General features: G+C 36.3%; 2 protein-coding genes across 6 annotated transcripts; both read right to left on the reverse strand.

Annotated features, from left to right (window-relative positions):
* Positions 1–4526: 4526 nt before the first annotated feature.
* BDH2 (3-hydroxybutyrate dehydrogenase 2) lies at positions 4527–22008 on the reverse strand. The gene is made up of 9 exons (XM_081235207.1): positions 21858–22008; positions 21383–21474; positions 20260–20365; positions 18599–18695; positions 16778–16886; positions 11594–11654; positions 9660–9773; positions 5393–5451; positions 4527–4805 (listed from the first exon to the last, which is right to left on the reverse strand). The coding sequence occupies exons 2-9, from the start codon at positions 21452–21454 to the stop codon at positions 4638–4640; spliced, it is 786 nt and encodes a 261-aa protein (XP_081091333.1). The 5' UTR covers positions 21455–21474; positions 21858–22008; the 3' UTR covers positions 4527–4637.
* Positions 22009–29371: 7363 nt separating this feature from the next.
* On the reverse strand, positions 29372–102665 carry CENPE (centromere protein E). Of its 5 annotated transcripts, none has more exons than XM_081250222.1 (51): positions 102545–102665; positions 100953–101044; positions 98803–98892; positions 98568–98686; positions 97015–97134; positions 96488–96569; positions 96262–96329; positions 96121–96186; positions 90391–90442; positions 88818–88905; positions 88346–88475; positions 87280–87399; positions 86248–86406; positions 82679–82823; positions 81930–82018; positions 81158–81325; positions 77326–77400; positions 76982–77101; positions 75211–75333; positions 74963–75128; positions 74420–74574; positions 73606–73920; positions 73220–73492; positions 72907–73065; positions 69424–69627; positions 67553–67711; positions 65432–65722; positions 65148–65306; positions 63958–64248; positions 62432–62716; positions 62124–62282; positions 61611–61898; positions 61356–61508; positions 60892–61179; positions 60165–60323; positions 59713–59994; positions 58880–59038; positions 57909–58199; positions 57143–57301; positions 56878–56946; positions 54307–54411; positions 52115–52333; positions 49943–50140; positions 49070–49273; positions 46756–46974; positions 44285–44470; positions 38623–38735; positions 37086–37183; positions 34757–34940; positions 32841–33127; positions 29372–29918 (listed from the first exon to the last, which is right to left on the reverse strand). In XM_081250222.1, the coding sequence occupies exons 1-51, from the start codon at positions 102598–102600 to the stop codon at positions 29827–29829; spliced, it is 8331 nt and encodes a 2776-aa protein (XP_081106348.1). In that variant the 5' UTR covers positions 102601–102665; the 3' UTR covers positions 29372–29826. The 5 variants fall into 5 exon arrangements, with proteins under 5 accessions (XP_081106348.1, XP_081106347.1, XP_081106351.1 ...); XM_081250221.1 differs by having other exon boundaries at positions 54307–54414; XM_081250225.1 differs by lacking the exon at positions 77326–77400 and having other exon boundaries at positions 54307–54414.
* Positions 102666–144179: the final 41514 nt, after the last annotated feature.

Genomic DNA, 144179 nt, shown 5'->3' on the forward strand with positions numbered 1-144179 from the left:
TTCAGGTGACCAATTAAGTGGGATAAAAGACTTGTTCTTCTCCCTTTTATCGCTTAACACTTGCCCTTCTTGCGTTTATGACTTTTTTCCCATCAGCATTCATTTAATTCTGCCTTCCATTTCCGTGTCTTCCTTTCCTCTATATTTCCCTCCCCCTCCTCTTTCAACTAAGTGTGTGTATATGCACGTGTGCCCCTTTCGAGGTAATTTTCATTTCCTACAGAAATAAAATTTTTCTTACCTGTTTTTCACTCCTTTAAGCAAGTGCCAATTTTAATCGCCGTTTTGCAGGCAAGAGGTACAATGTCACGTAAATGTCTCCACCAGGCAGAAACCACTCATTCTTCTCTCATAGGTCGTCCCTTATGGAGAGAATGGATGAACCTAGGTTCCGTCTATTAAGCTTCTTCAGAGCATCTAAAATGAGTATTTTCCTAAACGGAACTCTTCCTCTCCTAAAGCTCGCAAAAGTTTCTAGTGACATCCAGCTTCCTCTTATAACAGGAGTCAAATATATTTTTCCATTTCTTTCAGTCATATGATCATTGATACATCACATGATTTGATCAACACGACTTTGGAGAACATTGAACTTTTTGGCTAGTTTTTACTTTGTTTTTATTGTTTATAATGTTTTATAGTTTATAGTTATCTCTGAGAGAACTAACTCTGAGGGAGCATTTGTTAATATTTAGAGTCCATTTTGCAGTATTCATCATATGTTTATTTATTTACTTGGCTGCGCCAGGTCTTGGTTGCTGCATGAGAGATCTTCCATCTTCCTTGTGACATGTGGGTGCTTTAGTTGCGGCACGCAGGATGTAGTTCCCTGACCAGGAATCAAACCCGGGCCCACTGCATTGGGAACGCCGAGTCTCAGCCACTGGACCACCATGGAAGTCCCATCATGTGTACATTTACAATTCATTTTTTCATAGCTTACATATACATGTATAATGGCTCAGAGCATGAAGTACTTCATAAAAGCTTAAAAGCTTCAGTGTTCCATTACTTCACTTGATAAGAAGTTACAGCATTTTGATAATGATACATCCAAAGAAACCCAAGTCATTTGGCCCAACACCCTAATTTTACAAAGCAAAAAACTAAAATGGAAGAGAAATTGGATGACTTAGGTTCTAGGTAACCAACCAAGCTGTATGTGGTCCAGTAGTGGAATACCTGGTCCAGAACCCTAAAGCAAATCTTAAAATCAATGGACTCTTCAGGAATGTTAGTCAAAATATCCTTTGCTGCCAGATTTTATTTTGTTTTATTTTTTGCTGTCGGTTTTAACTTACCTTCATCAACTGCATGTTCTTTCTCATACATATAATTTTAAACTTTCATTGTCCACTTCAAAATTTTCCTTTTTAATATTACAGTTCTGAGATGAAAGATTAACTGCTCATTTACTGAGTATCTACATGTGCATCATACCATTTGGTCTTTTGAGGTAACAACAAACAAAACACAAACATAAAACCCTGAAACTAAAAGAACAAGAAAAAACTTCTCCCTAGTAATCTGTTATGGAATTATTTTCCATGAATTTAAATTTCTTATTGAAACTTTTATTTTCTTCAATTTTATTTGTTTCCTGTTACATGATTTATTTCTGTTTCTTCATCCAGAGACTATTTCTAAGTTTCATGTTCTCTTGTCTGTTATCTCAGAATTTGGTGAGGAAATCTATACTTAATCTAAAAAATATTCTTCAAACTGACAATACTGTAAGGTAGTTAACTTATGTTTCTTATGTCCATGTCAAATACTGCTTATTTTAATACAGACTTTTTAGTTAGACTAAAAAAAAGTATTTACTTATAAGTGATGACATCCATTAAGTATAAACATCTGATGATTATTTTTCTTTTACATAACAGATCAACAATATATAGTCCTGAACCTAAACCCCTTTAAGTGTAAGTTACTGAAGCCAAACTCCTTTATACCTTTGGTGTTCATTTATAACCCTGTAAAAATTTAAAATTAGTACCCACATACAGACCAATGCAGAATCGTACAAAAATATTTGAATACTGAAAAACAGAAGTAAAACAGAAATGAATAGCTTTTTTCTTAAAAAAAAAACTTCCTTTTTTCTTCATATTCACATTTTAATTTTATATACTTAGAAACTGAGGTTTATTCTTAAAATGTTCTTTTTGCAGTGAGTTCATTATCTCACCTATCTACAATGATTTCAGAAGAGATTAGAAAGAGATGAATATATTTAAAGAATCAGGCTCTTGTGAACAATGACATCATCAAAAAGGTCTTGTTTTCATTAATATGCCATTAATAGGAAAGAGAGGATGGGTGAGTTTTCTTCATATGCAGGTTCACTGTAGACAGGAACGGCCTGCCTTCCCAGCAAGAAGATCCTGAAATCACAAGCTCCAGCCTCCATCGATGATAATAGGATTACCTGTTACATAGGCAGACTGCAGTGATAAACACAAGGAGATAGAACAATTAACCAGGTTGTGTTTCTTCAGTTTTCCAGACTGAGATAGCTAAACAGTTTATCCTCATAGTACCAGGAAACCACACTTTTAACAAATAGAAATTAGGAAAATCTGAATTAAATTTCAGATGATTTAAAACTGCTGAGTGTTCTTGTGATCTGGATCTGACTGGCCTCTGGCTGGTGTCTGAGCACATGTCACATCATTCTAAGAGTGTCTGGACTCAGAATCAGAAAATTAAGAAATTTTGTGATATAGAGCCATTATCCAAATTAGGATAAAGTATAGGCTAAAACAGTACATTTTCATTTTGAAACTCAGAATTATTCTAACTAGCTGAGTTTTATGCCACTAATAAACCTTTGAACATAATCAAGCGTGTAAGTAACAAAGTAGTAATGTCAATTACCAAACAGAATTTTTTAAAAAAGATGATTGATATATTGATTAAATATACATGGGTAATTCTAGGAACTGAAGCACACTAAATGTCTTTTTAAAATTTATATGAGTAATAATTATTATAATCTATTAACCAAAAAAAAATTCTATACTAGTTTCAGACATCCAAATCTGTACAAAACTAAAGGAGTTTAAAAATTACTGATTTTTTTCCCCATAGAATTTTTCATTTTCCAAAGAATTAAAGCTGAAGTGATTCTTGTGGTAGAGGTTTAAAAATGTTTTAACTTAAACATGGATAATAGACTCAAATTTGTGTTCCTAGTTTTAAATTCACCTAAAGCCTGAGACAATGGAAGAGGCTGGAAGGAAAGACATCATAACAGGAGTACAGAGTATTTTAAAGTTCAATATATATTGTATAGCACAGGGAACTCTACTCAATACTCTGTAGTGGCCTATACGGGAAAAGAATCTGAAAAAGAGTGGATATATGTATACGTATAACTGATTCACTTTGCTGTACACCTGAAACTAACATAACATTGTAAATCAACTATACTCCAATAAAAATTAAAAAAAAAGCCAATATATGAAGACTGATCATATAAAGTAGATAAACTAGGGGGTTATTAGACACTCTACCAAGAAACAACCCCAATTTCTCCAAGTTTTTTTTAAAAGGCAAGCTTTCTGTTTTACATATGGACTCTTCTGGATCTTTCCAGAAGAGTCCATATGTTGGACTTTTGTTGAACATTTCAAGCCAGAACATTCCCAAATATTTGGTAACCTAAGCTCTGGCTAAACCAGGGCAATTTAGCTTAACAGCAGTACCCACAAATCAAATGAGCTCTTGTGAAGATACAGATTCAAAGAAATCAGAAAGGTTAATGTACTCAGTCATTCATAATCTGCCTAGTCATTTCCTCAGCTATGAACAACTGTTGTTAATAGCTCTGAGAAGTAGTAACTGCTCTGTCACTAAAACATTTCAACCTCTCTATCTGTCACATTCACCACCACCTGGTGTGCACCAAGTTACACTGAAGAGGGGCTAATTGATCAGTAACACATCTCCTCACTCCCGCCTACTCCTCTTTCCTTCTCTCTTCTCTCTTCCAGTTAGTTCCCTGGTCATGTACTATTCACAGACATAAAACAGAGGGGATGTCCTTGTGCTTTACACCTTATAAGAAATATCTCTTATGAAAGAGTTTCTGCTTTCATAGCTGTTTGCCATTAAAAGATATACAGTAGCCATTAAGGAAAAAACTGATTACTAAATAGGTGCAAAATGGAAAGAGACAGAATTAGGAATTTCCGTACGTGATGATAAATAGGTAAAAATTCATAGGGAAAAAAAAGAGGTACTGGTATTGCTCTAAACAAGTCACCAGTAAAACTGAAAACACCAGATGCTAATTCTGTCTCCTGTGTCAGATGCAAATCTGGTTAACCCTCTCCCCATTTCACCAGAAGCTCTCATAATTTTGGAGGTTCACTGGTTTGATTTACAAATCAAATTTACAAATGGTTTCCCAAATTGTAATTTTTGAAAGTAATTATAAAATTGAGCAATTTAATTTTTTTCAATCCTCCACCACTTCATTTGCTATCAGATTCAGTGACATGTAACGTTGAATGAGGAAGAATTGGTGGTGGCTCAGATCAAAGTGGCCTTTCTATGAGCAACTTAAATCAGAACTTATTCCTATCTTGTAAAAGCAGCATCTTAGCACCTACATGCCATCACTCCCTAAATCATACTATTTTGATGAGCAAATTGTGGCCAAATGTGATTGAGGATAATGAACCCCTGGGAAGAACAGTGCTTACTTCATCAGAGGCCAGGTACACGCAGAGCAGGGCTATTTCTTCTGCAGTTGCAAATCTTCCTGTTTTCTGTCTCTTTAGGAAATCGCTCAGTGCCTGGAACCAGAAACCATACTGGACATCAGTGATGTGAGCTGTCACCTGCAACACCTTCAGAAGGTCAAGGCAAGAGGAATCTACAAAGGTACCACTGGCTTGTTGCCTTGATTAATTATACATGATACAAGATACAGGAGAATATCATTAATATCATTAATTGTGGACCAAACAGGACTATGGTGACTCCCAATCTACTCAAATTATTTGTTTTATACTAAAACCTACAGAGACTGTGACAGATCAGAAGATAATATTAAAGAAGAGGGCATTTTCATATTTTTTGAAGATGTGGTAAAATGCACATAATATAAAATTTACCATCTTAACCAATTTGAAGTGTACAGTTCAGTAGTGTTAAGTCCATTCATATTATTGTGCAACAAATCTCCACAATTCTTTTCATCTCGAAAAACTGAAACTCTATACCCATTAAACAATAACTCCCCACTCCCTCTCCCCTAGCCCCTGGCAACCACCCTTCTACTTTCTGTCTCTATGGATTTGTCTACTCTAGGTAAAGAAGGGGCATTTTTTTTTCTTTTTTTAACCAGAGGATTTAAACACATTTAAAATAGCAGATATACCTCTTCAGGATTTGGTCTGGCTTGTATTCTTTCCTGCAGAGATGGGGTATCAACCGTTCCTAAATCAAAGGAGGGCATTCAGCTTGGTTACTTACTTAGACTGAAAAAGAAATTGATGATTAAATTTTAAACTTCCTTTCCATATGATACAACCATCAGTGAAAGCCTTCTCCATGACTTGGAGTGACAATTTCACCTCTACCTGCCTGCTTTTTATTTAATAGGCTTATAAATTCTTTAATAAATTTCTATGATTTTCAAAAACACAGACTATACTTCTTTGTGAAGTATATTAGGCAAAAAATGACACCCAGCATTCCCAGGACATACTTTAGTCACATCACATTGATATGATACTTTATGGATTTTAAGCACTGTTATAGGTATTATCTCAGTTAATTCTTGCAACAACCCTGAGATGTATTATAGATAAAATCATACAAGGACTATATCAGTATAAGGCCCCAGACTACCTAATGATCTCAAAAACATTCTCTGCTGTCAGGTTCACTCTGGGGGGATTCTCAGGGACAACTCCACACCCATGATAGTCCTCGATAACTTAGGTGGCTCTTAATTTTCCTCATTATCTTGCCTATTTTCATTCGTTTTAAATTCCTGTTTTAACCATTATTTCAGATTTCTCATCGAAAAAATATAACTTTATTTTACTTAAAAACAAGAAAAATAATAATGACACTAAAATTTTTTAAATCCCACTCAGTTCACATTCCTTACAGAGTAAGTTCCCATACATTTCTGTTAACTTCTGTGATCTGCAAATTCTCTTCAGAGGGCTTTCTTCTGCTGACCATACTCCCGGAGACCACATGATCTTTATGGTCACATGATCTTTATGATCTGTAAGGTCATAGCAAGTGATTTTACAGTCATACTCTCAGCTCCATCCTTAGACCATGCTCCTGGGTGTGCCATAGATTTGATGTTTGCTTGGAAATCATTTCTTTCTTTTTTTAAAAAAATTTTTTATGGGGGTATAGTTGATTTACAATGTTGTGTTAGTTTCAGGTGTACAGCAAAGTAAGTCTTTATACATATACATATATCTACTCTTTTTTATATTCTTTTCCCATATAGGCCATTACAGAGTATTGAGTAGAGTTCCCTGTGCTATACAGTAGGTCCTTATTAGTTATCTATTTTATATATAGTAATGTGTATATGTCAGTCCCAATCTCCCAATTTATTATCCTCCCCGCCTCGGAAACCATTTCTTAATTTTATTATCATTTGCCATTTCTCTGGAGAGACTGGGAATCTTCGAAATCTGCAAATACTGGATCCTTTTTGTTTAACAGCCTTTTCCTTAGCTTGTCTCTGTGCTCTCACATTTCACTGTAAGCAGGCGGCACTTTCAATAGGCTGGGTGGGAGTGGCCTTGGCTACATCATCTGGTTCATCAGGAACATTTTCTACCCTCCACAGTTACCACAGGCAATAGTGTTGATGAAATGTCTTAAACCATAAAGCAAAAATCTCTTTGTATCCAATTTCTGGTGATATTTTCCTCACTTGCCTCATCAATAGCCTCCTTAAAGTCCACAATTCTACCAACAGTGTGTTCAAGGCACCTTAAGCATTCACTTAATGCCCTCCTCAAAATCCTTAAATCTTTAACAGCTTCCTCCTGCTGAGGCAAATGCTCAACGACTCTTACATATGGCCGGTATTAACGACTATTACATGAAAACTCTGTAGCAAGCCTATGCCTCGCACTTAATTCCATTGTCACCTGACACTGCTGTGTCCCTGGCACAGACTGACACACCATGCCACTGTCCACACCAGTCTGGTGTTAAAGTGTTGTGACTATATCATCAGCACTAACCCAGACACACTCATTCCTTGTCACATTTTCTTTGTGACTGGCTCAGTGAGTCACAGCTAGTTCCTTGTTCCAGACAGTGGGAGAATATATTTTCCAATCTTCTGAGAAGTCCAGCTTCAAAACAACCACATTTCCAAATCATTTTGCCATTTATTCCACTGGGAAAATGGCACCAAGAATAGCTAGACTCAAGTATCACCAACGTGTATGTTAAAACCCAGTGAAACTCTCTCTCCTGTAACCTCCTCTTTCTTGGTGTTACCTATGTTTACCGTTCTAGTCCAAGAAAAATTAAACAGAACACCTCAATCATGGAAATTCTGTCCCTTGAAGGTTATTTAGTAGTTTCCCCCTTTCATAAGTCAGTGGTTTTCAACCTGAGGGGTGACCGTGATGAATTACATCAGAATTTCCAGTGGCACTTTCCAAACTACACACAGTGTTCCCCATCAAGCCCTTTTCCGAATGCTGGCATGCCCTTCAGGTTTTGAAAGGTCCCACAGGTAACTGTGAATTGCTTCTCCTCCCCAAACCCACAATACCAGTTGTGAACTACTAAGAGAAACCTTGATTCTGGACATGCAGTATTGAATTTCTTTTCAGAGAGGAAATTGATAATTCTTCTTAGGCAGACCTCATGTTACTCTACTTTGCCTTGCTGAGCTTCACAGCTACTACATTTTTTTACAGATTTCAGGGTTGTGCAATGCTTCTTCGAGCAAGTCTATAGGCACCATTTTTCCAACAGCATTTATTTGCTCACTTCATGTCTCTGTGTCACATTTGGTAATTCTTGCAATATTTCAAACTTTTTCATTATTATTATATTTGTTATGGGGATCTGTGATCAGTGATCTTTGATGGTACTACTGCAAAAGGATTATGACCCACTGAAGGCTCAGATCATGGTGAGCATTTTTTAGCAACAAAATTTTTTTTTTTTTTTTTTTTTTGCGGTATGTGGGCCTCTCACTGTTGTGGCCTCTCCCGTTGTGGAGCACAGGCTCCGGACGCGCAGGCTCAGCGGCCATGGCTCACGGGCCCAGCCGCTCTGCAGCATGTGGGATCCTCCTGGACCGGGGAACGAACCCGTGTCCCCTGCATCGGCAGGCGGACTCTCAACCACTGCGCCACCAGGGAAGCCCTAAAATGTTTTTGAATTAAGGTATGTACATTGTTTTTCTAGACACAATGCTATTGCACACTTAATCGACTACAGTACAGTGTAAACATAAATGTCCTTTCTACTCATAATAAGTTCTGCTTTTCTCCTTTCCTTTATATGAGGGGCCAGCATACTTTTTGGTCAAAAGCCAGACAGGAAATATTTTTAGGTTTGAGAACCATTTGGTCTGTTATAACTACTCAATTCTGACTGTAGCGTGAAAGCAAACTTAACCAATATAAAAGCAAACTGGGTGTGGATGTACTCCGATAAAACTGTGTTTACAAAACAGGTGGTAGGCCGGATCTGGCCTGCAGGCCACAGTTTGCTGACCCTCTCTTTACAGCATAAAGGAAGGTATGAATACCTCCTTTTTGTTTATGGGCCACCCCAGGTGACGGACATGACTCAGTGGCTCCCTGTGTCTGAGAGGTTCCTCTTTCTTCCTGCTGTTCTGTGAGCATGGTCTACGTTTCAACTTTCCCCTGACGAGGCCATCCTGGGCTTGCTTCCAAAACACCAAGCCCTGGCCAGTTATGTCTCTCAACCACAGGGTTTGGAATTGTCCCCATCCACACAAGTAGCATTTAAACCTTTTGCATCTGGTAAATCAAAATGGCATCACTCGTGCTAAAGCCCGTGATACAAAACCTATATTTAATGCCTAATCTAATTGCAGTTTCAACCTTTACCAGAAATGTAATCTTAGTCAACCAGTCTGGAATTTTCTTGTTAGCACCAATGAGGTAATTGGGCCCCCCGTGGGCCCTCTCTATCCCCCTAGAGGAAGAAGAGGCAACCTGTAGTATAAAACCTGTGCCATACTCTCCCCCTTAAAAAAGAAGTCCCAGCCCAGAATAACCTTTTCTTTTCTTTTGCCAATGACCTCCTTGCCCCACCCTTCTTTCTATGAAAACCTTCCATTTTTGTATATGGCTCCCTGAAGCATCTTTCTAGTTGCTCGATGGGATGCCACTTGATTCATGAATCGTTGAATAAAGCCAATTAGGTCTTCAAATTACTTGGTTGAATTTTGTCTTTTAACACATCTGTGGGTTATTCCTAATGACTTAGGATCTCTCTCCCAACTTACCATTGGACTGTTATCTTAATAAGCCTGGACTCTTTTTTCTTTGGAGCTTTTTCCCAATGACAATACAACATGTAGTAAACAAGCTTACATAGATACTTTTCATAGTGGCAGCCGGGAGGTCAGAAAGGACAAGTTCATAGTCCCACAGTGCCCAACTCACCTGGACACACACAGTTGCACCGGATACCCTGCTGGATGAAGTCTGCAGCAACAGACTTTGTGAGACCAATCACAGCCGCCTTGGTTGTGCTGTACACACACCTGTTCACAACTCCTGAGAATGAAGGGAAGTTCAACCGTTGAAGGAATAAAAAAACACAGTCAACTTTAGGAAGCAGGAGACCATTGTCATGCTTCCTCACACTCCACCATTTTTAAGATTTTTTTTTTTTTTTTTTTTTTTTGATGTGGACCATTTTAAGAAGTCTTCATTAGCAGCCGCAGAGCACAGGGAGATCAGCTCGGTGCTTTGTGACCGCCTGGAGGGGTGGGATGGGGAGGGTGGGAGGGAGGGAGATGCATGAGGGAAGGGATGTGGGAACAGATGTATATGTATGACTGATTCACTTTGTTATATAGCAGAAACTAATAAAAAAAAAAAAAAGAAGTCTTCATTGAATTTGTTACAATATTGCTTCTGTTTTGTGTTTTGGTTGTTTGGTCTCGAGGTATGTGGGATCTGAACTCCCCGACCAGGGATCGAACCCATACCCCCTGCACTGGAAGGCGAAGTCTTAACCATTGGGCCACCAGGGAAGTCCCTGCACCCTTTATAAAAATCAATATCAGATTTTCTCCTTTAATAGAGCTAGTTTCTGAATCTGGGAAAATAATATCATTATTGGCACAATTCAGTTGAGACTTCAGTGTTGAGATGCTGCACCTAAGTGACAGCAGTGGCTTTAGTTTTTCATCATCAGTTGGTAGAACAAAGAAATTTAGGGTAAAGCAAAGCAAAACAAAACACAACCCAAACAAACCCAGACGCTTAGGCATTTCTTTGCATTCCTCTCCTGTGCAGGCTTACTGTGTACATCCTTGCTAAGAGAAGGAATGTTATCTCAGCAGTAACTACTTCATTTTCAACTCGAAATCCATCTGTGCCAGACTGTGACATTGTCCATCATCTCCACTTTAAAAAAAAATTTTTTTTTGTCACAATCAAAGTAGCTTTATTCTAGTAATGCAAGGTTTGTTTAATGTTCAAACATGAAACTGATCCCAGGAATGAATTAGAGTGGGAAAACAAGTCATTTAAAACAGAGGTCTTGGGAATTCCCTGGTGGTCCAGTGGTTATAACTTGGCGCTTTCACTGCTGGGGCTCTGGGGTCCAATTCCTGGTCAGGGAACTAAGATCCTGCAAGCCATGAGGCAGGGCCCCGAAAAAAAAAAAAAAAGGAAAAAAGGAAAAAAGGAAGTCTTAACCAGGAGAAGCACAAGATCGAATAAACATAACAGATAACGCCTTATGAAAAGTAGGTGAAGATTATGGAATGTTCTAAAATTAAAAAAAAAAAAAGAAACTTTTAAAGATTCAAGAGGACATCATCTCCACTTCTGCACTGCAATCTGGCCCTTCAACTTGACTTCTCATTTAGGGCTGGATCAAATGTCTTTGTGAAGCACTCCCCCAATCCACAGGCAGAGTTATGTCCCTGCTATTGTAACAGCACTTTGTACAATGCTCTGTTATAATCCTATCACACTGTAGAAGATGTGCATTTGCCTGACTCTCTCCCCCTTTTAGACTGTGAATTCTTTGGGGTCAGGGACATCTAGTGGGTGTTTAATACATCTTTTTTGATTAATTAAATGTATAAATGTTTCCTTCTCCCAGTTTGATCTTCATTTCCATATCCATTAGAAGGAATAAAAGGTAGAGCAAAGCAAACCAACTTATATTTAACTTTATGACTGGTTCACATCTAAGGCAAAAGGACTGGTACTTAAGAAACTTTAGAGCAATTTAAAAAAAAGCAGTTTTGAAGTTATGTGTGGGTTTTATGATCTCTGCTATGCTTGTTCCCCAAACCCTTAGCTCTTGAAGGTGTGTGAGGACGTGTGTCATGATGCCCAGAGGAAGACACACCTACCTTTGATGCTCGATGCCACAGAGGACATGTTGATAATGTTGCCAGATTTCTGAGCAAGCATCTGCCAAAACAAAACAAAGACCAAAAAAAGATGCTATTCTGCAGGCTAAAAATACTACCTCTTTAAAAGATGCGCATTTACTTATGGTTTGCAGGACCATCTTATTAGCTATTAACATTAAGCACTGTTAAGCAGTCTTTTTTTTTTTTTTTTTTAAACGGATTTTATTTTTTTTCTTTTTTTGGCCATGCTACACAGCTTGTGAGATCTTAGTTTCTTGACCAGGGATTGAACCTGGGCCCTTGGCAGTAAAATCACGGAGTCCCAACCACTGGAACACCAGGGAATTCCCTGTTAAGCAGTCTTAATGGTCTCACCCAATCATTGCTGGGAATTGACGGCTTGTGTACACATTGGCAGGAACATTTCCCAGGGGTTTACTGCCTTCCTGTGGCACAAAAGCATCAGCAAGACCAAGAAGGAACTCTGAGCTAAATGAAAGGCTAATGAATGTTAATGTTACTGTATGTTCCTGATGGAAAACTCTTTCTCCATTCATCACATATTCAACATATAGTTGAATACCAACTGTGGTCAGGTACAGTGGTAGGTCGAGGAGATTCAAAGAGAAATGACTCAGTCCCTGCCTGCCTATAGAGCTGCCAGTCTGATTGAAGTGGCTGATATAACCTGCATCCAGCAAGTGGAAAGACTGTCATTGGTGAGGGGGCAGGCGTGGAAAGAAGGGACCAGGCTGCAGGGCACTCAGAGGAGGGCTGATTTTTTGAAAGCTAGAGCGTTACTCAGAAAAATAAAAGAGAAGCGTATTTTCTTCCCACGGAAGTGGGAAGAAGGGATGGGTCTGGCTGGAAGACAGAATGTGGGAGGAATAAAGCTGCAGAGGCCAGTGGGGCTAAACTTAGGAATTTTGGCTTTACCCTGAAGGCAATGCAGTGGAGACGATGAGGGGTTTAATGCAGAGGGGGAGTGGCATGTTCAGATTTGAAGATTACAAAGATTACTCTGGCATCTTGTAGAGGAGAGCAGTGGAAGCTGATGCAGGGATTTAGGAAAGGAGTAATGAAAGCAGAGAGCAGAAATGTCTGTGGGTAACAGAGGTGGAGACAGCTGAGGTATCTGAGCAGGACTTGGTATATGGTTACATGCAGTGAGGGCTGCTCCCCATCTAGGGCAGTGTTTCCTAAGAATACGTCCTTCAGAATCCCACACGGAAAGTGTGGAAGTCTTAAGAGGAGGGTCTGTGGCTGTTCTGTCCTCCTAGACAGGGTACACAGCAGCCAGTCAATACGTTTCAGTGAATCAAAATCTCTTGAGGTGCTAGGTTCAAGTGCAGATTTCTGAGCTCTGCCCCAGACCTAAAAAAAATATATCACTGAAAAAAGCTGCTATGAATTAAAAAATGTTTTCAGATGAACTTGTATTTAATTAAAAGATGTATGTATGTTTTCAAGACGATATAGGTATATGCAAGGGCATGGGTGTCCACCCATCAATGTTTGGGGGGAAGAAGCAAGAGTTGGAGAGAATTCCTGCCTCGTGGGCACTAACTTACTGAAATCAGAGGCTGCCGGGACGACCATAAAGAACAAGGAGGAGGTGGTGAAGAGTTAAAATAAGTGCTGGGGGAGATGGAGAAGAGGCAGGAGAACCAGGATATGCTGTCATGAAAGTCAAGTAAAGAGCTTCTAAGAGGGAGGAGTCTCCGTAGGCAGTGTAAAGGGTCAAAGAAAAAAGTCACTTCTGCTGGGATGAGTTTATCCAGCAGCTTTCAAGGAGGTGTAGGAATGGAGAAGGTGAATAACTGGATGATCCAGGGATGAGTTTGCCAAGATTCTATTTTGCCTTATAGTATTCTTACTTTCTGTTTTGATACTTAGCTACTAATCGTACCTAAGAGCAGAAAGTCTAAAACTACCCTAAGGTATTATGTTGAATGGATTAAAAGGATAAAAGGAGAAGCTTAGGTGACCCAGTGAAATCCAGAAGATGGCAGGGAAAGAAAATATTGAACCCAACTTGTTTGTCTATATAATAAAGAGGATCATAATGAAATGGGGTCCTCATAAAAAAAGACCAGGAAAATTAGTAAAATATAACAGTGTTAAGAACTAAGCCTTAAAATTATTCTTTCTTATCCAGTTTAGCAAGTAACATAACCCATTTAAATTAATTTATTTTCCCAGTTTCACTGAGGTATAATTGGTAATATATACAATCCATTTTTAATACATATGGAATACATGTAGCCCAATTTAATATATAAAGATGGGCTATTAAATAAGTTCAGTCTCCGATCTTCTGAAATGCAATAAAATCCTCAGGCAGAACTTTAGAAAACAGTCACCTGGAAGATGCTAGTGCTGCCCCCTAACTCTCGGACTGTCCATTCAGCCCAGGTCTAGCTGCTGATTCTAGAGCCCACAGTCCTTGCGTCCTTCTGTGCTGCCTTCTCAACACCAGCTCAGCACCTGCTGTCATGGTGTCAGTGCTCTTCTTGGCTCTGCATGCAACAGCCCTCTCTGGCAGGTACAACAATAAAGTGAAGTGCCTGGATGTAGTAATGCTGTCTAGGATTGATCTCCCAGAAGCTGAGGCGGATGCTACAAAGAGCTCTGAAGATTCCCTCTAGCTGCATCTAGTTAGTCCTACTGTGACACAGCTCTTCTGCCCCCACTGACCACAGCCCAGCTCCTAAACTTGGCAGACCTTGGCTTCTTGGGTCTTCAGTGATTCCATGCCTGACCTCCACCTGGAATGACAACCTAGATTCATTTCTTCATCCAGCAAATGTTTGCTAAGCAGCTCTATGTGCGAGAGACTCTTCTAAGATACAGCAAAGAAGGAGAACACCCAAATATCCAAGACCTCCCCAATCCCTTGTTGTAATGGATCCTCTCTTCTGGTGGACCTTGGATTCTACACTGACCTCTTTTCACAGTATTTTTAATTTCTTCTCTGCCTTCTGACTGCTCTTCCAGTCTTGGAATGGTTTTCTGTATGCTTATCCATGAACAAAAATTTCCTACAAGTGTTCCTATGTTTTGACCATCTGACCTTTCAAATCTGCCTAGACTCTAAATCCTAGCTTCCCCTAGAAAGTTCTAGCTGGTATATGTGCGTCATGGTTAATGAACCTAATTAGGGCCGGAAAGGACTGTGTAATCTATCACCCTCATTTTAAATAGAAGAAATAGACACGGAGAGAGCACAGGTGCCATCTCCCAGGTCCTGTGGCGAACCTAGGGGCAGAGCTCAGGCTGTTTCTAAGGTCTTCCAATGCCAGATTCCAAAATCCCAGGTGAGGTCGGTTAGGGTCACTTTAACAAGTGGCACCAACTCATTCTGACTCCCCATCCCAGTCATTAATAACTCTTAGGATTTCTTACAGATGAGTTTCATTGGCTCATATGGATTATTTTTAAGATGCTTTAAATCACAGACAAACTCACTGATTTGCAAGTTAACGTTTGATATTTTAAAAGTTAACACTTAACAAGTTTAAATCTCAGCTCCACTGTATCTCACACCTATGTCCTTTCCTGATATTTGTCGAGCATTCAGTACTGCAAATGAGTCTCATATATGTGTAAGTCTTATTCACTTGACCTGAGCTTTCCTCTTTTACCACAGCCTCTGCTTTTCCTCATATCCTATGCTAAGGATTAGTCTTCAAAAAATACATTTAAGTTCCAAATAACAGATTCTCATGAACTGCAAATAAGCAAAAAAAAGGCAATTTATATTTAAAAAAAATGTGCTAGTTCAACATTCCATGAGCCAACCCAAAGATTCCTTCTAGGGGCTAAACAAGTAGATTAAAAAAAATTTAGTTTTTTTTAGTTACTAAGTCAATTTCTCTAATTTTCCTTTTAGCATTCATCTGTATCCTTCTTGACATTAGGCTGAATGTCCAGAGCAAAGTATCTGCCCTGCCTTGCCATCAGAAAACTCTTCTCCTGCCCTGGGTTGGGCAGCATTCAGTATGTCAGTCATCTAATCCAGCTGGAATGGAAGAGAAGCATGGCTCTTCTGCATTTCACTAGGGTTCAACTTACAACCTTGACCTGAGCTGGTCCTGTACAAAGTCAACTTCGTTCATTGTGTGAGCCTGTGTTGTCTGCTACTACTGGCTTATAAGCTCATTTGAAGTCAATGTTTTTCATATTTATACCCGCCCCAGAGAACCTAGTGTGGTGCTTTCCATCAAAAGGCACTTAATGCTTGTTTGTAAAATAAGATGAAAAACAGTCAGGAGTTGTGTGAAGGCTGGCAAATTCAAGGGTAGCAGACTCAGGAGGAATACTGTCTCCTTAGCACACGCTGTCTCTCACCTCTCTGGTACCTCTGTGGCTCAGCTAAAAGCAGGAGTGCAAGGAGAATACTCGGGGTAGAGAAAAGCAATGGGGTACATCCACCTTGAGATGGGGGGCCTAGATGCTGACATTCAAGAAGGGGCCCAACTTCAAGGGTTCAAATCCTGGCTCTAACCACTTGCTAGTTATATGACCTTGGGCGAGTCATCCAACCTCCCAGTTTCACCCTTCTGCACAGTGGCTGTGATAGTACCTACTTCATCGGACTGCTTTGGTCCCACATGCCCCCTTGCTGTTGTTCCAATCCCTGGAACCCTCTTCCCAGGTACCTGAACGGTCAGCTTGCTCACTTCATCGGGACCTCTATGAAAATTTCACCTTATTAATGAGGCCCTCCCGCTAGACCTCACTGATAGCCTAGCTTCTTTTTTTTTTGGCCATGCTGCGCGGCTTGTGAGATCTTAGTTTCCCAACCAGGGATTGAACCTGGGCCACCGCAGTGAAAGTGCTAAGTCCTAACCACTGGACTACCAGGGAATTCCCTAACCTAGCTTCTTTTAAGTTCACTGTACTTATAACCACCACACACATTAGAAAGGACTTTGTTTAGCTCTCTGAGGTTCCTTCTGCACCTGGAAAGCAGCCTGGCATATGGTGCTTAATATTCCTTGAATGAATGAAGTGGAAAGTTAAGTGAGTTAATTTCTATTAAATGCTTTGATATAAATGTTCAATACAGGTTAGTATGTTAGCTATTATCACTCTTCTGAGTAGAGATGCTCTCTGGATGTCCAGTATGGAGACCTACTTATCCAGTGGTACTTATCCTAGCGGTGGTGGTCACCTTACTTTAGGAAGAAATGCCTTGATCATCAGGTACATGCTGCGGATGTTGAGATTCATTGAGAAGTCCCAGTCTTTCTCCCCACAGTCCAGGATGGTTCCATGATGGACGAAACTGGAAGTGTGATGAAACCGTGGGGAAAAAGATGATCATTTAAAAAAATTTCTATTCAATTTCCTGATCCTTTTTATTGTCATTTATGGCCTTAGACCATTGTCCTTTCCCTTAGCAAGATGAACAATTCAAACACAGTATCACTTAGTACATTAGGTGAGGAAGTATCCCAACAACATAAGCTAAAAAAATTTATTTGAAGACAAAATCCTTCTTTTAAAAGAAGGCAGGAGTTAGAAGCCACCAAACATAAGAAACTCTATACCTACTGTGCACGAAACATCACTGCCCTTAAAAACAAACAAATGAGAACAGAGCGCTTGTCTTAACTCCTATTTCAAGAGCAAGAGTGCCCTCAGGTGGCAGAGATTTAACATTCTCAAGGGAAATCAAAACTGCAAGGAAAAAAAAAATCTGCAAGGAAAACAAGTGTCTCAATATCTCAGGGTAGCAAAGTAATACCCCTACTGTACAGTTCTAACATACTGAGTAAACAACGTAGAACAAGACAAAACCTTTAAAATAAACTTCACTCTTTTTGAAGTCACACTTCCTCAAGGAAGCTTTCTAAACACTGGAGTCCTAACTGATTTCACTGTTCCCTAGACCAAAATTACGTAATTAATTATGAAATATTGTCGGTTGTGATCCCTATGCACCACTGTATTTCTAGTTCAACTGAATGACAGCAAGAACCACATCCTCTATTTCTGTATCCCTTACATTGCTGAAAATTTAACAGATGCTCAAAAACTAATTTTGCTAGTTATTTTTTTCATGGCTCTGGGTATATTCTCATATGAGGAATGAGCAGGTTATTTATAAACTAGATCAGCACAATCGTTACTTTAATTTCCAAACATTGTAACATATGATAAACTATGGATAAACTGAGACTTTTTTTTTTTTTTACTCTGAACCATGATTGGGAAGAACCACAGAAATATATTAGAAGGCTTTAGAATTTTTCTACCAATGCAGCAGTACAGATGTAACACGACACAAGAAAAGTGGGATATCGGAGGTATCTACTGATTTCCTGGTTCCTCACATCTACTGTCATGCCTGAGAAGGGACAGTGGGTACCAGTCCTCGCTGTATCTACATGTAGCTGCTCCAGGTCCAGCTTTCCATCATTCATGCAGGGTTCAGCAAGCTTGGTACCACCCTAATAAGTTTAATTAAGCCATTCTCTTTGTGCCGTGTATAAAGGTACAACATGAACCTACTTTTGCTGGGATTGATTGTCCCAGTAAGAAACACTGAGCTTGGGAGGTATAAAAGACTTACTAGAATATGCCAAAGAATTGGCAACATCTTCATTTCAATAAACTGAGTACTTGGCTTCTGGTGTATATACACTTCCTTTTAAAGGCACTCTACTGGAAAACAGTTTTTCTTCTTATTTTATAAGTCCTGGTAGAGCATCAGCAACAAGTCCATTGGCATGAGCCTGTTACCAGCCCTGAGGAGAGCAACAGCGTTAGTACTGGTTGCCTTGCGTGACCTTAACTGCCTTTAGGACCCAAGCCCATGTCAATGTCTATGGCTGTCTTACTTGTAATAAAAATTCTGTCCAAAATCTAGCCATATTCCCCAAGGAATATATTATGGTTCACAGTGAATAATTTTGCCGTATTATCAAAATTCTTTTAGTGAAAGTTGCAGAAAGCTTTCTGTAAGGAGAGTGAAATTAAAAAGTTATGAATTACCCAGCAACATTAAAGAGAACATCAAGTCTCTCAATGTCATTGGCGAACTGATCAATTTGTTTCTTCTTTGTAACATCAAGGACCCGAGTCTGAATACCTGAAAAATAAAACAAAGGACACTATTTGCCTATACTCATAAAGAATGGTTAGCCTTGAAGATTTAGCTGTTTCGAAGTGTGAAGATGGCAATATCTGTCCAGTTGGGCTTTGTAGGATTGCTGATCATGCGTAGGGTCTTCACAGTCTGAAGACTCTCAGTAAAAATCTTGAAGTCCTACCCACTTTGACCACCCAGTAACACGTCTCTTTCTCCCTCTCTCTCTCTCTATTCTCTGAAACGAATGATACAGGTCTTTTCTGAGTAAAGACTTCACAGTGAAGTATGAATGATCTACAGCAGATGCTTCTCAGTAAGCCAGCAGTAATAGCTGAGAGTTGGCTCATTTTAGCCCATTCTTTCCCCCAGAGGTTGAGTCAGTGCTACAGTAGTGCTGAATTCTGTCTGTTGGAGGGGAAGGGCAGGGGCGGTGGATAAGGGATTGTTTCTACTTGTGCACTTTACCTTTACGTTAATTCTATTATTTTTTAGAAATGACTCTGTTGGCCAAGGGTACCATCACTTACTTCTGGACAAAATTACAAGTAGAAGAAATGAGAGGCCAGAAGAGGGGATGAAATACTTGAAAGCCAGACATGAGAGATCCGGCATGGGGTCTGAGAGATACATAATGTGCTACCTACAGAAAACCCCTGAACATTCTCTAATGAAAGCAGCAATCATTATTTTTATGCTTTAAAAAAAATATATATATATATATATAATTTATTATTCTCTTTTGGATATAGAAAGAAAAGTTTATAAACAAAGAAAGACAAGACTGAAATTGAGTTTCAGAAAGACTTCTTTTCTTCTGTGCTTTTCTATTCCAACAGTTTGACTTTGACTTATAAGAATTATAATTCAGTGTACGTCTAATGCAGTTAACTAGGTCAGTGAACTGATTTGTATTTGATCATGGAACCTGTTCTATTTTGCTGGAATAGTCGACTTCCAGGTAAATTCTCTGTTCTGCTTTCTTTCAGAGTAACTCAAACTGAAGTCTTCTGGTGTTGGAGTTAGGTTCAGTGTGGTGCTGTAAGGGGTAATATACACCTAAATAATCTGGGTAATCTCTTAGGGTTTCTGGTCATGATATTGAAACCAATATTCTTAAACTTAATTTTCGCCTGTTTCTTTTAACATTTTAAAGGTCAAGTTTAAATGTAAATTTTACTAGATAATTTAAAATTATGCATATGGCTCACATCATGTTTCTCTTGGACAGCACTGCCCTCAGATGAGGGGGGCACAGTTGTCATCAAAAGTTAACATAACGACTGTTAAATGTTCACATATGATTTTGTAATTAGCTACTGAATCCTTCGACATGTTGGATAAATTAAAATTTTTAAGTATACAGCTTAAATACTTCGTTTACATTTAAGTGTACAGATTTTTGTCTCTAGGTTCACAGTATACAAATTTGATATCAGAGAATCAGGCTCTAAAAAGAAGGCCAGTGGAGCAGAACAGCTAAGGAATTTCCTTTCAACAAGTAAGTACTAATGCTTTATAATCCCTTGTAGACTGAATCCCAGATTCAAGCTGCGGAGTTGCTTACCTGGGTACTTTTCCAGTTCCTGAAGTTTGGACTCATTGATATCTGTGGCTATGACTTTGGCGCCTTCTCTTGCAAAAGCCTGGTAGACACAATGCACAAATACATCCTTTGTTTACATGGTTAAACTGCTCTCATGAACTGAAAGTCATTTAGCCTTTCTCTTTTTTCTTATTTTCACTGTTGTTTTCCCTATAAAATGGGTGGAATTTCAAACTACCTAGTCTCACCTCATTCTTCCCATTGTTACTATTTTTATCATTATTAGAACAACGTGACATACATTGTGCTTGTCAGCTGACTTTGTCCCTTTAATACCAAATAAAATGTTTTTTTTTTTAAAAATAGGATTCTGTTATTAAACGCCTCTCAAAATACTATTATTTTTTTATTTGATAGCATGCATTCTATTTCTGAGCAGGTGAGTAAACTCCAAATAGTAAGAGAAAAATGGGTTATATCAACACTTTTCCTCCTAGTAACAGTGCATTATTAGCTCTGGTGGGGGGTTTCATGTGTGAGAAGTTGATATGAATTAGAAGGCAAAGGTAACTTGATAGTCTCATAACTATGGAGTCCTATATCTGAACTGACATAATTTCAGAAAGCCATGCACTTCTTCTGTAGGGTCCCTGCAGTAAATTTTTTTTTTTTTTTTGTGGTACACGGGCCTCTCACTGTTGTGGCCTCTCCCATTGTGGAGCACAGGCTCCGGACGCGCAGGCTCAGCGGCCATGGCTCATTGGCTCAGCCTCTCCGCGGCATGTGGGATCTTCCCGGACCGGGGCACGAACCCGTGTCCCCTGCATCGGCAGGCGGACTCTCAACCACTGCGCCACCAGGGAAGCCCCCTGCAGTAAATTTATTACGGTGCAGAGGAACTGAGGCAGGGAGAGAAGTTTCTCAGGTCAAAGGTTATCAGTGATGTCACATAATAAGCATGTGAGGTATTCATTCCTTTATCTGCCTGGAGTTAGGAGTAGCCACTTTTCTTTTTGTAACTTAAGACAACAGAAGCACTAAAGAAAAAAAAAAAAAAAGAGCAGAATTAAATACCCATGGAACCCATCCACATAATTCAATACCTCAAAAGTTAGTAAGCAAACAACAAAAGATAATAACTTACTAAGGTAGCTGCCCGGCCAATCCCCTGAGCAGCTGCTGTCAGGACGATGACCTTCCCATCAAGTCGACCCATAATGGAACCTGTGGTTTAATCTAAAGACATGTGTATTTAATGGCTTACACTGTAGCACATGGCCTTGTGCAGTAATGTCTAGAAGGAACGGTTCAATGCAGTCCTTTAAGAACCTGACGACAGCACCTCTGTACAAATACTACTACAACTTGAGAATATTCCCATCATTCTCCAAGAATGATTACTCTAAATACCTAGCTTTGCATATGAAAAACATTTAGCAAAAACCACTGAAGTGATAACTGGTGACAGACAGACATCGGACTTTAACCCATCTTCAGGTTTTTGCAGTACCCGGAGAAGTCAGCCTCTGATGCTGATACAGCAGCATCCCCTCACTACCACCCACCCTCCCCGCTGGCCCTCCCTGCACACACTGCTATGGCACTGGGTGGGTCCTTACTACTTGGGGCTGCTTCTTGCTTCCTCTCTTGTAAACTTTTCTTGGGGTCTGCACTATTAATCATCTGTTTTTTCCATGTCCCTTGGGAAGATTTCACAGTTGGCCTCAGAGAATCACTGAAAAAAAAGAGTTGGAAAATCAGATCATGTCCAATACCCCCATTTTACAGATGAGGGAACTGATTTGACCTGCTCAAGGTCATAGAACTGGTCAACGGCAGAGCCAGAACCAAACTCAGGTCTCCTGACTCTTTTGCTATGTGAACATTCTACCCCACAACGCTGCTGATCCTGTTTTAAAGTTTAAGCATTCAGCAGTAACACTTTAACAGACGCAATCAGTAATTTTTAAAAGGGAGGACTGAGAAATTCCGACTTAGGGGAAATGTGATGTGCAGAAGATATTTGGCCAGTGCTTGGATTGTAGATCTCAGGGTGAGAGTAATGGCTAGTGATGAGGTTGGGGGTAGTGAAGAGTCAAATGATGATTAAATGAGGGTGTCTGCAAGGAACCAAGTCCCTTCTCTTACCCTGCTGTTCTTAGTGTGTGCCTCTGACCACACACCAACCACAAAATGGCTGCTTTCTCCCAAGACATCGTATCTGCATTCCAGGCAGAAAGAAGGAAAGGAGCAAAAGCCTAAAGTCTTTCAGAGGCCTCACCTTTCTATTCAACGAGTAAGCCTTCCTCAGAAATTCCAGCCTGTGTTTTACTGGCCAGCTCTAGCAGTGGAGGCTAAGAATCTGAGTTTGTTTTCCAGGCTTTACAAAGTAAAAAGGTGGGGGTGACGGCGTGAGCTGGGTGGATGTTCAGTGAAATAACTGAAACAGCACATGCACAAAATAACGCCCACAATCAGTCTGCTCAATTACCTGCCTGATAAAGAGTACAGGTAGCTAGCTAGTCTTGCCTGGAGGGCTCACATGATCCAGTCATTGCTTTTTGAACTTATCTCTGCTCTCTTCAGCCAGACTTGGCTTTCTGCTGTACCCAATGTGCACTCCCCGGGATTTCAAGCCTCCACCCTTTGTGCAAGCTCTCCTTTCTGAGGGCTAGTTACTCCTGTGGGCAATGGGCAATGAGGCTTTTAAGAGCATGACATGATCAGATGTGTACTCTAGAAAGCTCACAGTGGAGAACAGACCTGGGGAGGGAGTGAGCAGGCAGTGGGTTTCCTTCGGAGGTGTCGGCAGTGGTACAGAGACAGTGGAGAAACAGCAGGGACGGAGAGCTGGGGTGGATGAGGGAAGTGTTTAAGAGTTGACATAGGGCCTGGTCACCAGTGCACAGACTTCAAAGAGATTACATGGCTTGCCCAGTGTTTCACGGCTATGAATTCAAACCCAGGCCTCCTGATTGCGGGTCCAAGAGAAGACCTTGTGGTTCTGAATCCCCACGCGGCACCAGGGGCCTGCGGCTCTGCGTACAGGTGCCCGGTAACTGACCACGAGGCCGGCGCTGTGCTCTGAAACCCATCGGTGAGTTTGTGCAGAGGCCACCTCCCCCTGGCCTTTCCCAGCAGGTGCCTGAGTGCGGCACGAACGCTAAAGCAGGCCCACTTCTGGGACACATCGAGCTCCTCCCGCCGGCCTTGCGGACCCTCCCGCGCCGTGAAGGATGCACCCACACCGCCCAGCCCAGAGTCCCTCGCTCCCTCCCTTGCAGGCAGACTTCCGTCGTGGTCTGCTGGCTCTCCCAGCCTTACCTAGTTCCCTACTCATTTTCTCTCGCACCAGCATTTCCCCTAATAAATCCCGTGCGTGTTGAACTATCGGAGTCAGCTTCTCGGAGGGCTAGACTAACAGCGCGTTTTTATAAGAGCTGACTCCAGGGACTAGCTTACGACTTCACTGATGGTCTCTGATGGAGAGCTGGGCTTTCACAATGCCTGACCTACTCTGATGCAATGAATTTTCAGCTTTTTTTTTCTTCTTACATGAGTGATACGTTTTTACTTAAAACATGGTTAAGAGTCGAAACTCCAATAATCTTTACCCTCCCCCAATCTTGAGCATGATGTTTTAAAAAGCTGCTATTTTATACTATTGGCATTAGTGACTTCTGGCCCATGGCACTGTGAAAGCACATTGCAAATGTTTCCCTAGGAGGCTTTGACACCCACAGAAGCACTTACTAAACAACTGCTGAAGCACAGGGCAGCTGTTTTGCTCACTATGAAAACCTCCCCCAAGCTGTCCTCCCTATTTTCTGGGACCAGATTTTCGAACCAAAGCCTTACTACTAGACATAACTGCACGATTATATTAAAACGGATTTGTTTGGAAAAATGAGTGCAAACGGGCTGAAATGGTGAAATGAGGCAACTTTCAATAAATTCAACGTGAAAACCAGACATGATGGATTTCTTACTCTAAATATTGGAATCAAAGTGTTAATTTTTTTTTTTTTGCCGCGCCGTAGGCCTTATGTGTTCTTATTTCCCCCACCAGGGATTGAACCCGGGCCCCAGGAGTGAAAGCACCAAGTCCTAACCACTGGACCACCAGGGAATTCCTTCAAAGTGTTAATTTTTGATTAGCAGAGACACAGAGCATTTTCAGGAACTCTTTCTTCATGAGCCAGGAAAACAATGTCGACTTTGACACTGTAAAATCCTCTCCTTTGGCTATTTTGAAAAACCTACCAGAGTTTCAAACTTGTTAAAAACCAATCCTTATCCTGAACTAACTGCTAAGCTTAATCCTGAAAAAAGGTAATGTGCAAAACTAACATCTGAAAAGAAAACCTCTCCTTTTCCCTGGCCAAAGTTTCATTTAAAATGTACTGGGAGGGCTTCCCTGGTGGCGCAGTGGTTAAGAATCCGCCTGCCAATGCACAGAACATGGGTTCGAGCCTTGGTCCAGGAAAATCCCACATGCCGCGGAGCAACTAAGCCCGTGTGCCACAACTACTTAGCTTGAGCTCTAGAGCCCACGAGCCACAACTACTGAGCCCACACGCCACCGCTATTGAAGCCCGCGCGCCTAGAGCCCGTGCTCCGCAACAAGAGAGGCCGCCGCAATGAGAAGCCCGCGCACCACAACGAAGAGCAGCCCCCGCTGGCTGCAACTAAAGAAAGCCCGCGGGCAGCCCAACGCTGCCAAAAATAAATAAATTAATAAAGAAATCTATTAAAAAAAATAAAATATATTGGGAAATCTTACTTTACAGCGGCGTCCTCCAGAACTGCGCGGGCAACAAACTTAAGACCTTTGTGCAAAAGCAGGTCAGATGCCTAATGCATGTTGGGATTTGTAGTTCAGGTTCCTCCAGTTTTTAGAAAATGATTCGCACATCCACATACTTTATATGTAATGTGCTGCCATCTAGTGGAGCTGAGGTAGACCTGTTAACTCCAATTACGTAGAAGGTGAAAGGTAGAAAAGCATCTTACTTAGAATGTTGAAATCATTTCCTTCACTAATTTAACCGAAGTCCTTCTCTTTTATTAGCACCTACTATGTGCTGCTCTGGGAGCACTCAAAGATTGAACGAGCCAGGAATTGCATGTGGAAGTTAGCAACAAAATAGAAGGAATGCAGCTCATTGAAGATACTGGAGCCTTCCTTCCTGGACCCTGACCTAGATAGTTCAGAGGGAGGGAAATAAAAATTCTCTTGTGCTTTTTAAGGTATAGGTACAGTTATTTTGGCACACGCAGTCTATTCTAACACTAATATATACTTAGTGGCAGAATGCAGGCATCCTGAGTACACTGAGGGGGTTGAGTCTGGGGAACTTCAAAGTGCATTGTTGGGTAAGAGCAAAAAATCAGGTTTGGCTGAAGAGAACAGAAATATCAGATCAAAAAGAATGGACTAGATCCTGTGAGCCCTCTCTAGAGGCTTAGTATCTCATCACTTTATCAGGTGTGTAACTGAGCCGAGACTGTTTAGGCTATTTTGTGCATGTGCTATTTAAGTAGGGCTCACTCAACACCCACCCAACTGACTTCCCCTGCCTTTTACTTTGTAAAGGCTGGAAAACAAGTATCAAATTCCTAGCCTTCTTTGCTACTAGAGCTGGCCAATGAAACATAGGCTGCAATTTCTGAGGGCTTCCTTCTTGGATAAAAAGATGATGCCTCTCTGAAAGGCTTTTGACTTTTGCTCCTTCCCTTCTTTTCTCCTGGAATGCATCTATGATGTGTAGGGACATGGCAGCCATGTTGTGACTTGGTGTGAGGTCAGACGCATAAAGACAGCAGGGTGAGAGAAGGGACCTGGTTCCTTGAAGACAGCTTCAAGACAACAGCCCTAGACTAACTCCTCTGGATTTGTTATGTGAGAAAAATAAACTTCTTTCGATCACTTTTTTGCTACGTGTATTTATAATAGTCACAGTGGCTCAGAAAAGACTGTGAAGTCAGAAGGATAAAGGTAAGTCCCACATCTTTCCCTCACTAGCTAAGTCACTTAACTATAAATCTCAGTTTTCTCATCTTTAAAATAGTCATAGCACTTACCTCAGGGATGTTGTAAGGAAGGACTCGGCATGTAAAACGATCAGTACAATGTTACATTTGCACTTAATGATTATTACAAATTCAGTTATAATAGATAGCAAATATTACCCTTTAAAAATTAAAAAAAAAACCCAAAGTACCTTTTGGTGCCTAGACCAATGAGTTCATAGTAGATGGTCTTTTAATATTCACTGAATATGAATGGTAGGCTCTCAGTCATAATTCTCCCAGGCTCAAGAACATGTTTCTTATGAACAGTAAATATATTTTGTCTTCTCTGGTCCTAATTTTGCTTCTCAGATCATTTTAGTATTGTCTGACCATATTACTGCTTTTTAACCTTCTTGCAAGTTTCCATTGTTGATTTTCACTACCATTCCTTCACAGACACTCATCACAATATTGAAACTCAGATCATTAGAGGTTAGCAACATTCCAGCATTGATGGAGGAACAGAAGTGCCAGCTCTCTTTCCCCGACAGACACCGACTTAACAACCATATATGGACCGAAATACTTTTGTGAGAAATTCAGAAGCCCATTAAGAAATTGAAGTACCCTGGGTGAGAGCAAAGCTGAGGACAGCCACACTGAAGCGGGTGAGAAGAGCCGTTTTCTGCTACTACCCCTCTCCCAGGCTAGTACAGCTTAGCCCCTGGCTCAGTTTCCCCATCATGGGGACTAGGGGGAAAGAGGAGAGTGGAAGATTCAGCCAAAGTTCCAGCCTTTTGAGGGCTGCTTGAGTGACTGGTCACGCTCCCCTACTTGGAGTGCTGATGGAACCGGCATGGTTTGGCACCAGAGAGCCTGCCGTGCCATCAGAGGCTGGCGTGGCTCTGCACAATCAGGACAACGTGCCCAGCTCGAAGCTTCATCCTTGAGAGGGAGGAAGAAGAGTAGAGTGTGTGTCTGGTTTTCCAGCTTTTTGGATAGCTGCACAAGGGACTGGTTTGTGTTTCGCCTGACTTGGGGTGCTGATGTACTTTGGCTGCCTGGGGGCCAATGAGAAAAATGGGCAGTGGGGTGGCTTCCTGTTGTAGCAACAAAGAACCTGCAGTACTGCAGACAGACACCAGAAGAAGGAAGAGGTTATGAGCTCCTGAAAAAGGCACTGGCAACCCTCTGGAGTTGGCAAATCACACACACAAGCCCAGAGAAGTTGCAATCCCACCAAAAGGTTTCAGAGGACCCCAGCATCTATAAATGAGCTCACCGATGGTGCTCCCCTGTACGAAGCTAGAAGAGGTGGCTGTTTTTTACAAATGCATAAAACCCAGCAAAAAGTCAGAAGGCATGGGCTTCCCTGGTGGCATGGCGGTTGAGAGTCCGCCTGCCGATGCAGGGGACACGGGTTCGTGCCCCGGTCCACGAAGATCCCACATGCCGCGGAGCGGCTGGGCCCGTGAGCCATGGCCACTGAGCCTGCGCGTCTGGAGCCTGTGCTCCGCAACGGGAGAGGCCACAACAGTGAGAGGCCCGAGTACCGCAAAAAAAAAAAAAAAAAAAAAAGTCAGAAGGCACACAAAGAAACATGGCCCATTCAAAGGAACGAAATAAATCTCCAGAAACCAACTCCAAAAAATGGCAATCTAAGAATTACCTACCAAGGAATTAAAAATAATAGTTTTAAACGAGCTCAGTGATCTACAAGAGAATGCAGAGAACTAAATGAAATCAGGAAAATGATGCATGAGCAAAATGAAAATATTAACAAATAAATAGAAACTATAAAAAAGAACCAAACAAATTCTGGCACTGAAGAATATAATAACCAAATTGAAAAATTCACAAGAGGGGTTCAACAGCAGACTTGATCAAGCAGAAGAATCAACAAAGTGGAAGACAGGTCTTTTGAAATTATGCAGTCAGAGAAACAAAAAGAAAGAAAAAAGTGAAGAGAGCCTAAGGTGCTTATGGGACACCAGCAAGTAGACCAGAAGAAGAGAGACGGGGACAAAGAGCTGATTTGAAGAAATCAATAATGGCCCCAAATTTCCCAAATCCAAGGAAGGAAATTAACATCCAAATTCAGAGAGTTAAGCAACATTCTGCTAGACTGGAAACCTGATGACTGATTATATTTTTAATGGCCTTTAAACTAGTTTTATTATTCAAGTGAACGTACCTACTAGACATCGTCAAGAATCAAACCTGCAGTGCTGTTATAGTGTTCTGTTTGCGTAAGGGTGAAAAGGAGAAACAGGCCCAGGGGAGAAGATTATAGGAGGGGACACTTTCCCCTCAGCCCTAGTGAACCCCTGTGACAGTATGTTAAGGTAAGGGAAAATATCCAATCCAGACTTTAGAATGATGGCTATGATGCAATTCATAATCTCTTCCTTTAAATAAATATTCTTACCAAAGAGCCAAGAATGCCTTGAAATCACTAACTCTGTTCTGAACCTTAAGCATCTTGCTGTTCTATGTGGTTTTTCAAAGTTATATGCTATAAAATATCAAATACTCTCGAAAACGTAGTTCATAACCTCTTGTAGGGTCAGAGACCCCTCTGGGAGTATGATAAAAGCAAGTATGGACCTTAGTACCCTAGAAAAATGAATCCACACACAAAAGTTAACATTAAATTTCAGAGGTTTTACAGCCTACATGAAGTCCACCTTAGAATGCCTTACATATCTGTGGGGACCCCAGGTTTAGAAAACTTTGATGGAAACTCTGGTTGCTGTTTCCCCATGTCTAAAGTGAAAGGGTAAAATAAATCTATGTGGTTCTTCCAGTTGGGAATAAATGTGCAATCGAGTACAAAGTCTAATAACAAACCAACCAATTTAGGGTGCTTGCATAGGGAGTGGGGTAGTTGGTAAAACACTGAAAAGTGAGAAACAACTTTTGTAGCTTGTTACAGCAAAAGGAAGATTAAAACTAGAAAATGAAGAGGTCATATTACTTGCTATTCCTTAATAACAACCTAAGTGTGGAACGCATGTGTGTATTTTTACAGCAGAATTCTGAAAGTCAACAAACAAGAAGAGAGCCAAATATACCCTGAGTACCCCACCGAGAAACCATCAGTTAATAATACATGGTGCTGTCATTCAGAACTAAGCAAACGTTTATTGAATGTCCAAGGTACTAAAAAGCGAGTCTGTAATTTTGTTAATTAAATGATATTTCATATTAATTTATGAATCATGCTTTGGGGTTCTCTACGTCACATGTGGATAACTTTACATTAATGAAAAAGTATACATTTTATGTATACATGGAAAGATTGGAAATTTCCTTCAATAATGTTTATTCTTTACAAAACATATAAATAAATAAAACTATTCAACTTCTAAAGGATTACCACATTCAAGAAGAAGGTATTGCTATCACCATTCTAAATAACGGGAATGAATCCCGTTCCTTCACCTTCCAATTCTACCGGCAAAGTGAAAACTGAACTGAAATTAAGTTGGACTGTGACATCATTGCCAGGGATAAACACAGGCATTTTCAAACATGGAACGCTGGGCCCCCAGAAAAGTGACAGAGAGGAATCTACTGAGTCTTGCACTCGGGCACATCTTTTCCAGAGGAGGCATGCCAAGGACCTGGCTGGGGATCCACAGTCTCTGCTCCAGCAATTTGTTCTTATGATAGGAAAAAAAAAAAAAAAAAAAGGAAAAAAAATCAACAACAAAAGTAATCTTAGTAAAAACATACACAAATCCCAAATACAACTAAAGTGAAAAGGATGTTTGGAGTAGAGATATAAGAAGAGATGTAAGAAGAATGAAACACAGCACTTAAACATGGTTCATTATTTTGCTTGTTAAAAAACTATATTTCACTTCAGCAGAGTTGAAGTTTTTTTTTTTAATAGATCTTTATTGGAGTATGATTGCTTCACAATAGTGTGTTAGTTTCAGAGTTGAAGAAGTTTATTCCCCATTTTCTCATAAGATGAATTGTTAGAAAAACCATATTGTACATAAAACCAAGAAGTAATAAAGTCTTATTTGGAATTCATCAATTTGAGATTCAAAGTGAACCAAACACAGATTAACTCAGATTTTCTCTAGTCCTATTTTTAGGGGAAAAAAAATGGTGAGCTGTACAAATACTATGTATTTTAGAGAATATTTAGCCATCTATAAAAAGTTTTCTTTGAGCCTTTAAAAAGCAATTCAACTGCATCTATTTGTTTATAAACAATATTTATTTTCAAATTATTATATTCATGAAAGTAAATCTAGAATAACTGGTCTTGGAAATTATCTTAGGTGTTGAGATAATATAAATTTCCTTTTATAATTAAAAATTTTTGAGACTGATATTTTACTAATTCAAGCTGAGACTATGTCCTTTAATTCTGAATTGGTCAGTTTTTGATTTATATATCCCTCCAGACTACTCTTTTATTTTACTTAAAAATTGTACCAGGGCTTCCCTGGTGGCGCAGTGGTTGGGAGTCCGCCTGCCGATGCAGGGGACACGGGTTCGTGCCCCGGTCCGGGAAGATCCCACATGCCACGGAGCGGCTGGGCCCGTGAGCCATGGCTGCTGAGCCTGTGCGTCCGGAGCCTGTGCTCCGCAACGGGAGAGGCCGCAGCAGTGAGAGGCCCGCATACAGCAAAAAAAAAAAAAAAAAAAAATTGTACCAGAGAGATCCATGTATTGATAAAAAGACTTAAGCATTTTTATTTGAGGTTGGATTACTTCATATTATGCATGTGCCTTTGGCACTGTCAGATAAAAATCAAAAGGTGATTATAAAACTTTATCAGTGTTTGAATAGACCCTTCTAAAATTGTGTGTGTGTGTGTGTATACAGCAAAAGTTCCACAGAAGTGTTAGCTAATGGAAGGTCCTCAAATGTTTGTTACATACTGTTCAATGAAGTGAATAGTTCAAAATTTTTTCCAAATTGCGTTGCTCCTTCGTATATCTCTAACAGCACTGTCAGAGTGCTGACGTGATCCAATTTTGACATGTAGTTGATGAGAACGGACTGATTCCTTCTTTGTCACAAAGTAGAGTTCTCATAAACCCCGGTAACCTTTGCTCAGAGCTTTAAATGATCTCTGGCAGCTGCCTCTCTTAATGTACAGTTTTGTTGCTTTAGGTTTCTACAAGTGCATAACTACACTGTCACAAAGGGCTGTGGCCATACACACGTGGGCACACGATAAATGCTATGTGGTGAGAAAGACTGAGAAACGCCATATTAACAGAGCTTCTCCTGACATGTTCCCCACCTCTGTGTATAGCACCTCCGCAGAGCTGGGGGCGATCCCTGACTCCATCCCAGTCCATCCGATCAGGCACCTAGCACTGCTCATTTTGCCCCCAAATCTCTCCCATTTGTCCACGTCTCTCCATCCCCATTGCACCTGCCCAGGTGCATGCTGTCACCCTTGCCCAGGCAACTGTCAAACTCTTGCTCCTATGATTTGTTGGTTACCTAACATCTGAGATAATGTTTTCAAAATTTACAAGTCATCACGTTCCCCTGCTATTGTTTAAAGTCTTCCAACGGCTTCCTCTATATGCCTACAGGATCAAGTTTAAATTCCTTTACACTATCTACAAAGTCCTGCATGTCTGGCTCTGAGCTCTCCCTTTGGCTTCACTGACTACATCCACAGAAGCCTGTGTTCCTTGTGCTCTGGCCACAGCATATTTCTTTCAATCCTTCCCCTGACTGTGGTCCCTCCTACCCCGATGGCGGCTGTCACTGTTCCATATGCCTGAAACGCTTTTCCCTCCCCTCTTTGTTAAGCTAACTCACATTAACCTCCTAGATCTCAGTTCCCTTTCTCAAGGAAGACTTCTGTAATATTTAAAAAACAACAACCTATTATAAGTCTCATAGCCTTTTGCACTCTAGAATTTTACTTTTTTTTGTTACTTGATTACTGTCTATACCTGTTAGACTGTAAGCTCTAAGAAGGCAGGGGCCATATCTGGTTTTGCTTATTAATGTACCACTAGGGTCTAATAAGTGACACAGAGTTGAAATTAAAAATCCTGTTGATTAAATGAATAAGTAAATGATACAAGTCTATGATCTGGCTTGTGTAAAATGAATATAATACTATTGGAAATACTGGCCCATTGAATTGATAAGAAAGTCTTTTTCAGTAAAACTGGTTTTGTTTGTAAGGTAGTATCTTTATGGCCTTGGGAGAGTTGCTTGTCCATTCTAGGGAAAAGCTGAGGGTTTAAGAGGCAAACTTCACTTGGGATTGTTTTCCTGCATTTCTAAGGAAATATTTTCAGATTTGATTTGCTAAGCAATGACTCACAAGTAGAATTTTTACATACCAAAGGAAAGAAAAAAAAAAAAGGCTTCACGTGGGGTAAAAAGTGACAACTGCACTTCAGAGCTGTGCTTTGGAGAAACTTTCTCCCACAGAAACAGCAATGAAGTCTGTGCTCTGTGAGCCCGATCAACGACATCCTCTCCTGTCTACACTTGCCCTGTGGGGACCACATATTAAAGAGAGGTTCCAACCGTTATCCGCCCCCCGTCCCCGCCCCATTTCCAAGCAACCAGTATATTTACCTACCTGGGCAAAGGCCTAAATTTGAGTTATCAAAATAGTGAACTGGAGGAGGTACTGGCAAAGACTTTGATCGGCTATCAAAAAACCAAGATTTTGGCGATTCCTTTGGCACAGGATCTTGTAAATTCCGTTCCTTGCACTGAGATGACATATGTTGTCTCTTTTTAGAGGCTGTTCCAGTCACTTTAGGAGACTTTGGAGAATTCTCACAAGTTACTTCTTTGTGAGCCTCTCTTTTAAGGGTTCTCTCCTTCCACGTTTTGACCTCATTGGAAAGATGATGATTATTGCTTAAATGTGAGGGGTCAGGGCGGGGCGGGGGTGGGGGTGGAGGTGGAGAAAAAAGGAGACCATAAGACTGCAATTCCTGCAACGTACTCACGTTTAAGCTAAAAAAAAACTGCTTTAAATTGTGGCAAAATATACATAACCTATAATTTACCATTTTATCATATTTATAGTTAAGTTTCAACCTAATGCTTCCTGTTTGGCCTGTTTCCACAGTGCAGAAAATGAAATGAGGTCAGTATAATTTAAGTAATTGTAATAAACCTCCGTAATCATGGAGTTTTGAAAAGAAAGCTCAGAGCATGACATCAGGTTTTTAAACAAATCAGTGATATCGTCCAGAGGTTTATCTGTTGATAATTTGTGGCCATAATTCGATAAATCAGTCTGGGTAGATGATTCTAATGGACCTTTGTTATTTTAAAAGAAATAATTCACGGTGCTTTTCTGGATTAGTTACAGTCTTGCTTCTCATAGGAAATGCCACCAGCATGTACCCAGTTTCTCCAGAGAGAACCCTGGGCAACCATCCTAGGGGCCCTTCTCTCCTCTGTGAGCCAAGTCTGTTGATACAACCTCATACTTACTTCTCAAATTCTTCTCCTTATTTTTGTCTGCATCGGCACCATTCCAGTCCATATGCCAAAGTTATCTTTTGCTTTGGACAATAAGAAACAGATTCCTAAACTGGGGCCTCCTATATGGTGATGCTATCTGATCTCAGCAGGCCTTGGCGTAAAATCCTCCAGTGGAGTTAATCCTTCCATTACCTTTGGGATACCGCCCAAACGTCCTCCCAATGACCTTTGGGGCCTGTGTAACCTGGACCAGTTACCTCTGGCATCTCATCTTGCACCTCACTGTCTCAGTCTCTATGCCCTGGCCACAGTGGATGTCTTTCAGTTCCACCAGCTGGTCACTCTTCCTGACTCAAAGCCTGTGCACATGCTGTTCCCTCAGCCTAGAAGGCTTACCCACCTCTCCTTTCACCTGGCCTAATTTCTAATCATTTTTCACATCCAGTCTTAAAGATCAGTCTCTTGATCACCACCCCTCCCCATACCTAGATAAGGTTTGATCCCTCTGTGATATACCCTTTCATAATGTCCTATTTTTTGTTGTTGCTGTTTGCTTGATAGCACTCATTACAAAGGATTAGTTATTTGTGGAATTGTTTGTTTAATGCCTATTCTTTTCCTCGTCTCATTGGTAGAGGTTAGCACAAGATTCTAGTCTTTGGTAGAAGCCAAATAATTAAATTTGTCAGAACTGTTTTGAAAGTAAAACTAAGTAGACTACGATAATGGACCTAAGGGGTTCCTCCTTGAGTAAGAGCCTCATTGACTTGGGTATATGGACCTGTGGTATATTTAAGCTGTTCCCTCAAAGATCTTTCTTTACTTCCTAGTTCTTGGCTTAGTTAAAAATAGGTCAGTTGACAGATAGCCAACATCTGGAATGGTGCTACCATATTCTTATGCCTTTTAAAAAAGACATATTTTATGAAACTTAAAAATTACTTTCTCCGTATGTGTGAAGGATTGCCAACTGCAAAAACTATTTATGTATGTGTCTATATCATCCTACCCGACACGTAAGTATAATTTCTATATCGTGTGAGCAGATCTTACCTTAACAGCTCATTCTTTTGCTTTATTAGCTGTTCATTTTGCTGCTTTAATTTGGAAACTTCCTTTTCCAGCCGTATATGCTCACTCTTCAGGATAAGAGCTTTCGTGCTTTGTACAATGCCACTGCCACCTCCACAGGTGAAGGGTTTATTTGAAGGCTGAGGATCAGCATGTTCTGATACCACTGTGGGAGGCAAAAATACAGACAGGTGATAATTTTAGTAGTTCCAAATAAAGAAACAAAGAAAACATTATGAAAGGTAGTAAGTCACTATAAAAACCAGTACACCACCATCTCCCTGGAAGTCATCCTTGCCCACCTCCTTCTCCCTTAACCTCACACGGCTATTTGCTCATCAATTCTAAACAGCTCTCGAATCCTCCTGCTTCTCCCCACCCACCAATTCCACTCTCATAATCCTGCTGAGATCATTCACCATCACTGTACTAGTAACAATCCTCCCCAGAGCTGTCCTCCATTGATCTATCTTTCTATAGCAGTAGAATCACCTGGCGGGCTTCTTCCTACAGTGTGTGTGGGGTTCACCCCCGTCATTCAGTGCATCACAAGTATTCAACACATACCTGTTCACAAGATAAACCTTAGAATGATATTAGAGCATATATTATTAAGTATTCTACACTGTGTGTGTAAAAGTAATGTAAGGAACTGTTCTGTAAATTTTAGATAAAACTGCATACAAATGTGAGGTGCTTATGAAATAGAATAATCCACTGGGTCACTGACGATTTATAAAAGGGGGGTAAGGTGTGTGTGGGGAAGATACTCAATGTCCATTTCCTTTTGAATTATTCTGAATTCAGGGACAATATGTACCTGAAAGTCACTTACAAATCAAGAGTAATTATCCTGACCCTTCTGTAACAACAAGGAATCCTCAGTTCTAATTTTTTTTTTTTTTTGGTATGTGGGCCTCTCACTGTTGTGGCTTCTCCCGTTGCAGAGCACAGCCTCCGGACGTGCAGGCTCAGCGGCCATGGCTCACAGGCCCAGCTGCCCCGCGGCATGTGGGATCTTCCCGGACCGGGGCACGAACCCGTGTCCCCTGCATCGGCAGGCGGACTCTCAACCACTGCGCCACCAGGGAAGCCCCTCAGTTCTATTTTTATCCCTTGAAGTTTTCCAGATAGGAGCTGTGATCATCTTTAACACTATCTCTAATTCTTTTTTTTAAATGAGTGGACAATAATACACACAAATATCATCTTACATTTGCTTGACCTTTAGAATTTTCAGTGTGCATGCACACACCACTTTTAGTTTGATCCTTATTATATACACTGTCTTCAGGATTTCACATAGCCCTTAAGTGAGGGCAATCAGTTCAGAGGCCTGTCCCTGACTGCTAGTTCAATGCTTGTCTTACTATACAAAGCTGCCCCAAGTACTGTTCAGCATTTTCTCTTTTCAAATGAAATATAAGAGATAGAAATACAGAAAAAGGTATAGTTTGAGAGATATATATGCAGAAATTTGATCATTAAACTTGAAGACTGTTCCTAAGATAAATTTCAAAAAGTTTGCAAGTATGCATCAACTCTATGTTTTCAGTATTAAGAACAAGTAGGATAATATCTAGTTATTTTTACTGTGAACTGATAATATTTTTACTGTGCACATGGTTACAATCTATTAAGACATGTGCTTGTATTTTTATTGGGAAGTGTACTTCTACCCTGATAGTTAAGTCATTCTTTTACAGTGCTGAAGATATCTTCACTAATAGGTGAAGATCTGATTAGGCAAAAGTAAAATTTGTATTTTCTAAAAATCTATAATGGATAGACAGTTAAGATTACAGTAAACTAAAGAGATGTCACAGGATAAAAATGAGCCCAATGAATTCATTTTAAAAATAGTCTTTTCTTGGGGCTTCCCTGGTGGCACAGTGGTTAAGAATCCACCTGCCAATGCAGGGGACATGGGTTCGAGACCTGGTCTGGGAAGATCCCACATGCCACAGAGCAACTAAGCCTGTGCACCACAACTACTGAGCCTGCGCTCTAGAGCCTGTTAACCACAGCTACTGAGCCCACGTGTCACAACTACTGAAGCCCGTGCGCCTAGAGCCCATGCTCCACAACAACAGAAACCACCGCAATGAGTAGCCCACGCACTGCAACCAGAGAAAAACCGGCATGCAGCAACGAAGACCCAACACAGCCAAAAAAATAAAAAATTCTTTCTAAATCAGTGATTAACTTAGCTTTATTTTTGACTATTATACCTATAATAGCAGTCTTCAAAATATGTAAGTGTATTGAAGTAAAATGGAAAGATCGGGAAATATCAGCATTTTCTACTTACTTGAGGTATCTTGGGCCTGTTGATTTCTTCTAAGATTTTCTCTCAACAGCCTTATAACTTCTTTTTGATATTCCACAGTGGCTTTTGTCGAAGCGATTCTATTAAGAACAAGAGAAATATGTAAAAGCCCAGAAACTAATTTTTAAAGAAGGAATAAACACAACTGCTGTCAAGAATTTTCTAAGACGACACATCACGTAAACACAATGTCCTGGTAGCAGTAGATGAGCCCTCATGATACCCTCCTGGTATCATGCACCTCACAGCTATAACACCACTAAATTGGAAGTATTCTGTTTGGTTGCAGCAGCAATTTTTTTTTAACATTGAGAAACCAATTCTTTTTAAATTTCTGGAAGCCCAATAGCTATTAACCGGATATTGTGTAAAATTATATCTGGGGGCACCATAAAATAAATAATTGGTCTGTTACCATGAGGTCCTAGAAATACCTTGAAGGTACAACAATTACCAGAGCATGAAAGCAAAAAGCAGCTTCCTTTCTACATTGTCAGGAAAGCAAACCCTGGCTGCAGCTCTGGTCTAAGGTGATACAGTCAAAGGTCAAATTCTACTCATTGTTCCCTGGTAGAGACATTTTGTGAACTGTTTGCTTAAGCATTAATCAGCAATGATAAATCAGCAATGATACTCTGCTTTTCTTAGAGGCTGACAGTATCTGCTGATTCAATTCTATAAGTAAAATTGCTTTTTATAATGAAGATCTTAATAGACCTAAGTTTCACTTCTTATCACCGGAGGCCTGGTTAGAATGAATGAAGATTCAGAGTGCTACATTTTAGGCAAAATTAGATATCATCATTAAATATTTATTAAAGATTTATAGGAAGAATTAAAAGTGTTAGGAGCCAGAAGGGATCTTAAGAAATCCTTTAATATAAACCTATCCTTTTATTGATTATGAATGAGAGGCCCAGAGAGATTAAACAGCTTGCGTAAGGTGATATATTCATTAGAGGCAACATATTTCTAATTTAGTTTCCCTGACACTGGCTAATGTTCTTTTCATTATGCTATACCACAAAGAACTTGAGGCATGCTATTACGTATATAGTACTATATATAAATAAATCAGTAAAAAGAGGATATGCTCTTGGGTATTAGGTATTATAATTTAAAAGGAATTACAACTTTTTCATAAAAACACAATGGGAAGAACAAATAAAATTAAGAGAACCAACAGAGACCTTAGTCAAACTGCTAAATACACCACAGGTTCTTAACATTTACTTTCAAGCATAAAAAGGATATTTTAAAGCTATTTAAATATGATTGAGCAAGAAGCTTCCAAAGACATAGTGTGTTAGTAATCAGAATTGTGCTTATTTAAAAAATTTTGCATATGTAATGAGAATTTAATAGATTTAAAATCTGTGAATGTTTGTATTTATTTTTTTAAAAAGCAATAACAATATTTTCATATATTTAAAAAAGTTAACTAATGCAAAGAAATTTATATAGTTTTGAAAGGAAATTTAAGCTTTTAAAGTAATGTTCAATTAAGGCAAAGACATACTCCTTTTCAAAATCCTTGGCATTTTTCATCTTCTCTAGGTCTATTTTCACCAGCTTTGTTTTGAGCTCTTCAATTTCTTCTTTATAGGGCTTAGCTCCTAAAGCAACTTTGTCCTAAATTTTTTAGAGAAAAGAAAAATAAAATAATTTTAGAGCAGTTCTGAAGAGTTGTTAACTGCCTTGATCTGGTAGAAACATTTTAAAACAGCAATCTTCAAATATATAAAAAAGCAAGGAAGGCACAGATTTTAACACTGAAATGAATAACAAATAGATATATGACGTGAAGTATAATTTGAAGCTCTTGGAAGCTAATACGTACTTAGAGAACATATAACTTTAGTTTCTTAGAACAATTTTTTTCCCAATTAAAAAATCTACCTAAACAAATGAAACAAAGGTTGAAAACAATGAAATGGGCAGATGAAGGTTAATCAGGAAAATGAAAGAAAAAGATGTCAGAACAGCAATATAAATATCAAACTAGAACTGAATTTAAGGCACAAAGTATTATGTAGCATTGTTGAGGATATTTTGTAGTCAGATGGTTCAATCCAGTGATATATCTACTTTCTACTCAGAGAAAAAAAATCCATATATAAATCTTTTTTTTTAATGAATAGATTTCATTTTCAAAGTAATTTTAGGCTTATGGAAAAATTGAGCAGAGAGTACACAGAGTTCCCATAAACTGTACCCTCCCTCTGCCCCAACTCTCCTGTTATAACATAACATATTAATGTGGTATATTTTTTACAAATGATGAGACAATATTGATACGTTACTATTAACTAAAGTTCATAGTTTACATTAGGGTTTATTGTTTGTATTGTATATTCTATGGGTTTTAACACTTGTATAATGACGTGTGTTCATCATTACTCTACCATACAGAATAGTTTCACTGCCTTAAAAACCCCCTGCACTCCACCTATCCATCCTTCCCTCCCTCCCCTTAAACTGTTAGCAATTACTGAACTTTTTACTGTTTCCCTAGTTTTGCCTTTTCCAGAATGTCATATGGCTGGAATCATCCAGTATGTAGCCTTTACGGATTGGTTTATTTTAATTAACAATACACATTTAAGATTCCTCCATGTCTTTCTGTGGCTTGAGAGCTCACTTCTTATTACTGCTGAATAAATTGCTCTTTTTATTGCTGTACCACAGCCACACAGTGGAATACTATTAGATATTGAATACAAAAATAAACCCATCTAAATAGGAACCCAGAGAGCTCTCTACTCCTCTAGGCTTTCCCACTCCAACACCTATAAAAACATCTGTACACACACAATGACTAGCAAAGACTAAAAAGATGCAAAGCTTCTAAAAATGACAGATGCTCAGCTTAAGGAGGTTGATGCCTGGGTCAGATGAACCCACTGTTTGCTCAGTCAGAGCACCAGTTCAATACCCAGGCCTTCTGGACCAGACACTGATATCAGGGACTCCCTGGGCATGTGTCTGGCTGAAATGGTGTCAGTTTCCTAAGAAACTGCCAAACTTTCCTCTGAAGTAGCTGTACTATTTGCATTCTGCCATGATGACTGAGTGTTCCTGTTGTTCCACATCCTCACCAGCATTAAGTGTTGTCAGTGTTTTGAATTTTGGCTGTTACGGTATTTTGAGATACCATAGGTATGTAGTGTTATTCTTGTCATTTTGATTTTCAATTCTGTAATAACATGATATTGAGCATCTTTTCTTATGTTTATTTGCCATGTGTCTGTCTTCTTTGGTGGGGTGTCTATTCAGATTTGTGGCCTGTTTTTTAATCGGGTTGTTTGTTCTCTTATTATATTTAGTTTTAAGAGTTCTTTGTATATTCTGGATAACAGTCCCTTATCAGATATGTTTTACAAACATTTTTCTCCCAATCTATGGTTTGCCTTTCACAGGGCTAATGTTTTTAATTTAAATGAAGTCCAACTTATCAATTTTTTCTTTCACGGATCGTGTTCTTGGTGTTGTGTCTAAAATAGTCATTGCCAAACCCAAGGTCAGCTAGTTTTTCTCCTATCTTATCTTCTAGGAGTTTCCTAGTTCTGTGTTTTATAATTAGGTTTATGATCAATTGAGTTAATTTTTGTGAAATGTGTAAGGTCTGTGTCAAGCCTTGTTTTTTCGCTTGTGAATGTGCAATTGGTCCAGCACCATTAGTTGATAAGATTATCCTTTTCCACTGAACCACTGAATTGCCTTTGCTCTTTTGTCAAAGATCAGTTGACTATATTTGTGTGGGTCTATTTCTGTGCCCTCTATTCTATTCCATTGATCTATTTGTCTATATAGTGTTTTAAAAATTCAAAGAACTCCAAAAACAATTATCCATTTATGATATCAAAAAATTTTTTAAATATATTCTACAAGTGCAGAAGTTACAGTAACTTTTTACCACAATATAATGAAATAAATTAGTCATACATAACATTGTTTAAAATAATTCTTACGTAAAAAAAAATCAAAATTGGAAATACTGCCTTAGAAATGAAAGACAATAAGAATTCCATATTTCAGACGTTTGGCATGTGATGGAAGCTGAACTCAAGACATACCGATCACCTTAAATAGTTTTTCTAATAAACTGAAAGTATAATTTTTAGTTAACATGATCTATTTATCATCTATATTTTAGATGGATTCTGTTAAGAAACTTTCCTTGTTCTACCAGAAGAAGAATTCCTTTGGGAGTATGAATTAAATTACATCAAATTTAGCAATTAATTTGGGAAAAACTGATGGATGTACAGTATTTAGGTTCCAAAACAGGAAATGGCAAGTTTCAAATCTTAAACCACACGTTCTCCTATATTACTCTTTGAAGTTCTGTTGTTCCTTTCATATATGTTTTCCTCATCTTTTGTTTACTCTTCAAACACTTTATTTTAGATTCTGTGGCCATTATAAGATTTTTTTCCTATTGTGTAGGATGTCCATAAAGTTCTAGTGCAGTTGAAATTTTTAACAAATTCACTGCTATTTGACATAAACAATTTGTAAAGGTACAACAGAGGAAAAATATAAAGATTTAAATGAAATTGTTAATGATTCATTTGTTCAAACTACTTTCTTCCATATTCCATTAATAAACCCTACATTATATTGGATAGGTATTTTCAAATAGTGGTAAATAGTTTTTTATATTTTTATTATGCCAACTCTTGAGTTACATGCAAAAGATTGTATTTCATAGAATATTTATAATACACAGAAACAAATTTTTCAAAAATTCAAACTGTACAAAGATTTTTATGGATACCCTGTATTTTGCTTTCTTTCCCCAAGGGTGCTGTACAAGCCCCCCCAGACCCCGCTATATTATCTAAATGGTTACTTCTGGTATGCAGTAAAGATACTTGTCTCTCCATAATATAGGTATCAATCTATACTGAATGTGAAGTTTGCTGCTCACTCCCTCTTTCTTTATGCCCTTTCTTCACTTATATGAGGAAATTAGAACCACTCTCTCTTGCCCCCCACCTGCCCCTCTTTCTCTCTTACTCACGCCTGCTCCATCTCAGTATCTTTTAGTTACTCCACATCTCTTCTCCATATGTTCATGCTCCCATCTAGTCTCATGACTTTTATATGCTGACAATTCCCCAAACTTACACCTCAAGTTTAGATCTCTCTCTCTCTCTCTCTCAGACTCACATATCCAACTGCCTAAGACATATCTCATATCTCAGCTTGGGTGTCCCCAGTAGGCATTTCAAATTCAACGTGCTCAACACTGAACTCTGAGTCTGCTCCCATGTTTTCAAACTTGCTCTTCTGGCAGTCTTTTCTATCTCCATAAACGGCAAGTCCTTTTTCCAGTTGCTCAGGCCAAAAACTAGGGAAATCATCTCCGACTCCAAGAAATGTGAGAGGAAGAGATGTGTGCCACTTCTGGGCTAGAGCCTTTGAGAGTAGAGATTTTAAGATATTTTAGCTTCTCCATCTTGTCCCTTTCTCGTTAGCCCAAGCATGGACAGCTTACAACCTGGCTTTAACCACTAAGATGAAAACAGCACCCAAGGGCGTGGCAGAGAAACAAGATGGGAGAAATGTGGGCCTCTGATTGATCATGTGGAATGAAGCCATCCTCCAACCTGGAATTCATGCTTTTATATGAGTTAGAGAAATAACCTTCCATCTTATTTGAGCCATTGCATTTTTGGTTCCCTTTGCTGTAGCAGCTAGCATGTCACACTAAAGCACCCTTCTGTATTCTATCTTCAAAGAGCAATTTTTAAAAAATTAAGTAAGACCATAATATCCTTTAGCCAAAATCCTCTGATGATTTCCCATCTCACCCAGAATAAAAACCAAAGTAGTCTGCAAGACCCTTTATGAGTTGATTCTCTGCTACTTCTCACCTTATTTCCCACCTCTATTCTCTTGCTCACTCTGCTCAGGAGACAATGGCTTTCTTGTGGTTTCTTAAATATGTCTAGACTGTTTCTGTGTTGAAGCCTTTGTGTTTGCTATGTCCTTTGCCTAGAAGGCCCTTTCCCTACCACATCACTCACCCCATCACTTCATGTCACCTTAAAGGTGTGGCTCTCCTCAATGCCTTTTTATAAAGTCACATCTCTTTCCCTTATACCCCAACTCTCACTCAGTATCCATGTACCCTTGTCTGGATTAATTTTTTTCCATTGCACTTTTCACCATTTGATACACATATATACTTCATTATTTTCTGTCTTCCTGAACAAGAACATAAACTCCTTGAAGGAAGGGAGAAACTTCTATTTTTTTTCCCATTGCTGTATACATGGCATCTAGAACAATGACCAATACACAGCAGGTACCCAAAAATATTTGTTGGAAGAATAAAAATGTGGTCATTTAATTATTTGAAATATTAAAAAATTACTATCAAAAATTCTAACGCCTCACAGTTGATTTTCTTGGTTTTTAGCTATACCAACAATTGTTGAAAAACAAAACTGAGATTATTTTCTCTTGCCTCTCTGTTTCATGTCTCACTGAATGAATCAGAATTTTTAGAACAATGTTAAATAATGGAAAGAACAGACATCCTTGACTTCTTCCTAATTTTAACTGCAATGAAGAGACATTGGAGCAGGAATAGCACAAACACTTATTAGGGCTGGACTCGAGTAGCAGAAGTGTGAGAAGTGGCTGGGCTAAAACAAAAGGGAGTGGTAAGGATATGATGAATGAGGGTGCAAACTGTGTAATGGCATTCATGGTCAAAAAGATTTATACTACTGCTCTTTATAAAGAAAATAGGTCAGAGTCAGCCGAAAGGCTGGGACTCAATAACAAGGGATTAAGCAGAAGAAAAGAGAATTTTAAAATGCACTTATCTAATAAAGAATGTTAAATATTTAGATAGCAAGCCTTTTTTTTTAAAAATAAAAATATATACGTTTTAAACTATAAAGAATAATATTTATATCTCTTAAAAATAATTTTTCTGGGAAGATAAAAATCATTACATTGAATGAAAATATACTCGTGCATTTCATTTCTAAGTTGTCACTTGCTTTTTAAAAGTTTGAGTCCTGAACTTCAGATATTCATAGATAATAGGAAGTTGAAGTAAAAGTTGAGTCCTAGATTATCTGTCAAATTCAACAGTAAAAGAAAAAAACAACAACAACCAAACAAACCCTTTTATTTATAAAATGAGTTTGTTAAATTACCTGAAGTACTTGGATCATTTCTTTTGTTTTTTCAAGGCAATCATTTGATTCATTAACTTGCCCTTGAAGTTTTTTTATTATGTCATTAGTCATCTCAAGTTCTTTCTGCATCTTTATAATCTTGCCTTCCTCATGCATAGCGCTTTCTTTAGCTTCATGGAGTGACGTTTCCAGCTCTTGAGTTTTCTATTAGAAAAAGTACACGTTTAAGGTCTGCCATATAGACAGAGTCACAGTATATAAGTTTAAGACAAAAATAATCATATATAGGAATTAATTTTCACAGATTTCACTAACAAAGGATAGAAAAGAAGAGAAGCCAATGTCACTCAGTTTACACATGTATTTCTTTTTATTTATAAGCTGATGTCTTTTGGATTAAAAAATGCCCACATTTTACATTATAAGGTTTAGTGTTTATTTACTAGTTAGCATGGTGCCAAGCATATTAAATAGGTACTCACATTTTAAATTAACACCACTTAGAGAAAGTACACTTGATAATTAGCTCTTTAAAGTAATACATGTCTTTTCCTTTATTTTTATTACCTACTTTTTAACTTGAAAAATACAAGCATATGGAAAAATTCAGAGGCATTTGATGAAGAGTAAGTTTCCCCACCTCAGAACCCTAGCTGACCCTGAATGAAGCAATGACTAAACTCTTTCAGGTGTATCCTTCCAGAAGTTTCCTATGTGTATCTAAGCGTAAGTGAATATTCAGTTCATGAAAACAGTCATACACACAGTAGGAAATAAATATATAGTTACTAAATATATAGTATACTAAATATATAGTTCTGCATTTTAAAAAAAATCTAATAATATATTTTTCAGATCTTTCCATTATCGATACATATAGATCTCTCACATCTGTTTTCATGGATACATACATCCTGTTTCACGGAGATCATCCACTAATGAACACTTAGGTTATTTCCAGTTTTTTCCAAGTACAAAAATACTGGAATTTAAATACCTGAATTTGTTCATATTTATAAGATTATTCACATACATATATATGCAGGTTTTCCTGGAAAATGTGTTTTTTGACCTACTCATATTTTTGTTTCATGAGTGGGGTAGAAATCCAGACTCTTCCCCCAGATAGCTAGGTCGTTGCTCTGAAACAAACATTAAGTAAATCGTCTTTTCCCCACTGAGCTGACTGTTACCATTATCATATACTAAATTCTCATACTTACCTGAGTATGCTGCTGAACTCTGTTCTGTTCCAATGCTCTGTTTACCTATTTCTGCATCATTACCAAACTACTCTAGTTATCTATTCCTGTATCATTACCAAATTACTCTAATTTGGCATAGTTACCAAACTAATGGCATATTATTTCTTATCTGATAGGGCACTTCCTGGGTCACTAAAGACGTAATCTCCCTCTGCTTCTTTATCTTATTGCTTTGGTAGATGGGTTTCAAATTTCTGCTATTTTATCTCTGCCAGCTGACTGAGGTAGTGTAGTGCGGCAAATCAATCAATTGTATACTAGTGACCTTCTAGTTTCCACTGGTAATGATTAAACTAGTGGTTGATATTTTATTATAAGTATTTATTTTGGTAAAAATGATAAGTTATAAGTTATATAAGTGTATAAGTTATATACACTCTTGGGTGCCCTACTAAGTCATTTTGTGTGCTAACAAAATAAAATAGCATGTTTGCTTTACAGAGTCCCACGTAAGGGTAGTTAATAAAGTAACTGAATTATTCAAATAACATACTGATTCTTGGACACAGGTTAATCTGCTTAAGAAATCTGTTATATTTTTGGCCTCTTCCATTTTGATCTTGATTATAACACTAACCAGTATGAAAGACACTGATGATAATTAGAGAAAAACTAAATTGCTCTTTCCCCCTAAAGTAGTTCTGTATACAGACACAGATTATATTTTAATAGAAAGTCACATGATTTAGGAAACTTACACTGTATGGTAATAATACTTTAAGGGTCTGTATCTAGTAATCAAATTAAGCTATGAGTTACTTCTGTTTTATAATCCAAAGGGAAGTTCTTATATAATGTCTAGCTTCATAATTAGTTGAGTGATAGCCACGATAGAACTATATTTAAAAACAAACCTGGGCTTCCCTGGTGGCGCAGTGGTTGAGAGTCCGCCTGCCGATGCAGGGGACACGGGTTCGTGCCCTGGTCTGGGAAGATACCACATGCTGCGGAGCGGCTGGGACCGTGAGCCTGCGCATCCAGAGCCTGTGCTCCGCGACAGGAGAGGCCGCTACAGTGAGAGGCCCGCGTACCGCAAAAAAAACCCCAAAACAAGCCCATCACACGGACACAAAGATGGTCCATGTTCCTTAACACATTCAATACTATAATTTTACTCTGAAGTGTTATAGAAGACATGTTATATATAAATGTTATATAAGACGTTAAATGCATTTTTAAGTCTTTGATGAAGTTGCAAATTGAAAAACATAAGAAAGTACATACCTCTGTGGCTTGTTGTGTAGTTCTTGATGTAACACGAAGATTCTTATTGTCTTGTGTAGTAGGATTAACAAGGGCACCAGAGGTCAGGGAGATCTTCAAAGTTTGGTAGATTTTAAACAGTTTTTCATTGTTCTCTCTCATTGATTTCAGATCATGTTCCCATTCTTTGGCTATGGTGGCATTTCTTTCTTCGAATTCTGTTGATTCATTCATTATAGCCTATTGGATAGTAAAAACACCATTATAGCTCTAAGATGAATTACATTAAAAAAAAACCCACTATGAAAATAATAGATTTCTAGGACAAGGCATATGCCAAAATTATTCAGGATATTCCAGAACAGCACTTTAATAGAATGTGAACATTCTTTGTGGTTTGCGTCAGGTCCTGAAATTTCAAACGATGTTGGATGTTGGTGATGAGAATAAAAGAATAAAGGCTGGAGAGCATTCGTGTTGATTTGCAAGATGATAATCTTACCTTATTAGATCAGTACTAATGTATGAAGAAGAATCTGAAGAATTGTGCAGGTTAAAGTTATTATGTATGTTATGACACATATCATGTCATATATAAACATTAACTGACATCTAATAGCAGAGCATAACCAATAAACTTAACAACAAGCTATTTTCATTCCAAACCTCAGTGGTTCCAGGGAAAATCATTCACTGACTTTTGGTAATTAATCTGAAAACCTTGTATTTCTGTGTAGGGAATAATGATCAACCAATGTCTTCTTTTACATCAAAGCCTAACTAACTCTGAAATTAGTCATATCATCTTTTTACTTCCTAATTCCTAAGGGATGTACTTTTTTTGCTCTCATCATGGATGCCTTATTGGTCTTACCTATAAATTTCTTTGCGGTTTTATGGCAATTCTGTCAGACTTGGATCCTAAATTAGCTGTGTTCTTGCCGGCATCCTGGACCCTCCATGGCTCTAGACTATGGACCTCTCACCATACAGAATTACCAGTTCCTTCTTTCAGGGTGCTGGAAGAAGCCACATATCCATGCTGATCCATGCTGATACCCACAGCAGGAATCCCTACTTTCTTTTCCTTTTTATTGAAGTATAATTGATTTACAATGTTGTGTTAGTTTCAGGTGTACAGCAAAGTGATTCAGTTATACATACGTATGTATCTTCTTTTTCATATTCTTTTCCCTTATAGGTTATTACAAAATATTGAGTATAGTTCCCTGTGCTAAACAGTAGGACCTTGTTGAAGGAATCTCTACTTTCTAATCACAACTGGGCCCTCAACATTACAGAAAAACATGGAATTATATGGAAATGATCTTATCCAAACATCAGTTATGCTTATCTCCATTGACTGTGGACTTTTTTTTTTTTTTTAAACAGCTCATTTACTATTTTGCTTGGGGTATTCAACAAATGGATGAACAATCTAGCCACAGGAAAACATTTTTTTTTAAACATTATCTATATTTCAATGTGATTTTAGTTTCCAGATGAAGTTAAAGTCTTTGTCTGGAAATAACTACCCAAACATAGGAATATAAAACCAATATTAAAAGCTGTAATATTAATCCAGGTCTCTTTGTTCCAATTACATATAATAACAAGCAACTTTCTGATTACTGCATATTTTACTAGGTATATGAGATAGGGATGACTTCAGAAAGTAGAATGAATATTCTGATCAGTGGAAAGTAAAACAAATTAATAAACTGGTCGTAAGCAATGTTGGTTCTTATGAATCTGTCCACTAGGGCTGATCACCTTGGGAACAATGATTACAAACCACATTTTTGAACATCAAAGTTGAAGGATCAGGGCATGTGACAGTGACACCGCTGAGACAAAAAGCATGTGAGTGAGGCCTTATTAATAACGCAGCTGGCTAGGCTTGTCCAGGGCTTTCCTACAGTTGCTGCCTGTAGCCCTGAAACAGGCTCATGTCTCACCTTGTCTGAGCCTACTTGGGGAAAAGGCTCAATTCCTACAGAAGCAGTGAGAAGTGAGAAAAGAAAGAGGAGAATCGCAAGAGGATTCCGGATTCCACAGATTCCAAATCTGTGTGTAACAAACTGATTACTACACACCAAGATTTTGTTATCTTCTTTACAAGTATAAATATATATTTAATTATCCTAAGGAAGCATAATACATTAGAGGCAGAAGATGTTTTACATAGTCAATTTTTTTTCACAAAGCATATACAAATAAATTTTAAGAAAATACTTAAAATTAAGTTGCTCTAAGTATTTTTACAAATGAAGTATAAAAATTAAAGCAGACAACAACAAAAAAAATGAGGTAGCACAAGAAAATTACTACTTACAATTATTTTGTTATTATAGAAGTTATTCACTTGAAAAATACTATCAGTTTCTTTCTGGATGCCATTTTTAAGCTTTTCTATATCAAAACGAGCATTCAACCACTCTTCCAAAAACCGGGTCATTTCTTTTCTATTACTTAGTACTTGCTGAAATTCAGTCTCTATGCTATGGCAATCACTTTCTGAAAAATCCTTGAGAATTTCCTGAGAAAAATAAGCATTGAATCACATGAACATTAGAAAAGTTTTAATCTAAATATCATAAAAAGGGGAAAACACCTTATTGAACTCTTATTCTTAATATTTTGAAGTACTGTAAATATAATTCCAATTTAAAACTTTAGTTATTTGACAAAAAAATTTTAGTGTATAGCCTAATGGAGGCACGTCTACAAATCTGCATGTTAGAATTAAAATCCCTCAAAACTATAAAACTGTGACTAATAATCACAAAATATGAATTGTTTCTGGATGTAGTTTTTCTGTGCATAAAACAGGCTGTACATGGTTTTGGGAATTGAATGCCAGCCTCATACTGCTGAGAGGGAGCAGGACACTTCATGCAGAGTTGTTGTAAGAAAAATGTTTCTGACTCCCAGTCACAGATCTAGGAAGTTTTAGAAGGCATTCGGAAACTTATTCTGGGGTTCCATGAATTCCCACTTGATGATATTACATCTATTTTCTGTATCTTTGGGGCTCTGAAAGGAGGTTAGACTATTACTTGGCACTCTTTACATCTGACCAGCTGTCATTCTGCAACTGACTTTTAATTTTTGGTAAATAAAAATGACTCTAAACATATGAAAAGGTACTTTTCTACTTGATAAAAAGGCTTGAAATCTAATTAAACCCATTTTAAACAAATTGTACCTTAATATGCAGATCCATACTCTGGCTCAATTTGAGGTCCCTTAATTCTTTGGGCGGTACATCATAATCTTGTTGAAGGTGCTGTATTTTAATTAGCAGTTCATTTTGCTTTTCCACTTCATCAATAAAAGCCACTTCAAGTTTATTGATGGAGTCATGTTGTTCTTCCTTTATCTTTGTAACATGGCTTAACACATACTTGCAGAAAAACATTAAACAAATTGGGAAATGAAACTTGTACCACATTTAGATGAAGTTTTAAACCCCTGAGACTATGAGGCAGGATGGCATCTCTTATTATCTATATCCTCTGGTAAGTGAGGGAGAAGGAAAGAGCCTCTCTCTATCCCCAATTTTCTCTTCTCAGCAACTTGGGAGAATAACTTCCAGGCCTCCATCTAGTTCCATATTTCTGACTTGCCCCTGGATATACCTCATGGATGTCCTACAGTTACCTCAAATTCAATAGATTTAAAATGAAAAAAAATAAAAAATAAATAAAATGCACATGATTCCTTTCCCTAGAAACCCACCTTTGCCTGTTTACCCCCCTTTTGGTTAATTATGTCATCAATCACCCAGGTCCCAGCTAGATACCTGAGATTCATTTTCAACATCTTCTGCCTACCTTGACTGGGTAACCAAAATGGGTATGACATGTCCCCAGATTTACTTGTCAAGCATATTTAGATGTGTGGCTTTAAGGTGACAGTAATTTGAATGCCATATGCTTCACGGATCTCCTCAATAAGTTCTGGATGTCTGATTGCCAGGGTTTGTGGAAGAATATCAGGGCGTAAGGGGCAATTTACCTAGGAAGGGCAGATACCAGCTCCCTACTTCCTTAACACCCACCATTCCTTAACTCTTATGATTTGGCCTTTTCCTTAACTACTCAACTAAAACTGCTCTGACAGATGTCACCAGTGAGTTCTATGATCAACAAATTGAGGAGATCTCTTCAGTCCACATTCTAGCTGACTGAAGCATCTGCCACTCTTGACTACTTCATCTTTGACGTACTCTCCTCCACTGACTTAAGTAATAGCACTGTTGCTTGATCTTTTCTGTCACTTTCACTTTTCTAACCTTGAACCCATGAGTTGCTCTTTTCTGCTACTGTCTCTCGGAGAACTATCTTTTCTGGAGTTCGGATCTTATCCGAACTTATCCCCAAACTCTTATTCCTCTATTATGTTTTCTGGGCAACCTTACACGTTGTGCAATCTATCATCTATATGAATACCAAATCTTTATCTTTAGTCCTGACTTTTCTCCTGACAAGCCTCAGACTCTTGACTAAATGCCTGCTTGGTCTCCCTTCTTAGACGTTCTGTCTTAGGTATCTCTCTCTACCTCAAAACATCTCAAACTAAACACCTAATCTCTTTTCCCTCTCTATCTCAGTTAATGGTACCACTCTCCACAAACCTGGCTAAGCCCAAATCCTGGGACTCAGTCTAAACTTCTCTCCCATACCTCCACCACCAATCACACGAACTACTATGTTAAGCTGCCAAATGTTTCTTTAATCTCGTCTGTCCTCTCCATTCCTATGAATCCTTCCTTAGCAGTAGAGTCGCTCATCATAGATCATCTGGACCACTGCAACTGTCTCTTATCTCTTCTCTCTGCCACTAGGCTTATCCTCCACAAACTCATTTCTTCTTTGTCTGCAGTGAAGTATCTAAAATGATAATCTGATCATGCTACAGCCACCACCTTAAAATAACTGTCCAATGGCTCTGCCTCATTTACAAAATGAACTCCAAGCTTTATCGTTTGAGTCTGTCTTCTACTACAGTCTTATCTTCTTTAACTTTTTATCTGGTATGTCATATAATCTAAACGTACTTCTTTCGCTACACTTATTACCTGTTTATATGTCTGCCTAACTCACTATGAGATCCTTGAGATGTTATTCATACTTGTCTCCTGAACACCTGGACAGTGTTTAGGCCCATAGGCAAAGCTCAGGTTTTGTTGAATAAACAGGTCCTAGGTGCACTGAGGACCTTGCACACACTGTTCTTAGACCCAAATAATCTTTAATTCAGTTGTAATTATACTAAATAACAAATATGTCAACTCTCAAAGCAGGTCTTAAACACTAAAGTTTGTAATGGAAATTTATAGTGATATTTACAAAGATATTACTAAAAAAGATGGTACCTGAAGTTTCTTCATGACTCTATGAAATTCCATGGAACATCTTTGGTTTGCAGTGAGAAGTTTTTGAATTTGCTTGCTTTGTGGACATGGAAGTGAGAGGTTTGCTTTTACTCTAATTGAAAGCTCTTTTTGTGTTTCGATTTCCTTCTTCAAGTCAAGAGACAATCTATTTAGGCACTCATAATGATTATCCATCTCTGAGTATCTCTTAAGAAGCTCCTAAAGAAAATTAGAATTTATTCAATTTACCAATTCACTCTAATTTAATAAGAAATAGCCTCAGCCCTAGAATTGCAACAAAACTTAATTCTGTAATACTTTTTGTAGGAGAAAAATAAATTACGACCTTCATGTTTATAAACAAAAGCGAACTCTTATTGTTGATTTTGGATTATAGAAATTATTGTGGAAATTTAAAAGAATTTAAACAAATGTAACAAAGAAAACCAGAAGCAACCATTGTTATCATTTTGCTGCATTTTCTTTTGGTCTCTTGAACATCCATGATTTGAAGGAGCATTTATTTACAAAGTCTGAAGAGAAATGTGAGTGAATTCAATCTAGTATGTATTGTAGCTCAAGGCTGAATGCTGGCTTCTATGTACAGAAGGCAGTGTAAGTGAGCAGATAGGTGACTAAGAATCAAACTAGTTATATGTCAACTTGGTGGAGCCTCTTCACATATTTCTATTATCTGCCTAGAATCCAAGTTTTCTAACCTTTGATCAGAGTTTGTGTTCAGGTTCTAGCTCTGCCAGTTGCTGACTGGGGAAACGTTGAGTCATTTTCACCACTACAAAATGAAGACCACAATAATTGCCACAAAGTTTTCTAGGGGATCAAATATTAAATAATATCTATATCTATGCAATCTATAAAATATATAGACATTATAGTTTAAAGGAAATAAAATTATATTTGTAAAAATGCTTCTATGCCCAAGTTTTACTTTGTCAGACCTGGTTTCAAATCCTGAGTCTACTAATTTACTACCTATGTGACCTTGGGTAACCACTAAACTTCCTCTCTGAGCCTCAGTTTGTTTGTTTATAAATGGAACAATAAAACCCATCTCATGAGGTAAAGCACCTAGTACAGTGCCTGCATGTGGAAGACACTCAATGAGCCTAGGCCCATCAACACAAATGACGAGAGGCTAGGCAAGTGACCCCTTGGTCAGAGTACAGGTGGAAGAACCGATTAAGTTCAAGTTGTTACAGTCATGTAATAAATAACATGTTTAGTTCAGGGTGTTAAATTATAGAAGGGGCTTCTGACAACAACAAGCTCTCTTTTTTATAATTTAAGGAAAAGCTAGATAGATGTTCATTAATGTGGGATGTTGGAGGGGGGATTCTTCCTTTAGTCTTGGAATGAATCACATTATGGCATGGAACAGCACTGTATGGTCATTCATTTATACTTTTAAGAAATACGTACTGAATGCTGATACCTGTCAGGAATTTTTCTAAGTGATATAGCCATAACCAACACAAAAAATTTTTAGGGACTTTGCATTCTAATAGGGGTGAGAGTAAATCCTGTTGGCTTTACCCTCAATATGTATTCAGAATCCGAACACTTCTCACCAGTTCCGCTGCTACCTCTTTGGGCTGAGCCACCATTACCTTTGCCTGGGTTACTGAAATTAGTCTTTCAAATGGTCCTCCTGCTTCCACACATTTTCAAAAACATTCCTTTAAAATGTAACTCAGATCATGTCTCTCTGTACTCAAAATTGTCCAAGGGATTCTCCATCTTACTCACAGTAAAACCCAAAGTCCGCTTAAGGCCCCACAGCCTGCCTCTTCCCCATTAACTCCTGACCTCACTTCTAACTGGCTATCCTCCTTCTTGATGTTCCTGGAACCCACCAGGCAGGCTTCTGTCTCAGAAGCTTTCTACCTGCTGTTCCCTCTGCATATACTACTCTTCCCCTGTATACCTGTGTGGCTTGATCCTTTACTTTTTTCAGGTGTTTGCTCAAACATCACCTTTCCAGTGAGGCCTGAAAATCACAAACTCCTTTGTTTTCTGTGTGTGGTGTATGCACGTATATATGTACACATATACATATTTGTACTAGATTATAAAGTTTAGAAAAATATTGAGCATTATCTATTCATTCCACATTAGGCCTTTGGAAGGGTATTACAAATAATCATTTGTAATATTAACAGGAGAGCACTTACTTTTATCCTGAAGCACTTTTCTCTCAGGCTGTCTATAAGGTGTTGGTTTCCATCACACAGTAATTTTTTTTCATATTTTACTACCTCTTCGTGGTTCTGTTGATTCTGCTTTGATACAAAGAAATAAACAAGGCTTCAGCTATAACTATATTAACATATAATGTCTAATCATATACTTTGATTACATTTTTATCTTTTCAATAATGGAATTAAATATCACACATGTAACTCAAAAGCAATGTTAAAAATGCCCAGAAAATGAATAACAGTAACACTAAGTCTTATGCTGAGTGACCTCAATTCATTGGAAAAAGTGGGAAAACCACATATTTTTTGAAGATAGGATTTGTTGCTTTACTATCTATAGTGGCGAATTGGATTTTAGATATATCTCTGGTTCCTACTCTTACAAATCTCTGTCTTAGAATCACTGCTGCCAACTCATATATGCTAGCAAAATCAAGTATACTACCTATGGTGTTCCAAGCCCTGTTCATATATTCTTTCCAGCACCTTGGAACAGAAAATTCATATCCTGTTTATATTTTGTATTTCTGATTAAAAGTGCAAAATAAAACATTATTCAATAAATATTTGTTGAATGAATTAAGCCTATAAATTTAGTTAGAGCCCACATAAAGATGATTTCTAACTGTCTGAAATTTCTACTGAGATTACAAATGGTATTGCTTTCCATTTTATTATTTCTTTACTATGAGATAATGATGAACATGAGAATGAAATATGAAAATAAGATTTTTATAGATTTCATACATTTATTTGTCTGAATTTTATAGAGGGATTCAGTTCAGTTCTTTAAGATATGTGATTCTGAATATCTATAAATATTAGTAGAACTTCCTTTTTTATACTCATCTTGCTTTTCTTCCTTCTAACTTCACTAACAAGAGCCTATGTTTAAAACTCTATCGTGTAGAGGTAGAGAAATGAGATATTTAATCTTTTACAAATATTTCTCCACTGAGAATAATGTTATTTCCTGGTTTAAAAACCCTTTTAAAAATTACACTGAAGAAAATAGTCTGCTTTATTTAACAATTTTTTTCTTAAAACTAAAGAATTGGGAGGGGAGTTTGGGGGAGAATGGATACATGCACATGTATGGCTGAGTCCCTTTGCTGTGCACCTGAAAGTATCACAACATTGTTAATCGGCTATACCCCAATAGAAAATAAAAAGTTTAAAAAAAAAAGGTATTTTCTGAAAAACAAAAACATTAATTCGAAAAGATAAATGTACCCTAATGTTTATAGCAGCATTATTTACAATTGCCCAGATATCGAAGCAACCCAAGTGTCCATCAACAGATGAACATATAAAGAAGATGTGGTATATATATATATATATATATATATATATATATATATATATATATATATATATATATAATGTATATGTATATATATATATATATATACACACACACACACACACATACACATACACAGTGGAATACTACTCAGCCATAGAAAAGAATGAAAATTTCCCATTTGCAACAACATGGATGGACTTCTAGGGTAATACGCTAAGTGAAATAAGTCAGACAGAGAAAGATAAATACTGTATGATATCACTTACATGTGGAATCTAAAAAATATAACAAACTAATGAATATAACAAAAAAGAAGCAGACTCACAGATATAGAGAACAAGCCAGTGGTTACCAGTGGGGAGACGGAAGGGGGAAAGGACAATAAAGGGGTAGGGGATTAAGAGGTACAAACTATTATGTATTAAATAAGCTACCCGGATATACTGCACAACATGGGGAATAGACAATATTTTATAATAACTATAAATGGAGTATAACCTTTAAAAATCGTGGATCACTATATTGTACACCTGTAACATATAATATTGTACATCAACTATACTTCAATTAAAAAAAATGTTCTTACGAAAAAAAAAAAAGTGGTAATATCTGAATAACATCATTTTGGCTTCTTTTAAAACTATTTTCTATTTGTGTGAAAAATTATAATTAATAGTTTCCCTCGGGCTTCCCTGGTGGCGCAGTGGTTGAGAGTCTGCCTGCCGATGCAGGGGATATGGGTTCGTTCCCCGGTCCGGGAAGATCCCACATGTCGCAGAGCGGCTGGGCCCATGAGCCATGGCCGCGGAGCCTGTGCGTCCGGAGCCTGTGCTCCACAACGGGAGAGGCCACAACAGTGAGAGGCCCGCGTACCGCAAAAAAAAAAAAAAAAAAAAAAGTTTCCCTCATTATCCTTTACTGTCTGTAGACGTTTCCAGGAAATATAAAACAAAACACTATTACCCTTTCCAAGAAAGCTTGATTCTTATAGTTACTAGATAGGGGAAGATTCTGAACTCACTCTAGCTATCATTTCTCTCAATGTTTCTCTGAATTGGTCTCTTTCCATTTTGAGAGACTCTTTTATTCTCTTTAGCTCATCTCTTTCCTTAGCTACAATTCTTATTTCTTCAAGGCTTTCATAGTTTCTTGGTCAAGTATAAGTTATCCATTGTCACATTTTGCACAGATAAATTTTGGGCCTCAAATTGCTTCTTCAACTGTTCCATTTCACTCACTTTTTTATGAGTTTTATTGACATCTTCCATTCTAAGAAGTTGAAGCTCTTTTCTCTGAAGTTCTGGTATCTTGACATAATTATAAAGCAAGTTAGAATGCAAACAGAATTCCTTAAAGAAAGGAAAATAGTGTCTATGTACATGTACATATAGTATAGTACATGTACATATATATCTATATTGACATATCTGTATCTATGTCCTTTCTCATTCCATAAGTAATTTTGGGCACAGTCATTCCCCCAAAGAACAGAACAACACATACCTTTCTCAGTAATTTGTCTTTTGATTTATTTAAATCCTTCTGAATATTTGAAATCTGAGATGTCTTTTCTGAAACTCTCTCTCTGAATTTATCAATAGTTTCTTGGTGTTCTTTCAAATGCATATGGGCAATTTTTAGTTGCTCTTGTGTTTCCAGATCCTTTGTTATTAGAAGAAATTGAGAAATATGATATAAAGGCACATTACCTTTCCTTAACAATGAACTAGTTAAACAAAATCTTAAAAAACACATGTTCATAGTTAAAAACAACCTCCATGCCACCCCCAAATTAGAACAGAAGGACATAAAGTCCAAGTCCCTGTCCCTAGCCTCACCCATCGCAGTCCTATCACACGCTGAACTCTGCCACTTATTTTTCAAATTTCATACCACTTGGACATCTTTCTAAATCAGTATCACATAAAGAGTGTCCCATTTTTATGCTTAGTTTTCCACTATACAGACAAACACCACTTAGCCAGTGCCTTACTGGTAGATACTTGGATTGTTTCTGATTTTGTTCACCACAAACAATGTTGTAGTGAATGCTGCTGTATTTCTGTCCAGATATGTGAATATACTGGTAGGATGAATTTCTACAAAACTGCTGTAGCAAATGTATATGTTGATAATTTTTAAAATGCTATTGTCAAACTGCTTCCCTAAAAGGTTATAACATTCAAATTTTCACCAACAGTATCACTTATTTTCAAACTTCTTGCAGTAAAAACATGTTTACTTGACAGGAAGAAAGAGCACAACTCACTCTAGCTATGGCTTCTTGCAGGTCTGCCTTGAGTAGGTCCCTCTCCAGTTTCAGAGTCTCTTCTACTCTCCTTAGGTTATCTCTTTCTTTCATTACAGATTTCATTTCTTCAAGGTTTTCATGAAGTTTCTGAGCCAAATTTAAGTTCTCCATTTCTATTTTATCCAGAGTTAAACTTTGGGCCTTGAATTCTTTCTTCAGTCGCTCTATGCCACACATTTTTTTCTGTGTCTCACTAACCTCTTCTTTTAACTTAAAAAGTTGATGTTCATTTGCTTTAAGTTCTTGGACCTTAAGATAATCGTAACGTTAGGATTAGATGGTTTCTTAGGGAAGGATAAAGAATAGTTTCTAAGCTGATTAAGACAGTTTTCCCATGTCACTCATTAATATTCTGTGTAATTCCATACAGGATTTACTTCTTTTTGTGGTATAATTTATATAACTACACACTAATCTTAGGTGTATATGGTTCAACTATTCTTGACATATGTATACAGCTATGTAACTACAACTCAGATTAAAATACAACTCAGAATTAATACAGAACATTTACTTACCTTACCATAAGGTTCCTATGTGCCCCTCCTAGAACAAACCACTATTCTGACCTTTTTCATCCCAGATCAGTTTGCCTGCTTTTAAACTTATAAATCACAATGTATTTATCCATTCTCCTGTTGATAGGCATTTGGGTTGTTTTCAGTTTTTTGCAATTATGACTGAAGTTGCTGTGAACACTCTTGTATGTCTTTATGTGGAAGTGTGCACTTTCTTCTCTTAGGTACATAGCCAAGGAGTGGAAATGCTGGGCCACAGGCAGGTATATGGTTCAGTACTAGTAAAAGCTACCAATCTGTTTTCTAATGTGGCTAAAGCATTTTACATCCCTCAGGGATTTAAGGCATTATTTTTTATTCTAGGAATAAATCAGGTATCCAAACATATAAGCGCCACGACCCCCTCAATACCTTTTCTTGTAATTTAGCATTTGAATTTTCTAAATTCAATTGCATATTTGATATTTCTTCTGTCTTCTCACAAACAACCCTTCTGAGTTTATCAATAATTTCCTGGTGCTCTTTCAGATGCATGTGAGCAATTCTTAGTTCCTCTTGTTTTCCAAGGTCCTTTATTATTAGAAAAAGTTAAAAAAATGACACAGCTTAATGTTAACTAGTATTTTCTTTTTTATGAAAGTGACACATTTTCTTAGTAAAAATAATACATTTCTTATTTCTTACTCCACATCTTTGATGTTGTTAGAAAGTTGTTGGCTTCCCCTTCCCCTGTCCTCACCTTCCCACAATGTACTCATATTTTTCAGAGGTAAACATGCTATACACATACTATTCTACAACTTGCTTTTCCCCCTAAGAGTTATTTTGAGCTTCCAAATTAGAACATTCAAATCTATTTCATTTTTTTAAGGGTTGCACGTATCCTGATATATTGCTTATATCTACCCAGTTTCCTTGTGATAGGCATTTAGGTTATTTCCTATTTTTTATCACAAATTGTTATAATGAACAACCTTATGGTATATGTGTGTGTTATGAATATACACACACATATATATTTTTCTTTACCTTAAAAATTGAGTAAGTGTACATGTAGGGTAAAGTCCATGAAGAAAATGCTGGTTACAGAATTTAAAATTTTCAAAAATAATACCAACTTACCTGCCTAAAAGGTTGTATCCTGTTACTTCTCACCAAAAGTACCACTCATTTCAAAGAAGGGTTCATTGATGTAAGGAAAACATCACATTAACTCGCTGGGAAGAGGAACGAGTGTAACTTACTTTAGCTTTTGTTCCTCTGAGGATTTCACTGAGCTGGTCTTGCTCCATTTTGAGGGTCCCCTCCACTCTTCTTAGGTCATCTCTTTCCTTAGTAACAGATTTTATTTCTTCAAGGTTTTCTTGAAGTTTCTGAGTCAACCTTAACTTCTCTGTTTCTATGCTTTCCAGGGTTGAATTCTGGGCCTCTAATTGCTTCTTCAACTGCTCTGTTTGATATGTATTTTCCCTGAGATCATTTTTTACCTTAAGAAGTTGATGTTCCTTCTCCTGAAGTTCTTGGATCTTGAGATAATCATACAATAAGTTAGGATATAGATAGATATAGAGAAAAAGCTAATAGTTTCTGAATTGAATAGGTAAGTCTCTATGTATATTAGGCTAACTGATATCCTGTTTCATAACACAAAAGACTTGATTCAAACACTCAGTTACTTAGATATTAGTAGAAATACCTGTGCTTTTAAGGCAGTATTTGTGTTTTCTAAAGCCTTTTGAATATTTGATATTTCATCTGTCTTCTCTGAAACAATTCCTCTGAGTTTATCGATAGTTTCTTGGTGCTCTTTCAGATTCATTTGGGCAATTCTTAGTTCCTCTTGTTTTTCCAAGTCCTTTATTATTAGAGAAAGAAAAATAATACGTTCAGAATAATACAATTCAACTGTGTGTAGAAAGGTACAGGGTAAGAAGTAAAAGTTCCCCTCTCTCCTTAGGCCTCCCAGTTCTCATCCTCTAAATGACTTTTAGATGTCAATATATTCTAGATACACTACTCTGTAACGTAACCCTTTTCTCTATCAGGATACTTCCAAATCAGCTCTATCTTGTTCTTTACCTATGGGTTGGTATTCCATGGTCTGAATGTGCTGTATTGATTCAACCAGTCTCTACTAACGGACAGTTAGAATTTGTCCTGTTTTGGGGTTTGCTTTATTTTGTTATTGCAACTTGTACAAATATCTTTGCACAGTTGTGCTAATGTGTGCAGGATAAACAGCAATAACTGGACTTTTTGGGTCAATGCATACACTTACTGAAAACTTTGGAAGATATCATATATCCATCCCTCCAGCCTTCCCCAAGATTGGACCAATTTTACAACCTCACCAACTCTATCAACCATGGCTCTTTTAGGACATGATGTCATATTTACTAGTTGGGGGAAAGATGGTAACTCACTCTACTTGTGGTTTCTCTTAGGTTTTCCTTGAGCTGGTCTATCTCTACTTTGAGAGTCTCCTCCACACTCCTAAGGTCATCTCTTTCTTTTGTAACAGATCTTATTTCTTCAAGATTTTCATGGAGTCTCTGAGTTAACCTTATATTCTCCAATTCTGTATTTTCCAGGGTTGACTTTTGGGCCTCAAGTTGCTTCTTCAAGTTTCCCATTTCACATATTTTTTCCTGAGTCTCACTGACATCTTTCATCTGAAGAAGTTGATGTTCTTCTTGTTGAAGTTCTTGAATCTGAGAAAATCATAAAACAAGTTATGACATAGACAGAAAATTTTAGGAAAAAGAACTGTCTCTAAAATTAAGGTAATCATCTTTACATTTTAGTCTAATGTATGTATTATTTTCTTCCATAAGGGATATGACGAACACAATAACCAGATGTCATTTTCCAACTTAACAAGACCTACCTTTGCCTGTAATTCAGCATCTGAAATTTCTAAGTCTCTCTGAATATTTGCTCCTTGATCTGTCTTCTCTGAACTTTTCCTTGTATTAATGGTTTCTTGATACTCCTTCAGAAGAATGTGAGTAGCTTTTAGTTCCTCTTTGATTTTCTGTCCCTTTATGATTGGAGGAAAATTAATCAAACTTAGCAGTGAACATCATCTTTATCACTTTAACACTATTTTTATATCCAAAAACATTATAAGAGGGAAACCTACTTCAGCTACAATTTCTTTAATGTTTTCTTTGAGTTGGTCTCTTTCCTTTTGAAGGATTTCCTGCACCCTTTCCAGATCATCTCTTTCCTTAATTATGGTTTTTATTTCTTCTTGACTTGCCTGAAGTTTCTCAGTCAACTTGAGCCTCTCGCTTTCTATTCTTTGTAGTGATGAATCTTTGGCTTTGAGATGTTCCTTTAACTGTTCCAGTTCACTCATTTTTTCCTGAGTTTCACTGATTTCTTTTATGGTAATAAATTGTTTCTGTTTCTCATGAAGCTCTTGGGTCTTAAAAAAAATAATAAAATAATAGCCAAAAATATACTTATGTGCGCACACACATAAAAATGTGTGTTTATATATGTATATATATATATATGTGTATGTATATTTTTTAAGGAAAAAAATCCAGTATGCTTTCTAAAACAATTTAGGAGGTAAACAGTAGTCTTTGTAATCCAGTTAGCTACCTCCCTTAAGTTTTCTCCCACTGTTCCTTTACTCCCAATTTACCTTTTTCTGTAATTCATCATTTGTTGTTTCTAATTCTTGTTGAATGCTTGATATTTCAGTTTCCCTCTGTGAAAGATCCACTCTCAATTTACCAATAGTTTCCTCCTGCTCTTTTAGGTGACAATGAGCAACTTCAAGTTCCTCTTTGGTTTCTAGGTGCTTCATTATTAAAGGAAATTGCAAGAAATTTATGAAAACGTTATAACCATTACACTGTAACTAATTCTTTTCCCCAAAGGTTTAGTTTTTACCAAGATATCTGCTTACAGAATACTAAGCACACACACATGAAAAAGGATGAAACCTACTTTAGCTACCATTTCTTTTATGTTTTCTTGGAGTTGGTTCCTTTCAGATTGAAGAACTTCTTGTAGCCTCTGTAGGTCATCTCTCTCCTTAGCTATAGATTTCACTTCATCATGACTTTCTTGAAGTCTCTCAGACCACTCAAGCTTTTCCATTTCTAGTCTTAGTAGTGCTGAGTCTTTGACTTTGAATTGCTCCTTCAATTGCTCCATCTCACTCATTATTTTCTTAGTCTCATTGTCTTTTTCTTTCATATGGAAGGACTGTTCCTCTTGAGATGCTTGAATCTTAAGAGGATCATAAAACAATACGGTTGGTATCCAGAGATACTTTATTTTATTTTAGGGGAAAAGAAACAAGGATACTTTCTAAAACAATTAAGTCAGGGATTTAACAGCTCATTTACAGAACAATATTTCCACTCACCCACTTTTCCATTATTCAGATATTTAACACATTTACTGAGTACTCATTGTGTTGTCAGTATCCTATTAGAGACTGGAGATGAAACGGGAAATGACACTTTACATGATCTGCCTTTTTGAGACTTATGTACTTTAGAAGGAAAGATACATATTATACCAGATCTTACCAAACAGAGGTGCTGGGTTCTTTCAGGCTACCAGTGGCAAACCTAACCTATTGTGAGTGCTTAGGAAGGGCTTCCTAGGGGATGGAAAGCTTCAGTGGAGATCTAAAAGATGAGAGCACTTGTTAGGCAAAGAGGACTATGGAAATACTACAGGAAGGGAGACCAGAACATCTGAAAGCCATGAGATGCAGAAGAGCAACAGACTAGAGTTGCTGGAGCACAATAAGCAGGAGGAAGAGTGAGATGAAACAGGGCTAGAAACCCGCAAGTTCTGGGATCTAGGGTCTCAAAGGTCATGTGAAGAAGCATGCTGGTATGTATTTCAAGAACAATGAGAAGTTATTCAAAGGTTTTAAGAAGGAAAGATCACTTGGGCTCAGAAAGAGGAATGAATTAGAGAAGTATGATAATGAATGGGGAGACCAGGTAGGACGCTACTGCACAAAGTCAGAGAGAAGTAATTGTGACTTGGATTAGGGTATCAGCAATGTGGAGAGAAGAGTGGGAGGATTTCACACACAGGCACACACCTTAAAATCAACAAGGTTTGGTTCTTGGATTATAGAGTGAGTGGGGAGGAAGGGATAGTAGTAGGAATGATTCCCAGATTTCTGACTGGATCAGTGAGGAAGATGGTAACGCGCGCGTTATGGGATGCTGGGGAAATAGGTTTAAACAAGGGAAGAAAACAGTGTTTTTGACTTTATCCTTTCCTGTAATTTAACACTGCTTTTTCTAAATCATTTTGAATATTTAAGAAAACTCATTTTCCATAGTTTCTTAGTATATATGCACAATTTTTAGTGGTTCTGTTTCCAATCACTTCATAATTAAGAGACATTTAAAGAAAATTGGTAGGAACATTATAAATGCCACTTTTCCCAAAGACTTATTTGTGAAACACTTATTAAAATGGGAGGAAAGGATGAAACTTACTTTAGTCAAAGTTTCTCTAATTTCTTCTTTCAGTTGGTCACATTCAACCTGAAGTGCTTCTTTTGTCATTTTAAGATCGTTTCTTTCCTTAGTGAGAGATTTTATTTCTTCGTGACTTCCTTGCAGTTTTTCAGTCAACCTGAGACTTTCCATTTCTACACTTGCCAGTGTTTTTGAATCCTTGGTTTTGGACTGTTCTTTCAATAGCTCTGGTTCATCCATTGTTTCCTGAATATCACTGACTTCTTTCACATTAGGAAGTAGCTCCTGTTCCTCATGAAGCACTGGGATCTTGTGATATTCATGAAATACCAAGGTTACTATCTAGAGAGTGTTATCATAATTTTTTAAAGGGAAAAGATGAGGCTACTTTCCATAGCAATGAAAGTGATTTTGTACCTTCATGGCCTATCATGAACCACAAACTCCTATTTATTCATTTTCTCTTGATTCCTACTCAAGCTATTCATGACTTTTCTGCTAGTAATAGTGTGTCATAATTGTTTTTTTTCTCCAGCTTACATCCAAAGCACACTTTACCAACAAATTATCAATCTAGTCAGTTGCATGCTTCATTTCTATACCAGTTCCCAAATGCAACAGGAGAAAAATCACAATTGAGCAGATTATAACTCAATAAATGAATGGCCCCCATTCTCAGATGAGTTCTAATGCTACTTCACAAATTTGTTATGCGTACAGATTGATTCCCCCTTTCCATGATCACTAGTGGTACCATGTAGCTTTGCACAGCAGATTTCTGCATTTATCATACTGGAATTGAGAGATTTTTTTACATGCCTATCCTGGGGAAAAAGAACAATGTCTTATTCATATCCACAGTCTCAATGCTTGGCACATAGTAGGCTTTCAACATAGGTTGGTCCAGTTACTCCAATGTTTCATTTTCTCCATAGCATTTGCTATTATCTAAAATTATCCTGTTCATTTGACTGCTTATTTATTGAGAACCTCTTTCCACTACAAAGTAAGTTCTATGATCACAGAGATTTTGTTCACCTTGTTCCCATTTTATTTCTATAATCCAGGACTGTACCTGCTACATTAGACACTCAACAAATACTACCCAATAAATGAATGAACCATAACTCAGTCACTACCTACTGCTTATTTTTCTTTCAGAGAAAGAAAGGAAGAGGGGACAAGGAGCAAAGGAAGAAAAGACAAACCTTTTCTTGCAATTCAGTATTGGATTTTTCTAAGTTCTTCTGAATATTTATTATTTGAGCTGTCTTCTCACAAATGTTTCTTCTTAGTTCTTCAACAGTTTCTTGGTGCTCTTTTAGAAGCATGTGGGCAACTTTTAGTTCTTCTTTTGTTTCTAGACCCTTTATTAACAAGTTAAATTTAAAGAATAATTTTAATAACATCATCCCAACATTGCCTCCCCCTTTCCAACTGACTCAGTTTTTAAAGAAACATTTAATAGATGAAAGAAAAGGGTATGACTTACTGTAGCTTCGATTTCTCTTATGTGTCCTTTAAGCTTATTTCTTTCTATTTCAAATGACTCCTGTAATTCCTTTAGATCATTTCTTTCTTTGGTTATGAATTTCATTTCCTCATAATTTTCATCAAGTTTCTGAACCAACTCTAGCCTCTCAATTTTTATACGTTCCAATGTTAATTCTTGGTTCTTTAGTTCATTCTTTAAATTTTCCATTTCATTCATCTTTTTCTGAATCTCGGTCATCTCTCCTTGTACACTAAGAAGTTGTTGCTGTTTTTCTTGGAGTTGTTGGCTCTTAAGAAATATAGTTTTTATAATTACCATTTTGTCTATATCCTCTTAAAATTCTTATGTAAAATGTACTTTGCCAAACTGAAATAATCATTATCATAGCCCTGCCTACTACTCCAGTATAAACAGACAAGTAACACTAAAATTAAAGTAACCTTATAGACAGTGCCTACAGTGGGTCAAATAGTGTCCCATCCCAAATTCAAGTCTGCCCATATTGAGAATGTGATCTTCTTTGAAAATAGGGTTTTTGCAGATGTAATTACTTAAGGACTGAGAAGAAATATTCCTGGGTTAAGGTGGGCCCTAAATCCAATGAGAGGGTCCTTATAAGAGACAGAAAAGGACACACAGAGACACAGAGAAGGTCATAGGTAGACGGAGGCAGAGATTGGAGAGATGCAGCTACAAGCCAAGGGTACCAAGGACAGCTGGGAATCAAGGACAGGAAGAGGCAAGAAAGGATTCTTCCTTAGAGCCTTCAGAGGGAGCTTGGTCACCAGCATCTTGATTTTGAACTTCTAAGAGCCAGAATTGTGAAAAAATAAATTTCTGTTGTTTAAAGCCATCAAATATATGGTAATTTGATACAGAAGCCCTAGGAAACTAATAGAGTGCCACTAGGTAAGTAAAGTAAAAATGAGAAAAATTTAAAAAGAGACTAAATATGCAGCTATAACTGCCAAATAACTATAATTCCACTTCTCCTAAAAACTTGGATAATTTACTTTCATTCCCAATGAGGTCCATATGGGGTGGCCCAAACAAACAATGAGGCATTAACTTTTACATAAACTTACTGATTTCACTTATTTAGGAGGAATATGAAATAGATGTAAGGTTTTAATATATTCAGTTAAGTTATAGTAAAAAGGATGAGAATTAAGAGAACCCATATTAGGAAAAAAAAATACAGAAGCACAATGGAAATCACAATATATTATCTATAATGCATGTGGCACTACTCCTAGAATATACAGAAAGATCTTGGTGGGTGCATTTTAGAATTACTTGAGGAGTACAATTGTTACAAGGGTCTTAGCTCTTCTATAAATTTTACAATAGCACCTTATTGTAAATATCTAAGAGATGGTAATACAGTTATCCCCTGGTATCCATGGATCCCTGTGGATATCAAAATCGGTGGATGTTCAAGTCCCTTATATAAAATGACATAGTATTTGCATATAGCCTAAGCATACTCTCCAGTATACTTTAACTCATCTCTAGATTACTTATAATACTGAATACAATATAAATCTACATAAATAGTTGTAAATACTATGTAAATAGTTGTCTGTGTGTGGTAAAATTCAAGTTTCACATTTTGGAATTTTCTGGAATTTTTTTCCCCTGAATATTTTTGATCAGTGGTTGGTTGAATCCATGGATGCAGAATGTGCAGATATGGAGGGCCAACTGTAGAGATAAATTTTACATTTTAGAGAATAACTAATACATCTTTATAAGGGCAGAATCTTTGTTTTGTTGACTAATGTATCTCAAGAGCCCAGAACAGTGCCTGGCCCATGGTGGTACTGTATGAATGTACAGTACTTGATGAATGAATATATCAAATGATTCATTTAGATGAAGGCCCCCTCTCTCATTTAAAGACTAAAAAAATATAATCCTCACAAAGGATGTTAGTTAACATCTCAGTAGGAGTTGAAATTGTCCAAAATATTAGCATTAAGATCTGTTCATTGGCAAGGTATATATTATTTCTGGAATTTAGGTCTGCTGGAATCAAATTTATTACAGAAAAAAAAAAAAAAAAAAGAAAAAGTTTAGTCAGAAAAAATGACCAGGAAGATAACTTAAAAAAGTCACCTTTTCCTTCAGCTTTTCTTCAACTTCTGCCAGTTTTTCACAGGTCCTAGAAAGCTCTTCTTCTTTCTTTATGGCGTGGCTCTTTTCTTGTGCAACTATCTCTTGTTGCTTTTTAAGTTCATTCCTAAGAATTCTTAATTCTTCCTGGTTTTCAATGGTCTAGAATTAAAAAAAAAGCTGAGATTAAAATACTAGCTTACATTTATGAAATCAGGTAAAAATCAGCATTTGCCTTAGCCTGAAAATGAAGAAATCATGGCAAACTACATTGGAAAAGACTAATTAAAAAAAGAGTCTTAATCATATAAAGGTCAAGCATCTGCTTTTTAAATACTGTTTCTTTATTGCTCATCTTACATTCTTATCATGAGAATTAGAAATGGATTTTGTATTCTGTCACGAAAGGTTTGCTCATTTTCTACCCCTAAGCCAAAAGAGACTTTCTAAGTTTTTGTTGACAACAGATGATATATGAGACATATATATATATATATATATATGGTTATGGGCTTTTCATATGCTGGAATGACTTTGGTTTTATACATTGCTTAATAGCAAGCTCAAAATGGCAGCATCCTTTGCTAGCATAAAGTGGGTTAATCCTAGTTATTAAGCTTAAACAGTAACTTTCTCAAGTATCAATATCACAAAAACATCACAAGCCAGAGACTGAGAAACAAATATGACTTTTTTCTGTATTCTTATTTACATTCAGCAATTTTAACCAAACAGACAATCCCAAGAAACATGGAAAACTACACAAAAGGTCAGGTTCTACTGTGATCCATAGCAAACTTCTCAAAATATTAATTTCAATCTAGACACATTATATTGTCCCTAAATTTAGAAAAAAAAATAAAGTAGGTTTGAAAATATTGGCAAACATTAACTACAAATAATTAAAAGTGAAATAAAAAAATTACAACAGCGTTAATAGAAGAGAAACATTTAGGAACAACTTTAACAAAATATGGAAAAGACCTGTACACTGAAATCTATAACACATCACTGAGACAACAGATAATTTATAGAAAGATACACAATGGCAAATAAGCCATTTCATGCTAATAAGCATGAAAAGATGCTCAATATCTTTAGTCATTAGGGAAAGACAAGTGAAAACAATGAGGTACACACCCAATAGAATGGCCAAAATTAAAAACACTGATACTATGAAGTGTTGGTGAGGATGAGCCCTCAGTATTCTCTTAATTTGCTGATGGGAATGTAAAATGGTACCAACTACTTTGGAAATCAGTCTAGGAAATTTTCATCAAGTTAAATATACATCTACCTATGAGCCAGCTATTCCATTTAGATAGTTACCCTAGAGAAATAAAAAAAATATGTTCATAGATCTATATATGAATGTTTATAGCACCTTTATTCAAAATAGCCAGAGAGTGGAGATAACTTAAATTTCTACCAATAGGTTAAAGTCTAAACGAATTGTGGCCTGTTCATACGGTGGAACACTACCCAGCGATAAGCAGGAAAGTAGAAGAAGACACAAAAGAGTGTATGCTATGTGATTCTATTTGTATGACGTTCTAGAAGGGAAAGGCAAGTGAAAACAATGTGATTAAGTGATTAAGGTAAAAAACAAATAAGGACAGTGACTATATGGGGCAGAGGGTAAGATTAGGATCAAATAGATCAGAACTCAAAGGAACTTTTTGGGGTGATGGAAATATTCCATATCTTGACTGAGGTGGAGGGTACACAAGTAGAGACATTTGTCAAAAGTCATCAGACTGTGCTCTTTCATCAGATACATTTATTGCATGTAAATTATACCTCAATAAAGTTGGAAAAATCTAAAATGTACAAAGACAAAACTGTATTGCTAAGTATACAGTGCTAAATCCTACCATTTCAATGCTTTCCCTTAGGTCAGTCTTCAGTTGTTCCTTTTCTGCTGTAATACTCTCTAACATTTGTTGCAGTTCATTTTTCTCCTGTGTTAAAGAAAATATCTTTCTCTGTTGCTCAATTAGCTCATTATCCTCAACATCTGCAATCAATGCTTGGGTGTTTTTGGCTTCCAAATTTTGTTTTTTATCTATGCCAACCATCTAAAAGATAAATACATTAAAGAAGAATTTCTTAGTTAATAATAATTTTGATAATAATAAAAATGGCCAACATATATTACTTATTATGTACTAGGCACTATTTTCATATATTGACACGTTTAATCATCACTATAACCTTATGAGGTAGGTACTAGTATTATCTCCATTTGACAGATGAGGAAACAATACCAGGGAGGATAGGTCACTTGCCCAAGGTCACCCAGGGAAGAATAACCAGGTTTTGAATCCAATGGTCTGGCTCCAGACTGTGTGCTCTTGTGCCTGTTCACTGATAAGAACTACCTGGACAGCTCTAGATAATTAACAATTATCTTCATGTATGATGGGTTAACCTGACTTTACGAAAAAGTAAGCTGCCTTGAACTCTGTCACTTTATTTTTTTCCTTAAAAGCTGGAAATCATTCCCAGCTATAGCCCCTATTCCCAATTAATCTTTTTTTCAGAGGTAGTCATACTCACCAAAGCTGGAGTTTTATTACATGTAGAGGGCACAATAATTTTGGTAGAAATATATCTCACATTATAATAGCATAATTCGTCTTTTCTTAATATACAGTTTTCATTTACTGCTTAAGAAAAGCATGTTATATAAATTCATTTATCCATAAATAAGTCTTAACCAAAGGTAACTTAAAATGTGAACTCCTTGGTAAAAGGAGATAAAGACTGACATTACAATTGTTGGCATGAAATTAGAGTGTCACTATATAACCTTATACTAGCCCAACAAATACATTCAGTTCCATACTGGCCACATATGTTTTAAAAAGTTTTTATAGTAATCTATAATTAACATTAGAAAAAAATTTGAAAAATAAAGAGAAAAAAATGTCATCCAGTGTCACCAACACAACCACTATTAGAGTTCTAAAATATTTCATTCCAGTTTTTTCCATTAACTTTTTTAAAACATAGCCATCATAATTAATTTACATACAAAGGATTCATTTTAGCTTTTCTTTTTCACTTAGATCATACGCAGTTTCCCATACTGCTACGTAATCTTCAAATTAGTATTTTTAGTAGTTGCTCTATTCTCTAAAGTGGATATGGACAAACCATACTTTGTTTAGTTAACCTCTTAGTGTTGGCAATATTCATGAGCTTCTGACATTGGTGTGCACAGAGCTAACTAATGGGTTGGCCAAAAAGTTCGTTTGGTCAATGAATACGTTGTTCAATACATTTCTTGGTGAAAATGAAAAATGTGTCTTTTATTTTTACTTTAAATCAAACGAACTTTTTGGTCAACCCAATACACCAGGTGGGGAACATATAGTTTTGGGGAGCAGTTTGTCAGATATTATAATTCAGAAGCCTGCATCTTTACTCCTAAACAAAGGAATATACACAAAGACAAAGCAGACGGAGAGGAAGTATTCTATAATGATACCCAAGGTACATTTCAATACTGAACTCAGCCTAGGAAGTATTTCAGCTACCATGGTTATGAGTAAAATCTAATTTCTGTTGAGACACACTAGAGAAATTGCATTTCCAAAGAGACACATCAAGCAGGACTGAAAACGGGTACTCCAAGGAATTCCCGATAGACCTACTTAATGGAGTTCTGTGGTACCCAGATGAACAGAGGGGCCCCTGGAAATTCCCAGACCCACTCACATGGGTGATTCCAGCATGAACAAGGTTATCACAAGAACAAGGTGATCTCAGACTTCCAGCCCAGGTTTCAAGATCTCTAATGAACAGAATGGCCCCTGAGAATCCCATCAGACTCTTTTATCACCATGGACGCTTCTAGCATGAACATAATACTACAGGAGCCAGTTGGTCCCAGTGAGTATAACTCTTCCTTTCCCTCACTTCTCCTCTACTGCTTCCTTCTCATGGGGCCCTATGATTGCATTGTTCATTTGTTTAAAAGCAGCTATACAGGGCCTCCCTGGTGGCGCAGTGGTTGAGAGTCCGCCTGCCGATGCAGGGGATACGGGTTCGTGCCCCGGTCTGGGAGGATCCCATATGCCGCGGAGCGGCTGGGCCCGTGAGCCATGGCCTCTGGGCCTGCGCGTCTGGAGCCTGTGCTCCGCAACGGGAGAGGCCACAACAGTGAGAGGCCCGCATACCGCAAAAAGAAAAAAAAAAAAAAAAAAAAAAAAAAGCAGCTATACATTGTTGTATCTTATTCTAAAAAAACTGTTCAAAAAACCTTCCCCCTGTGAAAGTAGAAGTTATAAATTTCAAATCAAGGTCAAGAACCTTTGGCCTATGGTTGATCCAATTATAGATAAGCTGAGAACACAAGATAATAGTGGAAGTGAAAATGCTTTTCTAGGAGAGAAGGACTCAAGAATAGGGAGAGAGAAGAGAAAGTTCATTTTTCAAGGCAGGAATATTGTGTGCCAGGGGTAAAGGGGGAAAAAAGAAGCTAATCAGACTATATCAAAATTTAAAGCTTCTGTGCAAAAAGGATAAAATCAACAGAGTGAAAAGGCAACCTATGAAATGGGAGAAAATACTGGCAAATCGTATAACTGATAAAGGGTTAATAACCAGAAAAATACAAAGAACTCTTACAACTCAACAACAACAACAAAAAATTTAAAAATGGGAAAAACTTGAACAGACATTTCTGCAAAGAAGATAAACATATAGCTTACAAGCAGTCTGTGATATTTTCTTATGGCAGCCCTAGCAGGCTAATATACCTCCCTTTAAAAAGTCACCATTAGCATCCTAGTTTTTCTTATATATAATCGAATAACTAGTTAAGCAGTTATTCTCCTAAGGTCTCAGGACAAAATGAATCATTTTACCTAGAATGAATTATTGAGGTAAGATTTAAGCACCTAATAGTAAAATTATGGTCCAAACCCTAAAAGTAGACACAAATACGATACATACATTGATTCTATAGCAAACTCTAAACAAATACAGTATACAAAATCCAACATAAACCAAATATTTTAGCCATAATTAATAATAAGCACTGAATCTTTCTTACATTCTTAGAATTCAGAGGGGCTTTTAAAGATGTGTAAATTACAATAGGCCTCAGAAAAATATCAGCTCAAAGTCCGAACTAGTATTTTTTTGTCTTTTCCTTTTCAAAATGATTGCAAGCAGTTATATTTGAAGTTATTTCAAAGACATTAGACTTAAGCATGTAAATTATTCTGAGTTATTACCACTGTGAATAATAAATAAGATTGAGATTACTGTTCTGCACTTAAGTGGTTGAGGTTAAGAGAAAGCTCATATACAAGCATATAAAAACTTTGAACAGAAACACCCCTTACCTTCTCCTGAAATTCATCCTTAGTTTCTCCTAAGTTTTCCTCTATATGCAAATTCTTGGAAGCTTCTTCAGAAATTTTCATTTTTAGTGAGTTAATTGTTTCTTGGTGTTGTTTCAAAGACTCAAGAGCATTTCGTAGTTGTTCCTGGGTGTCTATATTCTTTGTCAGAGAAATAGAAAATAATTTCCATTAGAATGTGAAACAAGGAAAATAATTTTATAGCTATTGCTTGATCATAAATAATAAATGATGGCTCCTGTAATGTTTTTAAAGAGGCTCTGAGATTTCAAAGTTTAATCAGTCAAAACCTTACCATGTTTATAGTATCCTGAATGTCATTTTTGAGTTGGTCCCTCTCAGTTTGCAGGCTCTCTTGGAGTTGTTTTTGATCATCCTTTTCTTGGGTTAAGGTTTTTACTTCTACTAAGGTTTGTTGAAGTTTCTCGGTAAGCAGTGTTTTCTCCTTTTCTACAGTGTGCAGCCTAGAATCTCTACTTTCTAATTGTTCCTTCAGCTCTTCCACTTCTTTTAACCTTTTTTGATTCTCAGTTGTTTTCTGCTGAAGTTCTTGGGTTTTGTGAGAGAGCTTTAAGATAAGAAAAAGTAAATGTGAAAAGCAGAGCATTCTGTGATGTACACATGGAAGCCAAACCCCATTAAGACTAAAGATCATTTCCCTAGAGGGTGTCTTGTACCAACCTCTGTCTTCAAAGCATCCAAATTTAAACCAAGTTCTGGAGTTTCTTTAGAGAGATTTTCTATTTCCTGTTTCAATTTTGCATTCTCTTCAAGGACCATCTTATACTTTTGCTCAAATTCAATATGATGATTTTTAACATCTTGGAATTCTTGATCAGTGCTTTCATAATTCAACTGGGAAGTTGCTAGGTCATTTTTAGTTTTCCCAATTTCTTCAGGTAAATCTTGAATTCTACTTTCCTTATGAGCTACTTCAGAAAACAATTTATCTTTTTCTGATGTTATTATACAGAGCTCTTCAGATTTATCATGTATCTACGGAAAAGAAAGCAAACTTAGTTATGTTAGCAATATATGATCTACTTAAGCAATTTTCAGGAAAAAAGCTTTCTCTGCCTCACCTCAGTTTCAAGACATTGAAATTAAGCAAAGGTTTGACTGAGGAAAGGCAATATTTTTATTGTGACATCTCTTTAACAATATATTATCCTGTTTAACTTTACCTTCAAAGTTTTGATTTCTAATCTCTGGTTCTAGTAAGGATTGCATGGAGAAAGACAATCAGTAGAAACACAATCAGCATGTGCCTTTAATTCCTCATCTATCATTTTAAAGTGTTTTCTAACTTTCTGGTGTAGCAGGCATTTCATGGCATTTCTTAGAATTTGACTTATATTTCTATTGCTAACAAACTGAGTCAGACATTTACAGTCTCTTGGCTGGTACTTTAAAATAGAATATGGCAAAATATTTAAGGCACTATTGCAAAGGTTTTTATTTCAAGGTAAGAGTAGTTTACTTAAAAAGTGTTTACCTCCTTCCTTAGCATTTCTACTTCTGAAGGTAAAGATTTCAATTCTGAGAGCAAATTAACTTCTTTGCGCAAAGCTTCATTTTCTTTGACTTCCTTATTCAGTTCTTTCTGGAGATGGGTAATTTTCCTTTCCAATTCCATATTAGAGAGCAAATCTAGGAAATTTTTAGTAAGTTAAATAAAACAGCTTGTAGTTGTTGGGTAAATCTAAATTACATACATAGTTAGATTATTTAACTAGATTATATAAAATTTATTAAAGAAAGAGCCAGTGTTGGTAAACAACACATCCAATTGTTAATCACCTTGTCCAAGATTGGGTTCAATTTATTTGAAAAAAAACTTTTAAACCCTTATGGTTTGAGGTCCAAGGAAACATTTATAAATACTGATACCAAATGACATTAAAACTTCACATTAGGCAATTAAAAACACCAGAGAATAATGGATTTTTAATTACTGCAATATAGTTGCAAAATCTTTTAGGTACATTTCTGTATAAAGTCAGATTTGCAAAGAAATAAGTCTGAAATGATAAAATACCTTTTGGAACTTTGCCATCTATAAGGGAGGTGAGTTTTGTTATTTCATTAAAAGAAGATTGTAATTCTTTCTCCAGATCAACTTGCATTTTCTTTTTCGCCACCAACTGGCTTTGATATAACTCAATATCATTTTCCATGTGCTTGCACGTACTTGCAAGTTCTTTCTATTGAGAGAAACACTGCAGATTCACAGAAATGTACTGATCATTGTACCTGTTTTTACAAAATATTACAAAAATAACTTACCATTTTTTCTTTCAGCTTTAGATTTTCACTTCTAAGAAAGGCTGATTCTCTCTTGGCATCAAGAGCTACAGTTTCAGCATCAAGCAGAGTCTGTTTCATTTGTTTTAAGTCTTCAGTATTTTCCTATACACATGACAAAAAGGATTTAGTGAAATCTAACTTTATTAGAGTTGGAAAAGACTTAACACGTACATGTATGTTATTCCTAACAAATCAAAAATGGATAAAGTATGCGAATTGCCAAATGTATTTTTAGAAAAGATTAAAAAATTAACATTTCAAATAGTAAAAATATTCTAGGGAATTCCCTGAATTCTAGTGGTTAGGACTCAGTGCTTTCACTGCTGGGGCCTGCGTTCAATCCCTGGTTGGGGAACTAAGATCCTGCAAGTGGCACAGCGTGGCCAAAAAAAAAAATATTTAAAAAATTCTGGCTATATTTTCAAAAGGATAAAAGCATTGTATAGAAGTACTATAATAATTCTGTTATTGTTTAAAAAGGTTAACACAATTGTTGCTCAGCTAGCCTGTTAAAGTTTCCTATGTATTTTTATTTTGTTACTCTGCAAAACATGACAGGTGACTAGCTAATAGTTAAAATTAAGGATGTTAAATCACAAATTAAAAAGAAAAATATAAATAATCCAATAGAAAAATAGAGAAAAGATATGAACAGGCAACTCACAGAGGAGAAAATGCAAATGACTGATAAATACATGAAAAAAAATCCACAGGCTCATTTTTAGAAAGAAGTGGCATTTCAACATGACTTGCACTTACATGAATTCAACCATATGTACTTGGCAAAATATTAATGCAAACATGCATGCATGAATGAATAAATAAACTGGATGAATAAAGAGAAAGAAATAAACAACAATTTTAAAAAATGGGCAATTCTATTTGCCATTCATTCTATCAACAGATACCCCAGGCTGATATGAAAATGCCTTTCTTCCCAGGGCCTCAGAACAATGAGAACACTTTTAAAAAGAATCACTTGTCATTAATAGAAGGTAGCAAAAGAGTACTAATAGAAGGTAACAAAAAGTACTCTGAAAAACTCAAATGAAAACAAAAGAAGAACAATAGAAACTAATATTCTAAACTTTCCAGCTAGTAACGGTTGCCTTTTTAAAAAAGTGTTAAAAACTAGAATCCAACTGAGAGGTTCTTGAAGTAATCAGGTGGATTGAAAGCAAATAGAAAAAAAAAGTGAATTTCACCATGAGATTCAATACTATTTAATGCCATGATCTTATACCAACTAAAATCACCTACAGCTATAGCCCTGAAAAATATCAAACGGTTAAAATAGTTACATAATTATAACGAGAATGCATTAATATCTATTAATGAAATTTATGAAATCATACTCAGTTACATGTTTTACAGTTCTAGTTACTAATCAATGTTAAGTGCTTACCTGAAGATATTGACTATACACTTCTGCATTTGTATAAAACAATTGAAAAACATTAAAATTTTTTGAATTACTGATTTTTAATGGAAGCTCATCTCTAACTTACTTACATTCAATCAAAGGATAATATCCTTAACTCTCTATGATTCTTTATCCATAAAATGGCAATGATACTAATAGTGCCTCTTTCATAGGGTTACTGACAGGATTAAATAAAATACTATATTTAGAACAATTAGAACAATGCCTGGCACACAGTAGGCTCAATATAAACATTTGAGATGATGATGATGACAGTATACTACAAATGCCAAAATGATGACACAACAAAATAAATCTGATTTTTACCGATGAGTATGACAAGTCCATATCCATACTTTCTGACTTCTGAGAGTCTATGTATTTCTGTAGCTTCTTAATCTGGTCTTCCTTTTCTCTAAGCAGCTCTACTTTTGAACTTAGTTCATCCTAAAACAAGTAAAGGAGAATGAAACAATTTAATTGGGTTTGAATTCTAAGGAATTAAAAATAAATTACATTTAACAGTTTAAACTGGTAGATAGGAAAATTCAAAAACTTGATATTTAAAGAATATAATTCCTTCTATTTTCTGAAATCATGCTCAATTACATATGATGTATGTTTTATAGTTTTTGTTCCTTATCAACAGAAATACCAACATAAATGCTCACCTCAAGATCTTGATTATACACTTCTGCATGCTTAACTAAATTCTTTAAGTTGGAAATTTCATGAATTAGTTGCATCTGTAAGAGCATGTGAACAGGCAACAGAGCAAACCAATAGTTAATAAAGCAAAAAAAAAAAAAAAAAAAGATAGCATTCATTCACCGCTTTAGAATCACCCAACACAATAAGAAAGACTGGGAGATCAGTCTAGTTCAACTACCAGAGATCAACTGTTCAAGCTACTGCAGTGAAGCACCTCGTTATTTAAAAATAAATAAATAAATAAAACCCTAACTGAACCAACCAAAACAAAAAATTCCCCAAACCCCACAAAACCAGCAAATAAGAAAAAAGCCTAAGCATGACCCCCAAAACAGTTATGTCATGTTAATAAAGCTACAATAACGTCAATAGCAAATTAGTACCCACCACTGTATAAGATAGAGTGGTAATCAAACCTTTATAAATAGATTTTTGTTTTGGGTAAGTTAAGTGCAGAAATGTATTTATTCTATAAGATTTTTTTCTCTTCCCATGAATTATCCACCTAGCTTTATACTGGCATACTTTTTAATGAGTTGTGACTTGGAATTTAGGTTTGAATTATGACAGTTTCATGCGGTACCTTTATAATATTATTACTGTTCACCAAAGCTAAAGAGATATGTATGGCATTATCAACTATTACCTTGCTGGTTTATTCTACAGGAAATATTGGAAAGATGATGTTATTGCTTTATATTGTTCAACTGTCTAAAAGTATAAAGAATACTTAAAGATACAAGTATTTCTATTAAAGTTTCCTTTTTATCGAAATATCTGTAGCATTAAATATTTGAGTACCAGAAGCTTCTGTGTTCAAACGAAGTAAACTACAGTTTAACAAAGCTAAACATAATTTCCCTGAGAATTATTTAATCATAATCAGATGAGTCCTTAGAGTAAAAGCAAATTCTAGTCAAATGTAAGGGACTTACAAAAATAGCACCTTGTTTAAATAATATTTTCTGGATGTCTAATTCAGTCCTGACTAGTTTTAGATTTTAGACTACTGCTGGTTTGACATTCATATTTTAGGTCAGCATGAGTCAACAGAAATATAATGTGAACCAAATTTATAATTAAAATTTTTCTAGTAGCCACCTTTAAAAAAAGTAAAAAGAAGCAGGCAGAATTAATTTTAATATAATTTATCTAACCTAATATATGCAAAATATTATTTCTTCATCAGTATTAAAAAATTAATGTAATATTGTATATTCTGTTTTTCATACTTAAGTCACTTAAGACTGGCCCCATTCCAAGTGCTCAATTGTCATATGTGATGAGTGGTTACCATTGTTCAGCAAAGTTTTAGACATCTGTATTGATTATAATTTAAATTGGCTCTATCTTTTACCTTTTCTCCTGTTTCTAACTTTTGTGCAAGAATACCACATGTCAGAAATGAAGAACTAAATAATCAAACTTAATCTTTGAAAACATCTAGAAAGGAAAGTTCCCCCACTTCTCATTTGCAATCACTCTTCATTTTAAGTACTGGTTCACATAAACAGAAAAAGATTAAGTAACTTTTGAAAAGAGCTGAGTACACTCTCCCAATGATGTATTGTTTAAGATGCAGAGCATAGAGAAAGTACACGATATGATCAAGTTAATCCACTGTTACAAAGAAAATATTGCATATTTCAACTGTAATTTTCAGCAGGTGAAATGAAATAATTAACTTCTTAAACATCTCCAAGTTGTGAAAATTATAAAATTAAATCAAGTTAAAATAGGTAGAGAGATGAAATTTCTCTTGTTCCCTGATCGTGATAATACTTGACCTTGTTTATTCCTTTCTCTAAAATTACTATTTAAACATCTTATATTACTGTATCCCCACTTGAAATTTATCCACAGCTTTAGTGATTTTTGACAAAACCCTTAGGAAACTAGGGCAATGGCCACATGTCCTAATGCTGTAATTTGACCTTTACTCCGTTTTGGTTAAACTTTTCCCCAAAATGTAGGTTTCAGAACATATTTTGTTGCATACACCTACACTTGTATTTGTAGTTTAACATGAAATGGCTATTGTAAAACTGTCTTTGAACAGAGTAAGTTTATATTACTTAAACTTTTAGGTTACCTCGCAGAACCTAGAATTTCAATGTGTGTCCAAGTAAAAGTAAAGAGAATAGGATTATTTTCCCCCTTAACTGTATAAAGGAAAAAAAAAATCGAGATGTGAGATTCAAGGCATATACCCTGTGTTATTTTGTAATCTTTTCGTGTGTGAGTCAATTCAGTGAGCTTTGCTTTTAATAATTAATTGAATGTATAAGTGATGTAAGAAAAATTAGAGAAATTACTGCTACACATATGCCCAAAGGTAATTTTATACCGTATTATTTACAAGATATACGCAAAAAATTAGGTGAGATTTTGGAGTTAGAAGGGGACTTGGCAAGCTCCCGATCTAACTTCAAGGAGGAAGATACACAAAAAAGTAAGCCCTGAGAGATGTGATGACTTGCTCAAAGCCTTGCCAATAATTCGTGACAGGCTCAAATCTGTGGTGAGCTAATAAACAGCAGAACTAGGGCTTCATTCCAGGTAGTTTGCTTCAGAGACCGTGCTCTTAACCACAACACTAGAGCACCCCCTCTCAATAAAACCATTTATGAAGTCTACTGTTCTTTTCATGAAATTCACATTCTGTGAATTCACAAATTTTAAAACAAATTAAATGAAAGTCTGTAGAGAAGTTATAGACTTTTGCATCTCAGGATATAATACCAATGAAATGTAGGAGTAAATGTAATTTGTAGGTAGAACAGAAATAATAGTTTTGGCACATAATTTTTTTTTTAAAAATTTTCTTTTTAAAAAAGAAAAGTAGGCGAGAAACTATGATACTGAGGAAAAGGAACTGTGTCCCTTTGGGTTCTCCATATAGAAATAAGTAGCTGCAAATTAACTCATGTTTTACCTACATCAAAACACCAGCTCTTATTTTTGAGGGGATTCGTGGATCATGTCACAAGTCTGATAACAGATATGGATTCTTACTCCACAAAACTGAATATGCACTCCAAAATTCTACAGAATAATTTCACAGGGTCTATGAACTCTAGGTTAAAGACTCTCCACACTAAGAAGTTGCTTAAATCTTCTGGACAGTTACCAAGTCCCCAAAGTCTGATGGTTTATGGATTACGTTCTCTTAACATGTAGCCTAATACTACACACTTGAAAAATTTAAGTGATCCATCTCATTTCTAAAAATTCCATTAAAACTATTTAGTATTAATTATACTAATTTTCACAGTAACTTTCTTATATGGAAAAAGAAATGCACAAAATTAGCTTCCCTAGCTATTCTAATGTTCTAGCTATTTAGGAAAGTATTTTCTAAAGAAAACAAAATCCATTAATAGGTAGTATCCATATATAAAACATTCAGCAAGATATTAAAATTCATGTCGGTCTCAGTAGGAAATGGCTACATTCTCGGCGGGACTTCTGATATGCTAATAAATTAAATATTTTAATATACAAATTATAAGGAAATAACTTCTTCAAGACAAATCCATCAATAGGCACATTCACCAAACCTTCCTAAAGATGTTCTTAATTTCTTCTTCTTGTGCATAAGCACAAGTGAAACAAATATGATTCAACTCTTTTAAAAATAGAAATAAATTATTTCTCAAATTCTCTAAATTGTCTATACATATGGAAAATGGTTGGATCCCCAATATCTCAACCTTAGAAATACCTTTAAGAGAACGATACTTCATTTAAACGTGTGGTTTTAGTTTAGTTTCATATTTCCATATCCTTTACCTCTTGATCTTTCTCTGCTTTTCTTTCTAGAGCCTCAAATTCATCCAAATCATTCTTTTCTTTTAATTTCAATTCCATTTCTTCATTTTCTCTTCTTAGTTGTTCATAGTCTAACACCAGATTATCATAGTTAGCACGAAGTGAACTCAATTCACTTTCTAAGTTTTCCTATTGCAAACAAAACCAAATTTTCAAGTCAGAGAGAATTCCAATCATATATTGTTCGTTTCTATAACAAAATTTGGATTAACCAAATAATTAATTTAACCTTGAATCATTTGGTGGTTTAGGCCATTTCCTTCTTCAATAACTTTTTAATGGTCTAGCTTGATCCAGAGTAAGATAAAGGATCTGCATTTTGGTAAACTAGCTAACTTAGAATAGAAGACAACTGTTTTGAAAGGGTTAAAATTAAAAAAAAAATCACATAAACAAATGCTCTCTCTGTGTCTGACTGGAAAAGTTGAGTCAGAAGTAGGAGGTAGGGCTCATAATGGGATACAGATCCTTAAGCTCCTTAGTAATAAGGCTGATAATTTAACTCTCCACTTGTCTTACTATCTTATTTCTCAGGTAGCTCTGAATTTAGGAAGTGAAACTGAGGGATTATTTATTGATCTTTAAAACTCTAGTGGCCTTAATTAGAACCAAAACTGTTACTGAAATTAAGTCAGAGCTAGAAATGTGTTATGACAACAACAATAAACCCTGATAACAAATGAATTTTAAAAAGAGTAAAAGGATAATGCTCTGTAAAATACATTTAAGTTACCTGACTTAGTAGCTTTGTTGCTGGATTCCACTCTATCTCAGTTAATGTATCAAGAGTGTTACTGAAAATATCAGACTCTGAACAGAGAGCTATAATTAGAGGGAAAAGAAATTTATCCATAAACTTGTTATTAAGTTTCTTAAAATTCAAAGATAAAAAAAAATCTGATCAGAGGTAATAAACTCAAATTAGCTAAATTGTGCTCACAGTATGATCATAGCCAGAATACATTAACAACAGATGTGATCATTTATATTATTGTCAATTAAGAGCACTGGTTAGAAAGAGTGATAACATATAGCGGTCCTTAATACAATATAGGTAAAAAGGACAAATTCTAAATTTGAGATTTGATTATATTAAGTAGATTTAAAAATGCCCCTACAAAATATTTATAACTATGTTGGAGACATAATTTTGAAACGGATTCCTGTGTAAATGCCATCCTTTCAAGGTTAGCAGAGTTGAAGGCTGATGTTTGTTATATGGATACTAATTTAACTGGATAATGATTAGAATAAAAACATGTGTTTCAACTATAATGCATTATTTTTAAGAAATCTAGAAATCGAGAACTTCATGAACGTTCACTTTCTTAAAATTACTTATTTTTATCATTATCTCCATTGTAATTACACCTAAAATATATAATTTTATTTAAATGTGTTTATCATATTAACTGAATTATAAATAAAGTCTCTCTTCATAGGGATGTTTTTATATTTAAAAGTAATTGAAAAAGTACTCACATTCATCAATTTCTCCTAAAGTTACAGCAGCCTTATGTGTTTTTGTTGTTACATTCACTGGCATATTAAATTCATTTACATAGTTTGAGTCCTTCATTTTGTTAATTTTGCCAAGGCACCAAGTGACTCTTCGTTTTTTTTTAGCCTGAAGAGAAAGAAATAAAAATTACCTCACACAGATCTGGGCTCAAACATCATAAAACAAGGGAACTCGTTTCCATTTTAAAAAAACATTGGGACTTCCCTGGTGGTCCAGTGGTAAAGAATCCAGCTTCCAATGCAGGGGACGCAGGTTCGATCGCTGGTCGGGAAACTAAGATCCCACATGCTGCAGGGCAACTAAGCCTGTGCCACAACTACTGAGCTCCTGCACCTCAACTAGAGAGCTTCCATGCTGCAAACTACAGATCCCATGTGCTCTGGAGCCCACATGCCACAATTAGAGAGAGAAAACCTGTGGCCACTAGACAGAAGCCTGCACACCGCAACAAAGAGCCCAAGCGCAGCAACAAAAGATCCTGCATGCCTCCGTGAAGATCCTGTGTGCCGCAACTAAGACCCAATGCAGCCAAAATAAACAAATAAAAACACCCCCCCCCAAAACAAACAAAAAAACTCCACTGACTTGGCAGAATTTTTACTAAGTCTACTTTAATATCTTACCAGTTTAAGGATAACCTGAGATAAGAAAACATATTCAAACTTTTCAAATCAGTATTTAACCCCATAATGAATTCGATGAAACTACTATTTAAATTACATATTTTATTAGAAGGTTTACTTATAAGCTTTTCTGGAATGTAACTGAAAGGAATCGGTTGACTCTCAACTCTTCAAGTAACCTGGTGGTATACGGAAGCCAGTTAATCCCATTATAGTTATTTAGCTTACAAGATACCTTACTTTATTCCTGTTTTTCTCTTCCTATCATTTTAGATTCCATAGATCATCACTTCAACCATGTTTCTGGGTCAACAGCCTCAAATTATTTGACCCAATCTCTGTTCCCCAAACCTATCCCAACACAGTGTACACTCCGATGAATTACAGTGTCTTTTAAGACTTTATCAGCCTCCTGAACACTGCCAGGGCATACAGTCAGAAGACTGGCTGCCACCATCATCTGGGTCCTTAATGCTTCCTGGTAAGACTCCTTTCCTCCTTGTTGGCTTTCTTTTCTATTCTTTATGAAGGTTACACTATTCCAAACTCTTAGCACTGTCTATGATCTTGTGTCTCCACCATCTCCTGCTATCACAGCAGAAAAATTAAACTTCCTACTTCAGAAAGACAATATAAGCCTAAACTTACAAAAGCATTACTTGAACTGACGCCTATCCTTTCCTCTGTCCTTGTTATAATGAATAGATGTTTCTCTTTCTATCTAAGGCCAGACCCTTCTACTGTATTCAAGATCCCATCCCTTTGGGTCATCTCAACCCACTGCAAGGTGGCTTTCACTACCAACACATAACTCAAAATGGCTTTTGCAAATGAGCTTCTTATTTCTAAATCCAAAGCATTTTTGTCTATGTGTATCTTATTTAACTTCTCAGCAGAATGTGACACTGCTGACCACTACCTCTCTGAAATACTCTGTTCCCTTGGTTACCCCATTCAGCTGGTTTCCTTCTAAATTCTGAGCTAAACATGGGTTCCTTCAGGGATTCTTCTTTACTGCCTTTACCTAAAAAGTTGTTGTTTCTTGGGGTTTTGTGTTTGACCCTCTGTTTTTTTCCATTTTCAACATGCTTCCAGAGCAAGCTCATCCATTCCCAGGACTCTAAATTGGACCTGCAGTAGTTAATGCCAAATTGATACCTCCATCTCAGACCTTTCACATTTTCGACTGCCTGACATCTTAAAATGGAGATGTCCTGAATCAAACACTGAGCAGCTCCACTGTTCTTCATTCAGTGTTCCTCAACTCAGTGAATATGCTACCAGCTACCCAGAAAGCCTAGTAATGCCAGCAAGTCATTTTGGATACCTCCTTCTCCCTTTCCCTGCCTCTGTGTCTACATAATCACAAAATCCTGTTGAGTCTACCTCCCAAATAGCTCTCCAATTTATCCAATTTCTTCCATCTCCAGAGCCAAAATCTTTGCAGAGGCCCAATCTATCTGATGCACATAGCAGCCTCACCTTTCCAAAATGCAATTCCGATTATGTTCCATACAAGGCTTTTCCTTGTCCTTAGCATAATGCAACATTCAAATCCTTCACTGAGGTTTTAAAATGCCCCTGCCACCGGAAAGTCCAAGAAATATACTGTTTTTCCACAATTTTAAGCTTCTGTACATTTAAGTGTCTTCCTGAAACACTATTCCTTACACCTTCCACTGGGCAATTTCCTACTCATCACTCAGTCAACAAATTGATCTAGAGCATCTTCTAAATACTTAGAATGGTGACCTGAACATAATGTCTATTAATAATTATCTTAATAGTATATATTTATTGAGGACTTGCTGAGCAGAAAGTATAGTGTTAAGCATGTACTGTATGTTACTTCACTAAATTCTCACAACAATCCTGTGAGGTGGGGATCAAGCTATATATCACAGATAAGGAAACTGCAGCAAAGTCTATTTGAGAAATTGCCCAAGGTCAAGTGTTAGGAATTGATAGAACAGGGATTCAAACCCAGGTAGTTCAAATCCAGAGGCTGTCCTCTTAAGAAAATATCTGTTGGATAAATAAATCCCTACTCTACTAAAAACAAAAACCACAAAAACTGGAAGCCAGAATTTTGATCAGTATGTTGATCTATATTCTGGGTCAATTTCCTGATATTAATATTTCTGTTTCTTTAAACAGAAAATATTCCCACATACTCGAGACATCTGTGGTTTCCAATCCCTAATTAATTTTATTTGAATTTCTTAAGAAGCATATTGCAAATAGATTCCTTGAATATACTCTAGACTCTAAACCATGAAAGACTCCAAATAGCCAAAACAATCTTGAGAAAGAAGAGCAAAGCTGGAGGCATCATGCTTCCTGATTTCAAACTGTATTACAAAGCTATAGCAATCAAAACAATATGTATGATAGTGCCATAAAAACAGACACATAGACAAATGGAACAGAATAGAGAGCCCAGAAATAAACCCTACACATATATGATCAATTAATTTACAACAAAGGAACCAGGAAGATACAATAGGGAAAGGACAGTCTGTTCAGTAAATGATGTTGGAAAAACTGGACAGCCATATGCAAAAGAATGAAACTGGGCTTCTGTCTTACACTATACACAAAAATCAACTCAAACTGATTAAAGACTTGAATGTTAACACCTGAAACCATAAAACTCCTACAAGAAAACATAGGTGGTAAGCTTGAATCTTGAATTAGGACCTCTACATTAGGGATCAATATTTTTTAATGAACCTCTTCTCTTAGGTGTTTTGTTGCTATATAGGTAAATAGCAACACAAAAGTTCTGGGTTTCTTGAATACACTGTATCAAAAGATAAGAAATGCATAACTATGTAATGAACACGTAGGAATACCCGTTCTATTCTCTGTATACGAAGTTTAAGTTGTCATCTTTTAAATTTTACCTTTAATTCCTGTTGTAATGTGAGGGAAGAAGAGGTCACCAGCATCCGTGTTAAGTTTTGAATTTTCTCAATCTGCACTTTTTGAAGTAGATCTTTTTCTTCCAAAAGTTGTGCCATTTGGTCTTTTTCCATTGCCTGGGCCCGAGTCTCTAAAGAAACCTACAGAATGTAATATTGGGTTATGTTAATAACAAATGTAGCTAGATTTTAAAACCTCGAAAGTAGCTTAAAAGAACAGAATAGAAATTTGTATGTGAACTAAGAGAATTTTAATTTTATTGAAATACAATATACCCTACCTGCAGAACACCAATACACAGTTACCATAATCAGTAATTTCTCAAACTAAAAATAAAGTCAAATATACGTTTCTTCTCATGTCACTATTCTATATGCCATTACAATGCTGTTAAAGCAATTCTATTAGTTGCCTAAAAATATATAAATAGTAGGCAGAGAAGTCACAAAAGCAGATATTTGAATACCTACAGCAAAGGAAGAGATGTTTTCATAGGACTACCATTGATATTTTAGCTTATTCCTAAAAAGATCACTAAAATGCAAGATTTATATAAAATAGAGGACCATAATAGTTAAAACAAACAATGACAAGTGATTACGCTATATTATTAGATTGCTATCTCAGGGTTGGAAGAAAAATTCAAGTTAACGTGAAACTAGACAAAGTAGTTTTAGGTACCTATACATGGTCTCTCTTTTTTAACCTAATTCCCTATGTATAATTTGTGACAATTAAAAAAAAATATCTCCACTTGGCCCATTTGAAAATATCAAATTTCCCCCCTTGAAAATGAAAAACAAAATCTAAAATAACTTCAAGAAACAAAATCTTTCAGTTTATAGTAAATTAAACTAAAATTTTTATGAGTTGATTTCTTCTTAGTTGAAAGCTGTTTTAAATTTAGGTTGAAAAACTCAGATATTGATGACTTAAGAATCTCTGGGCAATTAGGCAGATCTCAATTCTAAATCTGTCCCTACTCTTTACTGAAATACATGGTTCACACATACCTCCTCTAATTGCTTTTTGAGATCCATTATTTCTTTTCTGTATCTTTTCAGGAGAGCTTCATCACTTGATACCTCATTAACATAAGGAGTATTCTTCATATATTTAGCAGTGCTGGCAAACTGGGAAAAAATACAAGAGTGTTATGTGCTCTACACACAAAAATTAAGTAAATAATATTTGGTCTTCTTGTAATTAAGCTTTGTAAAGAAAAATCAGTACTCTTCCAAGGTAGTTTAATACTTTTGAGTACAGAGTGCATTTTATGCCCCTGTAACAATGCCTGTAATGCTGCAGTCAAAAGCCTCTCTCCTTCCTTTGAACGCTATCCTACTTACTAGCTACTTAAGTATTAATCCAAGGCAATCATGTTGGAAGACAGGTCTTATCTTCCCTATGAGACTATACATTCTGTGAAGCCAGGGACTCTATTTTCTATCTTTTTTCTCTGACAGTACCTCGACCCAGTGCTCAGTAGCTATTTAAAGCAATGTTTCTTAGAGTATGAGTATCAGAAGTTACTTTAAGTGGGTACATGAAGGTATCCATTATATCAAACATTGAATCTTTCATTGAAACAGCTATTCTACTGACAATTCAATTCCCCCCTACTCGTCCTTCTCCTTTTTTTAAACATAAAATGGAGGCCTTAGGCTCAGTGCAAAGGCAGGCAACAATTAGCTAGCAGGAATTTAGGAATTATTTTATTATAAGCACATACACGTTTTTTGGGTCACCTATTTGTTGCAAGTAATACGATTTTTTCATTTATGGAACTGATATAACGTTTCCTTTCATAATCAATTAAGTAAAAAAGTGAGTTTGTAAAAGAAAAATATCAAGTCAATTTCAGTAAAATAGTGTTGGATGTGGCAAAAATTGTGGAGATGGGATATGAATGACTGAATTTTGGGAAAATTAAGAAATGCTATTTAGTAGACAACACATAATTTTATTTTAACAGGTAGTTATGTGAATTTAAAAAACTCTACCTATTTTTAGTAGGTAATTTTTCCTTCTTAAAGATGATATCCCCTCCTATTAAGTTGAGATAAAAATCACACTCACCTGGAGAGTAGTAAGAGTTTCATCAAAAGACACCGGAGTAATTGTGCAGATAATACGTGTTTTTGCATTTCCTCCCAAGGAATTCTGGAGAATTCGTGTTAATTTGCTATCTCGATAATTTATGAAACCACTTAGTGAGAAATGAGTTTGGGAAGAAAAAGAGTAAGAATTTTTATATAACAAAAGTGGTTGGTTCTTAATGTAGAACCTTAAAATAGCTACAGTTAAAAAAATTAATTATTTACAGGTTACATGAGGCAGATCAAAAATACTAACTAAAAAATATTTAAAATATAGAGAGTAAATTTAGTAGGACCCAATCATATGTATAAGAAGCCACGCATGATCAGAGTCATGAAAACTTTTGAATATATGAAATAAGAACATTTATTTGAGTGTCACTAAAATATTACCATTTTTAACCTAATGAAATATAAGCATTAACAGGTAGAGTACAGTAGGATAAACATACCCAACTTGTCCATCACTAAGTTTCTTGATCACTTGTCCCAAAATAAATAAGCTTCGATTTATATTACAGCCTTCTTTGAGTCGCAAACCTGCATTTATTAAACAAATATAAAAACTAAAATCGAGCCCTGTACTGGATGATTAACTTATCAGTAAACTATGAGAGAAAGTAGAAATTAAAGGGACAGATGTTGAAGTCTATGCTTTGGACTAGATCTGAGCCCACCTTTAATACCACTGGTGGAGGAGCTCTCTCCCTAACCCTCCCCTAATTAGGTGAATCGGAAAGGTTATCACCTGAGAGAATTGGCAAAATGAAAAAGATGACTAAGAAAAGAATAAGAGGGAGGGAAAGCCCATTGCCTAAAAGAGCTCCTCTAATTCCTCCATTCAAATCTATTTTTTCCAAACCTTCAAATATAGGCAACTATAGGCTCAAAACCAAAAAAAAGTTCTCATTTTAATATTGTGAGTATGCTTACATGACTCTAACATTAAAAAAAAGTACCTGGAAAAAGCTCTACTCCAGTTTTATGCCCCAACCAGTTCCTGTTCCCTCTACCAGTAAACCATGTTTATTATTTATTCTTCTAGATTTTTAGAAATACAAGTTCATATATATTCATTTCTCCCCTTTCTTTTTCAGACATATAGTAGCATACTATACATACTATTTTGCACTTTGCTTTTTTCACTTGGCAGTATATTGTGCATCATATCAGTAAACACTGGCCTTTTTCATAGCATAGACTTCCATTGTATGGATGTATCAGAAATTATTTACCTAGAACCCTGTTGAGGGATATGTAGGTCTTCAATCTACCATGTATACAAAAAATACTGCAACAAATAACTCTGAATAGCTATTATTTCACAGGTGCATTATTCAGCTATTGCTGTAATATTGCTGCTTAACAAGCCACCTTAAAACAACAAGCATTTATTTCCTGTTTATGGGTCTGGCTTGGTGGATACAGGCCATGCTCAGCTGGGTGTCTTTATGTCAGGCTGCAGGAAATGAACACACAGAGAGGCCTGACATCTTTATGATTTTGCACCTTCCCATCTAAGTATGCTTTTCCATTTGTTTAAGTATTTGGTTATGTCCTTCAGGTCTGTTTTGAAGTTTTCTTTATTTTGGCCCTGTGCAATTTTTGTTGAGTTTCTTCCTAGGTATTACACCTTTTAAGCCATCATTGTAAACTGAGTCTTTTTGTACACTAAATATTCTAACTGGTTATTTGTATTATAGAATTATTAATGTCTGTATATTAATTTTGTGCCCAACGTCCCTTCTGAATTTTCTTACTGATATGGAAATTTAGATGGTTTTCATGGTACTCTCATGAGCTTTTCAGCTATACAATCCTATCAATTGTACAGTTCTAGTTTTTTAATTGATGCTATAGTAGCCCAAATTAGATAATTAGGCAGATACATAAGCTGCTTTTTACATGAAGGACTTTTATCACAAAATTATTATTGTCATTATTTCTAAAATGCATGGTAGCACTTTTATTCTGTGAAAGAACAGGAAGACACTCAGACCAACATATTTCATAAGTTTTCATTACCTTCAGCACCTGTTTGAGCAGCTCTTTCACTGCCAGCAAGATCAACCAAATTCTGTAAGATAGATGATAATAAACCTTTAGGAAGCATAATGAGATAAAACCCAAACTACTGAAAGAATATTTAAAACACATAGTTTACTTGAATACCCCATCTGTACCCTCATCTTTCACCCACTGTTCAGGCCTTCCCTTGTCAAACCAATCTGTAACCCTTGTTCCTTCTTTGTAATACATCCTCCATAATGCCGCCAGAATAGGTTTTCTATTTCCTACACAAAGTTCAAAACCTTATCATATGAATCTGATTCTTTGCAATCTGGCACTTGTGTGGCCCCAGCGTTATATCTATTCATTACTTACTCCTAACTCTAGCTGAACTACTCACGACACCCTAAACGCCTCATGTACTTCTACACACCCAAGTGCTACCTTTTGCCATTCTCTTTGTCAATTCTAAAGTTCTAGACTGCCCCTAGTCTATTCAGGACCAAAGGCAAATGTTACCTGCTCAATGTAGCTTTGCTGATTTTATCCTTCCTCCTCCCATACCTTGAATGAATTGCTCTTTTAACTGTACCCAGAGGTCATTATAGATATGACTTATTCTTACAGCACTTATTGTGTGGAGCTAGTCATTTGTCTCTGACTCTACTGTAGCATTTTAAAAAGCACAGACCTCTTTCATTTCACAAATATTGTTGGAAAAAAGTGACTGCCATGCTTCAGGCAGTATGTTAGGTGCTAGGGATGCGGCAATGAATTCAACAAGTAAGGTCCCTGTCCTGATAAGAGCTTATATTCTATATGGAGTGGTAAGAGGAGAGGAGGAAGTTGGTAAGAAGACAGATAGGTAACATAACCTGGTAAATGTAATACAGATAATTTAAAGAGAGTCCTGTAAGAGGAAAGAAGGGACAGAGTAGGTTCTCTGGACTGAGTGGTAGGGGTAGGCTTCCCATTAAGCTAAGATCTGGAATGACAGAGGGAGGCAGCCATGTAAAACCAAGGGAAGCACAGTGCAGATTAAAAGAGCAGCCAATACACTCAGTCACAAAACAGAAGTGAGCTTGGTATGCTCAAAAAATAAAAAGGGCAACATGGCAGAGTTGGTGAAGTGGCGATGGGACAACATAGTATAAGAAGTAGGAAGTAGGAGTCAGATTATGCAGAGCTTTGTAAGTAGGGGTAAGAACGTTGGATTTTCCAAGTGCAATGGGAAGCCAAGAGAGGGCTTTAATCAAAAGAGGGACGTATCTTGATTTAACTTTCTGAAAGATCAACCGTGGCACCCTAGATGGAGAATGAACTGGAGAGGGGCAGAAGTGGCAGCAGTTAGCCCAGTTAGGAGGTTAGTGCAGGAATCTAAGTGAGAGATGATGGTGGCTTGGGCTAGGGACTTCGTAGTGGAGACAGTAAGTACTGGAGGGAGGTCCTCTTTATTTTTTAATCTGAGAGCCCAGTAAATATTATTAATGCATTAAAAGAAAGTCAGAGATTTAAGTTACCTCTCTCTTTGAGGATTAGGCAGGTAATTATGTACTCCTGCTTTACAGTCCTGTCTCAGATACTGCTCTCTCTAAAATACTCAAAGAAGTCTAATCGTTGTTATATAGTATCTAGTACAAGTGACCTAGATACATAATAAAGGGGAAAAGTGGTGATGAAAGCATGAATTAAGGTAAAAAGATGAGAACAAGCATTAGTGTTCAAAGGCACTAAAAAGCTTAGTCTATCTATAAGAGAGGAGCTTATGTGGAACAGAAGGAAGCAAAGTAAGATTGGCTAAGCCAGATCTTGTCCAAGGAAATGCCACAAAAAAAGTAGTGCTTAGTAACATTAGAAAACTGCATAACAGACCAAAGAAAGTTAGACCAGAGTCCTAGAGGCCAGGTTCAGGAGAATGATAGAGTAATTCAAGACAGATGAGAACCTAAATGAGTATGACACCCAATGGAATGACAGGTAGAATCAGGAATAAATGGTGATGACTGGAGAAAAGGGAAAGCAGGAAAAAATGAGCCAAAATAGACTTGGGTTTCCAGCCTAGGTGACCAGGATAATGCTAGTATTACTGGAAAAAGGAATATTCATTATAATAGGAAGAAATTAATTTGGTTTTAGACCCACTGAAGTTTGAGATAATAGTGGAACAGTCTTTAGAAAGACATGAATTAGAACTCAGAGACTCAATGATGAAAAACTGAAAGCATTTCCACTAAGACCAGGAACAAGACAAGGATGAACACTCTCACCACTATTATGCAACATAGTTTTGGAAGTCCTAGCCATGGCAATCAGAGAAGAAAAAGAAATAAAAGGAATACAAATTGGAAAAGAAGAAGTAAGACGGTCACTGTTTGCAGATGACATGATACTATACACAGAGAATGCTAAAGATGCCACCAGAAAAGTACTAGAGCTAATCAATGAATCTGGTAAAGTTGCAGGATACAAAATTAATGCACAGAAATCTCTTGCATTCCTATACACTAATGATGAAAAATCTGAAGGAGAAATTAAGGAAACACTCCCATTTACCACTGCAACAAAAAGAATAAAATATCTAGGAATAAACCTACCTAGGGAGACAAAAGACCTGTATGCAGAAAACTATAAGATACTGATGAAAGAAATTAAAGATGGTACAAACAGATGGAGAGCTATACCATGTTCTTGGATTGGAAGAATCAATATTGTGAAAATGACTATACTACCCAAAGCAATCTACAGATTCAATGCAATCCCTATGAAATTACCAATGGCATTTTTTTTTTTTACAGAACTAGAAAAAAAAATCTTAAAATTTGTATGGAGACACAAAAGACCCTGAATAGCCAAAGCAGTCTGGAGGGAAAGAAACAGAGCTAGAGGAATCAGACTCCCTGACTTCAGACTATACTACAAAGCTACAGTAATCAAGACAATATGGCACTGGCATTAAAAGAGAAATATAGATCAATGGAACAGGATAGAAAGCCCAGAGATAAACCCATGTACCTATGGTCAACTAATGTATGACAAAGGAGGCAAGGATATACAATGGAGAAAAGATAGCCTCATCAATAAGTGGTGCTGGGAGAACTGGAGAGCTACATGTAAAAAGAATGAAATTAGAACACTCCCTAACACCATACACAAAAATAAACTCAAAGTGGATTACAGACCTAAATATAAGACCGGACACTATAAAACTCTTAGAGGAAAACATAGGAAGAACTCTGACACAAATCACAGCAAGATCTTTTTTGATCCACCCCCTAGAGTAATGGAAATAAAAACAAAAATAAACAAATGGGACTTAATGAAACATAAAAGTTTTTGCACAGCAAAGGAAACTACAAACAAGATGAAAAGACAACCCTCAGAATGGGAGAAAATATTTGTAAACGAATCAACGAACAAAGGATTAATCTCCAAAATATGTAAACAGCTCATGCAGCTCAATATCAAAAAAACAAACAACCCAATCCAAAAATGGGCAGAAGACCTAAACAGACATTTCTCCGAAGAAGACATACAGTTGGCCAAGAAGCACATGAAAAGCTGCTCAACATCACTTATTATTAGAGAAATGCAAATCAAAACTACAATGAGGTATCACCTCACACCAGTTAGAATGGGCATCATCAGAAAATCTACATACAACAAATGCTGGAGAGGGTGTGGAGAAAAGGTAACTCTCTTGCACTGTTGGTGGGAATGTAAATTGATACAGCCACTATGGAGAACAGGATGGAGGTTCCTTAAAAAACTAAAAATAGAATTACCATATGACCCAGCAATCCCACTACTGGGCATATACCCAGAGAAAACCATAATTCAAAGAGACATATGCACCCCGATGTTCATTGCAGCACTATTTACAATAGCCAGGGCATGAAAGAAACCTAAATGCCCATCAACACACGAATGGATAAAGAAGATGTGGTACATATATACAATGGAATATTACTCAGCCATAAAAAGGAATGAAATTGGGTCATTTGTAGAGACATGAATGGATCTAGAGACTGTCATACAGAGTGAAGTTAAGTCAGAAAGAGAAAAACAAATATCGTATATTAACGCATATTTGTGGAACCTAGAAAAATGGTACCGATGAACCAGTTTGCAGGGCAGAAATTGAGACACAGATGTAGAGAACAAACGTATGGACACAAAGGGGGGAAAGTGGTGGTGGGGTGGTGGTGGTGGGATGAATTGAGAGATGGGGATTGACATGTATACACTAATATGTATAAAATGGATAACTAATAAGAACCTGCTGTATAAAAAAACAAATAAAATAGAACTCAGAGACTCCAGAAACAATAAACATTTGACCATCGTCAACACAGAAATGGTAACAAGGGCAAACAAGGGAAGAAAAGCTACAGAACACTCCTGTGCTTTGATTAGGAGTGTAGGAGGAAAGAAGCCACAAAAGGGAATAAAGGAGCAGAGCTAAGAGCACCTGGATGTTACTATTCCAGAAAGGCCCGGAGACACTCATAAAAAGACCACCTCCAAAGAGCCAGAAAAAGACTCTTTGGGGAAGACTTCTTCCAAGAAGATACTTAGAGTAAGTGGGAAGTCTGGAGTGTTGGACCAGATGGTATCTAAGGTCCCTAGATGATGGAGCATCAAATAATATAAGAAAAGACACCAAACAGATCACTGAATATGTCAAGCTAAATTATAATTAAATGTAATTATAATTAAACTTAATTTATAATTAAAGCTAAACTATAAGAGAAAAGTTAAAATTGTAGTGATATATCACAGGCTAGGTTTGGAAAACAAAACAGAAGTTAGGTTTTATGTTTTTTGTTGTTGTTAAAGACTAGTCTACTAAAATAAATGATATACTTGTATAGTAAAATAACTGAGGTGAACTAGAATTAGATACTTAATTAAGACTCTGATTTTTCAAAATCTGAAAAACAAACATATTATAGATTTATTACTTTTTCCCCTGAAGTTTTCAAATCAAATCGAGAAATCTTACATCATATCCCACATCAAACTAAAGAATTTAGGCCTCGAAGGCAGAGAATAAAGCAATAATGGTAAGGAATAGAAAGGAAGCACAAAAAAAGAGAAATGATACAGTGCAGCAAGGAGGAATGTTTGCATAATGCTTATATTTACTTATCAACAAATAGGTATTGAATATAAACTATGTACGATGCGTTGGAGTTACAAAGATGAAGGAGATATCACTCTTCCCTTCAAGGGATTTATAGTCTAAAACACTGTTTATAATACAAAGCTTCTTTTCTTATTGTACTTAGCTATGAACTTGAATAATCTGATTTATTTTTTAACTATCTCACCCAGGTTTTTGTTCATCTCATAAGTCTCAATACCATTGGCAGAGACCAAAAAAACCCTCAAAACCCCAAAACCACAAACACACACACAAAAATCACCAAATCTCAAGATTACTTTAACTCTTAAATGTGCATGGAATCAACCCTTCCTCAATTACTAGTTAGGAAAAGCCTCAACTCCTACAGTTCTTACATCTAAAGTTCAGGAAATGGCAGCTATAAGATCACAGGAAGTAAGATTCTCTGAACTCTTCCTACATTTCCGCTAGTTATCTCATGTTAGTGATGAGACTAAACTACCAATTTATAGACGCTTTTGCCAATTAGTTAACAGTTCTCATGAAACCAAACATACAGCAGCTAAATTAAATTTTGGTTCGGCTCATTTAGTACATTATCACAGTTCATCAATACTCACCAAATGGGACACCTTGACAGATCCTTCAAAATTAGAAGGTTCACCTTTCTCTCTACTTTCCAAAATCTAGAAAGAAAAGGCAACTTGTAGAAAAATTTGTGTATTTTTAATTGGAAAGACCAAATATAGAGAATTACCTACCATCCTAAAAATGGTATGAGAACGACTACTTCTTTGATTCATTTTTGTAATTCCATAATGCCTGTTCTCTGTAAAAGAATCATATTTCAGCTGTGTATATTAAAATCCAAAGAAAAACACTAACTTGTATTTAAGTTTAGAAGTGAAAAGTGTGATTTAAAGCCTAAATATATTCAATTAAATAGTTTTTAGATGTGTTTTGAAGAAATACAGTATAAAGTCTTACTTTCTCCTTTTGTGATCCACTTCAAAGCCATTTCTGATGTATAAACAACTTCTTCTGTGAGATCAGCCACATACACATTCCTCTGAAACAAGTTTAATTATGGGAAAAGTAGAGAACTATAAGTCACTTAAAATTTTGCATTTCAAAAAGAAAGTGCAAACTATTATAGAATTCATTTGTGGAAGTTAAGAGTAGAAAATGGGCAATTTTATTCTGTACAAAAATAAGAACTAAATCTATGCTATTTACAATTTATTTCCTGTACCAAAATACACCGAATTCTAAACTGATACTTTCAGCTTGCTCTTTTTAGGTACTTATGCCACAATATTATAGCTGTCAATATTCAAAAACTATACATGTTACTTGAGATAATCTCTATAAATGTTTAAGAAAGAAAATAAAAAACAAACCATAGTAACAGGAGACACTTTAAAATATATAGAAATTAAAGGCAAATGTTCAAGAAAAATAATCCCAATGAGTAACTCTATTTTTTGAGCCACTCTGTTAACTCTGTTACTTACATTGAAGTCTTCCCGAATTATTAAAGGCTTCATTTTTTCAGTGTGACAGAGTAAGTCTGTAATGGTTTCATTGTATATCTCCATGTAAGACACACGTAAAAGAAATTCCCTATCAGGAAACTAGAAGAAAAAGATATGTGAAAACGTATCAGAAAACATCAGAGATCATCCAATTATGAAAACCTAATAATGAATGCTTATGTGCTAATATTAAATATTAAAATATTCTTTGAGAAACTATCTTTTAAATATTTTTATTGATTGATTGATTGATTGATTGATTGCGGTATATGGGCCTCTCACTGTTGTGGCCTCTCCTGTTGCGGAGCACAGGCTCCTGACACGCAGCCTCAGTGGCCATGGCTCATGGGCCTAGCCGCTCCGTGGCATGTGGGAATTTTCCCAGACCGGGGCACGAACCTGCGTCCCCTGCATCGGCAGGTGGACTCTCAACCACTGCGCCACCAGGGAAGCCCTCAAAATATTTATTTAGTTTTTAGTTGATGTATAGTTGACCTATTCCACTATGTTAGTTCCTGGTGCACAACATAGTGATTCAATATTTCCATACATGTCAAAATGATCACATGATAAGCCTAGTTACCATCTGTCACCATACAAAGATGTTACATTATTGACAATATTCCCCATGCTGCACATTTCATCCCTGTGACACATTTATTTTCTAACTGGACATTTGTACCCTTTAATCTCCCTCACCTATTTCTCTCATTCCTCCAATTTCCCTCCCCTCTGACAACCACCTGTTTGTTCTCTGTATCTATGAGTTTGTTTCTGTTTTGTTTGTCCATTTGTTTTGTTTTTTAGATTCCACATATAAGTGAAGTCATGTGGTATTTGTCTTTCAGGAAATTTGTTTTGTTTTTTAGATTCCACATATAAGTGAAGTCATGTGGTATTTGTCTTTCAGGAAATTATCTTTGTAAAACAAACAAAAAACAAAACTTCCCCTGTGCTTCTATATTGATAATAACAAGCAACAACAACAGCAAAGCATTGTTTCAGAAATAATGAAAAGTATAGTATCATAGAATTATAACAGGAAAATACCCAGTCCAATTCTCTAACCTCAAAATAAAACCTACATATATTCAAGACATTAAAAATAATTAAAATAATGATGAAAAAACTAATTTAAAACCAACTCAACTAATTAGCTTGCCTATTCTGACCTTCTGATTCCCTTGTCTTTTATCTAGTCTACTTTTGACTGCTCCTTAATAATCACTGGTAGCTAAACAAAGGCAATGGCGACCTAATCATTGTGATAAGATTTTCCTGTTCCTTAATGCCCACTTTTTGGTGGGAGTACTGTTTCATGATTCAAAGGAAAGAATGAAAGAACTTTAAGCTTTGTAAGTTAGTAAGTTTGTGGGAAAAAAATGAATCTATGCTATGCCTTCCTTCTTTCCTCATGGATAATCAAGAGATAACTATAAATATACTTCATCATTACAAGAGAACACTAAGGTTGCTATCCTATTATCACCACTTTTACCTGCATGTACTAGAAATTTAGCTAAATTATTTACCTTCTTAATTTTTTGGAAAATGTCATGAATTGCCCTGGGTATTACTCCCAAATAATCTTGTGACCCCAACATAGTATACGTTTTTCCTGATGCAGTCTGCCCATAGGCAAATATAGTACCTGCAAAAACAAAACACACACATGCAAAGATTAAAAATGAATCTACAGTGTATAAAACTATCAATACTTGCTAAACGGACACCCAAGACTGAAATGTTTTTGCAGTGAATACACACCATTGTAGCCTTGTATGGCAGAATCTATGATTGGTACTGCTATTTCTTCATACACATGTTTAGTAGTTTCATTACTATGAAAGACACGATCTAAAAAACAAAACATAAAAGTTAAATCAAACAAATTAACTGTTTTCATTCTGAATTAGTAGTTGCCCACAGAAATAAAATTGTCAGGATATGGTATGATAAAAGATTTAAGACACAATATTTCCTTCAACTTATTGGTCCTCTGAAAATACTCTTCTCTTTAGGTAAAATGTGTTGGTGCTCACACAGAAAAAATACAAGTCTGTTACCCTATATGCTTTCAAGAGGCAGTAGGGCATGGTGGCTGAATATGGGGGTCCAGAATCAGACTGCCTGCAAATCTTGGTTCTGCCATTTACAGTGTGATTTTGGCCAAAGTGGTTGATGTTTCTGTGCCTCAGTTCCCTAATGTGTAAAATGGATATATATTATCTTGCTCATAGAATTACTGTGAACATATGTTAATACTTAGGAAATATAGACTATTACTATTCTTTGAGAAATGTTAATGTTTTTAACATACCTAGCAAGAAGGTCTAGCTCAAACGAAACCAAAAAATGCAGATATTTGGAAGAAAAGTACTGACCAAAGCTGAAGTGCTGCTAAAGGCTGGGTTTAGAGTAGCATTTGCACTGATAAATTCACAAGTCCAGTATGTGGTTCTCTGCTTTTGTTAGTACATTAAAAATAGACCACTCTTTTAGCGGTGCCCTCACATTAAAAAGCTCACAAGAAATGGATTTGTAAATCAGGAGGGAAATTTACTGACCTACAATGAGAAATTCAGTGATCACACTGCTTGCACCATGACCACACATCTGCCCTATGGGCAGAACAATATGGAAAACCGAAGTGCCATCCGAGGGCTGCTTAAGGGTCATGATTTTAGAGCAAGGAGAAATGGCAGGATGATTCAAACTTTAATGTTATCTGTTTCAGACAGCTGGATGAGTCCAAAACCTTCATGGGCGTATATGGCTACTGAGAATCTGTGGTACTTAGGTTTTATAATCTCTGGCACATATTACCTTTTAAAAATTATGTTAATACCACCAAACATTCCTTTACCAGGAATCATTTTCTCTTCTACGTATCTTTGTAGCTTTCTAGTTAACACTAATTTGACAACTTAATCACTTACTCCTGAGGCTGGTGACAGGCTGTCACTGTTGCTCTATGGTGCCTAAGTGGCAGCATGGTAGTGTGGCTGGAACACAGATCTTGAGCCTGACTCTTTCATTTGCTGGCTGTGTGACTCCAGGCCTCTCTGCTTCCTCATTAAAATGGGAAGGTAGCAAATATATAGGCTTGTTAGGAGGATTAAATGAGTTAATATATATGAAGTGCTTAGAAGAGTGCCTGGCACATTGTCAGCACTATATACATGCTAAATCAACACAAAAATCAACCTAGTTAACCGTTAGGTCCTCCAAGTCCCTTTGTCCTAGCTAGCTCTCACTCATCCTGCAGGTCCCAGTGTAAGTGGTACCATTTCAGACACCTAGATTAGTTAGATCCCTGCTATAAACTCCCACAAAGCTTATGTCATCATAAGTGTAAATACTTGTTTAAAGCCTTTCTTTCCACCAAATAAGATCCACAAAAGCAGAGGTAGGTCCCTGCTGTATTCTATCAAAGAAGGAATACCTTCACTATTTATTCTTTAAAAAGTTTTGAAAAAGAACTGAAAAAAAAAAAAAAAAGAAAAGAAACAAATAACAACAAAAAAGGAAACAACAACAACAAAGAAACCAAACTGGAAGATCTTAAAGATGACTTGACACTAAATAACATATTTTGGGCTTACAGAGTTTTACGCCACAAGTACGTTGACGAATAAGAGGAAAAATGTCAATTTCAGTTAAAAGGCACTATGACTATAACTGTGTTTAATTTTTTATTTACTTATTTTTTTTATCATTGCTATGTTTTAAGTGTCAGTTTATTATCTTACTTAGCACACATGAATGGATGAACAATTTTTCAAAGTTTCCACTGAAGCAGTTTACTGAAGGCTTAGTTTGATCTTTAGTGACAAATCCAGTGTTATTCATAAGGCTTTTGTACTCATAATAGAAAAATGATACCAGGTTAACTTTTGATGCTGTTATAAACTTACCAAAATTGAAGGATTTACTCCCATCGACTTGATAAATTGTATTATTGTCAGTTTTCCAGTAAACTTGAGTATCTTTTCCAAGCGCCTCTTCTCTAAAAGAATAAAAAAACTGCATTTTAGAATATCTGGTCACAGAAGTTGTGTTACATGAAAGATAACTGAAAAGACCTCATCTTCTGATGAATATTTTAAAAGATGGTAATGACGTATACCGTAAATAGGATAAATGTGGAAAATCCACCTTTGAGGGGTCAAAGGTGGATTTTAAATGGGGCTTCGTGACCTCCTGCACTTTCATGGGAGTTTCTTTGCGAAGCTCTTCACTTCCACCTTCCAACCCAGTACTGGCTACTGAAAAGATACGTTGAAAATGCAACTCTGGTTATGTCCCTCTTGCTTAAAGCCTTTAAAAACCATCTGAAATCCTTAATTTGGCACATGACACCTGGATCATTGTAATTTCTCTCTTCGACCCATATCTTCCTCTAAATTCCTATATACACCGCAACTCCATACAAATCAACTGCCCGAAGGTCACTCCAAAATAAGATTTGACCCCTCTCTGCCTGGAATACCCTGACTTATGTTTCCATTAACTAACTTAACTTTTCTTTCATTCATGAAAAGTATCAGGAGTTTCCTACACAGCCCTGTCCCTCCCCTAAACTATCTCACTTAAGGACTAGACTCCTCTAGCAAACATTCTCCACCTGTCTATCATAACACCTGTCATGATGTATTATAATGCTTTCTTTATGTAGCTTTCTTCTAATGCATTAATGAGCTTCTTAAATATAGGAAATTCCTCATTTTGATATTCTTATTTATTAAACACCCAGTAATGGTTAACAAATGTTTCTCAAACAAAATGTGTCAGCATTCTGGGGCAAGGGCCCGAGACAGGCAAAGCAAACAGACTTCATTTTCATTTCTTCCCCTTCCTGTTTTTTCTCTATAGCATTTATTACTCCAGTATCATCACTTAATACTTCATATTTTTCACTTTATTTTCTGTCTACCCCCTCAGAACGTAAGATCCACTGGACAACGATGGTAGTGTGTGTTTAGTACAGTACACTGTACTAAAAAAAAATCAATTTTGATGAATATCGGTCATTCAACCTTCTGAACGTGGAGTTCAGTCACTGAAGTGTTGAGTGTCTACCGAATACAATGGAAGAAGACTGACTAGTTCTTGCGCTCAAGGAGTATACAGTAAAGGGGGAGAGAGAGTCAGTTAAATGTAAAATGACTAGCTGTGAAGAGTGCCAATAAGGATTTTTCCTATGCGACTTTCCTGGGGGAGGGATGGGGAGCGCAGATGGGGGGACGGCAGAGTAGCGCAGGGAGTAGGGTCTTTAATGTCGGCGAGCCTGAGTTATAGACTTAAGAGAATCCCAGAGCTGGAAAGTATCCTCTAGATCCTCTAATCCTGGCCCGTCACTTTACACATAAGAAACCAAAGCACAAAGCGGGTCAATGGCCGAGTTTCTAGGCAGCGGAGCAGGAAGGAGCAACGAGGACTCACTCCTCCGGCTCAGGCCTGGGCCGGAGGCCGCAACGGGAACCTGGGCAAGGTCTGGCCCACCTACCTGCTGTTGAGCGGCCGAACCCGCACGCAGACGGCGACGGCTCCTTCGTCGGCCATCCTGCCGGGCTGGATCCCAGGAAACTGTACAAAAACCTCCGCGGCCGGCGCTTCTGAGTGTAAGAGCCACCCCGCCTTTAAATTTAAAATTTCCCAAACGCCGCGTCTGATTGAGCCGCGGCCTCGTGACGTCATAGGCCGTTCCATTTGCGTCGCGGCGCGGGGGACGCCAGGCCGGCGGCGCGTCCACGGTTAAGGGTTGGGGGAGCAATTATAAGGGTCTGGAGGAAAAGGAAGCTTGGGGCTCGCAGACAGGGTCCGGGGAGCCCGCGGCCAAAGGCTCTCAAGGTAATAGCAGAGATAACTATTGTTTGCTAAACGCCGTTGAAGTGCTGACAGCCGTTTACAAACGCAGTCCTCCACCCCACCCTTAAAGAGTTTGCAATCTGTGGAAAAACAAAGCCGAGGATTTTTTCTTCACTAACAAAAGAGAATTAGGACCTTTAAAGAATTACACTGTTATTTGGGTTTTTTTAAAAATTTTAAACAAAACAAAACAAAAACACCTCAAATCCCAAGAGTTGAAAGTTACTGCCCAGCCCAGAAACAGAAGAATCTTGTGCTCCTTGGAAACTCTTGAGTTTAAGTTTTTCCTTTCCCTCTCTTTTTTTTTTTTGCGGTACGCGGGCCTCTCACTGTTGTGGCCTCTCCCGTTGCAGAGCACAGGCTCCGGACGCGCAGGCTCAGCGGCCATGGCTCACGGGCCCAGCCGCTCTGCTGCATGTGGGATCTTCCCGGACAGGGGCATGAACCCGTGTCCCCTGCATCGGCAGGCGGACTCTCAACCACTGCGCCACCAGGGAAGCCCCCTCTTCTTTTCTTTAAACTCATTTTTTCCATTTTCTGTGAGTTCCTAAGAAGTTGACTTAGGAAAAGAATTATTGAAGACTGGAAAAACTCATTTAGTAGTGAGGTGAAACTTTTTTTTTAGCAGAAATGGGAAAGTGATTCTAAATAATTATTTCCCAGAAATAGTGCTTGGTTTCCTTTGTTTTAAATGTGTCATAGTAAAGTATTAACATTTTCTTTAGGAGTAGTTTCAGTTTTAGTTGATTTAAGAAGGATAAAGAATTATCCCCTTTCCCTCACCAAAAATATGACCTGCAGTTACTAATAATTGTTCATTATTTAGAGGATTAGAAAACTACTGATTTAGTAAAACTATTTTGGAAGGTAATCTGGCAATATCAATAAAAAACTGAATTGCTGTCCTTTATGCCAGCAATTCTGCTTTTAAGGATTTATTTATAGATATATGAAGAATCTTGCTATATAGCCATATAGCTATTACTGTAGTTGCAGCATCACATATAGTTAGCAAATGACAGGAAGCATATTAAGTGTCAATTAATAGGAAATGGATGACATTTTATCACTACAATGAAACATTATGTGGCGAGTAAAAAGAATGATAAAGCTCTTTATGTGTACTTTAGAAAGTCAGCCAAGATGTTTCATTAGCTGGAAGAAACCCAAGATGCAGAATTGTGTGCACAGTATGGTGCTATTTGATATTTTCAAAGGATATTTATATATCTGCATATGCATACATAATTTCTGGAAAGATACACAGAATATACCTAGTTTCCTTAGAGAGGGAGGACTAAGTTAGATAAAATACCTATTTTTCATTGTATACTATTCTGTAATTATTAATATTTTAAGCATGCAAATATTAAGTAGTTTCATTCAACTTAAAGAAACTAGCTAGTAGAAAAAAAGTAAATAAAAATGAGTTTGTTCATTCAAGATTTGTTTTGGTTAACCAAGAGTAGCCTAACCAAAATACTACCCTTTTTTTGCAGCTGAACTGTGAAAATACTTGGCTGTATCTAATAAGATAATACAGAGTTAAGAAAAGTGTCTTTTAACTGATTTTTAAAAAACGGTGGGCAAATATTACACATTTTTAGCTAAAGGGAAGGAGCCTGTGAAGAGGAGGAAGGGACATATAATTAATGAAAGAAAGTCTCTAACAACAAAAGGGTAATTGATTCAAGAGCACAGAGGAGGATTAGCCTTTCATATTTGTGCTCATGATTGATGCCATGGCTGTTTTTCTTATCATCATAACAGCTGACGTTTATTGAAGATTTACTATTGCCAGGGGCTCTGTTATATGCTCTACATGCATTTTTTTCATTTACTTTTTCAAATATGTCATTAAGAAATTTTCATTGAGTACCTACTATATGGCCAGATGTGGTTCTAGGCTTATGAGGCACAGAGTGAATAGACTAGAAAAGTACCTGCTTTCATAGAGTTATTATTCTCTATGAAACATTCTTGTGGGAAGAAGCAGACAATGCATAATAAATGTGTAAGTAACTTATGAGGAGAGCATGGGCCACTGTAGATAGGGTACTTAAGAAAGACCTAGGGGGGATGGTTGAGGCCTTGTATGATAAGAACTAGCCAGACTTGGGAGGGTGGGAGAGAGGGCTTACCAGATGGAGTGACAAGTAAGTCAAAGGACCCAAGGCTTGTATAAGTTTGTCGTGTGTCTGAGGCACAGAAGGAAGGCCCCCATGGCTTGAGTATTTGGGGCAATGGAGAAAGGTCCTGTGGGATCTTGTCATGTTAAAATGTTATTCTAATGGTGAGGGGAAGCCTCTAGAAGGTTTTATGCAAGGGAGTGAAAAGGGATTCACTAATTCCTTCAAACAAGATTTCCTTTTCTATTTCATTATGAAAATAGAAGCAGCCAGAAGAAACCTTGCACTGATTCCTGCCAACCTGTCTACCCACGTAACGTCTGTGCCCATTTACCTCGTCTTCCAGATTTTAAATAGGTGAAGAACTGTCTGTCCTCCACTCTGAAAATCTCTCCACGTGTGCACTAGATCCTACTACCCCTTCCCTCTTACTCTTGTCTGTCTCGCATAGTCATTTCCCCCGCTTTAATAAACCGGTCTCATCAGCAAACATATGCCTTTATTTCTCCCATCTTGTATATTTAATAAATACTACAAACTTTCTAATATCAAAACCTGCTGATATCAAAACTTTCTATTATCAAATTTTCCCCTCAAAACCTGCTTGCTCCACAGTTTTCTGCAGGTTAGTTTGCGGCAAATCCACTCTTTCAGTTACCCAGGTCATAAACTATGGAATCATCATGCTTGACTTCTTTTCTCTCAGAGTTTACATTCAATGTGTCTGAATGTCTGTTGGGGCTACCTAGAGAATATTCCAGAATATGAGCATTTATCACAACTTCTGCTATCTGCCTGGTCCAAAATACCATCTCTTCCTGGTCTTCACATTCTACGTTTGTGCTGCCCCCTGCTACCCCCCAACCCTACTCTATTCTCAACGTAGCAAGTTGAGTGATCTTTTTAAAATGTAAGTTAGGTCATGTTAATCCTCTCTCAAGACCCCCAGTGCCACCCCACCCGAATTTTTTTCAGAATAAAACCTGTAGTCTCAGCTGTCTCCCAAGCCTTACGTGATCTTGCCCCTTGTTGCCCCTCTGGCCTTCCCTGCTACTACTCTCCCTTTTGCTCTCTCCCCTCTAGCCACAGCAGCCTCTTTATAGTTTATTGGATACTGGACTGGCTCCCTCTTAAGGCCTTTGCACTGGCTACTCTGCCTGGTGGGCTCTTACCCCAGATTTCCATGTTTTCTTCTTCCATTTAATTCTGGCATCTGCTCAGATGTCACCTTCTCAGAACTCTGTCTGTATAAAATAACAACTCTCTTGTCTACTACTTCTGTTTCTTTACTCTTCTTTTAAAATATTACTTATGTCTTTCTGTTATAATATATATGTATTAATTTATGTCTATGTTATCTGTCTTCTCCCACCAGAGTGTCATCTCTGTGAGGTTAGCAACTTAGTTTTTTTTTTTTTAAATAAATTAATTTTATTTATTTATTTTTGGCTGCATTGGGTCTTCATTGCTGTGCACGGGCTTTCTCTAGTTGCGGTGAGCGGGGGGCTACTTCGTTGTGGTGCGCGGGCTTCTCATTGCAGTGGCTTCGGGCTCTAGAGCACAGGCTCGGTAGTTGTGGCGCAAGGGCTTAGTTGCTCCGTGGCATGTGGGATCTTCCCGCACCAGGGCTCGAACCTGTGTTCTCGGCATTGGCAGCTGGATTCTTAACCACTGCGCCACCAGGGAAGCCTAGCAACTTTGTTTTTATTTACTCCTTATACCCTGACCTAGAAAGATACTTGCAGTTTAATAAACATTCAATTTAAAGAATTGCTTATTCAATTACTCAATAAACTGATATATTTATTACTCAATAATATTGCCTATAAATTAAAATATTCAATTGCTCAATAATATTGACATAATTTCTGAAAAGATACGTGGAATACACTTAATTTCCTTTGGAGGGGAGGACTGAGTTAGAAAACAAACCTACCTTTCATTGTATACTATTTCATAATTATTAATATCTTAGTGAATATTGATTACTTTCTCCCAAATTTAAGAAATTATTAGTAGATAAAAACTGTAAATAAAATAGTCTACTCTTTTGTAGTGTATTCAATATTGCTTTGGTTAAGCAAATGTGAGCTAGTATAGACTACTTTTCTCACAGCTAAATTGTGAAGATGCTGGGTATATCTAATAAAATAACACAGAGTTAAAGAAGCTATGTTTTAATTTAAATTAAGTGGTTAGGGAGGGCAAAGAAATTTGTTAACTGTTAAAGATAAACAATTTGTTAAAGATAAATAAGAGTTTATTTGATCAAAAGCTGATTTGAATCAGCCAGCATCCAGTCTAACAGAAAGGAGCTCCAAGGACCAATATAAAATGAAAGACTTTTGTAGGCACAAGGGGACAGAAAGTTATACTGGGCAAAAAAGGGGGTTGGTAATTGAAAAGTTACTTTCCTTTAGGGGATGGCCAGGTTCTATCAGTCAGATTACCTAACTGATTAGTCCATTCCTGAATGACTGGCTTACGATTCCATTTCTGGGTGAGCTAAAATTGTAATTAAGTTCAATCTCAGTTTGTGGATATGGGACTTAGCATAAGTGACTCCATTTTGGGCATGTTGTTTTGTTTTTAACAGATTAAAGAACTTGTCTGAAGTTAAGGAACTTCTGGAAAGAGAGGCTTAAAATTTGGATGCATACCGTTTCTTTAAAAGGTAATCAAAATTTTTATTGATTAACATTTTTTCTTACCTGAAAGATTAATACATGCATGTGATGAAAAATTTAAGTAGTACCAGAAGAGTCGCAGTGAAAAGAAATCTTCCCACGTATGATCCCCAGGGTGCTAGTTTATCTCCCCAAAGGCAACTGTGCCATATTTTAGAGTATTATCCTCAAATTAATCTATATATGTATCTTCTTCTATATTGCACATCTTTTACACAAATAGATACCTGCTATACATGCTGTAGTGCATTTTGCTTAAAATGTGATCTTTACATACATATTTTAATTCAGTTTAAAAGTAAAGTGAATTTCTGAGGCATGTTAATTGCATACACTTCCATGTTGACATTTAAATTACTGGGTTTTTTTTGTTTGTTTTGTTTTGTTTTGTTTTTAAATCAAATTTGTGCTTATTTCTGCTGAAGCTGCAGAGGGCACTGTAATCCTTCCGAAAGCATGACGAAGCCTTGGATAGTGCTTTGCAGTTCTTGAATGTGGTGTAAATTTTAGGATTTGGAGAAGATCCTGCATCATTTCAAATTACTTACTTGTACTCAGTTCTTTTATGCATCTCATATAAAATTAATTGCAGTATATTTGTATTATGCCATCACCTTCAACAGGAGTAATTTTTGTTTAATAGATATTATGTTTAATTTCCAAAGCACAAGTCTTGTTTTAGTTTTGTGACAACTATTTGTGATGATCGCAGGCATAGTATCCTTTTCTTTTTAATCATGGTTACACAGGGTTTGTGTGGCATCTTGGAAACTGCCCTGACCTGGGTCAGTCTAGTTCCACCATTTATAAACTATTGCCTCACTAGAAAATCATTTATCTCTGTGATTCACCATTTTCTCATCCACAAAATAGGGAAATTGCTATTTCTAAGGTTCCTTTCAGCTTCAGTAAGTGTATAATGTGTTCATAAAAAAAGAAACTTGTTAAAATCGAGTATGGATGAGTGTCAGGTAGAATATGGATGTGTGATGGGGTGGGAAAAGTGATCTAGGTTACAGACAAAATCTAAGGTAGTCATAGTGCCCCAGAGACTGATGGCAGTCCACCAAAATCCATTCCCCTCTTCCTGTCCAGAAAGTAAGACTACCCTCCCAGCCTGTTTTACACCTTTCCTGCTACTTCTAGGACTAGATAATAAAAACTTCACAGGTACACTTTTCCTCCCTTGTCCTTGGTGAATATCCCTCCTCTTTCCCTCATTGACTGTTCCAAACCTTGACCACTCTCCTCAACCCTGGGTCCCATCCTCAACCTTACTGAGAAATCACAGCTGTCAGGCAAACCATGTCTCATCTCCCAGCCCTCCCACCCCTGCAGCCTGGACTCCAACTGATCTATATCCCCACCGATTCTTTCCACTTTTCATGCCCTTCCTGAGAATGAGGTGTCTGCCATTTCTGAGATGGATCCTTCCATTTATGGCCTCAATTCTTTCCTCTCAGTCTCCCAGGACTTTGCTTCAGCAATTATTCTTTATTTCAGAAAAATGCTAGAAAACAACAAAAATAAGAATCGTCTGTAATTCCAGTACTCTAAAAAATTATCTAGGGCTGTCAAGTGAATATTCCTTACCACCCGCCCATCAAATTTCATCTTCCCTAAAGTGACTTATGTTAATTAAGTTCCTTTCCAATCTTTTTTTGAATAGATGCAAGAAATCTATATAGAGAAGCAGCCACATTTATATTTTCAAGAATGGAAATACTCTCTCTCTACTTATTGGTGTGCAATTTGCTTTTTACACTAACAAATCAGCATGTAGATCTTCCTTATTTATTCCTTATGTAGATCTTCCTTATTTTTGTCTGCCTAATATTCAATTGTATGGTTACACTGTAGTTTATTTAGCCAATCTTTTATGGAAATTTAGATTGTAGCCAATTTTTTCATTATAGCTTATAATACAAAATCCATCTATGTATTGATACATCTTTACACCTTCATGATTTTATTTTCATAGAATAGATTGCTAGAAGTTGAAATACTGACCCAAATGATATATTTGTTTTGAATTATAAGTACTACCAAATTGCTTCCTAAATAATTTGTATTACAGCCAAGAGTATGTGAGTGTTCATTTCTCCATTCCTTCACCATCACTTGATATTATCAGTATTTCTATTTTTTCAATTTTATGGGGAAAAATGATATTTTATTGTTTTAATTTGCGGTTCCCTGACAGCAAATAGGATTGAATGTTCTTTTATTGCTTATTAGTAATATTTATATCTTATTTTTTGAATTCTCTATTTGGATTAAATAGTCCTTTGCTTCTGTGCCCATTTTTTAAAAATATGGATTGTATATCTGTTCAGATATTTTGCTTACTTTTTAAAATTTGGCTGTTTGTTTTCTTACTTTTGAGTCTTAAGAGTTATTTATATATCCTAGGTACAAGTCCTTTACCAGCTGTTATTTACATATATATGCTCCCAGTTTATGATTTGTCTTCACAATGTCTTTCACACAACAAATGTTTGTAATTTTTATAAAGCCCAATTTATCATTTTTTTCTTTTATGTATTGCACTTTTGGTGCCGTATCTAGGAACTGTTGGCCTAACCCAGGGTCACAAAGGTTTTCTCCTATGTTTACTTTTAAAGTTTTACAGGTTTAGATTTTAAATTATGTCTATGGTCTATTTTGAGTTAATTTTTATATAAGATGTGAGGTATGGATTTATGTTCATTTTTGGCATATGCATAGTCATTTGTGCCAGCACCATTCATTGAAAATATTCTCTATACTACATTGAATTGCCATTGTACCTTTCTAAAAAAGTCATTTGATCTTTTTGTTTATGTCTATTCCTGGACTCCCTATTTCATTCCATTGATATATATGTCTATCTTTAATTGTTATTGTTTTAAGCTACTAAATTTTAAGGCAGTTTGTTATACAGCAATATATACCTGACAGAGTCACTGTCAAGAACGGTGAAATGTCTGAGATTTTACCCTTCTTGTAAGCTAACAAGTTAGCCTGCCACAATTTCATGGATGCTGGTAGAAGACCCAAGACTTCTGGGTCAGGGATGAGGAAAAGTTTATTACCTATAAAAAACAAAAATGTATTACTTATTACTGCAATAACAGTAGCCAGAATATCAGCATTTTTGTACTGTTTTTTTGTTTTTTAAATTTTTATTTATCTTATTTATTTATTTTTGGCTGCATTGGGTCTTCGTTGCTGCGCGTGGGCTTTCTCTAGTTGTGGCGAGCGGGGGCCACTCTCCGTTGCAGTGTGCGGGCTTCTCATTGTGGTGGCTTCTCTTGTTGCGGAGCACGGGCTCTAGGCGCGAGGGCCTCAGTAGTTGTGGTGCACGGGCTCTAAGCACGCAGGCTTCAGTAGTTGTGGCACGCGGGCTCAGTAGTTGTGGCTCACGGGCTTAGTTGCTCCGTGGCATGTGGTATCTTCCTGGACCAGGGCTCGAACCCATATCCCCTGCATTGGCAGGTGGATTCTTTTTTTTTTTTTTTCTTTGCGGTACGCGGGCCTCTCACTGTTGTGGCCTCTCCCGTTGTGGAGCACAGGCTCCAGACGCGCAGGCTCAACGGCCATGGCTCACGGGCCCAGCTGCTCCGTGACACGTGGGATCCTCCCGGACTGGGGCATGAACCCGTGTCCCCTGAATCGGCAGGCAGACTCTCAACCACTGCACCACCAGGGAAGCCCCTGTACTGGTTTTTTAAACCCCAATTCCCACAAGACATTGCAAAGAGGGTCAAGTGACACTTGCACACACAGTGGATTTAATCACAAAAGAGGAACCCTGAGCTTAAGAAATCTATATCTTTTATAATGGGTAGTAAGTAAGTATGCCTTTTCTTTGTTCTGCAATGAGACATCTTCATTTTCCAAGGCTTTTTCTTATACAAATATCCTTGAAAATATATGTTGGAATAAAGGGTACACAGTGCTTTACTTACAAGATCTACAGAAACATGAGATCTATGGAGAATTGTCTCCCTACATTCATGGTTACTTCTTTCCTGAAATATTCTATGTCCAACAGAAATAAAATGAAAGCCATGATACCTACTAGCCACTTTCAAAAGTTAGAAAGAAAATCAAATGAAATTAACTTGAATAACATTTTAATTAACCAAATATATCCAAAATATCGTTTCAACATGTAATCAGTATACAAAAGCTTTAATGAAATATTTTTACACTTTGTTCTTCATACAAAAATCCTCAAAATGAGTGTATTTTATATTCACTGTATGTCAAAATTCTGATGCTAAATTTTGATCAGAACACTTAATCTTGTTGAGAGTTTATAAAATTTATCATTAAAAATAGATTCACATACTCATTATCTTAAACATACTTAAAAGTTTTTTAAAAACTGAATCAATTATCAGTTTTTAAATTAAATTAAAAATTTAATTCCTCAGGTGCACTAGGAACATTTCAAGTCCTCAGTAGCCACATGGGACTGGTGGATACTCTGTTGGACAGTATAGCTCTGATCCCTTCGAGTCTAGCATATGTCCCTTCCCTGGTTCCCTTCTTTCTGGCCATTGACCTTTGGTCTCCTTGGTAAGCTCCTTATCTTTGCCTTACTCTTAGATGTTATGGTTCCCTATGGCTTCATTCAAAGTCCTCTGCTGTTTTTATTCTCTGTCCCCATCATTGTTTTAGTTATCATTTGTAGGCAGATAACTCCCAAATCTATATGTCTAAACCAAAATCTTTTCTAAGCTTTAGAAATATACATCTGACTCTTTACTGGACATCACATGAACATCTCAAAATTTCCTAAGCTAGCCTCATACTTTTCATTAAATTAGCTCTGTCTCCTTTGTTGTAATTTTCAATTGGTTTACAACAACCCAGTTATCTAAGAGAAAAAAATGGAAAGTTACTTTTAACTCCTACTCTTGCTCAGAGCTCACAACTAACAAATCAACAAGTCCTATGGGTTTTTTTCCTAAGTGTTTTTTGAACCCTTGCCTTCTTTTGCATCACTAATACCACTGATATATTTCAGCATCCCCTTCCTTTTGTGACTAACTCCTTTTTTTTTTCCAGAATCAGTTCAAACACCGTTTTCTAAGAAGCTTCTGGTTTCTTATCCTCTGTGTTCCTGTAGTACCATAGGTAGTACTTATAACTTGGAGCATCATATGACTTCCCAACAGGCAGTAAGCTCTTTGAGAGTAGGGCTCAGTCTCATTTTCCTTATATCCTAGTTTTTAAATTATTTAAATGCTTGATGTATATCTTTTTGAAGCATCAGTTGATGACAGTTATTATGCCCTCAACATCTTCATGATATTTTAAGAAGTGGAATACAGATACTTTAATACTTGTAAAAAATGACTGTCCCCAAAGAAGTTATTTCTGTACTGAGAGAAGCATGAAAATACCCATGAAGTAAGTTTCTTCCTAAAAATGTTAATTGTTACACTACAACTAGAATGGACCATAATACATAATTTTTTAAAAGATTTTTTTGATGTGGACCATTTTTAAAACCTTTAATTGAATTTGTTACAATATTGCTTCTGTTTTATGTTTTGTTTTTTTGGCTGCGAGGCATGTGGGATCTTAGCTCCCTGACCAGGGATCGAACCTGCACCTGCTGCATTGGAAGGCAAAATCTCAACCACTGGATCACCAGGGAAGTCCTGTAATACATAATTTTTTAACACTTAGAGCCATCTCTGAAATGCAATCTCTGAAATGAGTATATATCAGTAATATTGAGAACCACATCATTTTATTCCAGAATCTATGAAGGGCATTGCATATGTAATTAGCAGAACAAATTGACAAGTGGGGCACATACATTACATTTGCATGGTGGGTAAACGTGATTGTTTTTTTTTTTTTTTTTTTTTCTTTTTGCGGTATGCGGGCCTCTCACTGTTGTGGCCTCTCCCGTTGCGGAGCACAGGCTCCGGACGCGCAGGCCCAGAGGCCATGGCTCACGGGCCCAGCCGCTCCGCGGCATATGGGATCCTCCCAGACCGGGGCACGAACCCGTATCCCCTGCATCGGCAGGCGGACTCTCAACCACTGCGCCACCAGGGAGGCCCAACGTGATTGTTTTGATTATGATTTCCATGTATCTGTTTTTTTGCTTCTTTGACTTTTACAATCATTAATGTATACATCCTAGTACAAGAGGATACACTGAATTTTTATAATAAAACACTTATTTAATTTGGTGAAGTGTAAGATCTGCTCAACAATAAAACGCCCTGGTTTCACTTTATTGTTCATATGTTTCTCTAAGTATTTTGAGCAAAACTGTTTACTTTGGTTTTTGAAAATTTATTTTTGAAGTTCTTTTGCAAATGTATGTGTGAGAACAGCCTAAATTATCTTAGTGCACAGAATAGTAATGTTTATTTGAAAACCTAATAGTAGTGCTCATTACAGCCAAACACTGACCTCTTTGCTAGAGTGTACCCTTGATTGTTTATTTTTCAATTTCTTCTAAACAAGTTTGTAATTAGAATTTTCTGTTTGTGAGGTAACCTGTCATCTTGTGAGGAACTATTGGAGAGTTAACTGAAAGTGGAAGCAAATCCCAAGAAATCCCTAAAAAAATAACTCACCCCTTTACCTGGCTTCTTCAGACTGAAAAAAACCCCAAATAAACCCACTGATGATAACCCAATCCTGTAGGAATTTATGCATCTATTATTTGGAAACAGAGTTCAATGCCCACATTACCTAGGTAAGGTATTTGAAAGCAGCTGCCTCAGAGGAACAGGAGTGGGTAGTAGATAAGGAGTAGAAACTGCTGTTTCTGTTTTAAGCTTTTTCACACGATTTGATTTGTAAACTCGGTGCACACAGTATTTCAATAAAAATAGAACTTAACGTAGGACAAGAAAACTTATAAAGAGAAATTATCAACCCCAAACCTGGACATTAGTTCCTGTGTTTTCTTATACACTAGATGTACACCCATTGAAAGAAAGCTGGAGTGGTTCTCCTTGAGGGGGGCTTCTCTCAAAGCCCCTCCTGGAGATCAGTGGCTGGGGCAGGAGTCAGTCATGAGCAAACAGCTGGGGGGAGTCATTACTTGTATCAAGGGAACCACAGGTGAGAGATTCCTCAAACACCCACAAAGAGAAAAAGTTCTTCCCAATGTAGTCCTTTCCACTCTGCTTCCAAAAGCCAGTATGATGGACTGATGTTTCCTGTGTAAAAGGGGAATGAAACTAGAAAACCACTATTTCTGGGATTCTCAGACATGTGTATCCTTCATAAAACCCTGGTCTCTACTCTGAGAAACATTAGAGCAGAATCCACTTGCATCATCCATGTCCTTGATCTCCTTTGCTTGATAATTGAAGAAATAGTAAAATAAAATGAAAATAACTCTAGCTGGGTCAAATTACCATTCTTACTAATCTTTGCCCCTTGACTAGATTCTGTCATTCAGCTTAGCATGATTGATGCTGGGGACAAAGTTGCCAGAATGAATTCATGATTTATGACGAGAGCTGGGAAAAATAGGGACAAGGATAAAATTCCCCCTCCTTTGCCTACCTTCTGGGTGTGGCATGCTGTGAGCCCATTGCCTTTGGAGGCATTGAGCTCTGGGTTCTCATCAGTGAGATCCATTTGGGTAGCCAGACAACTCAGAGGAAGTCTCCAGGTAGAGTAAAAAGGAAAAGAAAGATAGAACTTTTGCTGGTTTCTCTGGATTATGTGGAGAGCAAGCTGTTAAGACAGAAGGCAACTCATGGATCTAATGACCCTCTGTTAGAGCAGGTGCCTCTAGATGGGTTATATCACCTTTTCCAGATGATGACTGTGGATAGTATTCTCTGAAATTAGATTGTCTGAAACTATTTTATTTTCATTTTCATTCAGGATGACTTCAACCTACTAATAAGTGAATATTGAGAAAGATCAGTAGCTAATGATTAGTTTACCTAATTGTACTTGTTATTCAGTTTTATTTCTTTACTTGTTCCCAAAGTAACACGAGCCTTGTCAACAGTATTTTTTAAGTGACATTATTCTGTTTTACTGTCAAAGACTATCAAGCTTTAAAAATAAACGTCAAGAGCCTAATCAAATTTAATCAGAAAGTCTTTTTACCAAATGTATAAATATATATTGCACATTGTATACAATGCTCACAAGTGTACATTATATATAATGCTCACATTGACATAAGATTACCAGCTCTATCTCAATACACCATGTCAAAATGGACATTGACTAATTTTCCTCTTCATGAATAGGTACATACATAGTGATCATTTTCTCGAAAGAAGTATCAGTGAATTCTATCTTTGGGCTTCCTTCAGCAAAGAGCTCACAAAGCAAGTATTAGAGCCAAGCTTACCAAGTGTGCTACAAATTCAAACTGGTAAGAAACCATTGTCAGAAAACTTTTCCTTCCTTTTTGCCATTTTAAATGGTTTAGAGTACATACCAGCTGATTCCTGATTGAGCTTTCCTGACACCATTGAATATCCTCACTTCCTCTTTTCATATATAAAACTGAGGGCAATGAAGTTGAGGATCTTTTTCCAAAATGACTCTTCCTGCTTTAATATGCTCCTCCTTTGATTTCCATGAGAATATTTCATTCTCTTCCAAAATTCTTTTTAAAAATGGATTTTAATTTTTATTTTTTAAAGTATAGTTGATTTACAGTGTTGTGTTAATTACTGCTGTACAGCAAAGTGATTCAGTTATACATATATATATATATATATATATTCTTTTTAAAATATTCTTTCCTGTTATGGTTTATTATAGGATATTGAATATTGTTCTCTCTGCTATATAGTAGAACCTCGTTGTTTATCTATTCTATATATAAAAGCTTACATCTGCTAACCCCAACTTTCCACTCCACCCTGCCCCCAACCCCCTCCCCCTTGGCAACCACCAGTCTGTTCTCTATGTCCGTGATTATGTTTCTGTTTCATAGATAGGTTCATTTGTCTCATATTTTAGATTCCACATATAAGTGATATCACATGGTACTTGTCTTTTTCTGACTTACTTCACTTAGTATGATAATTTCTAGTTGCATCCATGTTGCTGCAAATGGCATTATTTCATTCTTTTTTATGGCTGAGTAATATTCCAAGTACCACATCTTCTTTATCCATTCATCTGTCGATGGACATTTAGATTGTTTCCATGTCTTAGAAATTGTGAATAGTGCTGCTATGAACATAGGGGTGCATGTATCTTTTTGAATTATAGTTTTGTCCAGGTGTAGGCCCAGGATTGGGATTGCTGGATCATATGGTATTTCTGTTTTTAGTTTTCTAAGGAACCTCAGTTTTCCACAATGGCTGTACCAACTTACATTCCTGCCAACAGTGCAGGAGGGTTCCCTTTCCTCCACACTCTCTCCAGCATTTGTTATTTGTAGGTTTTTTGTTTTGTTTTGTTTTTTATTTGTAGGTTTTTTAATGACGGCCATTCTGACTGGTGTGAGGTGGTACTGCATTGTAGGTTTGATTTGCATTTCTCTGATGATTAGCGATGTTGTGCATCTTTTCATGTGCTTTTTGGCCATCTGTAGGTCTTCTTTGGAGAAATGTCTATTTAGGTCTTCTACCCATTTTTGGATTGGGTTTTTTTTTGTTATTGTGTTGTATGAGCTGTTTGTATATTTTGGAAATTAAGCCTTTGTCTGCTGCATTGTTTGCAAATATTTTCTCCCATTCTGTAGGCTGTCTTTTTGTTTTGTTTATGGTTTCCTTTGCTGTGCAAAAGCTTGTAAACTTGATTCAGTCCCATTTGTTTATTTTTGTTTTTATTTCTATTGCCTTGGGAGACTGTTTGTCAACTGTACTGATGAGGTCAAGAAACATTATATCAATCACGTATACCAGACTGATCCTTGGTAATTGAGTATCTCTTTATGCCGGGAACTAAGAACTTAGGATACATCTTGATCAAAATAGATAAAAATAGATTTCAAATTCAAGAGATTTGAAATTCCAACTACATTTCCATTCCCTGTAGACCTGTTTTTCTTCTCCCTGCCCCCCCATATGCACACACTATTTAAAATTTAAACTATTTCATGGTAAATGTTGAAATACAAATATATTTTTAATTTGATTGTTTCCTATCACTCCTACTTTTTTCTGGTAAAGGCCATCAAGTATATTCTTTTTGAATTTTTGTTAGGCTTGTTTATCATTTTTATTTGAGCTAAGATGTTATATTCTAGGAGATGTTCTTAGCCACTAGATAGCAAAAGTTAAATGATCATTTATAAGATTTTGATTTTATGTCTCTTAAGCAAGATGTTTTTGCTTTTAAAGCATTATGTACACTCCATTTTATTTCTTTAAGTAGTGATTAATAAAGATGGATTTTGTCTTATATAGTAATGAAGATAGTTCCCTTATTCTATAAGAAGTATTATCTAATAAATATAAACAGAGGGAGCAGGGATTATAAATTCATGCTTTTGGACATTCCCTTACTTCACTCCACTGCATCCAAGCATATTATTCATGATGAATACACCATAAGAGAAAATTAAAATAAAATAAGAATTTCTATAAACCAGAAGTGACACAGCAGTATACACGAATGAAAAGGATGAAGCCAAGGATCTGCTGGGAGTTCAGCTCTTACGAGGTAAAGGGAAGAGAGCAAAAAACCAAGCCAGGTTTGGTTTCAATCCAGGGACTGAAAGAGCAGCAGAAGAGACTGAATATTTACTAGGATCCCTGCCTGAGGTTGTGACTTATGCAAAGCCTGAGTCTGAGGAGGTTTCTGGATACATTTTTTTTGTTTGTTTGTTTGTTTGTAATCTCATGCTAAATTGTTTATTGGCATTGGTATATACAGAATCCTGAAAGAGGTGTTGTTCACTTAAAGGGAATGTATTAAATTGGGAACTCTGCAATCATGTTTTCTATGAAGGAGCCGAGTAAATTTGGAGGCTCCGATATCGTATTCTTTAGGGTTCGCATGATTTGATTTAAAGACTATTGTTTCTAAAAATCTTTTCTGATAGAAAACTAAGAGACTAACAAATATGAGTGAATTTAGTTTCACTCCCTCTAGTGAAACTTTTACTAAAATAACTTAATCAAATTCTGAATTGTTTTGTTATTTGCACCAGGTATATGAGTGGCAGTTAGCTATCTTCCTTCTGTGATGTTTATTAAGGTCTGGAGCCAAGCTTCCCTCTTATGCAGCAAGTTGATTTTCAGTATGCCCAATATTATTGGGTGGCAGGAGCTCTGAGCAGCCAGTATGCTCTTTGGTTCTGGACTGCCAAACTATTGGGCAAAAGAGAGGTGAGCAGAGAAAACAGATAGTCACCAAGAGAAACTAGAGAAAAATCTCCAAAATCCAAATTCCAAAACATGTGGAAAATTAATTTTAGAAAACACATCTATCAAAATCAATAAGTGGAAGATGAATTCATCCTAGATGCATGAAAATAAAAGAATAATCCAAAAAGTCATTCAAAATAAGTATGTTTATGATCCTCAAAGATACGAATAAAGGAATAATGCAGAACAAGAAAAAAGAAAAAAACTACAGGAAGAAATGAAATAAGAACATGTGGATATGAAAAAAAATAGAAATTTTGGAAATGGAAAACACAGTAATTGAATTAAAAAAAATTAGTCTTGGAAAAAAGAAAAGAACTATAGGCACTGGTGGAAGGCCTATATGGTGGAAGTATAGTGGAAATGGGGATAGGCTGGTGATGTAGAAGGAGGAAAGGATTATGTTCGATCCTATGTATGTCAAGTCATATGAGTATATGAAAAATCAAAATAAATGAAATAAAACCCTTATGAGCACATAGGATAAACCCTAGACAGGTCAAAGTCAAAGAGAGAATCATTGAACTGCAGGATCATACTCAGGAATTTTCTCAGAATTCAGTCTAGATAGATAAAGTAATTTAAAAAATATTAATTAAAGGAAGTGGAGGAAATGGAGCTAAAGAGGCTGCAACATTCATACTGAAATCTAACAGGAATTCCAGAAGTGAGTAGAGGAAATAAGAAGAAATCTTCAAAGAGGCAGTGGCTGGGGAGTTTTCAAAAATTGAGAAAGGTGGAATTCATTAGATTGAAAATATACCCCATAAGGTTGGGGGGAGGAATAAACTGGAAGATTGGGATTGATATATACATAATACTATATATAAAATAGATAACTAATTAGGACCTGCTGTATAGCACAGGGAACTCTACTCAATACTCTGTAATGGCCTATATGGGAAAAGAATCTAAAAAAGAGTGGGTATATGTATATATATAACAGATTCACTTTGCTGTACACCTGAAACTAATACAACATTGTAAATCAACTATACTCCAATAAAAATTTTTTAAAAAAGAAAATATACCCCAAAGGGCAAGTAAAGTAATTAAAAGTAACTCTGTACCTAGCCATAAATTGTGAAATGGGGGAATATCATGAATAAAGAGAAAAATCTTAAAATCTTCCAGAAAGGAAAAAGAGGATTAACAATTAGACCGAGAACAAACTTCTCACTAGGAATAGTACACGACAGAAGATAAAAGAGTATCCTCAAAATGCTGGGGTAAAACAGCTACCATGTAGAATTTCATACCTAGTTAATCTATGACAAGATTAAGGGTAAAAATATAGATATCTGCAGATATAGAGATAATAAGAGAATTTATATACCTATAGATATTCACTGAGAAAACTACTAGAGCATGTGTTCTAGAGGGAAGAATTGGAATGGAAGAAATGACAAGTGCGTGAAGGGGCAAATAGTAAAATATTGTTCTGTTCTTCTGAATGAGAAAATATATATCAGGCATATGGTTTACATACAGTAAGTGCTGAATTAACATTAGCCGTTAGCACTTACTGTATGTAAAGAAGCATGTGCTTAATATACATTTTCACTAATTTCAGTACATTGATCCTACTCTTCCTTTGTGGATGATACATTTTTTTTGTCCTCTTTTGTCTTTCTTTCACATGTCAGCCCTTCCGACATGTGAAATATTTAATTATGGCTTCCACAGGTAAATCACTTCTAGTTATTTAGTTCGCATGAACTAATACCTTATGTATAATAGTTTCCATACACTTCATTGTCCTTGTCACTGTTATTTGTCAATATCCTTCCTAAAGTCTGGTGCCCAGAATTAAACCAATCAATGTGGCTGTTCATTGTTAGGTTACAGTGAGTATTGAGTACTGTGACCCTCTTTGATCTGGATGTTAACTTCCTGTCAACGCAAATGAAGAATTGTGTTTTAGATATCATGAATTATTATTTCTTAATGTTGTAGTTTTGGTAATTTAAAACTTTTTTGGTTGTTTTTATGGGAATTACTGTTACTCTTTTTCATCTTGTACCTGAGTTATTAAGGTTTTATTCTTATGTTTCAGACTTTATGTTTTCCTTTCATATTTTTTCATGTTAATTTTTAGCTTACTTAAATTTATGAGGAATAGTTTGAATCCTCATTATGTCACCCATTATGTTAACAATCTCTCTTATAGTCATGTCAAACACAGTTTTGAGAAGCATACTTTTGTGTTTTTATTCAAATGATCAATAAAAATATTGGACAGGGGGCTTCCCTGGTGGCGCAGTGGTTGAGAGTCCGCCTGCCGATGCAGGGGACACGGGTTCGTGCCCCGGTCCGGGAAGATCCCACATGCCGCGGAGCAGCTGGGCCCGTGAGCCATGGCCACTGAGCCTGAGCGTCCGGAGCCTGTGCTCCACAACGGGAGAGGCCACAACAGTGAGAGGCCTGCATACTGCAAAAAAAGAAAAAAATATATATATATTGGACAGGTAGAGCCAATAATAGAGTTCTTCAGCAAATCAATAGACAACACTCTCCGGGTTGACACTAATCAGCAAACTAGTTATTATTCTCAATAAGCAAAGTGTTAACAGTGATTTCCTCTGAAGAGTAGGGTTTGGGAGGAGGTGGAAAATTTTAACTGTCTATATTTGTTGGTTTGATGTTTTTCAGTGGCTGTTTATTTATTTAGAATAAAAAAATAAGAAATTAGAAAAGAACCTAGACACTCTTTTTTTTAACATGTTATGAGGTAAAATTTATATGCAGTGACATGCAAAAATATTAAGTTCAGAATTCCAGGAACCTTGACAAATGTATGTCACTTGCATAAACACAAATCTACCAAGACAGAGCATTTCCATCACTTCAGAAAATTGGCTCCCCTAGGTATGCTTTTACTATCTCCTTTTCTGAGAGGGCTTCAATTCTTTCTTTCTTTCTTTTTTTTTTTTTTTTTTAGTGGGTTCAATTCTTTCTTGATGGTGTTTTACTCTTCTGATTCACGGTAATCTATGTTTCCCTAGTCTACATCAATCTAAGCTAAAAATAGGAATTCTCAAACATAATAAAGAAGTGTTCCAATCATTATAAGGGAAAGCTACCCCAACTCAAATTCATCTGATATTTAGTAAAATAGTAGGTTATGTAATCAACAGGCAAAACCAATAGCATTCATATTTACACATAATAACCTATTAGAGGACATAATAGGAAAGGAAGAAGATCCTGTTTATGATGAAAAATGGAATGAATTTAAATAGAATATCTAGGCATGAACTTAACAAGAAATATTCAGACCTGTATGAGGAAAACTATGAGACATCTCCAAGACGCACAAAATTAGATTTGAACAAATGTAAAGACACACCATATTCTTGTCTAGAAAGACTGAATATCATATATATGACACTTTTTTCCTAAGTTAATTTATAAATTTAATGTTATCCATATGAAAACTGGAGCTATACTAGTTGATTAAAATTTTTATTTGGAAGATCACTAAGCAAAAATAGTCAGGAAAACCCTAAGAAAGAAGAGAAATGACTGGAAAGCTAGTCTCAGCAGATATTATTGCTGCATGAATTCGACAGACTAATGTAATAGACAAAGTAATGTAATTAGACTAATAAAATAGAATAAAAAAATCCAGAAATAGTCCCAAATGCATACAGAAATTGATATAGGATAAAGATAATATATCTAAAGCAGTGATGAAAGGTGGATATTTTAATAAATGATATTTGCATAGCTGAATAGCTATACGGAAAATGATAAAATTTGATCCTTCCTTAAAGCATACACCAGGATGAATTCCAAATGTATCAGAGAAATCATTCTACTAATATGGGAGAATTCCTTTATAATTCGTAAAATGGGAAGACTTTCTTGGTTAAGATTTTAAAAATCTAGAAGAAATAGGGTAATGACAGATAAGTTTGACTGCACCAAAATAAAAAAGAATTTGTGCACGAAAAAAGCTATAAGAATATTAAAATAAAAAACAAACTGGGAAAAGTATTTATGAATTATATTACAGATAAAGGGTTGCTATCTCTAATATAAAAAGAGCTTCTAAACATACAGTAGAAGAAGACCAGTAATCCTAAGAAAACTTGGCAGAAGTTAACTAATAAAAGTAATAATAAATACTAATGGTCCTAAATAAAATTAAAAGATATTCAACCTCACCTATAATGAGAAATGCAAATTAAAATTACACTGACATACAATTTCTCAACCATCAGGAAAACAATAGTAAAAATTTTGGCAATATACTCTATTGGCTGGTAAAATGCAGAAAGATACAAACTCTATGGAGGGGAATTGGCAATATGTAGCAAAGTTGTATTTGCATTTTTTCTTTGACCCAGCAACTCCAGTTCTCGGAATTCATCTCAAATATATGGACACTGCAAAAGTAAAAAAGAACACATAAACAGAGCTTTTCATTGTAGAACTATTTTCAATAGAAAAAGATTCAAACAAGTTAAGTATCCATGAATGAGAAATAGTTGAATAAACTATTATGCATCCACATAATAAAGTACTATGCTCCTGTAAAGAAGAATAAAGAATATATTTATATACTGCTTTGCAATGAGCTCCAGCGTAGATAATTAAGTCAAAAAATCAAGGAGAAAACTGTGTATATTATGCTTACTGTTTATCTAAGGAAGTAAATTTTTTTTGGCTTGTATTAGAAAAATGAAAGAGCAACCCAAAACTAAAAGAAAAAGTTATATAGAGTAGGATTTCTCAATGGCAACACTATTGAGACTTTGGACTTAATAATTCTTTGTTGTAAGATTGTCTGGTGCATTGTAGGATGGTTAGCAGTATCCGTGGCCTCTACCTGCTGATGCCAGCAACTCCTACCTAGTTGTGACAATCAGACATTGCCAAATGTTCCCAAAGGGGCACTATTTTCTCACTTGAGAACTTCACTGATTGTGGAAGAGACAAAGTGGAAGGGTAGAAATAGAAGCTGGACTTCTCAGAATATATCCTTCTTTTTTTTTAAGATTTGACTTTGGTAACATGTAAGTGTTTTATAATAACTATATAGTAAATTAGTCCAAAATAAAAAGCAGTTCCTAAAAATTGGGAGCAAAATGAAACAAATTGAGTTGCTAGGTTAACCACATAGAGAGTAGATATTTCAAGTGACTTTAAAACATAATAATTTTACTGTACAACTCTAATGAATGCACTGTAAGAGAAAAAGAACTGCAAAGAAACATTAATCTTTCTTTTTTTAGTAATCAGTGTTAGCCATAATATTGATACTGTTGTTCAAAGCTAATTAATAACTAATTATGTTAATGCTGTTAGGAACCAAATATTTTTAGCAAAAGAGAAGAGACATATAAAAGTACAAACAAAAAATTAAGTAAAAACATCTTATCCTAAATTTAAGTTGGAGATATTAAGATGAGTTCATGATATATTTTCTCTTAAAACAAGTGTTTCCTAGCCCTGTCTACTGAAAAAGTCCTGAGACATTACTTTATAGTACCCAAGCTGTGGTCTTTAAATAATTCTTTCCTCATAAAAAGGAACCAGAGTTTCTTGCAGAAATGAGTGTTTCCAGGTACAGGGCAGAAAAATGTACAAAGAGAGTCTGAAAGATTTTGCATACCAGAAACCGAGGAAGCACCAAATCCTACTATGAACAATGATAAAAATGACAGAGAAGCCAAATTAAAGAGGCTTCACCAGACAAGGAATAATAACTGTGTTAGATTAAAGCACAACAGATATGTTAAACTTCATGACTTCATAATGATGCTCAGATTAAAAGCTTCATTGATTACTTTTGGAGAATGTTACAGAGCCAACTCATTATCCTGAAACTTGGTAAATAAAGGAAAAAGGTTCAAACATGCATCTGTCTTTGCTTTATGAAGAACCTCAGAGTACTAGCCATATAGTTAATATGGGAAAGTTTTTCTCTATTGAAGCATTCTAAATAATAAATTTAAAAAATCAAATAATTAGAATATTCTCATTTTCTAATCTCTAATGAGAAATAGATCTAGGCAAAGACCAACAGTAGATGCAAAAAATATTTTAATGAACGAATCAGGCCAGCAACACCAAAACTCACAAAAAGAGGAACAAGCAAATATTATATACTTCCTAGTAGACGTACATAACACCAACTATGATGTTTTCTTGAAAACATATCAATCTGAATGTGAACAGACTTCTATATCTGACTACCCATTTACAGGAAATATAGGAGACAGAATGGCATACCACTAACTGACACCATGGGGGTACAATCAGCAAAATCTAGAATATGGAAAACTCTATAGGAGTAGCAGTCTTGTTTCTTCAAAAAAAAAAATTACAAGGAATAAATGAGGGAGAAGGACGTATGAATTAAAGAGATTTAAGAAAGTCAGCCAAATGCAACATTGAACCTAGCTTGGTTCTCGATTGAGACAAATCAACTCTAAATAAAACACTAATGAAGCAATTGGAGGCATTTTAACATTGACTAGACATTTGATAATATTAAAAATATTATTGTTAATTTTTTTGGAGGGGGTATATGGATTATTGTTAATTTTAAAGAGAGTTATAATGGTATTTTTAAAAAATATTTTTAAATTAATTAATTTTTAAAATTTATTTATTTTTGGCTGCATTGGGTCTTCATTGCTGCACGCGGGCTTTCTCTAGTTATGGGGAGCGGGCGCTACTCTTCGTTGTGGTGCACAGGCTTCTCATTACAGTGGCTTCTCCTGTTGCGGAGCACAGGCTCTAGGTGTGCGGGTTCAGCAGTTGTGGCGCTTGGGCTTAGTTGCTCCACGGCATGTGGGTTCTTCCCAGACCAGGGATCAAACCCGTGACCCTGGCATTGGCAGACAGATTCTTAAGCACTGCGCCACCAGGGAAGTCCCAGTGGTATTTTTTAATAAAAAATAATCCTTTTCTTGAAGACACATATATTAAAATATTTATGGGTGAAATGAAATGTCTGATATTTGCTCTCCATTGGAAAGGACTACTTAGTCCTGCCTTATTGGCCCCCCAGAATTTGTTTAGAATTTGTTGTTGGTATCTGAACAGCTCAGGCAAGTTGGGGTAACATATTCATAAAGATTGTACTCCTTGGAGAAGATAAAAATGAAATCATTTAATGGATCTTTCTGCCTTTCCTTTATTATCCATTAACATTCTATTATCTATCTCCAGCAGGGAAATAGACATTCCTTATTTATTGCTCCCCTGGAATTAGGTAAAAACATCCCACTTGTTTTCATGTTTCCCAAAATTTCAGGACATTTTGGGCTTAAACCTTTCTGGAGCTATTTAAAGGTTTTATGTCACTTCTGTAATGTTTGTGTTTAAAACTTTGAGATCCTTTCATTTCTCAATAGATTTTAAAACCTGCAGTTTGACTGTATTTGACTATGTCCAGGATTTCCTTCCTTTGCTATTATTTATTCCAAAATGAAGAGGTCATTTCCTTCCTAAATTTCTATCTTGTATATATCACAAACTAGTTTAAAATAGAATGTTAATAGCAGTTTAGCATATGTTTTCAATTTTGTGCATGAGGATATTATCAGAAAGGCAAGAAATGGGAGAGAGAAAGAGAGAGAGAGAGAGAGAGAGAGAGAGAGAGAGAATTTCTGATGCAGAGTATTTTTTTAAAGAAGGATTTGACATTAGCAGATATCCAGATTATTGAAACACCCTATCACTGCTGTCTTTTGCCTTTCTGCTGGATCTGTAAGCTGTGTTAGGGACGTGTCACTCCTTTCTTCCATGTGAGAATCTGTGATGACATTATTTCTTTTTCTCCCTCATCTAAATGCCCTCAACTAGACTGGCATAGTAGGGCTTATGAATTAGCAAACCCTATTCTTGTATGACATCTGGGTAGCTGCTGTTCAGTTTTCATTTCCAGAATTATGATCTTCAATAGAAGCAGAAGGAGCAGCACCACCTGTGCCCCCAAACCCTCCATTTTCTAAGTAGAGTTTCAAGGTTGCTCAAGCTGAATTCCACTACCTTCTGACCATGTTGTTTTTCACAGTGAATCAGCAGAAATCAGTCTATATCCAACATGGGTTTTATATTTTGCCCTACTTATTTTAGAACTATTTCTTCTCTATTAGATTAAAAAAAAATAATTATTGTATCTCTATCATGAATATTATTCTGTAATAGTTTAGTGATCTAACTAATGGAGGCCCTTTAATTCCTTATGTCAAAAGTTTGAATTGATTTAAAAATTTTAATAGCCTTTATTCCATATACGATTATGGAGAGGCAGCACATTTTAATAGAAAGAACACCAAAAAGAAAAAAAAAAAAAAAAGGAAAGAACACCAAAATGCATGTCAAAAATAAATGCTGACATTCTGGCTCCGGAATTTACCAGCAGCGTGACTTGCTAGTACACCATTAAGCTCCTCTAACACTGTAAAGTAGGAATGATGATATTTGAGAGTTTTATTATATCAAATAAAAAAATAAATGCAGAAGTAATTTGCAGACATTTTATGTACATATGCAACTATAAGTTGGTGTTATTACTATTGACATATCAGTCCTTGAGGCCATGGTTAATTTTTCGTTGTTGTTCTTTTATTGTTTCCTTCGTGCTCACGATTAAGCACCATCTCCATCAGGACCTTTCATTATTGGTCGGACTTCTGCCTTGGGGGCAGGGTGCTGAGACAGTCTCCTAAAGTTGGGTTTTCATTTTGTTCTATAATTTACTGATTATTTCCTCATTTGTCAGATTCTCATAGGGTGTCATGAAGGTTAATAGAAAGGTGATAAAGCAATCTAGATTTTTTGTATTGGAATCTCTCCTGAACCCATGTATTGGCTCTCTATGTCCATGGGCTCCATGTCCACAGATTTAACCAACTGTGGATGGAAATATTAGAAAAAAATTCCAGAAAGTTCCAAAATAGCAAAACTTGAATTTGCCACACATTGACAACTATTTACATAGTATTTACATTGTATTTACAACTATTTACATGACATTTACCTTGTATTAGGTATTATAAGTAATCTAGAGATGACTTAAAGTATATGGGAGGATGTATGTAGGTTTATGCAAATACTACACCATTTTACATAAGGGACTGGAGCATCCTCAGATTTTGGTATCCTCGAGGGACCTGGGGATGACTGTAGTCCCTCTTTGGTTTTCAGTATTTCCTCTAACTCAAGTTCTTTAAAATTGAAGTCATTTTCTTACATAGATGTCCCACTGTGTTCTCTGTCTTTATGAATAACATGTGATGCACCAACTAGCCCAAGCCAAAAATCTAAGCTTCATCTGTATATTTCATCAATGATTAAATCTTATTAGGTTGATTTCCTTAATTTTTTTTAAAGCTTGTGATTCTCTATTCCTCTTATCACTGCCTTGGTTCAGGCACTTTCCCTTTTATTCTTGAATTATTGCAACAGCCTTTTAACTCTTTTTTTTGTCCTATAGAATCCTTTGTCCTGCCACCAATTCATTCTCCTCATTGGTGCCCGTAGGCGCTTTTTGGAATGCATATCTGATCATCTAACTCCCTTGAAATGTTAAATAGTAATGATGATGAGCAAGTGGCCTTATTCCTGACTTGTGCAGAAATTCATCTAATGTTCTCCCATTAAGAATCAGGACAGATTAAAGAAGCATTCAATGAGTCCTGTTTTTTTTTTTTTTCTTGGCTGTGCCGCTCTGCACACGGGATTGGGCCCCTGCTCCTTGCAGTGGAAGCACGGAGTCCTAACCACTGGACTGCCAGGGAAGTCCCGAGTCCTGTTTTATTATTTTCTTCTATTTTAAAATCCCGAATTGCTATTAAATTTTGCTGAATGCCTTTTCAGCACCTATAGAGATATTTGTATGATTTTTCTCTACTCTGAGCTATTATTAGTGGATTTCCTAATAGTGAACGATTTTTGCATTCCGGGAATAAAACTTACTGGTCATCCTGTGTTTTACTTTTAGTGTACTAATAGATTCCATTAACTAATACATTATTTAAAAATTTTTACATTGATAATCATAAATGGGATTAGTCTATAGTTTTTTTTTCCTGTATAAACTTTGTAAATTTAGGTATCAATATTATCCCTAATTTTTAAATTAAAATTTAGTTTTTTTCTCTTTTATATGCTTTGAAACAGTTTAAATAGCATTGGAATTGTATGATCTTAAACTATATAGTAGAATTCTCTTCAGAAACATTTGGGTCTGGTGCTCTTTATTGGGGTAGCTATTTTATATTTTTTTCTTATTTCTGATGGAGATTGACTTATTTAGTTTTACATTTCTTCTTTCTTTTGTCAGTTGTGTTAAATTGTAATTTGCTAGAAAATTTTGCATTTAAATTTTAAGTTTTAAAGTTTATTTATTGTTCAAAGTAGCTTTTTAAGATTTTAAAACATATATGTATTTATTTATATATTATCATTTCTTATTTTGGGTATTTATGTTTTTCCTTTTATATTAAGCTATTTAGTATTTTTAAAAAATACTTAAAATTTTTTTGTCCAGGTATCAGCTTTTTATTTATATAGTGGCTCTACTGCTTTTTGTTTTGGTTTGTTTTTTTGGTTCCTATCTCATCAATTTTGAATTGATACTTAAAGTGCACATGCTGGATGACTATAGATGCTCAAGTTTGGCTATAATATTCATAACATAATGCATAAAAAGGTATATATTCAATAAATTCTTATTGAATGGAATTTTGATCTTTGGTATATTGGAGAATATTTGAATATATTGCATCCTTAGAAAATACACTTGATTTTTCTAGTATATCATCAGGTTTGCCTTTTCTGTTGAGTGGTTAATCTGTCCTTATTTTCATTTAAATATTTCAGATATAATTTTGGGATGTTAATATTTCTGGACTGGAAAGTGGTAGCTTCAGTGAAAAGTGTTCCAAATTTGCAGCCATACTACTTTTGGGATATTTGAAAGAAAGAAACTGGTATTAAAGGCTACTTACAAAAAAAAAAGAGATAATAATAGGACACATTTCCAGATGATATGATTAAAGTTCAATGGTATTGGTGGATTCTCCATAGATATTTTATTTTTATAAATTTATTTGTTTATTTTGGCTGCACTGGGTCTTCGTTGCTGCACGCGGGCTTCTCATTGTGGTGACTTCTCTTGTTGTGGAGCATAGGCTCTAGGCACACGGGCTTCAGTAGTTGTGGCTCATGGGTTCTAGAGCGCAGGCTCAGTAGTTGTGGCGCACTGGGCTTAGTTGCTCTGCGGCACGTGGGATGTTCCTGGACCAGGGCTCGAACCTGTGTCCCCTGCATTCGCAGGCGGATTCTTAACCACTGTACCACCAGGTAAGTCCTCCATAGATATTTTAAATCTTTTGGTTTAATATAGGAAGAATCACTATGAAGTAATTGATCAAGTAATGTTTTATGTGGCTTATAGCAAATGTGCTACTGTACTCAGAAATGATTCTAAGAATAAAGAACCCATGATGAGAGTACACCAAGAGGTATACAGAGAAGCACTGTAGCTAATAGAAAGAGAATTGTAATAAGGGCAACAGGAGTTGGGTATAAGCACTGACTGCTAACTGCTGGCTGTGTGGATGTGCACTAATCACTTGGCATCTTTTATACCTGTAAAATCAATGGATTGTCCTCGTTGATCCCTAAGACTCTGTTTTATGTATTATGATTTTAGGTTTTAAACAATTTTCATGACTAATAAAAATGTTGAAATGATAATCATTCAAATAGCTAGCTAATCAGCTCAGAATGATTGATATCTGAAAGATTAAGTGTAGATAAATGTTGTGTGTGTGTGTGTGTGAGAGAGAGAGAGAGAGAGGGAGGGAGAAGGAAACTTGAAAAGGATGACTATTTCTGTAAAATTCAAAATGAAAGTAAAATTATGCCATAATCTAATTTGAATTTTAGAATTGAGTTACTTTGCAAGTTTCACTGAAATTGAAAAATATTTGGATCAAATCTAAAATAATATGAGCATCTCCAAATTCTTTTTACATATATATATATATATATATATATATATATATATATATATATATATATATATACATTCTTTTTAATATTCTTTTCCATTATGGTTTATCCCAGGACATTGAATATAATTCCCTGTGCTATACAGTAAGACCTTGTTGTCCATCCAGTCTATATGTAATGTTTGCATCTACTACTAGTAGAACTAATAGTACTATCTACTACTGTTTGCATCAAATACTTTTTTATTAGCTTAATTTTTATTGGGTTAAAATTCAGGTGAAATGAGATGGGAAAAGGAGAGTGTGGAAAAAAACACTGGAAGAAAGCTGAAGCTAGAGGACTTAGAAGCACCATTTAATTTGTTAATTCATCTCTCTTGCCTAGTATCTGTCACAATGCCTGGCTCATGACAGGTGCTCAATAAATTTCTGTTGGATTAAATTGTGTTGATAAATGTAAGTAAAAATAAAATACAGAATATGTCAGCCACTGTTTTAATGTGATATCTATTCTCAGATATTTATGTTTCTGTAGTACATGTAGTTAAATTTTGCTTTGCAGTACTAACATTTAAAGTTTTTAAGGTTTTTCTAAAATGAAGCATGTTTTAAGTTGGTGGTTTGTACTTTAGTCTAATTCATTCAGTGTTTTACATAAAATGCAGATTAATTTTTCTTTAAAAATGTAAAACACCATGGTACATAGCAAAATTAAATAGTAAGGGAAATATTTTTACAGTGTTTTTAACAGGATAAACACAAACTTCTATAATATTTGGCACTCTCCTCCCTAATTCTTATTGTTATTCACTTATTCCAACTACAATTTCATCCACAGACTCTAATTGGCCTGCATTTAGTAATACATTTGAAATATTTGGAGTGGTAAGCCCCTCTTGGATGTCTGCAGTCCTCTGGACTGTCAGTCACTCTGGGTAAATGCTTCTGTACGTCTTCCTGGCTACCACCTGCAGGTAGTAATCAAATTAGTCCTCTGACTCTATTTCTATCTTCTGTTGAAGTAATTCCTCACAGATTTCTACTTCTCTTTCTTTCAGAATTCTTTCAGCTTTTGTGTATCATAAACCAAAATTCTCTACTTTTCAAGAAGAGTGGAAGCTAGTAATCTGTTTTGTTCATTGACCTTTGCTTAGAGTCATTAACCCAATATTTACATTTAATGTAATTGCACACCCATATTGCTCACTCATTTTTTATGTTTTTAAAAATTTATCTAAAATTCAAAATTGTTGAGTAGAGAGGTTATGTGTCGCATGAAGTTTTTTGTATCCTCAACAGCATTTATTGAGATTTACTCAATTTATAACTGCTATTTGTTGATTTACAAGTGAAGATGGTTTCAGGTTTTCCTTACTTTTCTTTTGTGAACCTGTTCAGCAGCCTGTAATGAATATTTATTAATGGCTTTCAATACTGCTGATTTGACAGGTTTAGAGATAGTACATAATCTCTCATCCAGTTTCTCTTTGACTGCAGAATGGATGAACAAAGCAAATTCTTTATTGTGCTTGGGTGACTCATTAAAATATTTTATAAACATAATACCAGAAATAATAAAATCATAAAAACATAATCCTGGCTATTATTTTGAAGAGCTTAACATTTTTTTTCTATACTTGGCTATGTCAGAATATCATTCCAGAGAGAAAACTTCTATTTCTTTCTTCATAGTTTATAGAGGATGAGTCTTGTCTACAATAAAAATGTCATTTTCTTTTCTTGTTAAAACTCTATTACTGGCAGAGAGTATCTGGTCTCAGTTATACATATGGAAAAAACTAATCTTTTAGAAAATTTATATTTTACCCAACCTGATTTCTACTTAGTTTTGTGTGTACCACATAGTTTACCCAAATATAGCCACTGGTTTCTCTGAAATGTTTGAAAGGCTCAATATTGTATGTGGTTTGTGGTGTATATTAGTTAAGAAGCTTGCAAGTATAAGAAAGTATATAATACTTATTAATTATATATCCTCTTTACTTGCTCCAGTTTTGCTATGGAAGACATGGAATGTTGAGAGTAATTGGAATACTAATATAACGTATTTTCATATTTTTTGCATATCCATTACAACTTAAGTAATTTTTAGTTGACATTGCCTACAATTCTCCCATTATGGATTGTATTTATCTATAATCATGCATACAAATGACAACTACTGGACACCGATGCTCTCCATATTAGGTGCTAGATCCTTAAAAACTCATGGCCTGCCAAGTTTTGAAATATAGCTGGGAATCTAATTTGAGGATGTCTCGATCACCTCATATAATTACCTTTTTTGGGGGGATGGGGAGGTGAGGACATTTAATATCTACTCTCTTAGCAACTTTCAAGTATATAATAGTATTGTAAACTATAGTCACCATGCTGTACATGGCATCCCTAGGAAGTATTCATTTTGTAACTGGAAGTTTGTACTGTTTGATCAACATCTCAAGTTTCCCCCACTTTCCTAGCCCCTGGTAACCTCTAGGTTGGGTTTAGTTTCTACCCTGCTACTTACTAACTCTGTGACCTTGAGCAAATTACTTAAGCCGTGCCAGTTCTCTGTGTGTGTTTTTTCACTTACAGAATTCTGGAATGGATATTAAGAGAATTTTGGGAAAGTCCTTGCTATACAACAGAAATTGACTAAATGTTATTTGTTTCCTTCCTAGTCTATACTACTTCTTGTAGTCAAACTATTTTTGTTCCTTGGATGATACCACAAATTAATAATTCACCTCAGACACAATGTGTATATGACACTGTGTTAGTGCTGAATGTCTGATGTGAAAATGAAGCCCTTTCTTAGAATCACGGTGGGTTGTTTTCACATATATTAGGCTCTTTGTTTTACCTGTTGACTACTAGACAATTAGGATCATTTACAATTCAGTCTTGAACAAGTTCAAAAGTCACTGAACTTAAGCTGAAAGACTAATGAGCTTAATGAGTCTGTTAAGGATTTGTGAAGTTAGAACATTTTATCCTGTAGAAATTTTATATCCCAATTATTGGGGTTATAATAGAGCTAACATATTAACTTGGATTGGAAAATGAATTGTTTTCAGCCATTTTGAGGACATTGAGTTCCAAAAATGTATCAGACTCTTCAGAACACTTATGTTCATAATAAATTAATGATTGAGAGGGAGTTACGGGAGAAGGTTCACCAAAGAGTAGAAGTCTTTTTCAGTTCTTTTACTCCTCCCCTTACCTAGTTCCTTCTCACCCCGCCTCTCAGCCCACTGTCTTTTATGGACATATATTCTTTTGTTCAGTGAGACATATCTCAATAGATGTTGCCAGGAGCAGAGAAATCACTATAGGGGATAGTACCACTACCAAACAGATACTTACATCCAGATGATTTTCTAATTATTCAGGGTAGATATTTTTGAGTAAAGAGCTCTCTAGTATTTCTAGTCATCTCCAGATTACAATCTCCACACTGTAATAGTCCAGTAGACCAGGTAGTTTTCATTCAGTTCCCCAAAGTGAAGGCACATACCACTTGTAAAAGAGAATTTTAGATAGTATACCTGAGGGACATGGCATTAAGAAAACATCAAAATCACAGATTTTTGAAATTTAACAATTCCTCTAATTAGTGAAGAAAGAACCTCAGTTTGATGGCAGCATATATTTAATAACTAGTACTACATAATGTAGCTTTTTATAAAGGGAGAGCAGGTCTCAAACTCTGGGCTTTGGCAGCTAAAATTTAACAACACAGTTTACTTTTCATTCCTTTCTTTTTTTTTTTTTTTTTTTTTTTCGGTACGCGGGCCTCTCACTGTTGTGGCCTCTCCCGTTGCAGAGCACAGGCTCCGGACGCGCAGGCTCAGCGGCCATGGCTCACGGGCCCAGCCGCTCCGCGGCATGTGGGATCTTCCCGGACCGGGGCACAAACCCGTGTCCCCCGCATAGGCAGGTGGACTCTCAACCACTGCGCCACCAGGGAAGCCCTTTCATTCCTTTTTTATTTTAACGTTTACTTTTTGGTTTGGCGAAGTGATGCTGTACTTCCTTTCATGGCAGTGATATAAAGTTTCTGTTTAAAATACATTTCAGTTAAATGGTGATTTAGTTGATTTAAGCATAAATGTTAAGAAAATAATTGTATAGATCATTTAAAGCACAAACTGTGAAGATACTGTTGACAGCACTTTAGCTTTAACCCGTATTAGTGCTTTCCTTTACAATTAATGTATCTTGTCACCTGAAACCCAGAACTGGACACAATGTTTCTAGTGAAGACTATGACGCTACTGTTAGCGACTCGGTTCTGCAAAATATACTTCTATTAATACCATCTAAGATTGCATTAGCTCTTTTGCAAAGCTCGTTATGCTTTTGTCTCATATGAACTTGAAGTCAACTAAAGTCCTTCAGTACTTTTCATAAGAACTGCTGCCAAGCTGCGTTTTCTCCTCAAGATACCAATACAATTGCTTTTTGAAGTCTAGGATACAAAATATCTCAATTACAGTTAAATTTCTTCTTGATTGCTACATACCAATGATTCAGCCTATTCAGATCCTTTTGTTGATTTCCCTTTTTGATTTATCATCTATTATCTCAGTACTGTCCTTCTGAAAATTTGTTAAGAACGCTTTCTTTGCTTTCATCCAAGTAATTGCTTTTTTTGTTGTTTTCTTTTTTTTCTTTTTATTGAAGTTTAGTTGCTTTACTATGTTGTGTTAGTTTCTACTATACAGCAAAGTGTATATATGTATGCATATATGTATGCATATATACCCTCTTTTTTGGATTTCCTTCCCATTTAGGTCACCACAGAGCACTGAGTAGAGTTCCCTGTGCTATATAGTAGGCTCTCATTAGTTATCATTTTATACATAGTATCGATAGTGTCTATATATCAATCCCCATCTCCATCTCCCAATTCATCTCACCCACCCCTTCCTCCTTGGTATCCATATGTTTGTTCTCTCTGTCTATGTCTCTCTTTCTGCTTTGCAAATAAGATCATCTATATCATTTTTTTAGATTCCACATATATGCTTTTCTCTTTCTGACTTATTGATTTTAAAAAGTTAAGCAGGAAAGAGCCAAGGGTTGAAAACTACTGTATTTCATTAGAGACTCCCTTTAGGTTGATGCCAAACTTTTGGTCATGGGAAAATTCCTTTAAATTTATAGATGAATAAACTAACAATTCAGTGCCTCTATCTTTAGTTGTTCAGGTTGTTTCATGGATAGATAAATGGAGAAAGAAGATGTGAGATACCTAGATTAAGGGAATTAAGGCATACAAACCTTCAGTTATAAAATAAATAAGCCACAGGGCTGTAATATAAAGCAAGTGGAATATAATCAATAATATTGTAATGGTTTTGTTGGGGATGATGGTTACTAGATTTATAGTGGTGATCATTTCATAATGTATATACCAATGTCAAATTACTATTCAGTACCTTTAAAACCAACATAATATTGTACATCAACTATATTTCAATTAAAAACTCCCAAACCTAGATATGCTTGAAACCAATGAGTAATAGAAAGTCTGGGCAAAATGTTGAAATTCTCAGCAAAGTACTAGAAGATATAAAGAAGAACTAAATGGAAATTTAGAACTAAAAAGACCAATAAGCACAATAAAAAAAACTCAAGGAGTAGGTTCAATAGAAGAATGGAGAAGACAAAGGAAAAGAAAAATCAGTGAACTTGAACATAGAACAATAGAAATTATCCAGTCTGAAGAACAAATAGAAAAATAGATGAAAAAATAAATAGAGCCTCAGGTACATATGGGACTACAACAATTCAAGTCACTGTAGTTCCAGAGAGAGATAGGAGAGGGTGTCTGTTGTTATTATACAGAAATACAATTGATTATTTTTTTTTACAATTGATTTTTTAATGTTAATCTTGTATCCTGCCACCTTGGTTAACTTGCTTATTAGTTTTAGGAGGGTTTTTTTTTATTAATAGATTCCTTGGAATTTTCTATGTAGACCATCATGTCATCTGCAAATAAGGACAGTTTTATTTCTTCTTTTCTGATCTGTTTGCCTCTTGTTTCCCTTTCTTGCTTGTTGCACTGACTAAAACTTCCCATACTATGTTGAATAGCAGTGGTGAGAATGGACATCCTTGCCTTGAACCCTCTCTTAGGGGAAAGCTTTCAGTCTTTCACTATTAAGTATGATGTTAGCTATGGGTTTTTGTGGATGTTCTTTAAAGGTGAGGCAGTTTTTCTCTATTCCTAGTTTTCTGAGATTTTTTATCATAAATAAATGTTGAGGCTGAAATAAAAAATACAATGCCATTTACATCACTCAAATACTTAGGTGTAAATTTAGCAAAACATCTGCAGGACTTTATTCTGAAAATGACATAATTTTGATGAAAGAAATTAAAGAAGTTCTAAATAAATGGAGAGACATACCAAGTTCATGGATTAGAAGAATCAACATAGTAAAGATGTCAATTCTTCTGTAATTGATATAAAGTATTCAAAATCCCAAGAAGACTTTGTTATAGAGATACACAAGATTATTCTAAAATTTATATGGAAAGGTAGAGGAACTAGAACAGCTTAAACGATTTTGAAAAAGAAGAATAAAATGGGAGAAATCAGTCAAACTGATTTCAAGACATTATCTAGCTGCAGTAATGATGACTACATGGTATTGGCAGAGGGATAGACATGTAGATCAGTGGAACAGACTGGAGAACCAAGAAATAGACTCACACAAGTATGGCTGGCTGACTTTTGACAGAGTGCAAAAGCAATTCAATGGTGGAAAGATAATTTTTTCAACATAGTGCTGAAGCAATTTTATATTCATATTATCCACCCCCCCCAGAAAAAACAAACAAAAAACCAAAACCAAAGTCAGATTTCAAACTAAATCTCACACCTTATGCAAAAATTAAGCTGGAATGCATCATAAATTTAAGTGTGGAATATAAAATATACAACTTTTAGAAGATAGCATAGGTGTAAACTCTTTGGGATCTAGGGCTTAGTGAAAAGTTCTTGGACATGACACAGAAAGCACAATCCATAAAATATAAAAATCAATAAATTAGATGTCATCAAAATTAAAGACTTTTTCTTCTGTGAAAGATCTTGTTAAGAGGATGAAATGATTAGCTACAAACTGGGAGAAAAGATTTGCAAATCACATATCTGACAAAGGACTCATTTTTAGAATATATAAAGAACTCTGAAAACTCATATTAAAAAACAACAATGTGTATAGAAAATAGGCAAAAGACCTGAAGTGGTATTTCACTGAAGAGGATATATGGGTGGCAGATAAGCACATGAAAAGATGTTCAGCATCACTAGCCATTAGGGAAATGTAAATCAAGACCACAGTGAGGCATCGCTACATACCTATAAGAATAGATACATTTGAAAATATGACAATACCAAATACTAGCAGGGATGCTGAGAAACCGGATCTCTCAAACATTGCTGGGGGGCATGTAAAATGATACAGCCAATTTAGAAAATAGTTTTTCAGTTTTTTAAAACACTTAAATATATGCTTACCCTATGACACAGAAATTGTACTCCAGGGCTCTGAGTCCAGAGAAATGAAGACTATGTCTACACAAGCAGCATTATTTACAACAGCAAAGACATGGAAGCAACCTAAATGTCCATCAACAGATGAATGGATAAGGAAGATGTGAAATTATATATATATATTAGCCATAAAAATACAATGGAATATTAGTCATAAAAGGAATGGAATTCTGCCATTTGCAACAATGTGGATTGACCTAGAGGTTATTGTGCTTAGTGAAATAAGCCAGACAGAGAAAGACAAATACTGTATGTTGTGACTTATATGTGAAATCTAAAAAAACAAACTAGTGAATATAACCAAGAAGAAACAGACTCACAGATATAGAGAACAAACTAGTGGTTACCAATGGGAAGAGGGAAAGGGGGAGGGACAAGGTACAAACTACTATGTATAAAGTAAATAAGCAACAAGGATATATTGTATAGCACAGGAAAATATAGCCCTTAGTTTGTAAAAGCTTTAAATGGAATATAAAGCTGTAAAACTAGTGAATCACTGTGTTGTACACCTGAAACTAATACACCATTATAAATCAACTATACTTCAATAAAAACAAACTAAAAAAAACCCTATGTCTGCAAAAAATTTGTACGTGATCGCTTATAACCGTTTTATTTAGAGTAGCCAAAACTAGAAACAATTCAAATATCCTTCAGTAGGTGAGTGGTTAAGCCGACTCAGGTACATCCATACCATGGAATGTTACCCAACAAAGACCCAAAACTGAAATAACAACAACAATAACAAAAATGAATGAACTATATAGATACATGTAATAATTTGGATGAGCATTACACTGACTGATAAAAAAGTCAGTCTCAAAAGGTTACATATTGTATGGTCCCATTTATATAACATCCTTGAAATGTCAAAATTATAAAGATTAAAAAAAATTAGTGGTTGCTAGGGGATTAGAGGTGTTGGGGTGGGGGGAAAGAAGTGGGTGTGACTGAAGGAGGAGCATATGGGGGAGATCTCTGTGGGTGGAATAGTTCTGTATCTTGTTTGTGTTGGTAGTTACATAGGTCTACATAGACCATAAAATGACACAGAACTACACCTCATATATTGTATCAATGTCAAATTCCTAGTTCTAATATGGGACTATAACTATGTAAGATGCAACCATTGGGGGAAGTTTAGGGAAAGGTAAAGATCTCTGTGCACTATCTTTGCAAATATGTGTTGTGAATCTATAACTATTCCAAAATAAGATGTTAAAAATTTAATTGTCAGAAGGAAGCCATATATTCATGCAGTTTCTATGCTTGTGGGAGAGATGGAAAACAAGTAAGTAAGTAAGTACGTATGTAAACATATAAATACATACACTCTCATCTTTTCCTTGGAATGGATAACCAAGGTTATATATGATTCATAAAGCAAAGCTTTTCTTCTAAAATATGTTTTTAAATTAAGGTACTTAAAAAATCTTCTTTGTAATAAAGTGACATGCATTAGACATATTAGGATTTATAGAAATACAACCACCTATGTATAAATGTAAATCTTTGTCCTTAAACTATCCCTATCACTTTTAATCCTGTTTTTTTAATAGGAATATCTTCTTTAGTAGATGTCAGGTATTTCTCAGAGTACTATATCATTCTAGCTTATTTTTCATATGGCTCAATTTGTAAGAAGGCAAATATTTTGAGTGTAAGTCTCCTGCTCTGATGGCCTCTTTCTAATATGGTGGTGTTTACTCAGAGAGCAAGGCAATCATCACTCAATACTAAGCAAGTCATGGGTGACATATTACCATGGCAATAATTCCCTTAATTGAAGCAATTTTTCTTTAAGTTCTGAAATCCTACTTTAAGTCCTTTGTTTCAAGTTTGTTTTTTCTTAAAAATTTTCCTTCTGAACATATAAAGGCACAACTGAACAAGATTCACAGTATAAATGTTACAAGTAGACAAATTTTGGTTTCGCATAAACAAAAATTCTCTGATAATCAGACATATTCAAAGATGGGGTATGCTGTTTTGGGAAGAAGCAGTTAAACTAGAGAAACTTTCAAGTCCCTTACAACTTCAAGGTGCTATAAATAAAGAAAAGCTAAAATTTATACAGTGATTTCCTCAAGAGAGAAATTTTTTAAATGGCAAGAATTCCTTTTCAAAGAGAAATTATACTAGCTGAAATCACATAGAGAAGATGCCATAAATGATTAAAATTATACCTGTTGTTAATGAATCCATTTATCCATTAATTCAACAGATATTTTTTGAGATGCTGCTATGTTCTAGGCATGATTCTAGGTTCAAGTTTAGAGGATTTAGGATAAAGCAAGTATCTACTTTTATGGGGTTAATATTATAATGGAGGGAGGGAGACATATACATACAAATAATAAGGCATGTGGTGATTAGTGCCTAGAGAAGCAAAAATCAGGATAAAGGGAATAAGAAATACGGGGGGTGGGGTGACTTGCCGTTATTTAAAGGATGTTTATAAAGGCGGCCTCTTTGATTAGTTGATATTTTAATCGAGACTTAAAGGAAGTGAGGATGAGTAAATCATGACAGTATCTGGGGAAATTAAATTGTAGTAGGGACAGCAACTGCTGAAAATGCTCTTGGGTAGCGTGATGGTTAATTTTATGTGTCAACTTGTCTGGGCTAACAAATGCCCAGATAGTTGGTAAAACATTATTTCTGGGTGTGTCTGTGAGGGTATTTTTGGAAGAGATTAGTATTTGAATCAACAGACTGAGCAAAGATGTTTGCCCTCACCAATGCCAGTGGGCATCATCCAATCTGTTGAGGACCTGAATAGGACAGGAAGACAGAGGGAAGGGCAAATTTGTTCTCTTTGCTTGAGTTTGGGTGCCCATCTTCGCCTGACCTTGGACATCAGTGTTCCTGGTTATCAGACCTTCAGACTCTGACAGAGATTTACATCATTGACTCCCCTTCTCAGGCCTTTGAACTCAGACTGAATTATATCACTGACTTTCCTGGTTCTTCAGTCTGCAGACAGCAGATCATGAGACTTCATGACCTCCATCATCACATGAGCCAATTACTATAATAAATCTCTTTTATATATCTGTATATATCCCATTGGTTCTATTTAGAGAATCCTGACTAATACAGGTGGAAAGCAGTTTGATATATTGGGGAAATAGCAAGGAGGCCAGTGTGGCTAGATGGAGTAGGAGAGTAGTATAAGAGGTTGGAGAAGTGTGGTAGAGCAGAGGGTAGAAGAATTATGTAGGAGACTGTGGATCATGGTAAGTCTTGTGGCTGTTACTATGAATGGGATGGGAAGCTGTTAAAGTTATGAACAGAAAGGGATATCATGTCTCCTATGTTTAAAAGGATTGTTCTGATTGCTGGGTTGAGAACAGATTATAGGGTATAAGAGTAGAAGCAGAGAGAGAGTATTTAGGAAGGAGGTTCTTGCAATAATCTAGGATGGAGATGGATAGTGGTGCAGGTAAGAAGTGGATTCAGCATGTAATTTGAAAATGGAGACTGGAGGTTTTACTGGTGAATTGGAAGTGGAGTCCGAGAAAAAGAGATAAATCAAAGATAGAAATCTCAAAATTTTGGGCTGAGCAATTGGAAGATCATAACACTATATTTGATAAAATACATGACTGAAAGGTTCACAGGTGTTGAAGAATTTGTCTTTGTGTTCAGTGAGCTTCAACATATGGCTGTTGCTGCTCTTTGGCTCAGATTTGTAGACTTGATGAATATATTTACCTTTTCCTTCTTGCCAGTTGCCACCGTATATGTGCCTGTGTTTCCCCATAATTTATGGAGGGTGAATATTAGCCACAGCTTGCATAAGTCATACCAGTGACATGAATTTAAATATTATGAGTGCAATCAAAAGCACTCAGGCAGGATAATTTAGAACACCTGTCATTTTGTAATTGGGCTTTATATCATTGTGTGAAAAATCTTATATGACTGATTAACTTGGCCCATTATTCTTTTTGTTCCCTTTTTGTCTCTGTCACATTCCTGCCCACCTCTACCTCCCAGGCTAGGTTATCAAAGATTTTCTTTCCTTAAAATACACCTTCCAAACCAACAGAAAAAGGCTGGAGGCTCCTTTTAGGAAAGCTAGCATATGTCATCTTTCAATGTGTCCAATGGAACGTTATTGTCTAGGGTAAATGACAGTATCCATTTTTTACACAGAAGGACTTTAGCTGTTTTCTCTGAATGATGTTTTTGGGTTTCTCTAGGGCATATTCTGAGTATTCTGATATTTTAATTTTAATTTGCACAAGAGTTTAACAGTTTTTTGTATGCTTGTTTATATGGGTTAGTTCTACTAGAAAATCTGTGTAGGAAAAACGCTTGTTCCTAATCTCATGAGAATTGGAGTATAGTATTGGACTTTAGGATACAGTGAGAAAGAATATGAGTATGGGTCCAGGGGAACAAGAGAAAAAAGAATCCAGAAATAATTAGAAGGAATCAAGTTAAACATACAGTTATATATCAAGACCATAATAATCTATAATGCAGTGTTGAAGTAGATTTTTAGATTGGTCCTCAAGACCATTAGGAATAGGGTTGAAAGCAGAACTCCAACGTAGAAACATATGTAAAGGTTTCAATGAATGAATGAAATAAGATCAAAATATGTACAAAATATTGGATTGGGTCCATGCTAATGATCTCATATTAATTAATTACCTCTCTAAAGACTCCATCTCCAAATACAGTCACTTTCTGAGACATTGGGCATTAGGACTTCAACATATACATTTTTTGGAGGAGGGAGGATGCAATTCAGCCCATAGCAGAGCACTAGTTTGAAAATTAAAAATGAAAAAGTGAAAACTGCATTCAATTTCTTCTAAAACAAATTCCCTAGACGTAATCTACTTGCACAGTTCCTATTAGCCTGCAACTGGACAAAATTTCTTTTTCAAACTGATGGCTTCTGTGTGAGCTCTCTGGACCACTGGAGCCTGAATCAATCAGTCAGCAATATTTATTTAATACCCACTGTGTGCAGAAAGCTGTACCAAGAGTTATAAAGTCTGCAATATTGATTGTGCCTGCCAGCCATGGTCAGTTTATATTGTGAAGTAACTCTAGCATTTGCTTTGTGCTGTGAAAGGGAGCAGAAATATGGAGGTATGAATTGGGCATTTTAGGCCCTGAAATTTAAAGGTCCTTATTGCATGAAGGAAGTCTCCAAAGATGTCTTTCATCCATCTTTTCTTTAAACCTATGGTTTACACACTGATGGTGTCTGTAAGCAAAAAGGGATTAGGAGTTCTTTGTGAAATATGCACATTAAAATCCATTCCATTTACAAAGCATGTTCACAGTATAGTAAAGAGAAAACACTGTATATATTACTTTCTAAGCTAATTCAGAGTGTCTATCTCAAGGAGAGAACTGTCTTTATTTGGGGACCTACATTAGTGGATATGTTTGATTACCAAGATGAAGCCTTCTGGAGTGCAGTAAAACAGAGATTGATAAACTGCTCTGGCTAAGAAGAAAGAAAAGAAACTTGGGGGGTTCGGAGCAGAGGGATCCAGGGAGGAGAGAGGAGGAGAGAAAAGATGGGAGGAAGGTGGAGGATCTGT

The sequence above is a fragment of the Mesoplodon bidens genome (assembly GCF_964165515.1).
Source record: "Mesoplodon bidens genome assembly, chromosome: 1".
Taxonomy (NCBI): Eukaryota; Metazoa; Chordata; class Mammalia; order Artiodactyla; family Ziphiidae; genus Mesoplodon; species Mesoplodon bidens.

What these genes read in the sequence shown, in the direction of transcription:
- CENPE (XM_081250221.1), bottom strand. Translation starts at nt 102,600, where the DNA reads ATGGCCGACGAAGGAGCCGTCGCCGTCTGCGTGCGGGTTCGGCCGCTC. An exon ending in TGTATAATCAAGATCTTGAG is followed by an intron (nt 77,102 to 77,325) that starts GTGAGCATTTAT and finishes TACTTGTTTTAG; the next exon opens with GATGAACTAAGTTCAAAAGT. An exon ending in TGGATGCTTTGAAGACAGAG is followed by an intron (nt 73,493 to 73,605) that starts GTTGGTACAAGA and finishes CTTATCTTAAAG; the next exon opens with CTCTCTCACAAAACCCAAGA.
- BDH2 (XM_081235207.1), bottom strand. Translation starts at nt 21,454, where the DNA reads ATGGGTCGACTTGATGGGAAGGTCATCGTCCTGACAGCAGCTGCTCAG. An exon ending in TTGGCCGGGCAGCTACCTTA is followed by an intron (nt 20,366 to 21,382) that starts GTAAGTTATTAT and finishes ATGTAAACAAAG; the next exon opens with GATGTATTTGTGCATTGTGT. An exon ending in GTTCTCTTTAATGTTGCTGG is followed by an intron (nt 16,887 to 18,598) that starts GTAATTCATAAC and finishes TCACACTTCCAG; the next exon opens with TTTCGTCCATCATGGAACCA.